Genomic DNA, 130,739 nt, shown 5'->3' with positions numbered 1-130,739 from the left:
TTACAGTGCATGGAGACACAGAGCCCCTTGGTTAAAAAGTTAGCTACCTGCACGCATGATGGGACACCTTAGTGCGGTCTCTGTGCTCCTGAGCACCCACAGCTCCTTTCTGTCCCCAGCAGAAAGGGGCATCCAGCACTCCCAGAAGGAAGGCCACCCCTCGTGAGTTGCAGGTATCTAACTGGAGACTCAAGGTTGGGCTTTAGATCCAAGTTTGAAAGAGGCTCCCTTCAAATTCCCCCCCCAGATATTCCTTCTATGAAATTTATCCCAGTGAAAAAAGGTCATATTTGCAAAAGGGTCCAGTGCTTGCAGAACAAAATCACTGCTTTGGATTTTTATGGGAAATCAAGCATTGGTCAATGTTATATTAAGAGACACTTTGATTCGTATTTAGAGGAATAATGCTAAAATGACAGAATAGCTTTCTTTACAGAATTTTGCCTTTTGAACATTGTATGCAAGTATATTTTAAAAAATACTGCACCTTCTTTCACTTCAGGATTTCCTACAAATCTTTCTCCATGCCCTTTGCTCTAGAGAACACCTCTAATGCCTTGTATTTACTCACAGTTAGCTCTGTTATATTGTCTTGCCATTCTGTGTCCTTCTGGGTGTCTGAATGGAAGCTGTCTATGTACGTCTTGTCTCCTTTAATAGGTAGTGGAGTAAAGACTAAGTCATGAGACTGCATTTAAAGGGATAGTCAGTGATCAGAGTCTCTGTCGGCGATGTCTGTACCACTCTGTCCAAATTCCTGTAGGCTACAAGCTCTATGGAGAGCCAGGCAAAGCAGCATGCCACTGACCAGCAAATCCAAGGCAAGGAACAAAAAGGTACACATGGAGATACAGTCAGCAACTTCCTTGCAAGCCCTGCTTGAGCCTCATGAGACTTGTGACCTGCTGGTACTGAGCAAGGCATCTCTTATCTCTCTTCCCACCCCCCTCCTTATTTTATATGAATTCCATTGATTCCTCTGCCACAAAGGGGAAGAGAAAGGGCTCTGTGTACCAGGCACACAGCTATTTTTTTCCCCCACTTTGAAACCTTATTCAGAAATCCCATGCAATTAAAATGTCTTTATTTGTCATTATTTTTTTAATGCCATCCAAAATAGCAAGATTTTTATTCACTCTTTAGTTTCCAGGGGGAAAGAAATAACAAAGCGGTGCACTTGAAGGAGATCGAATGAGGAAGGGGGTCACTTTGAATGAACCAGAAGCAGAAGAGCTGTGCTTGTGACTGCTTTAAAAGAAGTTGCAGCTGTTCATGGTTTTCTTCATGTGACAGGATCAAATCCTGACCATCATATTCACAGGTTCAGTCTTCGCAATGGCATCTAAGGCAAGTGGAGTTTCAACTTAAAAATATGTGTAAAACTGCAGCTTACTGATCTTCACAGAATTATACGTTATATATACACTTAGTTATTTTACAGCATACATTCCTCTTGCAACTGGGGAGGAATACATGGGGAAAAGGTCATTTCAATCAAGCTATAGTGTTTAGATGCTACTGTTTCATCCTTACAGGGAAGGACCAGTCACACAATTGAATTAGGGCCCAAACGAGAATGAAGCAACGGGCCTCCCTTCATCTGCACTTGTGCTGTTCCTCTTTCTGATGTTTTGAGCAGATGGCAGAACAGACACTGATACTGGGGTCTGGCTCAGGATCCTGGGGTTTACAGAATCACAGAATCATTCAGGTTGGAAAAGACCCTTGGGATCATCGAGTCCAACCATCAGCCCTACTCTACAAAGTTCTCCCCTACACCATATCCCCCAACATCTCATCTAAACGACCCTTAAACACATCCAGGGATGGTGACTCCACCACCTCCCTGGGCAGCCTATTCCACTGTCTGACCACTCCTTCTGTGAAATCTTTTTTCCTTATGTTCAGTCTAAACCTCCCCTGTTTAAAGCCGTTCCCTCTTGTTCTATCGCTAATTACCCGTGAGAAGAGACCAGCACCAACCTCTCTACAATGTCCTTTCAGGTAGTTGTAGAGAGTGATGTGGTCTCACCTTAGACCACATTCCTGCTAGGACAGATGAAGAACAAGAGTTTGGCCAGTCCCAGTCTAGTACAAGAGACAAGATGCAGCTTTTGCCATGGATTTCAATGGCAGTATCCTCATGCTAAAAATTAGGTTTGGACATAAGAGTTTTATTGAATGAGGACCTCTCTGCTGAAGTTATCATTTATAGTGTCAACTGGACTGGAGATGTATTCAGAGGGAATGAAACAGAGGTCACCAAGTGATTTCTCAAAGGTCTTGGAACGCGTTAGATAAATTAACTCTGGTCACTGGTGAGGACTGTACAGCTGTATTTGATGTGATGTTCCCAGAGGCTCCAAACCCAATAAGACATTTCCTCTGTTCCTTACTTGATACTTTCCTGTGGATTTATTAAGATTTGGGAGAAAAATAGGGAACCCCTGAAGGCTTTAGGCATTATTGTCAAAAACTGACATTCAATTCCCACCCAGCAAAAATGGTGCTATTCAGGTTTGGGGTAAGTATTTATGGAATATGTAATTGAAAATTGGACCCAGTATAAATGTGGTGCAGGACAGCAGAGTTTCTGTGAGAAAGGGGAAAAAGAAATGTTCTGGGTCATGTCTCATCACAGAGGGGGCTTAGAAACTGGGGTATTTGTTTCAAAAATTTGTTGTTTGTCTCTGCACCTGATTTAGGAAAGGAAAGCTGAGGAGGAAACTTAGCAGCAAAAACAGTGTTTGCAGACAAGGAGGGAGGAGTTAAGAAAACTAAAAATGAATCATTGCAGTTCAAAGCAGCCATAGGGAATAAGAAGTGTGCTTTAAATATAATGAATATGTCATGGCTTAACCCCAGACGGCAACTAAGCACTACACAGCCGCTTGCTCACTCCCCCCTGGTGGGATGGGAGAGAGAATCGGAGGAGTAAAAGTGAGAAAACTCGTGGGTTGAGATAAAGACCGTTTAACAGGTAAAGCAAAAGCCACATGTGCAAGCAAAGCAAAACAAGGGATTGATTCACCACTTCCCACTGGCAGGCAGGTGTTCAGCCATCTCCAGGAAAGCAGGGCTCCATCACACCTAATGGTGTCTTGGGAAGGCAAAACACCATAATTCCGAATGTCCTCCCTTCCTTATTCCCCAGCTTTATATGGTAAATATGACATCCTATGGTATGGAATATCCCTTTGATCAGTTGGGGTCAGCTGTCCCAGCTGTGTCCCCTCCCAAGCTCTTGTGCATCCCAGCCTACTCGCTGGTGGGGTGGTGTGAGAAGCAGGAAAGGCCTTGATGCTGTGTAAGCACTGCTCAGCAGTAATGAAAACATCTCTATATTGTCAACACTGTTTCCAGCACAAACCAAAAAACATAGACCTATACTAGCTACTATGAAGAAAATTAACTCTATCCTAGCCAAAATCAGCACAGCATAAAAAAGATAATCCATTAGTGAATGACTAGAAAGATAAAATGCACCAGAGCAAGAAAGAAGGAAGAGTTGGTGAAACTAGCTGTGGCTAAAAAACAAATGATAAAATACTGGGAGGAGGGTACGAAAATTTATCGTGATCAATGTCAGACCCGAAATTCTCATGCCCCTTCAGTTTAGCAGCATAAATTTTCTCTTCCCCAAACTGGGATCCAAAGCTGATAGCTGGGTGTCTGGGGAGAAGCTGGTGCTATGTAGGGGTGATTCAGAAAACTGAGCTTGCCAAGTGAGCACAGGGAGCCAGGAGCTGAACTGTCCAAGGGAGGGTAGTTTGAACAGTAACCCCAGGGCTGAAAACCAAATAGGCCAATTACAAAAATTCCAGGTCAGAAAGGGAGGTACCCTGGACCTACAGAAGCATTAGGGTTGGGCTGCTGTGCAGAAAGGGAGTTTCTGGCTCTTTTGTAGAATTTTTTTTAGAGTCTTTAAACTTGTCTGTGTCCTAGTTTAGGCATCGCATCCTTCTTTGGGTCTTAATCTCTCTATGCATCACAAGTTGCTGAGGAAAGTACTGATAAATTTGCTGGCAATGATTTTATTTTTAAGACACTGGAAATGCATTTAAAAAGAAATGCAATTGATTGGTCCCCAATATAACTCTTCAAAGACAGAAAGGGGCAGAGGTAGCATCTGTATTTTGAGAAATGCTTCCTGACATTGAGATAACTTAGACTGCCTGTGAGGGAAGTGAGGAAAGGCACAAACCAAGGACATCTGGAGAAAATACAGCACAGGGGTGTGTGGGTAGGTTGGAGTATGGGGTGCTGTGTCTCTGTGGAGCTCCTCTAGGCATCTACAGAAGCAGTTCTGAAATATTCAGAGGGAGTTCAACCTCTCTGTCCCCTTACTGAGCAGAGAAAAACACCACTCTTTGAGAAGGAAAACAGCAAAGAGCTTCCTGTTGTGTGAGCAAACCACCAAGCAAGGAACAAAACTGCTGGAAAGGGCTGGATAGAAGCGGTAGGTGGTGGTTGCTTTCACCGACGGATTAGATCCTGTCTGCATCTGTGGTGTGCCAGTGCTGTTACTGTATGGGCTCTCGATTTCCTCCTGTGTGACCATCATGGTGGGCAAGGGGACAGACTGCTGAAGCGTCCCCTGCCACTCAGCACTGACAGATGCTATAGTAGTGACTATACAATGTCTGGTGTAGAAAGGAGAGACAGAGGAAAGAGAAATGGTCAGAGACAGCTCTTCTCCAGAACTTAGTGTTCAAGGTCTTCATGGGCCAGATTCTGCTCACAGGTACAGGAGTGTGAATACAAACCATCAACATCAACTTGGGTCCTGGAGCAAATGGGGAGCTGCTGGGGGAGTATGGGCTGGGAGACTCCTCTGGGGACAGGGTGCTCCCTGGTTGTGGAAAACAGACTCAGGATTGAGCTTCCATGGTGGTGGCACTGGAAGGAAGGTGAGGAACTTGTTCAGCCCTGGAAGCAGCTAGAAGTCACAGGATGGACATGAGAAATGAGGTAAAGGCACAGCCTACATGGGCACTATGGGCAGAGAGAGATTTCTTTGGAAACATTTTTTTCCCCCAAAATGTTTCACCTAGGACACTGGAGTTTTCTCTGATTTATTAATCTGTGTTCTACTAAAACTGAGCCCTGGGTTTATGTGGCTGCTGGGAGGAAAGGGAGAGCAGTTCTGCTTTGGGGCTCTGGCCAATTTGGGCTACTGCTGCATAGACTTTACACAGTAATCTGGAGCAGAACTTGGCTGAGGAAAAGGCTGGAAGAGAAAAAGATGAGAGGACCAGGTGAGAAGCAGGTTTTCCTCTTCAGAAACCTCTTGTTTGCTTTCCGGCCTCCAGAAATCTTCTTTTCACTATAGCACAACCCACGTATCAGCAGGATTATTGTACATATACCCCTTCATAAATGAGAAGAGAATTTAGTCTTCTATCTGTGTCTGGTTTTTGTGTGCTTGCTGTCTTTAAGATATATAACCCTGGGGAAATTAAATTGAGTACGAACTAGCTTCCTTCCTGCTTACATCTCTCCTCCAGGAGTGAGCCTGCACTGCAAGATACCAACACATTTGCTCAATCAGGAAGAAGGTTTTGCTGAATTTCAGGATAAGAAAAATTTGCATCATCGTTTCCTACAGAGCTTATTCTGTGGGGAGGTGGTTGGCTGTGGAGCTGTGAAACAGCCAGCTGAGCAAGTTCAAGTGAATTTGCTTACTGCTATCCACATGCCATGGTAAAACCACCCACTGCCTCTGCCTCCCACTGGAGCGTGAAGACAAAATCTGGCTCTTCAAGGGATGACCACTGTAGAGGATCACCTTCAAAGAGAAGTCCAATGAAGTGACTAATTTCTGTGGGGCTTTATTAAAATCAAAACCAGCCAGCTGACCCTGTGATAGTGTTTCAGACTAAACTCCACGTGCTGGCATGGCAGCAAACCTCTCCTCAGGGCATGGCCTTGCTGAGCAGATGACCTCAGTGTCAACGCCTGGCCAGCCAGGACCCAGTGGGGAGGACACACAGTGCAGAGCCCCACAGAGGGTCTTCATTTTGCAAGAGCCCTCAGATGCTGGGTCTGGCAAGGAGCCCCATTGCAACTCTGGGCTTAGAGTATTTTCTTTGCACATGGGTTGAAGCAGGTCCTGGCTCCCATCCCTACATGGTGCAGATGGGGAGTGGAGAACTGGCAGGCGCAGCAGTGAGGACTGCTTCACTCACACCCTCCTGCCCAGCTCCAGGTGGAAAGAAGCACTGTTAGCAGCGATAAGGCTTTTTGACAGCTTTCAGCTGGAGGTAGCCTCCCTGCCCATAGCTGCAGGCTAAGTAGCAGAGGGGCAACAGCACAGACCAAACCGCACAGCACCTTGGCTCTTGGTCCTCTACCACCTCTGTGGTTCTAAATCATGAATATCATGTTTTTTGTGGCTTAATTTTCCTGTTTCACTAATACTTCGAGTGGAATAATGGGTTTTAGAGCATGACACTGAGAACTACTCTTTTGTGCCCTGTGAGATGCTCAAGGGCATGTGGGCACCCTTGCGGATGTAAGGGCTAATGGGCTGGCATTGAAGGACTGTGTGGGACCCCAGCTTGAGGCAGGCTCTGTCATGAGGACTTTTGGGATGAGTCCTGGAATAAATGAGCCTTGAATTGCACCCACATGCATCTTTGGAGACAGGTAGTGGGAACAACCCAAAACTTATCCAGGCAGTAAGTTAACAAGCAGTGTGGGCTATCAGTGCTGGAGTCAATTCCTGTTTCAAGTTACAGGGTAGGTATTTCTAATGTGTTGTGTGATGTCTTCTGCAGTGGGCAGAATGGTGCCTTTCTCTGGTGGAGAGAAAAGCAAACAGGAGATCCTCTTTCACTGAATGAGGTTAACATCATAACACTGATGAAGCAACACATGTTTCCACATGCAGAAGTGTAGGCTGAATGAGACCCCAAATCAGGTCAGTCTTCTAAATGACGTGACCATTCTCATTATATGTTTTTCAATACATAGAATTCAAAAGGGGTGAGAAACCACAAGGACGAGATCGCTTCTTTTTTTTTTAGGTTGATGAAACTTGCTTGAATTTAAGAAAAAAATGGAAGAAAAGCTGATTGAGGAGGGAGTAAAGATTTCGTATACATCCTTATTGTAATCCAAGTTGTTCTCCTATGCATGTCTCACAGAGGAAGATGGCTTAAGAGACTCCAGGAAAAATGATGCATGAGCTCCAAAGAGATAATCTCAGCTGTGTTTATATTTCCTGCAGTATTATATGAAGATCTTAGCAGTAAAGCCTCTTCCCTGTGGACTCTGAACGTATAATAAAAGCTTTCCTCAGTGCACAGCTGACCTGTGGCGGCTGCTGTCACAGATCAGCTACTTTGCTGTCTGCAGTAGCTCAGAGGTGCTGCATCAGCATGTTTAGAGTTGACTTGCTGGTCTGTGAAATGCCACCTCTGCCCCCAGAGGTCACCTTTTTGGTATATGCAGATTTACAATACTTCTGGGAGAGAGTCAATACCTTGTATGGGACCTGGTGGAAATTCATACTCAGACAAGACACGTGAGTGAGCCAAAAGCAGGAGTGGATAGCAGCACTGTGGCAGCACATTTTCCTCCCAGATGACTACATGAACTGACAATTTGAATACTCTTGACAGGGAATATAAAGTATGAAAAAAGCTGGTTTTAATTCAGATACCCCTGAATGCTTATCTAACTGACTATCACAGTCTTCTACAGTGCCAAATAAATGATGCCAAGTAAATGACATTGAAAGAGGTCTTCATATAAGCATATTGCCAACTGCAATTTCTGCTACTGATCTGGCTGAAATGACAGGGAACCAAACAGAAGATGAAAACATGATGTTTATGAAGTTGCATAGCTGACTTCCCATAAGAAGCCTGGTTTTCAGAAAGAGGGATTTGATTGAGTAGGCGAGAGATGTGAGATCAAATGGGAACTTTCAGAGTGAATAATGTGGAAGAATGTTATCTACAGGGCAGTGCTGCATACGCCAGTTCATCACCTGTGGTTTTAGCTCCTCAGTGGCCTGAGTCGACCAGGTGGATCCATGCTGAAAGTCACATTGCCAAACTGGCTTAGTAGAACTTTTATATCCTGCCTGTCACCCCACAGATAGTCTCCCTTCAGCCTGGGGATGAGGTCAGAATACCAACTCGACCCAAGTGAGCAACATTTGAATGACTTCTGGGGCTGCTGGCCCCACACAGCAGACTTATCCCACTGCAGCTTTCCTGTGTGCTTGCCTGTGCTTGCTGCAGTTTCACAGAGAGCTGTTGTCCTATCCTGTCACCCCAGCTTGTGATGTGCCCCTGAACTGGGCAGAGAAGCAAGGTTGTACATATTTGTACATGTTTCTCAGGCAACCATTTTGGTGCATTAAAATTCACCTAAGCTAACCAAACCCTCCTATCTTGTCAGCCCCAATCTTCCTCCCTGGAGGAGTTTCCTCCCTGGCATTCAATGCTTCTTCACCAGAATGCCCCATACATTAGTAGTTGCGGGAAAATTCAGATGTAGTTTACAGATTCAGTCTTAAGCAAATTTCTGTATTTGTGCTATCCCAATGCTGGCGTGGCAGCACTGAAGAGCAGCAGTGCAGGTGGGAGTGCCAGGTCTGGAGGGCCTGATCCAGCTCCCTTGTCAGACTTGCTCCACCAGAGCTCGTGGAAGAACCTTGGTGGGTTTCAGTGGCAGCATCAAGGGGTCCTTGTGCTACCAGCCAGCACTGCGTGGAAGGACGGTCCTGCTCCACCATGACAGGTGGAGGAGAAAGGGTGAGTGCACTGCTCCCTTCTCCCTCTGCTAGCAGGGCTAAACAAAACCTTTATTCTTTAGGAGCTGATCTGCTCTTCCAGCTTACTCCCCACTTCAGGTTATAATCCCTTTTGGTGACATCACAGGTACTGTTGTGGCCACCAAGGTGATGTCACAATGAGAAGCTTATGACTGTAAATGGGGAATAAGTCACAAGAACAGATGACCTCAAAAGGAGCTAATATCCTGTTATTATATAAATGTCCCTAATACTTACAGAAATGTGCCAGTAACAAAAAGTAAGAAAGAAAACAGTCCCAATGATCTATCAGTATATGTGAAGATGTGTGTAAATTTGACATTTTCTCACACACCTGTAGATCCTTTATTAGTCTGTCTTGCCTCTAAAAATCTTTCTACTGTTCTCTCCATTTATATAGCTGCTCAGCTTTTCAAATCAACCTCAGGATCCTTCCTCATTTAAAAATACTATTACATTTAAAATTAAGAGAAAAGCACAGAAGTTCTCCATATTTTGACATGTCCAATAACCACTTACATGCTTAGGGATAGCTAAGCATCTCAACAAAATATAATCTACATTTTAGTGTCAGGAATGCATTAAATAATTTGAATATATAAGAGAAAGGAAATGTGTTTTTTCTGTGAAGCCCCCTGGGTTCCATGGTGACTGCCATAGACTAGGTGTAAATATGAAGCTATCTAATTATTAGCTGTTGTATTTTTATGATAAATAGGAACTAATAAAATGGAAAACTAGGTGCAATTGTATCCCAGAAAAAAGCTTTATTGCAGCTATAAAAATTATACTTTATATTCTGAACTAAGTTCTTAGACATTGGAAATAATGTTCAGAATCCCTAAGGACTTTTTTGTAGATGTCTCCACTGTGCTGCTGATTTATTATTTTACATAGCCAAATATTTGTTAGATTTCCTCCTGGAAATTTTTTAATGCATTTTCTTGCTTTGATAGGATAAGATGCATGTTTAAACACCTCTAGGGGTAAATAATTTCACATCCGCACTTTCAAGCACAAAGTCTGGGTCTTCAGTAGGTTTAACATTATGCAAGTAGACGTTTAAGGTACTTAATACTTTCTAACCTCTAGTGCCCTTTTTACACAGAGACAGGCAGTCAGCAGGGATTAATCTGATCCTAATTAACCACAAACTCTTCTGATATTTGGTCACTGCACAGTAGCGTGCTGCCAGGTACACAGAGGTAAACTGATCTGGATTATCTGCTGGTGCATGTGCTTCGTGGAGGGAGGACTGGTGCTCCATGTTGTGGGTGAGTTACAGGCAGATATGCCTTTAAACACAGAGTGGGGAGACTGCTGTACGGAGCTGAAGTTGTAAGGAAAGGGGAAAGCACTACTGGAAAGCCTCTTCCTAACAGCTTTCTATCGAGGTTACCTTTTTTACAGATAGTATGTGTCAGTGTTGCACTGCAACAGGACAGAAAGTGAAAAGCATGAAAATCAAAGAGAAGAACAGTTTCTTCCTCTTTTTCAGCAGTAAAGGAGCAGGACTTCATGGATACAAGTCCTCTCCCTTTTTCTTTCCTGTCTGATGGAGCCTCGGGAAGGTGTGAGTGAGTGTGTGTGTCTTTAATTGCATGCTGCCCAACGTGGCTCTCATCTTCCCTTACCCAGCAGCTGAGCTCTGCCCTCCTCACATGACACAGAAAGCAGAATGCTGAAGGTCTTCCCCAGTCTCATGGTAGCCCATAAAGCAAGCAACACGCAGCAGAGTGAGCAAGGTGGGTATGAGAAGAGTCGTACGCAGGTGGTGGGGAGAAACGGCTGTGGAGACTTGCACTGCCGTGGCACCGCAGGCAGCAAGAACATCTGGAAGAAGAGGGATGTGTCTGCTCGAGGCACAGAGGAGACTTCTGTGAAGCACAGAGACCACAGCAAAGCTCTCAGGCTGCTGCAATCCAAGTGTCCTGGTGCAACCCAAAAGCCCAAAACAGCCTCCCTGAGACCAGACTCTCCTCTCCCTTCTGATGCAGGATCAATGGTAGCCCACAGTGTCCTGAACCAGGAAGAGCAAACCTTTGCCTTGCTGTCTCCATAGAGGAACTGTGATGTCCAGTATCTCTACCTAGTGGTCTGGGCGATGGGCTCAGCCTGTCCTTGTGACTGTTGTGAGTGACAGCTGAGCAGACCTGAAGGGACAGCCATGCACAGGGACAAAGAATCCTGCTGGAGGAAAATCAAGGTTAGTTTACAGCCATAAGGATAAGAGCAGGGGGAAAGCAGGAGATCCCAAAGTAGATCAATAAATACATTCACAATGGCATTGGGATCCTCTTTCAAGTGGAAATACCCCTCTGATAATTGAAGTTAGTCAAACTCAGGACAGTAGAGAGCATTAAGGGGTTGATTTACAGCAGGGTGGGTGGATTGCACCTCCTGATAGTGTTCAATTTAATGTGGTCCAGCTGATGCGACTGAGAAATGAACCATCACAGTCTTTGTGAGTGTGTTCCCTCCAGTTATACACCATTGTTTTTGGTGTGAATTTTTGTAGAAAACTGCTGACAGTTTTCTACAAAAATTTATGCATTTATAGCAGTTCCTTTTTTCTTTTTTCAGCGAGGCAGCTGCCCTAGCACACATCCTTCACAGGTCTGAGTGGGTCTCTACCAACTCAAACCTTGACCTGGCATTTGTTCCTGAACAAGGACATGCAGCAGCTGTGGCTAGAGTGTCCTTTCTCTTCCGATGGACTATCCGAGAGTACCAGCCTCCTGGAAAGAAGGCTCCTGTTTCTCTCTGATGTTCTTGTGAGAGAGCTACCTGCTAAGAATAAGCCAGGGGCTTTTCTCACTAGGAGGCAAAGCAGATTTCTTTACTCTTCAAGGAAGAGCTCAGGATATCATCTGCCTGATTCCCCTGCCAGCAACTGGCCCTGTGCCACTGGTTTCCCCTCCCCTACGATGGCCACTGGTCATTCCCCAGCCCTCCTCCCTTCCACCCCCATCATAACATGGGGCCCTGAGCAGCTCTCCTGGGCTCTGGTACATGGGTCTTACCCATGGCAGCTGCATTTCTCTCCTCCCAGGTATGAAAGAGCATGCAAGGATAAAGTTGTAATGCAGTGTTAGAGCTGGAGATGATTCATGGATTTCTTTTCCACAGGAACAAGTGGTAATTTGCACTTTCACCCTCCTACCCACTGGTGTCGGGAGATAATGATGCTCAGATCTGCCAAGGCTGGTCTACTACTTGCTAAGGCAACAGAGAAAACTGGGTACATGAGGTGGCAAGAAAAGCTTATTACAGAGCCAAAATAACTCCTACCCAGTGTTAATGCTGGATGTTAGCAGCTCTGGCTTTTGCTTTTCATGACTGGCAGTGGCCAGACCAGCACTTGAATAGAGAGCCAATATGTTAAAATAAATCTTTTTTCAAAAAGGTGGGCCCTGGACAAAACAGAAGCCTGTTGCCCTGCTCCCTTCAGGCTCTTCACAGGCCTTCAGCCCTGTTGGATCGTTGCCTCTGTCATGTTGCCTCATTTGTGATGGTTGCTCAAGACTTCTGCATCATGTCAAGGCAGGCTGATAGGGTCACCCTTATGGCTCAGGGAAACAATTTAATACTGAATTATTTTCTCTATATTGTTGCAGGTGTTCCAACAGATGGAAAAAGGGAGGAAGCAGCAGAACAAAGGTCAGGAGAGAAGAATCTCCCAGAAATGGGAACCTGAAAAGCAACTTGCTGATCCTGAAGTGGCTAACATTAGGCAAACTCACCAAGGAGCTAGGTGGTAGTTCTTCAGATACATGGTGACCAGGGCACCTCCGATTCTGTGAACACAGCATGATCCCCCGCCTGGGGTTTACCTTTGTTCAGACAGCCCCAAACAGGAGAGGCAAAACCCAGCTCAAGCCGTAGAAGTAGGTAAGCAGATACTCTCATGAACAAGTGCTGGTTTTCAGCATGACGTTTGTTTGCTTGCTATGCCCTTTCTTTTTATTCCTCCTTAACTCTGAAGCATCACCCCTGAGCCATAGTGGTTCTTGGAGATCAAGAGAGTAAAAATAATATCCAGAGTAGCAGTGATTTTGGGAAGTTGTCCTCACTCATATCAGTGTGCAGCCTGCTTCATATCCAGCCATGAGCTCTTTTTGATACAGCTAGAGTCTGGCAGGAGAAGAGAGCTTGCCTCCAAGCTGAGCTTTCAGAGCTCAAATGTGGGCTCAGCTCTTACAGAAAATATGCACTGCCTTCTCCTCCTTTAAAGTGAAGTCTGATGGAATATGCATCTAACAAAATAATATTGTTTTGTTTAGGTTTCTGTCTAGTAAGCAACTTTACAGTAGACCTAGGTTTGGTAACACAATGTTACTCTCAATTTTTCTCTGGGGAGACCAAGGCACCATATGGCTGAGGGTCTTGTGTGAAGCCACGTGGAAGACACGTGCCATTAACTACAGGATGGCTGCTGGTGTTTCATCCGGAGTTGTCCTCTGTGCACTTTTGTCTCGAGATGCCTTTCAAGCTGGGACCCTCAGCACTGTTATATTCCCAGCCCCTGAGGTTGTACATTTGAAAATGTAAATGTGGCAAATTTGTGTTCTGGAAGAAGACAGAATTAAACTGTTAAACTATCTTGTTTTATCAGAAATGTTACTAGTAATAGAAAAGAAAAAGTGTTGAAAAGCTAATTGCTCTTTCTGAAGGTCACTTCTTCAAGGACACAATGATGTGCTGATTCTGCTTGAGATGTAGCATAGCACATATGCTCACTACATGGCTGTTGTAATTAAATATAAAACATTTATTTCTCAATGGATTTTTTTTCTCCTTGCTTAATGTGTCTCTCTTGCTGCTTTGTCTCATAACAACTCTATTAATTAAGAAAAAGTGTCAAAGGACCAGCTGATGAATGAATGAATCGTGAAATTAAGAAATTGCTGTTTTTCAATGTTTTCTTTCTTTTAGAGATGGAACAGCTACATCCGTCTGTAAGTGCTCTTGTCAAATATGGGAACATTTAATATTGCAGTTCCTTGGAAAATAAGACTTTTACTTTGGCATTTCTAGAAGAGAAAAAATATTCATAGTTTGTTTAGAGGAAAAAAGAAACAGCTAGCAGTTGTCACAGTGTCAAAATTAATTATTTTGGATTGGTCCATTTGCCTTGATCTTTATGACCCTCAAGAATTCCAAATACTTATCAGTCAATCATTTAAATTCCTCAGCTAAACCCTGTACCTCATTAAATAAAGAAATAAGGAGGGTCTTGATACGCTTTTCTTTAGGCCTGTCATTCTACAGTATGAAAATACAGATCATGGAATCTTAAAGAATTCTCAGGAGTTTCCTTTTTAAATAGCAAAAGACCCTTATGTTCATTACATTCTCATCAGTGACACTTTCTTGCTGGTCCCTCTTCAGATTAACTTGAAGTACCAACTTCAGTGGTGGAAGGAGACCATGGGGCATTAAATTTACTGGTCACTGCGCTAATGTTACCAAGCAACAAAAGACTGTTGGGTGTTGTGATGGCCTAATAAAAGACAAGGGGAAAGAGAGAAAAGGTGTATTTAGAAAACACATATGGAAAAATTTAAGAAACATGTGAACCTTTTTATGTGTGTACTGACTTCTTAAAGACATTGGGAGTCTAATGGGAATAATGCAAAATGGAAAGAGCGACTCAAAATATCAGACTATAGGAGTGTATGTCCCAGATTCTGTGCTTTCTTCATTCTGGGTGCAAAGCAAAACAGCGGTAGGAAATTCTGTAACATGTACCCTGCTGAGATACAAACCACACTGGAGAAAAGCAGAAAACACCTTTGAGCATTATGGGTGAGATGGGAAATGGCTTGAGGGCCATTATTCCCAATTATTCATTATTATATATTCCCCCAGAAACCTTATTACTGGTGCTCTGTGTGGAACAACCTGTCCGTCTCCACCATGTCCCAGCTGCTCTCTCAGTGCTCAGCATGACTCACGTGGTCTCCTCAACACTGAACCTGTGCAATGACAGAACAAGGTTGGGATCCTTCTCACCTCCCTTCAGCTGCTTCCAAGTTAGGTTTCCTGTGATACCTCAGTGATGGAACACCATAGCTGGGCTATGGGGGACACACATGTACATCCCTGGAAACATTCAAGGTCAGGCTGGATAGGGCTCTGAGCAATCTGATCTAGTTGAAGATGTCCCTGCTCATTGCAGGGGGGTTGGACTAGATGACCTTTAAAAGTCCCTTCCAGCCCAAACTATTCTATGGTTCTATGGTCCTCCCCTGTCTGACTTGCTGTGCAGTTGTAAAGCTTGGATCTCCCAGGAGTTCCTCCTTCCCTGTCTCCCACCACCTTCCCTGGGCAGCTGAGGCAAGCTGCTCTGCAGTCCTCCTGCTGAAACTTTCCATTTTGTGTAAGACTAGTGAAGTCTGCAGGGAGGCAGGATGTCTGTTAATGGATGTAGGTGAGAGATGTTGGGCACACAAGCCCTTTTCAGACAGCTGTGGCTGTAGTAATGAACCAACCATGTAAGAAATTTTTAACTGCTTCTTAGAGATCCTGGAGCTGCCATATGAGTGTCTGGTTATACACCACATCTCAGAGGGGCATTTTACTTTCTTTGTGGCTCAGGGAATATCTGTTACTGGTGGAGAAGGAGCAGCCACAGCCATGCAGGTTAAATGCAATTGTCAGTTTGAAGGAGGAAGAAATGATCGTTACTAACTTTCACACACCTTTGCTGAGCTAAACAAACACACATTTTACAGGGCTTCCAAAATCACACAAGTGCTCCCTTGAGAGATCAGCTAGGATCTTTCGGTTGATTCTAAGCTCCCCTATATTGGTCATCTTTGCCTTTCTTCAGGTCAAGACCCCAGTGCTTTGGTGAGCCGCAGTAATGTGCATTACAGTATGCATGGGTAACATAATTTTCCTCTTTCCAAACCACAGTAAATTCACATTCAAAGTTCTGCTGATGGATCAGATCCAATGTCCAAACTATGCCAATAGATGCATTTCATGTACAGCATCCATTTCATTCCATCATACATCTCTATTGATGCATGAAAGCCAGCTTGTGCCCTGATCTGTTTTCTCATGACAGATCATTTCTTCTCTGAGCATTCAACCTACTTCTGTTCCTGCTTCTTTACGATGGCACAGTGGATTTGTTTTCCACTTTCAGTTTTTTACCTTTCATCCACTTTTCCCATTCTTTCATGGTGTGATGAGCATTACAAACCAGTATCTGGACCTGAACTGCTGCAAAAGGGGAAGCCGAAATCAGAGGCAAATCAGAGCCATTTATAAATCAAACCTGAATAGATTTTTGCTGCAGTTTGTGTCTCACAGGATTGTGCACTATGATAACTTGAAGGGGAAAGGCATCAAACACTCAGGGTGTAAAGAGGATCAGAGTGGCACTGAGTCCCCTAGACAGAGTCCAGACTTCTCAAGTTTCTCTCCTCCTGGCAGGTAAGACCTCACACAGAGTGGTGACCCTTGTCCAGACCTGGTGAGTTGCCCCTGCCAATAGCCCCCGTTTCCCCAAGACAGCAGAGCAGCAATTTACTCCTTTCCTGGTGTGTGGGTGACTTCATATCTTGCACCTTCATTTTTCAGGCTCTGTGGCCCATGGAGATGTCCCCACCATGTGCACATATAATGTATATGGAGATGTGCTACACCAAAGTTACAAAATTTGCAAATCTGTTCTCTTGTCCTCCCACTTGCCTCTCAGGGGCAACGTCAGCACCTCCCAAGCTCTGGGATAAGAAGTGATGATGTTCACTCTCTTGGTCAACATCAAGGGAAAAACCTAGCGCTATCACATTAGTTACTGAACTCAGTGGAAACAGACTGATGGTCTTCAGCAGGACATGCTCTCTTGTACCTGTAGTTTTTGCCCTGTGCAAAATCCAGATTGCATGTGGCATTTTTAGTGAAGCTTCCCAGGAAAACAATTATTTTAATGGAATAGTTGTTGCTCAGTCCCTGAGACTGCAGTTCCCTAAAGAGTCTAGTTCTAAGAACCAGCAGTAAGAAATAGGACTGACTGTTATTCCTATCACCTTTGGGAGAATTCTCTTATGTAACTTCAATTTAATTTAATTTAATTTATATACTTTTTTCTATATAGCATTCTTTTCATGTGCCCAGAATCTTAACTCCTGTATCACAGATTGCAGTCCTCTGTCTATATTTCTCATCCATCCAATCTTGTCTTTTTTTTTCATGCCAGTCTTTACATGATTGCATATCATTTTCAGAAGATTTCACACTTCTGAAAGTCCATATGGTTGTCAAATTCTTTTCTGATGCCACTTGTTTATGGCTTCAAAATAATCAACATGGATTCACACATCTTTTTTTTTCTCCCCTCAGTCTCTTTTGTACACAACTCCAATAAGACTAATTCACTTCTCCAAATGATGCTGCCAAACTTAACACATCAGCAGAGAAGGCCTGGGGCAAAAATCTGTTCCATCTTGCTATGCTATTCATTTTGTGTCAGGCTGCAAGCTAGCTGTCACTCAAGAGAGCAACCAGGTTCTCTCTGGACCATCTACCAAAACTTGCAGCATCAGAAAAGGCACGTTCTGGTGACCTGGTATGTCTAACAGAATAGAAGCCTCCACGCACAGAGAAAAGCAGGGTAACCTGCAGCTGCATGCTTGCGGTGTCACTGAATGATGCCCAGTGGTGCTGAAAGCAGAGTTTTGTACACTGCAGCGTGCTAGATATAAGGTACTGAATCCCATTGATTCAATAAGGAGGTGCTAAGGAGAGGAGTGGGCAGAAGGAAAGGAGCCAGGGGCCTGTTCTGCTCCGTTCTGGACACAGACCTGCAGACGCAGCCCTGAACTTGGGTCCTGTGTGAAGAGGGGTCAGAGGGATTGGAACTAGATGATCTTTAAGGTCCTTTCCAACCCAAACTATTCTATGATTCTATGAGACAGGGGAAGAGTCAGGGAACCAGGGCATAGGAAGAGTGGGAGTGCTTCCAGGCTCATGTTGGCCAAGGAAGGGTTAGTGCTGTACTGAGTGTGAATTTTATGGGATTGGGGTTTTGTGAAGGAGAGGGATGAGCTGGCTGGAAAGAGAAAGAAAAGGAAAGGGAAGATTAAGGGAAGGACAGGGAAAAGGAGGGTCTGTGGGGATAGTCAGTATGAATCCAAGGGAACTCATCTGTGAAGGAAGGGCTTGAAACAGCAAACCAGCCTGTCAGCTCAGAGCAAAGGTTGTCCTGGAAACCTGGAAAACACTGTGTGTGCTCGGGCCCTTTTGGCAAACTGACAGCTTCAGCATCCTTAGTTCCCAGGGCTGATGGCTCCCCTCCACCATCGCCATATCTCACTCTGATTCCTTGAAGAGCAGGGTCTTGTGTGGCCCTGCATGTCTGGAGCTGATGCACCGTGAATAGAGACAGGGAGGAAGGTCACTGCTGGATCCTATCTTTTGGCTCTTCTCCTGCCATTTGGCTTGTCCCCACACTCCGCTGGCCTCATTGCCAGCTCTCACCTCTGTCCATCTCCTACCCAGGTGTGTGGCAGCAGCAGCCCTAGCAGTAGCTGTGCCTATTGCTGCCATAGGCAGCCCCGAAATTTCTTTCTTCAAAATTTCTGCAGTCTTTACAAATGTGGCAGGGTGGGAATGAGCATCCTCACACCTCCTGTGGGTAAACCACAGAGCAACCAGCTCTTAAAAGAAACCAAGGCAGCAAAGTGCTTGGAGAGAAACTTAAGGACAGAAACTGCATTTCTGTGGATTTACATGGCACAAGGGAATGCTGGCAACTAGTCAAAATCCATGAGCAGAGTCACTGACTAATTAATTAAAGATTTGCTTTCTTGTGACCCAAAAAACCCCAACACAGAGTAGGAAAAAGTGGGAGTCATAGCCATGTCATGGCAAACCATGTAAAAAACTCACCTGCTCGTAATCACAATCCAGTGAAAAAAAAAATCTGTCCATGCAATAACACAGGTGCACTACAAAAAGATGACTGTTAATTCACTGAAGTAGGAGGAATTATAAAATTGGTATTATGTGTTGCATTCTTAAACTGTATCTGTTCCAGGAGGCCCCGTCACTGAATTCATTACACCTAAGGAGCAGGAGTGCTCTGGTGGCACTGCTAACCTCACAAGAAGCATTGTCTTGGCAGGAGTTAGGTCATACTTAGCAGATTATCTCCGTACCAGGAGGGCTAAAATTTTCATCAAAGTAAACAGTGGAATTTGTGACAGCCAGCCGGCTTACCATGTCGTGCTCAGGGGCTTGTTCGTAGCAGATGCTCAGCTCCATCCTGAGTGCAGTCCTGTGTGGTTGCCTGCAGCTCCGGTGCAGCTAAATGACACGGCAGAGCTGTTTGGGTCATCAAGATGCTGGGTTATTCTGCTCCCCAGCTTTGTGATGGAAGGGAGGTGGGTAAGGCTCAGCGGTGGGCTGGAATCCCAGCTCAGGCACAGATAATGAAATGCAGGGCACAGAGGGCATGAGATCTCGTTGGCGGAGATGGCTGGAGCAAGGCTTGCTTTCTATTGTGCTGTGAAGCGAATGCCACCACCTTCACCCCATGCTCTTTGGGGGCGCTTGCTGCAAAGTGCCTGGCGGACCCTGGGGACGGGGACACGTCTCAAGCCGTGCCAGGCAGCGCTGCGGGGTGCGGAGGGTACGGTGCCAGGGCCTGCAGGGTCCCCCGCTGGTGCTCTGCCGGTGTCACCCTCCTGGGCTGCAAGCTCCTTGCGCTGACACGCGTGTGCATGGAAACCACGAGATGGCACTAGCAACTTTTGCAGGCTGGTGGCTTCCCAGCAAGGTACACAAAAGAAAAAAAAAAAAGCATACTGCATTGCTGTGATCCTGTCACAAAATACAGGTACTCCGCAGTCATGGAGATGTGAAGGAGATAATTCTTTTACTGACGGTCATCTTTGACTAAATCCTTTTCCATTGCCATTTCATTACGTACTAATGGTCAGCAGTTTTCATTTACAGTGGGCAGATTGGATTAATGGCCTCCACCTACCAACCTATTTTGCATTCTATGCCTCATATATTCAGGAGAAAAGTGATTAAAAAGGACAAATGATTATAAAGTGAACCATACTTAATCCAAAAGGTTGAGTCAAAGCAGAGACAGGGTGCGCCTGTTCAGTTTTGAAGCTTTCTGAGACTCCTCATGCCCTTTCTTGTGACCAGATTGAAGCAACACTCTCTATCTGTAAATTGCTAAATAAAAGTAAGCTGATCTCAGCTCCAAGGCCTGCCCAGCACTGTTTGACTCATGTCCACACCCTTCAGAGCTGTCCCATTGGTCACAGGCATACCACAGAGCAATTGGCTTGGCTTCCCTCCCAGACTGCTGTGGGATCCTGACAGCTCTAGGACACAATTATCCCGTTTTGCAGGGGACGTTGTCTGAAATAAAGTGAGGACTGTATTGCAGTCCAGCTGAGAGGTGTTTTTACAGCATGACCCTGAGGGGCTGTGTTTCATGCCTGGTGGGATGCCCAAGGGCATGCAGACACACAGGAGGATGCAAAGTCTGATGGGACTGTGTTGGAGACAGATGGGTCCTGGCTCCATGTAGCCTCTTCCATAGTGGGAACAGTCCTTAGGGTGAAGGGCCTCAAGGAGTGTCTTGGAGAAAGTTGCTTGAGGAGGTTCAAAACATAGTCAACAAGCAAACAAATGATCCAGTGTCTGAACCTTCTCCCTGTCCCTCTTCCATTTGCTATTGTAGACATTTCCCATCACAGGATTTACAAGGACTTGCAAGACTTTCCACATCAAGCAGTTGGATTCCTCCCCCATATGCATATGTGTAGGATGTTTCCTCCCAGTTATCTCACAACCCATTCATTTCTGGGCTCAGGGTGACAGAATCCTTCCCAGGTACTGAAGTAACATTGCCCAGCACTCTTCATTGACTTCTCCTGGAACAGGCAGCGCTCAGTGAAATTATCTGGGTGAAGGCTGCAAATAAACATGACTATTTTCTCATGTAGGGCATGAATTCAGTGCCATTTATTGACATGAACTGCTGTGGAAACTCAAGGAATGAAAAGACATTCAACAGGAAATTTGACAAATTGATGGAGGATAATTCCATTGGTAGCACAATGTAGCAGTTGGTCACACAGTGATCTGAACACATTTTTTGGCTCAAGAAGTCTCGATTCAGTGTAAATTTAGCAATTTACACTATGCTGAATCCTGGAAGCTGGGAAATGATGCCACAGGGAGGATTGCTCTGTACTCAAATGACACTTAGGCTCAGATGAGAGACAATTCGTTATCTGAACAGAAATAATTTTTGAGTTAGTTTGGGGAAGAGTCAACATGGTTTTATAAAGGGAAATCACACCTCATAAATCTATTAGAGGTTTCAGAAGGCATCAACAAATAGGTGTACAGCTAAGAATGGTTTTCCAAAGTCCTTCATCAAAGCCTCTTGAAGAAACCACGCTGTGATGGCTTAAGAGGTAAGGTTATGTGAATAAAGGACTGATTAAGAGGCAGGAAACAGAAGGTAGAAATAAATAGCCAGTTCTGACAGTGGAAGGAGGTTGGCAGTGGAGTCATGCAGGGATTTGTACTCAAGCTTATATTGTTCAGCATGACTTAAACCTGGAAAAAGGGGCACTTCGTGAGATGGGAGTTTGTTGAGGTTATTAAGCACTCAAGATAGTAAAGATGATGGACAACTGGGGAAGTTGCAGAAGAGTCTCACAATACACAGCAAAAGGGCAAATGAAATTCAATGTAGGTAATTCTAAAATTAATTACATTAAAAAATAAATCTAATTTTACATACAGCTCTGAACTGACTTTTACTGCTTGGGAATTGGACCTTGGGGCTATATAAAGATCTATGAAAAGGATAGCTCAGTAGTCAACTGCAATCAAAGCAGCAAGTCACATTACTAGGAAAGGAACAGAGAATAAAGTGGAAAATATCTTCAAGACATTCTGTAAATCCACACTGCGTCTACAGCTCCCAAACTGTGTGTGGTTACAGAACCCCTAGCTCAAAAAGCACATAGCAGAATAGAAAAAAAATACAGAAGGGTAACAAGGATGAACAAAGGCATGGAATGGTTTTCCTGTGAAGACTAACTGACTAGATTAGAACTTCTCAGCTTGAAAGGAGAAAACAGATCAGAGGGATGTTTTACAGAAATCTATAAAACCATTGAGTGGTCTGGAAAGGTGAACAAGAAATGATTATTGACTGTCTCTCCATAGAGCAAACCTAGGGGGTATCAAATGTTAGCAGGTGGCAGGTTTTGGAGACAACCCTTCCTGTACAACATGTAGTAGTTCCACATGTAGCCACAGGATGCTGCAGGTGATAAATGGTCTCAGAAAGAAACTGAACAAATTCAAGAGAGGAAAACCATTTACAAAAGTGCCATCTATGGCACCTCAGACCTTCCTGAGCCACACAATCATTCATATAGCTTTTCCATATGTTCTTATGGAGGCAGCTCAGGTGTCCAAGCTCGGCCACTGCAGTGCTTGCTACCTAGGCATGAAACTGCATGCCTCAAAAAGCTTCTGTACAGAATCACAAGAGCTCATCTCCTTGCTAATACCAGCCACTGAAAACACCAGTATTCTGGTTTTGTCAATAGTTAATGCATCCACGGTTTTACTCTGCTTTCAAAGCCCTTTGTGAGATGGGACTGTCTTCTCAAGACCAGGGTAGTTCCATTCTTCCTGAAAATCACTCCCGAAAGACCTCAGCACTCTCAGGATGTAAAAACAGACGATTAGAGATATAATGGGACAGTTGTGTAACTAGAACTGCCATGGTTAGATACAAGTTCTTTAGGAAAGGATGGCAGATGGTGATGGGGTGTGCTCTGGGCAACTGAGTGGCATGAATGCATGCACATTTGCAAGAAAACAGACAATGAGACAGTCAAGAGCTCACATGTCAGGAGTAGCTAACAAAAGCGATATTGTTGTGGGCATCTCCTACAACTCAATCAAGAAATAGAAAAAGATAAAGCCTTCTTTGAACAACTGGAAACTGGTTCAGAACAGACTAGAGCAGTTCCCATCTTCTCTAACTGGAAAAACCTGTCAACTGCAAAAACCTCCATCTTCAGTCACAAGATCAGTCTGCTGTCAGGCCTCCCAGGTGTCTGTGTCTAGTAACAAAGTTTAGAGGATAAAGGTACCCTAGAGGAGGACCAAGTCAGGGATGCAATAAGATGGACACACACAGGTCCATGGGGCTGGATTAGCTACACCTGACAGTGCTGAAGGAACTCTCCAACGTCATTGTGAGACTGCTTTCTACTGATTTTGAAAGATTGTGGTGATTGGTGAAGTCCCAGATGGCTGGAAGAAAGAAAATCACAGAATCATCTAGGTTGGAAAAGACCTTGAAGATCATCTAGTCCAACCATTAACCTAACACTGACCGTTCTCAACTAGACCCTATCCCTAAGTGCTATGTCTACTCGACTCTTAAACACCTCCAGGGATGGGGACTCCACCACTGCCCTGGGCAGCCCATTCCCATGGGCTAACAACCCATTCTGTAAAGAAATGCTTCCTAATATCCAGTCTAAACCTTCCCTGGTGCAACTTGAGGCCATTCCCTCTTGTCCTTTCACTTGTTACTTGGTTAAAGAGACTCATCCCCAGCTCTCTGCAACCTCCTTTCAGGTAGTTGTAGAGGGCGATGAGGTCTCCCCTCAGCCTCCTCTTCTCCAGACTAAACAACCCCAGTTCTCTCAGCCGCTCCTCGTACGACATGTGCTCCAGACCCTTCACCAGCTTTGTTGCCCTTCTTTGGACACGCTCGAGTAATTCAATGTCCTTGTTGTAGTGAGGGGCCCAAAACTGAACACAGTCATCGAGGTGCGGCCTCACCAGTGCCGAGTACAGGGGCAAGATCCCTTCCCTGTCCCTGCTGGCCACGCTATTTCTGATACAAGCCAGGATGCCATTGGCCTTCTTGGCCACCTGGGCACACTGCTGGCTCATGTTCAGCCGGCTGTCAATCAACACCCCCAGGTCCCTCTCTGACTGGCAGCTCTCCAGCCACTCCTCCCCAAGCCTGTAGCGCTGCTGGGGGTTGTTGTGGCCCAAGTGCAGCACCCGGCATTTGGCCTTATTGAAAATCCTACAGTTGGCCTTAGCCCATCGCTCCAGCCTGTCCAGGTCTCTCTGCAGATCCTCCCTACCCTCGAGCAGATCAACACTCCCACCCAACTTGGTGTCATCTGCAAACTTACTGAGGGTGCACTCGATCCCCTCCTCTAGATCATCAACAAAGATGTTAAACAGGAGTGGCCCCAAAACCGAGCCCTGGGGGACACCACTCATGACTGGCTGCCAACTGGATTTAACTCCATTCACCACAACTCTTTGGGCCCGGCCATCCAGCCAGTTTTTCACCTAGTGAAGAGTGTGCCCATCCAAGTCTCGAGCAGCCAGTTTCGCCAGGAGAATGCTGTGGGAAAAGGTGTCAAAGACCTTACTAAAGTCAAGGTAGACAACATCCACAGCCTTTCCCTCATCCAATAAGCAGGTCACCCTGCTGTAGAAGATCAGTTTTGTCAAGCAGGACCTGCCTTTCATAAACCCATGCTGACTGCGCCTGATCATCTGCTTGTTCTGCATGTGTTGTGTGATGGTACTCAGGATGAGTTGCTCCATCAGCTTCTCGGGCACCGAAGTCAAGCTGACAGGCCTGTAAAATGTCATATTCCACTTCAAGAAGGGCAAAAAGTACAATCTGGGGAACTACAGGCTGAGCAGTCTAATCTCAGGCCCCTGGAAGATTATCAAGAAAGTCTCCTCAAAGCCATTTCCAGGCACAAGATGGACAAGAAGGTGATTTGGAACAGCCAGCATATAGTTACCAACAGTAAATCATGACTGACTAACCTGACCGTCACCTTTGATGAGATGACTTCCTTGGTGGGTGGAGAAAGAACAGCGGATGTCATTTTGATTGACTTCAGCTGGGCTTTCAGCAGTGTTCCCCAGTATCCTTGCAGCCAAATCAAGGAAACATGGACTCTGTGGGTGGACTGCAATGTGGGTGAATAACTGACTGGACTGTCAGGCTTGAAGGGTACTGGACAACAGTTTAAAGTCTAACTGGCAGCCAGCTGCAAGTGGAATTCTTCTGAGGTCAGCACTGGAGCCTGTGTTGTTCAATGCTTTTGTCTGTCTTGCATAAGGGGATTAAATGCACCCCCAGCAAGTTTGTGGGTGACCCCCAACTGGAGCGAGTGACTGATATACTGAAAAGCAGGCCTGCCATTCACAGATACCTTCACTAGCTGGAGGAAGGTGCCAGCGAGAACCTCACAAAGTTCAACAAAGAAAAATGCAAATCCTGCACCTCATGTGGATTAATCTTGTTAATTAGCAGCACAGGTTGGGTACCTACTGCTAAGGAGCAGCTCTGTAAAAAAGGATCTTGGGGTCCCAGTGAAGAGCAAGTTGAACATGAGTAAGCAGTGCATCCTTACAATGATAAGGCCAGCAGCATACTGTGTGGTATAAGCAAGGGAGTTGCCATCAGGTTGATGGAAATAATCCTTCCTGTCTACTCAGCACTCTTCAAACCACATCCAGAGTGCTGTGTACAATTTTGGGCTCTCCAGTGCAAGAGAGATATTGACAAAGTGGAGAGAGTTCAGAGAGGCTGGAGCCATTGAGATGATCAGGGAGTCAGAGTATATGATGTGCAAGGAGAAGTTGTGGGAGTAATAGCAGTCTTCTACCACCTAAAGGGAGATTATAGAGAAGACAGAGCCAGAGTTTCTCAGAGGTACACAGCAAAACAAGAGGGAAAGAACACAAGTCTGAACATGGGAAATTCTGACTGCGGATTAGGAAGTAATTTTTCACCATGACAGTGGTTAAGCACTGGCACAGGTTGCCCACAGACACTGCGAAATTGCCACCTTCGGGTATTTTCAAACCTGACCAGTCAAGATCCTGAACAACCTGATTTAACTTCAAAGCTTTGAGGTTTGAGCAGCTTTGTGCCTGCTTTCACCAGACACTTTGGACTAGACAAACTCCAGAGGCGTCTTCCAACTCCTGATGTTTCTGAGAGTCTGTAACTGCCATATAAATATATATAAAATCCACTTCGCTAAACCATAAAACCATAAAAACTAAACAAAGCCAAACCTACATAGCTTTGCTTATACAATATAATGTTGACATGCAGACACATCCCATGAGGGGAATAAAAAAACATGTAATAGATAGCACCACACACTGATGAAAACAATAGGGAAGCACTATTATGAAGACCAGTGTACATGAAACAAACCAAGATGGGATTTAAGCATGCAGGATTACCAATATGTGTCACAGCTCCTATTTTATCATTCAGCTTTACTGGAGCAAATGATTTACAACACCACAGTGAAAATCAAAAGATCCGGTCTGCAGAGGCAAAGCTGAGTCCAACATAAAAATATTTTTGCTATGTTTATTTTGTAATTATCCCACTGACATGGACTGCCAAGAGTTGGAGAGCTGTGTCACTGCATTTATTTTGAAGCCTAGTTAAAATAGACAGTGCATCTGCAATACTTCATAAATGAACACGCAGAAGGTTAAGCACAACTGACTCTTCATCTCTATTTTATTTCAAAGAAGCAATGCATTTCAGGGGTTGAGAGGGAGAGAAAGTTTAGGGAAAACCTGCAGTTCTCAGAGGACATTGTTCATAATTTAACCAAAACAATATAATACATAAGTAAATGCCATGAAACCTGTGCATATTCAACTCTGAAGAGATTAGTCCCTTCTTAAATAATGGGACGAGAATTAATGAAGCCTACCTTCAGTGAAAGACTCTTCAAAATCTGGCTTGCTTTATTATAGAGAAAAAGTTTTCTGTACACTATCATCTCTGTTTTTCCTGACAGTAGGACACTGAGTTATTCCAAAATTTGGTTATAAGTACCATGAATGTAAACAATTAAAACTTTCATTTCTAGTTAAGTATCAGTAAACAGAACAGAAATACTTGCAGACAGAACCAGCGGAGACAGCATAAATTCAGAGTCCGTGGAAGATCATTTGGCTTTCTTCCCATTAGGATTAACATGGTAAAATCTGGAGCTGAGATGTTTGTGGAGATGCTGGTTAATGCCACACATGAGCTTCATGTTTGACACTTGAGCTATCCTGTGCTTGTCTATAGACTTCCAGTACCAGTGTTTCCTGCTGCATCAGGAGACGACCCCCAGATGTGCTGAACTCCTTCCTGCAGAGGCACACCCTAGGCAGAAAGATATTTCAAAGCCTCCTCTTTGTTAAAAACCACAGTCAGCTTTTGTCAGGAGCTTGGCTGTTGGTGTGATTCCAGGGTAAGACAGACACATCAGCTCAAACCAGTTTTTAATTTCATGTTCAGATCAAATGTTATCTATATTATTAAAATATTGTGAACAGGCTTTTTTTTTTTTCCCCCTGTTCCAAATAACGAATACTAAAATTTTTAACAGATTTGAACCAAATGTATCCTGTTGCTTGTTATATCTGGAAGTGGCTAATGTTGATAAAATGGCTGTCCCATAAATATACAATGCTATTTCATAATTTATTTTTTTACTATCATGAATATGACAGAAAATAATGAATTGTAAGTTTAAACCTGACTGTCCTAGGCATTGCTGCTCATAGGGTGAATTGCAAGCTGATGGATAAAACTGCCGGTCTGACCTCACAGTGTTTTACACATATTTTGACGTGGTACAAACAATAACATAGAGCAACTTTGGATAGAACGGGTCTGCTGTGTTCAGAGGGGGTTTGATCTAGAGGCCACAAAAGTCTGAGGAAAGACTGCGTGGACTCTGAAGGACTATAGAGCAGGTAAACACATGCACACCATGACAAATCCTTCATTTGTCTGGTCCCAGACATTTCTTAAGAGAACAGTTTACCCAAAACTGCAGTAAGCCTAAACAGTTTTGAGGGCAGGAGGAGGCTGATAATCTCCTGTGCTTTTAGATCTTGAATAGATTTTCCTATTTATACATTGCATTTAGCACAAAAGACAAGGTCTATCTCTGGTACGTGCTATGATAGCATCTCACAAAGCGGAGACTTGGACTTCAGCCTGTTGCCTCTTTCCCTTTGTGGAGAAAAATGACAGCAAAAGGAAAACACCTTGAGGAGTAGCATCCTGACTCTTGACTATCCCTCTGGCCTTTTCTGTATTGGGGGTGCAGGTTTAATGGAATTCCCCTTCCTCTCCTGTAAACCTGTACTCAATTTCCCCCAGGCTTTCTTCCAGAATTGTTTGTACAAACTGTGCATTTACTTAAATGGGCCAAGGGAGCTGTTCTACTTTTTGTAACAATTATTTAGAATATGTGTGCACTTTTTGGTTTTGGTTTGATTTTTTTTTTCAAAGCAGCAATTCTTCTGAGTAAAACTACCTGGTAATACAGCAAACATTTGTTTCCACAAATGAGTTTTTATTCCATCCACCACAACGCCATTATGGTAGGTCTTCAGCATCTCTATCTGTATATGGGTTACATACTGCATTATACATACATCTTTTAACATGGTCATTTTCTCACTAGCTAGGCCAGAGCTGCAATCAGTACCGTCTCTCTGCCAAAAATGCAACTTCTCAGAACATGCATGATGAAATCTGTATATACAACTTAAATCCTGGTGAAGGTACTTAGCTGTCATATTAACAGCTTTTTACTTTTTTTTTTTGAATACCGAATGAATTGGAGCAAAACAAATTATCAAGAATGTGTATTTTAAAAACATCACTTGAAAAGCCAGTAAAATTTCACTTGTTCTCCCTTTGGAGAGAGGTATTTGAGAAGAAAGTGTTTTACTTAGAAGTAAGCTTGCACTGGAAATGTGGAGAATAAGTTTTTTTCATTTATTATTTTTAACAGAAAAATACCACCTTAAAAAATAGGGAGCTGCCATATATTTGGGACTAGTGGTGTAGTAATAAATAAAAATGCTGGGTTGTCTTCCTTGTTTTGTATTCCATAACAGTAAGCTCTGCATTGCCTGAGTTAGAAGTAGCAGACGTTGTTTACTTGGGTTACCACTGTCTACACAAGCAGTTCAGACAACAACCCACATGACTCCCTTCCAACTGTAAAGGATGGGCTTTTTGAGAGGATGAGTTGAAAATGTTCTGTAAGGTTTCCCTTTTGGCACTTTCTGCATCCTGGACTGTCAAAGTGAGAGATACAGCAGAGCTTCCTCTTCCCTGGGGAGGGAGTGAAACTTCTCCCTGCCTCAGCAATGTCAACTGTCAGAGGTTAGAAGGAACCATGTATGTCCTCACAGGAAACGTCTTGCCTGACTCAACTGGAGATGTGCTACTGTGACCTGCTGTGCTTAGAGCTGCTTTTGGAACTTGTGAAAGGGAAAGAAGACCCCTTTGTCCTCCTATCTTTCCTGATTTAAGGGAATTTCTCAGGAAAGTTAAAGAAGTTTGGTGTCACAAATTACTCCTCATTTTCTGCCAAAGAAAACTGGATTATTGTTTGTCTCTTCTGGTATTTCCTTCACCACCAGTCCAAGGGTCAGTCATAGAAACCATCCACCTTGCACAGACAAACCTCTGTGCTGATCATCTCCTCCGATACAAAGGTACAGGGCGCAAGCTCAGACTGCTTTACTGTACAGAGTTTGGTGACACCCATCTCTGAGGGATCCAAGTACTTTCTTCAAATATTTAGCATGCTCGGCTGCACCACCTCTCCTCAGCAGAAACCTTCTGCAAGCTCAAGGTGGGCACACTGCTGTCATTCGCAAGCAGAACACATTTGCCCTGGAAGGTGTAAGATAGAGAAACCTCAGATGTAAAATTCTTCTTCGTTAGCTGGTGAAGCTGGGCAAACACTGCCATGACCATCCAGAGAACAAGGAGCTGTTCTCAAGGACTTTTTGGGCTGCTTGGAGACAGATGTTGACATAAATGAGATGGAAGGCCATTCAGAAAGAGAAGGCAGTGAACCATCAACTGACTCAAAGTTATTGCACATGGCTGATACAGGCCTTCCACTGGTGGCCACCTGTTCAGCCTTACTGACAGTTTGTTTCTGTGGGGGAAGAGAGACTTCCAAGTCATTGCAAAATCCATTAAGGGCAGAGTATGCAGAGACCACAGACAGGTCTGAGAAGGACAGCTTCATCCCTGTGTCTACATCAGTCTCCTGAGCACCCTCCAAGTCATCAATGTTAAGCCTGGGGCTGCATCTCCATGTTTTTAATCTGGTTGCAGGTGACCCAGTATTTAAAAACTTAAATGGTTCATTGAAATGAAAAGTCTCTGAGGCGGAGGAGGATTTCACTGTGGGCAAGCAGAACAGAGACTTGCTTCGTTGAAATGACCATGAAATGCTGGAGGCACTGCTGGATCTGCGTGTGAAGTCTCCTCGATCACTGTGTCTCAAGTCCTGCTGGGAGAAACCAAGATAATGACCAAGGCCGTTTGCGTGATGTACCTTGTTTTGACCCATTTCTTTTGGTTGTTCAGGGACAGATCGGTGGCTCTGAGGAAGAAAGTCTGGCAGAGTGGTGAAGTGGGAATCTGTTGGCGCAGATGGATATGGTTGCTTGTTCTGCTTTGCAGACTTCCTACACCAACTGCGTGTTTGCTGCAGCCAGGAGAGGGAGAAAAGAAGATCATATTAATACAGAATTGGCAGTCTTACAACCATAAGTCTCCATTGCTGAGTTGTTACTGCAAATAATTATGAAGCAGACTTCATTCAGTATGCTTGCAGCAAATGTTTCACTTCAATAACAAAGAGAAAGCACCCTGCCAAAATCCTAAATATTTACATAAGAAGCCTTGAAGACAACAAGAATAAATGGTAGAGGAGCCCTGCCTTGTGGGCTGAATTACACTAGCTTGAAATTCTCACTTCCTATTGACTTGTTCAGATTCATTCATATTCTGTCTTCCAACATTACTGCCTTAGCAGACAGCTGAAGAACAAAAATGAAGAAGAAATGGGAAAAGTATGTTACAATCATTATTATTTCTCATTTCTTCCTTACTGTGGTGTAATGTTCTTACTTTTTCCTCTGAAACGTCAAAAAGCCTTTAGCAAGCAACCTCATACTCTGTCATCTCAATAGGAATTTACTACTTCTTTCAACTCTTTCACATTTGCTCTTTCACATCTGGTTAGCTGAGCAGTGTGCTCTAGAGCCCACTTGCTCTATAACTAGCTCCTAATGACTTTAAACACAGCTTTAAACATGTAATTTGCTTGTAGACACCTAGATTGGAGACCTATCCTGATGATTATGATCTGAATTGGCACCTGAATCTCATCCCTAGGGCAGGATTCAGCTGTCTACTTGCCAGATACTTGAGCATTTGCACAGGGATAGCAGCTGTGACAAATGGGGAGCCAATGTCCTCAAGAAGCAGCTGGAGGCCAGGTGGCCTTCCTATGGGATTAGACACTGATGTGTGGGCAACTGAACTGAGGCCCTAGTGTCCAAGCAATCATAAGGTTTTCCATCATCCCACTTGGTAAGGCTTTTACAAGTTGGCATTTTAAAAAGTTTAATTTAAAATCTTCTTACTGGAATTTCTCACATAATACAAAATTCTAGATTTCTGTCACAGAAGGGATGGGAACTAATGGAACAAAGTGCAAGATCATACCCTTGAGAACAAACAGTAGTCTCAGCTATGGGAATTGTCAGCTGGAAACAATAGAAGAGAATGAACCAGGTACCTTGGTCACTATGTGCTCTTAAAGTGACAAGGCTGTGACAAACATGATTCTGGGCAGTCTCAAAGTGAGTTAAAAAAGTATTAATGTGCTGTGGACAACACTGCTAAGGCCTCATCCATAATGCTGCACATGACTCAAATCATGGCTATGTGAAAAAGAAAAAACTCACTGGAAAAGATGTAGCCAAAAGAAAAAAAAAAACAACAAAAAAAAGATGAACTATCCATTAAAAACCCTGAATCACAAACTAATACAAGGTTTCTAATCACACAGAAGTAGAAGAGTCTTCTGAGGCAAGTAATGGATAAAGATGGAGCTTGATCACTTTATCAAAGAGATTATATGACATGACAGAAAGGGATGAGACCTGGCAACCAAGGAGGTCCTTTGAATCCCGTCTCTAAAAGAACTCCATGCATTGCTGCTTCTGATGTCTTGCTAGTGCACACCACATTGTCTTAGTGACCCAGATCTGTCATAACTTTCTTCTGTTTTTTATTGCAGTGATTTTATAGGCAAAAAAGGATTTTCACATCTGCAAAAAATGTTTTGCTCACTCATGATTGCCTATCTAGAGGTGACTTATAGGACAGCCAAACCACGGGCATTCACTTAGGCGTTGTAAATGAATATATATACACCAATGTATCTGTAATGAGGTATGTTAATTCATAACCTATTTCTGTATAATATAATAAGCTGTTTTCCTTAATGCCATAAAGAATTAAATTAGCTAATGGGGAAATTAACCACAGTAGTGTAGCAGTTTCACTAACTGATAAGAAATTGAGTACAAAAGAGTCAAGTAAAATGAGTCAAATTGTCAACAAAACATTAACCAGACATCACTTTAGATCTCTACATGCAACATTATTTTATGTGTGCAATACGTGAATTAATTTGTTTAAAAAATTACTCAACAAGATAAAAGGCTTGTATCCATGAAGAAAATACCAGCTGTTTCGTATCTAAAGACATTTCTGGATAACCCAGCAATAATAAATGACATGTTGAAAGTACACAACCAAATCACTGCCCTCTTTTGATGGGTTTGTCCAAGAAAACTCTCCTCATTATATTTTGTTTGTATTAACCAAAGCTACTATTTTTTTCTGTTCAGCAGCTCTGATATCAGATACACTACATGGACTCCACCATGCTTGGTGAGAATCAACAGAAGCACCTCCAGAACACTTCTCTTACCTCTCAGAGGTTGATTCACCAAGCATGGTGCTTGAGTCCATGAAGTGTATCTGATATCAGGGATTTCAGTGCCTGGGAATGTTCCTGGGCACATTTAATTTATTATATACAGGTAAAGCCTTAAGCATTTTGGGAGTAAAGCACAGACACAAGAGTAGCTGTTTTGAGCTCTCTCTCATATTTACAAACACTCCAGTTTAAATCAGCTTGTATCAATTTTGGATTGTAGATATGCAACACAATGACTACAGGTGCAACCAAATTACCAGCACTCAAAAGGATGCTTACCCGAGACATCATCTGCAAGGGTGTGGAGCAGAGGTCAACACCAGGATAAACGGATGAAGTGAGATGAAACACCCCTGTTAGAAACCCTGGGGGCTCTCATGTAGGAACTTTCTAATCAAAATGCAGATAAAAAGTAGAGACTCAAAGGAAAAGGGGAAATGAACTTCTAAGTGGGAGCACTTGGAAGGGCCAACCTGTCCTGTGCAGCTGAATAGCTTTATGTACCTGACCTAACTGGATCGTGCTTACACTAACAAGAAAAATCTCCTTTAGGTAAGACATTAGTTTTAGAGTTTTGTTATTTTGAATGTTTTTCCTAGCTCTTTTAATGTTCCTGTGGACAAATAAGAGCATTTCATTTTATACAAGGTATTTGCTTTTATTCCTGCTACTGGGTCACAGCTTCTAGTCAAGGCCTGGCAGGAGGCAATGGTGGATCAGCAAGGAGAAGGGGACAAGTACAGCCTGCCCTCAGGATGGCTGCCTGCAGGGCAGGCCAAGAGACATCACTAACACAGTTTATTTCTGAACAGCTCAATCCTTTTTTGTTTAGATGTGTTTTGATTTAGAAGACCTATTTTTCAATGCTGCTCTTCAAGATATGGGCAGAAAGGGGAAATAATAGGGGGAGATTTTTTTAATACTTTCATCTTAAAACAACATAACTGAAGACTTTCCTGACTGTGAGAATACCAGACTGCGCAACTGTACTACAGGCAGAGTGTCAGAAGCTCCATCTCATGAAATAGTAGTGAACAAAGATTACAGGCTAATCCTATATTGCAGAGAACTGGATTATGTGGACTGATTAAGACTTTTCTATATCTATATTCTGTAGCTTGTCAGAGATCACAGAGAGGATTCAATGATTTAGCAAGGATTGAAATTCAGGCAAAACTAGCTTCTAGTCCTGTGCCAAGGCCGTTGACTGTGCTCCCTTGTACCACCCTGGCATGGCATATGGAGAGCTGCATGCAGCCTGTGTGTTTGTGTGATTGCTCCTCTTTGTTTTAACCTTACAGTGCCTGACAGTCCCACAAAGTTCAGACTGGCTTTCCAGGTGTGACTGCTCATGGGAGAAACCATGACAAGCAAGTGGGAGATGCTGATCTTCCACTGCCCTTTGTGCCATGGGATGCTGAAAACACCAAGACCTATTTTTGTACCTTGAGGACAGTGTGATGCACATGCAGCTACTCTTTTTAGCAGAATAGCCTTCTCCTGCCTCCTCAATTCTGCCCTTGGATTTGGAAGCAGTTATATCTGCTTTAGTTTTCTGAATTATTTTCTTTTTTATGTCCTTATCTTCAGCCTTCTCACAGCTTGCTTTCTGCATTGCCTGTTATCCCGCTGCGGCCTGGCAGAGCCCTGCCTGGTACAGCCACGATGCCTGCATCAGGCACAAGTATGGCAGAGATGCTGGAGAGGGGGTCAGACATCTGAGAGGACAAAGACTCGATCCAAACCAACATGTTGATTTTGAGTGAAATTCCAAATACAGGGAGAGAGATTTGTCAGACCTCGCCACACAGATGCACAACAAACCCAGCCATTGACTGAACAGATTAGCTCTCTAACAGAACAGATTTTTTCATCTGGCGCTAATCTGCTGCTCATTTATAATCTCTGCACAAATCTTTGTGAAGCCTGGAGGGATTTAGAGTCTTTGTGTATTATAATGGGCTACAGAAGAATTTCATGACGAATATCCGGGAATGCCATAAACAACTGAGGGTGAACCTCACAGAAATGCACTTTTGACTTCACTTGGGCTGCCTATACCTGACACAAAAAATCCATGAGTGCTCCCGCAGTCTATTTTAAGATATCTGCTTTTTAAGAAAGCAGATAGTGATCTCATTACACATTATCTGTATTAAGCACTGCCAGCAAGGCTCTGCTGAGGTTAGAACCCGACCAAACAGCCAGCATGGCAATGACATCACCACCTTGAGCCCAGATTTTGCCTGCCTTGCTCAACTGGAGTGTGATGGTGTTTGTTTAATTGTATTAAAACCTGTGGGATTGATCCAGGAAAAAAAAAATCCACGCAAGAAAAATTGGCAAAGGTTAGCCCTCCGTATCACCATAATAAGTCTTACTTGAAAGGCAAAATGTATTCAGAAGGGCAGCATACCAAAAGGCAAAACGCACAAATTTGATTTAAAATTGAACTATTTGAAAAGTGGCGTGTACTGTGTTTACAAAACTAGAACAGGTGGGTGCCTTGCAATGCTAAATATATTCACTTTCGAGTTTTTGCTGGGTGTATAGTCAGCAGAGATCTTAACTGCACTGTTGGAAAAGACAGAGAGAAAGTACCTTAGGATGAAGAAAAACAACTAAAAAAATCTCCTATTTGAGTTAGTGACTGATTCGCTGTGTGCCCCCCAAAACCAATCATTAGCACTAAGAAGAACCAAACATCTGTGGCACTAAAAGGAAAGGAGAAATAGAGCAAGATTTTTAAAAACAGGAGGCTAGTATTAGACTTACAGATTAATTGAATCAGCTTAAGGCATCTCCCTTGACTGAATCAATTTTTACTCCAAAAGTCTGTCATTTTCACTAGTTTCAACAGAAACTAAAAGTAATTTTTGTAAAGGTGCTCTGTATACATCCTTGCTTGTCCCTGATGCTTTTCTTGCCTTTCTCTATCTTTGTGTTCAGATCTGCTCTATCTGCACTATTAATTCGAGCAAGCTTGAAGCTCTTTTCTCACCTCCATTTTCCTCCTTGCAAACCAAACTGCTCTCTGCAGAAGTGGCCTCTCTTTGTCTGTTTTTGTCTTCCCTTTTTACCTTTTCTGCTTCATGATTTTTCTCTTTTCTACTTGTACTTAACTGTAGTGACTCAAGACTGTTGTAGTTGGACTGTGCTTTCTTTCCTTTATTTCCCAGAGTTTGTAGTTGGTAACGCTTTGAGTAACAGGGACGAAATGATTTAACTGCATTTAAGACTACAGTGATACATTATATCATCCAGTTTGACCTTGTGTTCATCATTTTACAAATCATTAAGCCATTTCTTTATTGAGCCTGCTGACACTTTAGGCAGACGAGAGCATTTCAGTTTTCAGGAGACTAAATTGCTGTATGCTTCAGGCAGGAGCATAAGATATAGGTGCCACAAAGCCCAAGGCCCCTAAAATGGCAGCAGATTGACTAATGCTCCTAGTCTATACACATTTTATCAAGATTATATGAATGCTGGATGACCATCAAGGCACCCAAACTGGAAACTAAGGGAAGGAGAAGGAACACTGCTTTGTGCTGGAGAGAGGAAATGCAGAACCAGGTCTGGAAGGGTTTGGTGGGTCAGCTGAAGTAAATGCAACTGTGACCACACTGATCTGTGTCCTAAACCTCTCAACAGAATCAGAAGTGGACCCTGAGCCTCCAAGATATGCCTCTCCTTGGTCAAGATAAGCCCAAGCGGCAAACCATCCCTTTTGCTGCAGAGGAGAGTAAAATGTTTCTTTTAGTCTCAGTTAGGGCTGGGAGAGGAAAAGCAAAAGCTTTGTTCTAACCTCAGATCTTGTAATTATTTTGACCTCTGCAGCTCAGTAATACCCACCCTTGCTGCCCATATATCTAAGACAGCGTATTTTCTGCATTGTCCGAGTCCCCTTGTCCCAGCTCCTTGCTTCAGTTACAGCCAGTCTCCAGCACTCTGCAAGAAGGCACTGTCTGCTCCCTAAAACACATTGGGTCAGTTGTGCATCACGGAAACATCTCTCTCCCTGAGTTCTGCGTTCAGCTATCTTGAGTGTGAGGTTTGACTACAACCATAGTTTTCATGCAGATACGTACATGTTTTAAATACGCTGAGGGAAATAAAGGCACTTTTGTTCTCCTCGTGGTCCCAGATAAGAGTTCATGAGTCTCACAGACACCTGTATATAATACACTAAATAAACAAAGAGGTTTTCAGCTATAAGCTTTTGATTCTTTTTGCTGTATAATATAATTGCCGATGTCTGTGTAGGCATGTAACCTTCATGCAAATGCCTAGCACAGAGTGCCTTTATGGTTGCAGCTGGCAGACATCTGCACCCCTAGATTGACTTCTGGCAACTCCAAGGACATATTCAACAGTACCATACTGATCTTGTACATAAATGACTGAAGCTGACCTCATGAAACCATTAGGGGATGACTACTGATTGAACTTAGATCTAGAGTACTCATTTTGTACACCAAGTGATAGCAGAGACCTGAGCTTGCAGGTAGCACAGCAGCAGGTTAATCATTCTTAATGGTTGGGTCCACAAGCTGTCTTTTCTCAGAGCCAAAACTTCAGGTAATAAACTGTGTTTCCTAAATATGATTATATCACTTCTGACCTCAGGATTACAGTTGCCTGGTGTAGGTAAGAAGAACGTTGGCCTATTAACTCAGCAAATCAGCTAAAAAAATCCCTCTAACTAAAAGCTGCGATCAGTTAACATTTGCACTGTTATTTCAAGGATGCTCTATAAAGCAACACTAGGCAGAAAATAGCCACCCCACAAATAATATAGATTCATTAGCACAATAACTGGCATAAAAGTTTACAATGCCAGATCTGACTACCTTGTTTCAGGCAGGATTGGCATAGACTGGTAACAAACCACACATTTCTTGAGATTTTTATTTGCCTTGGCTTTCTGGCAATGTTGCTTGCTTCTTGGTGCTGAAGATGGTGGAAGCGAAGGGATTTCGGCAAGAAATTGGTTATTACAGGGTGAATCAGGTGCCTGAACACAGGTGTTTGGTCCATTCTGGTATCTCTTAGGGTGCCTCCCTGGCATTCCAGAAGGGCGCAGCTCTCCTGTAGGTCCTGAGTCTAATCTGCCAGGACACCTCTTTCTGGGTGACTCAGGTACCCATTGGCAAGTAAAATAGCAGTAGGTCTTATGCTTAAGAGCTGAGTCACTACCTAGGTGAGATATTCATTTGCTGTCGCCCACCTTCCTCCCAAGTACGCCTACATGTCCCCCCTCATGCAGAGTAGCTAGGAAATTCTGCCAAAATGTTATTTTACCTTTACTACCTTATCCAAAGACATTCTCATAATTTAAAGGAGCCATCTTTGCATTTTCTTCTCTCTGCTCACTGTCCCTGCTTCCCAAACATGTGTGGCCAAGCCAGTCCCATCAGTTGTTAACCTTCCTTGTTTCCCATGTTGCACTGCCAGGAGTGCAAGTTCATTAGCACTTCAGCTGTCTCTGCGCAGATTATGCCCAGAAGCAGCCAGGAATTTGGACAAGACCTATAAAACTGGCAGTATATTCAATATACCAATATATGGTATATTCTTAGCTGCATTATTTACATATTCTTCCCACTGCTCTGACAAGAGCTCCCCAGAGCTCCTGCTTCTGGGCACTGGTGAAGCTGTGTGGGTGTCTTTCCACACGATTCAAACATGCTCTTAAGCCTTGCTCCTGCTAAAGCCAGCTGTAGCTTACACTTTGCCTCAGCTGGTATATAGTTGCACCCTTGGAGCTAACTTGCCAATGTGGAAAAGCTACTGTGACAAAACAATTTTGAAGGGCTTCCTTGCAAATGAAGGAATAGTTTCTGTGGTATTAAACAGACATTTTCTCTATTTTCTCCTGCACTGACTTTCTCTAAGCCCCTTGGTAACTGCATTTACAAAATGGGTTAAGAACATGGATCAGTCTGGCTGGCAAGTATCCAAGTCCCTGTAAGCACACCAAGAAAAACACAGAGGTCACATCTTGTTAGTCTAATCATGGAGGTATATTCAAACTTCAAGCATTAAACACTGCCTGTAATTTAACAGGGATGTTAATCTACCATTTTGGGTATAATTAGTAATTTTAATCTGTAAAAAGGTGCAGTATCCACATGAAGCAAATAAAAATATTCCGATGATTACTAAGAAGCAACTCATGTGCAGGCTGAAAAATACTAAGAGGTCATTGTTTGGGTTCATATAAGTGGGAAGAAGTGAAAGTTATTACCAATGCTGTGGCATTGATAACGTTGTTAATAGCAGCACTTGCTGAGACGTCAGAAGGTAGTCCTGTTACATTAAAAGGTAAATACTATAATTGTTCTGAACTCAGAACATGTTAAAGGAATATATGGAGTCCATGGACAACCAAATCCAGTGTTTCCTCCAACCCATGGTCCATCATATAATCCCTTTTCCTTAACCGACCATTCTGTCTTGAATTAGGGTATTAACGTGTTTTCACCTGCTGGGTGGCTGTTATGTAGTTAGCTATCAATATGAACAACTGCCAACTTAAATCTATTTATCGACAGTTTTTTGTTCCTGTGCCAGAAGATTCATTTAGTGCGACAGCTTTTTCCCATTCCTGCCATTTATCTTCTGGTATATTTTCTGAGTGCAGTGAGAGGTCCCTTCAGACTTAATTTGGCTAGGCTCACATGACCCTGCTCTTCCAGTTTCCGTTTGTAAGACAGTCTCTCTATTCCTCTGTAATGGTGAGAGCCTTTCCCTGTACCCGTACCTCTCTGAAGTCACCTTTCTGGAGCCCAGGGCTGGAGACAGGTGAGGCCCGTGGGACCTTGTGCAATGGTACAAGCACTTCCCACACTCCTTAGGGATACTAACTCCGGTACACACCAGAGACCGAACTTTTATTTTCATGGTCGTGTTGCACTGGTGGCTTGTAGTCATCTGAGTACAAACAGGACATTTTCCCTTTGGTCTAGTTATAGAGCTCCACTTCTGATTGTATGGACTTGTTTAAAACCTGTATACCAGGACCTAGTCTTCATGACTTTACGTGAGATCCAAAGTCCCTGTTTTCCCCCCATTTTGCATATATTAAACTTCTTTTTAATTAAATTTAATTAAACCACCCTTGTGATAACTTCCATTTCTGTAACTTCATTCCCATTTATCATTTTGCTCTCCTGTTCAGCATCATCCTCCTCACTGAAAACACAAATGAAAATTAATTGCATTTGGAGGCCATGCTTAGCAGGTTTTTGCTTTTCTCTTTTGATGCATATGGCTAAAATCTTATTCTGATTTTCTTTGCAGGGTTTACCTCAGTCTGCTGTTCAACAAGTCTTATTTTACCTCTGTACTACCTAGCACCCATTATTTTTGAAAATTTGCTGTTTTGAAACATAACGACTTATTTAGAAGCCTTATTGGTTTTTTATTACTCTTCCCTTCAATTGACTTGAAACTAGCACAAGATCTCATACACAGCAGAAACCTCCTGAAAAAGAACAGGGAAAATGGGATGTGAGTCTGGTTGCTGTGTAAAAGGTAAGTGATGGCTCTTGTAAGCTTAAGTTTACAAGTTATCTCAGGCTAACACAGATATGCCTACAGCGCAAGCAGTAACCCTGACAAATTGGTGACTGTCTTGGCCGATGGGCAGAGAAGCCGACCTGCCTCCTGAGCCCTACATGTGTGCTGTTCAGCTCTGGCATGGAGCATCTCTCTGGGCAGCATCTGCAAAGTGGCATCAAAAGGTTTCACCACCACCTGAATGTGACTCACCAGAGAACAGATGCCCCGTGCACCTGGATTTTCAGTTCCCAGGAGCTACAGACCCAGAGGCACTGTGCTGCAGGGGGCTGTACACACCTCTCTGCATGCTGGGAGGTTCGTACAGTGGAAGGATGGCACCCACAATGCCTCTTCCACAGAAACAATGTCGAACAATTTGACAAGCAACATGAATGCAATTCACTCTAAAAAATTACCCCTCTTTGAAATCTGAACAACAGTCTTCTAAAGGTGAGAGTTTGTGCTCCTTGATTCGAATGCTAAGCAGCAATAAATACCTCTGCAGTGCAGGAATGCACATTAACCTGGCTCTGGATTGCCACAGATCCACCCTCTGCAGGGCAGGCAGCTATTAAAAGTTTGCTGCTTGTTATCCCCTTTATCTCTCTCGAATGTGGTGTAGCCAAGCAAAGCATGCTGATATATTGCCCAGATATGGTGCCTACAGATGTCCTAACAAATAAACTGTCTTTCAGGACTTGGTTACGAGCACTTGAGATTAGTACAAAAAGAGAGTTTGTGGGAATGTCTCTCAGGCTGGCTGCTCTTCAGGGTGCAGTTCTTTTCCTTCACCACCTCTCTCCCCATCCTGATAATCACTGTGCAAGAGAGATGCAGTTTGTCACCCTGTGATGCTAGAAAATAATGAGTACCATCAGGAATTCTGCTTGTCTTCCATAAAAATCTCATAACTGAGAGCTATTTTATAAACTCCTGTCAGTTCTGTGCCTAGATTTCTTATAAAACTACACCCATCAGCCATCATTTCTCCACTCGGGCTCATAATTCCTTCTCTCCACATTCTTTTAAACAGCTACCTCATCTCACATCACTCTTTGCATAAACTGAGGTTGACTGATATCTGGATAGTATGATCCACTACTTTCCTGATTACTTAAACACACAGCAAGGGGTTTCAAGTTCTTTCTTTAGTGTTACTGTCCTGGCTCTTTCTCATAGGGTAGAGAAAAAATAAAAGCCTTCTCTTCTGGCTGCCATTGCAGGTTAAGCTTTCCTGCACAAACCCAATAAACATGTTTGTGTTTCCCTGAGTACTGAACTTACCTGCAAAAGGATCCTATTTCCATCATGGTCTTCTGTCTGCCACCTGCCTTCACTGATGGGGCTGCAAGGGTTGGGCAAGAGAGGCACAAGCTTCCCCACATCTTTTACTCTGAATTCCAGCACTGCTGAATCTGTTGGCATTGGCACCTGGCCCTTCGGAAGTTTTTTTAAAGAAAACTGAATGTCTATTTCCATGTTAGAATAGACAGGAAAAACACAAAAGTCTGCTTTTTTCTGACATACTGGTCTTTTCAGTATTAACTCGTACAATTTCAAAATGTCAACAAAGTTTTCACTCCTGCAGTATATAGTGAAGCGGATAATTTCTTTCCCATAGTGCACTGGGCGAATGGCCCACAGAGGAGTCTCTGGAGCCAAAGTGTAAAAGTCCTGGCTGCATGGCATGTAAGGGAGGAACTTCCCATGCACTTGCTCTGTGTGGTGGTAATGCCAAGGTGGCCGCTGAAAGGTTTTGTGGAGCTGCAAGATAGGTTCTTCTCCGTATTCCTCCTGCAGAAACAGAATGATGGCAAGGGCTGGCTGAGAAACACCAGCCTTACCTGGCTTCCTGCGCTTCTTGGGTGCACGTCTTTCTGAGACTCGAAACAGCTGGAGGTCTGGATGGATCCAGGCTAGAAGCTTATCGATGGCTTGCTGAAGAGTCTTGGATTCACCTGGGTCTGTGATAATGTGTACACTAACAAGGAATGGATCTTGTATGCCTTCCAGAGAAAGTTCACCTGAGAGCATAAAAAGAAAAATATCCTTTAAGATTTGTAACCAAGCTGTCAACATTTAGGTGATCCTTAAAGGAGAAACAGTCTACTCAGTCACACTAGGCTTTTTTTTCATCTCTCAGGCTCACCTGCAGTAAACTAAAAATAACGTACAGAGATATAGCTACCAAGAAAATAATCAGAAACAGAGAATTTTCATCAAGTATACCGTAAGCATTATTGTTTCTACTGAGGTAACATCCAAAAGATGTTATCCAATGTGCATTTCTGTGTTAGAAAAGAGCTGCTCCATATAGCTGAGAGGTAGGAAAGACAAAAATACTGACACAGAGTGGGGGTGAAAAGGACACTAATGATGTGCAGAATGATCAGGGTGGACAGTGTTCCTCCCACCATTTTAATTTGTGCCAGTTGGCTTGGGGCATGGAAATCACACCACCGAACTCTACTCTATCACCTTGACATTGGAGTTTTCCACCCAGTTAAGAGTGTTCTGTGTCTTGGAGGCAACTGTTTTAATAAGTAAGGCAAAGTCTGTAGGGAGAGGTGATATCTTTTATTAGACCAACTGATACAGTTGGGAAAAAAACCAGACAGGCCTTCAGGCACACAAGTCCTTCTTCAGGAAAAGATATTACTTGTCCCTACAAATCCTGCACTGTTTATATCTTCAGACGATCAAGACTATAATACTACTGCTTAAAGGCTTTTATAAGGTTAGGGAAGACTGGTAAAAGCAGGAAGCACAAAAATTACACTTACTCAGGGGAAAAAAGAAACCTCTAGTTAGCCACAGGGGCTTGATCTGTTGTTGTCCCTGAAAGCTCTTTGATAGCTCAGAAGCAGAGCAATGGCTGGTTGGAGGGCAGGGGAAAAATTGTCACTTCTGTTCTGCTGGAGCTGCATGCCAATAAAGATGCACGTGAATGGAGATCCAAGACAGTTTAATTAATTATGCAGGTAATCTGGGTATTTTTGCTGAAATGGTTCCCTCTCTGTGGTGTTCTGAAACCACCTCCATGTCTGAGACCCTGAGCCTAGGCACGAAGTCTAAATGTGTGAAGCCTTAGAAAGGCTTCCCAAGCTTTTCAATGAGCAGACCACATTTAATAGGGCGATTGTCTCATGGGCTGTTTTCCCTCCTATTGGCAACCAGTATGAACCTCTTCCTCCTCCCTCCTGGCATCAGAATAACATTCCTGTGATACTTCAGCAACTGCTTTAATGGAAAAGCAGTATTATACGAGTAGTGTATTTTAGTTGTCTTTCAATACAGAATGGCTGCAAGACCCAGAGAAAAGCTAGATGCAACTTCACAGCTTTCCAGAGGTGACCAGTAAACATACCATCAGCTTCAATTCAGAAGCTGCAGAAAGATATGGTATACAGAGCAAATAGCAACCATGCATTTTGCCTAGGGGACATATAGAAAAAGCAAGCAAATAATCAAAAATACAATTACAGGAGAGTTCTCATATCTCTGAAACGGGTGATGTGGAGTGACTTTGTCAGATGGTTAAAGGAAGAAAAATATTAAAGAAAAAAAAAATCTGTGTCAGTATGTGGCAAGAGGCTTTGCTGTAGTAGTCGTTACTAGTAGCTAATTCTTTGAGATATCCCCTGTGGATCACAGTATGGGAAAAAGACAAAGGGGTGTGGGGGCAGGTCCGCTCATGGTCCTTTACACGGGACAGCAGGACAGGAAGGAAAACAAATTGCAGAGGACAGTGATCTAATAAAACCAGAAAGAAAGTAATCACCATAGCTACGCAGTCATTCATTTTCTAAGACTGGAATAGAAGATGTTCAGCTCTTTTCTCCTTCCATTTCCTTTGTTACACAAATGCTATCAAAGCCTGCAACAAGTGACAGGCTTGATATTTATGCATATAAATGACTGCAGCTCTGAAAGAAGCCTGGGCACAACAATGTGAAGCAGAGCCATCGTTCCTGTCGGCTTCTTGCTCTGCATTGAAAAAAAAAAAATCCCTGAGCATGGCTTTTCTGCCCTCCTGTTGCTCAGCATGGTGCATGGACACTGAATGGCTAAAGCATTTTTCAAAAGTGGAGCCTTGTGGGAGCCAGCCCCAGCATTAGTATTCTGCAGCCATCGCTGCCTGTGCCCCTCAGCACCAGATGCTTGCAGAGCCAGCCTCAGAAGACCACCAAAGCACGGCACAAAGCCACTGTTAGGAGCTAGGGTTATACGTACAGCAGAGCAAATCATCTTTTTTTGAGCTAGAAGTAACTATGTTGAAGGGGGAAAGGTGTAACAAATCAGTACAGAAAGAGCTTCAGTATCTGTTTTATGTTAGCAAAGATGCTTTTACTACAACACTTTTACACCTTTCATTATGTGGCTTCTGTGCTTATAGAATGGCAGCCCTTTCTGTTTTGGTAAGAAAAAGAGAAACATAAGAAAAGCAGAAATACGAGGCAAAGAGCTAAGAGAAACTTTCCCTGAACTGACGATAAATTGCAAATAGTTTCTATGTTACTAACAAGTCTTTTTGCTTCAACTGACGGGGGGGGGGGGGGGGTGGGGAGGTGCGGCGGAAACGACACCGTTTCTCATGACACAGTTCAATTTGCCCCCGGCAAATTGTCACAGAAGCAAATGAAAGCTCTGCATATGTATTAGCCTTCCTGTGTTACTAGTTAATCCCACAGAAAATATCAAAATGCTGAGGCATCTATCTGAAAATAAGCTCCACAGTTCTCACAGCTTTACATTTTTTTCTTTCCTATGACAGAAAAGGATTAGTTCTCTCCGAGTTAGTAAAACACTAGTATTGCTAAGAGATAATTATTACCAGGATTGAAAGAGTGTTTTAGAACTCTAAACTTTTTACTCCTCTGTTAGGTGGTATTAACCACCCATGAGAGGTTAAAGCAAACAGTCAGACCAAATGTTGCAGGGCTGTCACACTTGATGTCTTAAAGCTGGGAGCTGAAGGTGGCCTGATATTTTATGACTGAGCTTTGGATGGGTCCTTCTCTACATACTATTTCTATTTTGTTGCTGATGCAGTATTGCTGAGCAGAGAAAAAAGAAAGTCCTGCAAAGCAGAATGGCAGTCTTGCCCTGTGGTTCTTCCTCCCCTTCTTCACTCGCCCAGAAACCAGGATCTTTTAATCAGAAAGACAATCTAACAGAAAGCAGTGGGTGTTATCAAGTCTGTCTGTGCCAGCTGCCTCATTTCGGTATGACTTCACTGAAATTCAAGCTGCCCTTGTCTTGGGGACAGACAGGATAGGTACCTGTCTGTCTAGCCCAGCTGCCTACATCCCCTGCTGAATGCATGGAGAGAGACTGCTGCCTCCGAATAACCTGAGGAGGATGATCTTGCCTTCCTAATTCCTTTCCTCCCTCCTTCCTCTGCAGGGAGCAGTGGTGCCTGCAGATGACAACCCTCTTGGCACCCAGAGCTGCCCAGCCCTAGCCTGGCCAGAGATGCCTTGCGGGATGGCTATGACAACAGTGGCAACCTAGTGACACAAACACCCATGGGTGAAGTGGGAAGCAATGGGTTAAGTGCTCTGCTCCCTTAGGTTGGACGGTGGTGGGGGCAGCCACCACCCCTGAGGGTTGCCATAAAGACTCAGTCTGGTATCTGTTAATATGATCCTTGCTGCAGCCGGCCAGGAAGGCAGGGCTCCTGGCCCAAAGCAGGCACAAGCAGGTATAACTTCAGGTCAGCAACCCTAGCAGCTGGGAAGCAGCTAGGCTCATCTGGAAGTATAGGGAACTGGAGCTACAACTCCTTCTCCCTGGAGTATGTATGCATTTTACATTAAACCACACAAGAAGCAAAATGTCCCTAAAAGAAACGAATGGAGTTTTTTCCCATGCTATCTAAATAACCCTAGGTTAGAGAAGTCTCCCTCTTGCATTTGCTTTTTGGTCCCAGGACTCTTGCACACCTGGCTCCAGCAGAATGGTTACTAGGTTATCTGGCCTGGCAGTCTGGTCCCTCTTTTATGTTGTGAGAGGCCCAGGTTGCATTCTCCCTGGAGCTGCCCTGCACAAAGATCTGTCCTTTCTCAGCGCAGTGCTCCAACCACTTTTTTATTTCAGGAGAAGTCACCACCTTCATCAGTCTTAATGACATCTGATTTTCCAAGCTTCTCCAGTGGACTTGGCTGGAAATCCAGTGACTGCCTAAAACCAGCCCATAGCAGAGCTTAAGGAGATAAGCACCTGTCTCCCTGAAATGTCTCTCCTAACCCTGTGCTGGTGAATGAAGATATGGACCTAAAGACGTCTCAGACTCACCTGGAGATATTTAATGAAGAGTTACCTACAGGGTTAGGCAAAGCTGGTAAGTACGTGAGCAAGGATGGAGTCTACAGCAAAGAGAGATTTTAGGCAGACTGGATCCCAGCCCCAGTTTGTGTATAGGAAAGTTCATTTCAAAACTGGCAGATATTTTCAATTTTGTAGCCACCTACATTTTGAATCTTCTGTTCAGGAAACTCAGAGGAAGTATTCAACCTATAAATACTTGAAACAAATATTTTTTTTTAGCTGATCCACAATATTGCGTTGAGAATCTGAGCACCAAAACACGAGCTTCCATTTTCCCACTGCGGCATGCTGCTTCATGGGAACCAACATCTGAAACTCTCTTACACTGACCATGCAGACTAGATTCCTTTATTACTACATCAGGCAGTAAGATTTCACATTTCATTCTGACCAAATTGCATGATGGACTACAGGAGATGTAAATCAGTCAATGGGAGAGGGTCAGAGTGAATGTGCCAATCTTCTGAACTGCAACTCCCATTGAGCAGTACTTCATTATCAGGAAATAACTGCCATCAGGAAGTAATGAAATAATTCAAAACTGAACATTACAGATCAGCATATTTTGTTCATTGTTAATAAATCAAAATATTTTAACCATGGGAATGTAAAAAAAAAAATAATCACTGTATAAATAATGCCAGAAAAAAAGCACTATAATATTTTCTAATTGAAACTTCCCAGGATTTCTGTTGCACAGAAAATGTCAATATTTCCCTATTTCAATCCTATTCCAAAACACAAAGAAATGTCAAAATGGTAGCACTTCTCACTGAACAGGATCTTCACATTTTATTTGAATCCAAGGCAAGACTGACTGTTTTAGGTGTGTTAATTGAAAGGCTCATGAGCAGACACAAAGACAGAGGCTATTTTCATAAACAAGGAGCATCACTTTATGGGCAGTTGCAACAGAAGCAGTTACTGAACACCTCTGGCAGGAGAACCCACTGTTAGGTCATGCTTTGATGAATTATGCAGCATCAATAATCTTTTGAACAAGCAAGATGTGACAGATTCACCAGCTCCTCCATTCTCTTTCCCTGCTGTTTAATAGCATCTGACAAATGCTGGGCTGCAGGATAATGTGCTTCTCAGCATGCCCTGCTTTGCACACTACCTCAAACTCAGGAAGGATGTTCAGAAGGAATAAGAAAGGGGATATTCTGCACAGCACAGTGACATGAGGAGAAATCTCTTTCACGCTCCCATCAGAGCAGCATTTTCCTGCAGAGCTGCAGCTGAATGCTCTCTAATGGAGATAATGGTGCCAGGATGCTCACTCCTCCACCTGTACTAAGGTAGTATAGACAATGCACGGCAGATCAGCATACTGACAAGCATGGCGAAATGGTCAATCTGCCCCTCCAGATGGGCACATGATATAGACTCTCTGTGCTGTTATCCAGTTGCTGTAGAAACAAACAAACAAACAAAAATATGTATTGAGCAAAAATAAAGCTGGAAAATTAAGCCCGTTATCTGCCTGATGGAGATAAGCTTTCTCTGGTACATTAATATGAACAGTCTTACAAGGTGTCATTGCCCTTAGCGTACAGCATGAAACCAACCCTGAGGGAATGAATCTTATCAAAAAGTGATACTTAGTGCCCGCAGAGGCCCTGCATAATCAAGCAAAGGCAATGGCAGATCTCAACATGTGGTACCTTTGCTGTTAGCTGGTGCAGCAATTGCTGAAACTCCCCACTGTGCTACAGCCCCCACTGAATTCTTACCCCTCTCCCACTAGCTACATTCCCCTGACCTGCCTAAGGATAATGTTTCATGATCAACCTGAGCTGTTGTTGAAAGGGGTCATCTCATTTCATCTCACATTCTTCACCTCTCCATGCACTGCTGCCCACTCCCTGTCATGGTTTAAACCTGGCCGGCAGCCAAACACCACACAGCCACTCACTCACCCTCCCCACCCCAGGGATGTGGGAGAGAATTGGAGGGGTAAAGGTAGGGAGACTCATAGGTTAAGATAAAAATAGTTTAATAATTGAAATAAAATAAAACAATAATAACAATAATAGAAAGTACAAATGGGTAATGCACAATGTAATTTCTCACCATCCACCGACCAATACCCAGCCCAGTCCTGGCTAGTGATCCCAGAGAAGCCAAGATCCTGACACTGCAATCCTGGAAGCGAGAGACCGCCCCCACTTCCCAGCTGACTCTCTTCTATATACTGAGCATGATGTTATATGATACAAAATATTTCATTGACCAGTTTGGATCCAGTGCTCTGGCCATGCTCCCTCCCAGCTTCTTGTGTACCTGCATAATGGCAGGACATGGGAAGCTGGAAAGTCCTTGATTTCTTAGCAACAACTGAAAACATCAGTATATTATCAATATTCTTCTCATATCAAATCCCATAATGAATCCAAACCACAGCACTATTCTAGTTTCTAAGCAGAAAAATTAACTCCATACCAGCTGCAACCAGGAAACTCCCTTATGTTGGCTTGGGTACTTGTGTAGCTACAAATTTTAAGCTGATCATGTAAATGCACCCTGACACTTGACCTCCTGTTTGCAGTCATATGGTCTATGGTGCCAAGATCGCCATCTTGGCTTGCCTTCCAAACCATATAACCCTCATCTTCTTCATAGAAAACACAACCATTGTGGCCCAGAGTCATCCCATGGAAGGTTAGGTACCTGATAGATGTCTCTCTGGAAGGAGGCTGGCTGTCCCGGGATCCTTTTGTGGTCCATGGTGAGAGACAGAATCAAACCTCAGTTAAGGCCCACCACTCTCCACTGTCCATAGGTATAGTGGGAACCAAGGAACTCGACTTCCATCTTGGGCACCTCAGCTATGCAACTAAATTGGAGGGAAAGTTTGTGGGCCTACATGCTTATCCTGAAGATCATTCTTGTCCTAGTATCTTATGTTTCTGTACCATTTTGTCAACAAATAAGATATGTTTTTGTGATGAGTGTTATGGAAGAAATGCTCTTAAACTATGTGAATGTCATGTCTTCCATTACCTCCTTCAAAACTGACTCCTTTAGTCAGGCTGCTGACTGCTTATACCAAGGCAAAGTGTCAGGGACTCCTTAGGTCACAGATAGACTCTCAGTCCCTATTTCCCTCATCTCCTCATTCACAGTACTGCAGCTCTCTCACTTATCCCCTGACTACCTGGCAGACAAGAAGCAGTTCACACTTTGTATAAAGGTATGCGTGTGTTGCCTGTGGGCAGCTGTAGGTTAGGAAGAAAGGTAACTTGAACTCACATTACAGCCTTTTTTCTCCACAGAGACAAAAGTTTGTCCCACTGCCTTTCATCCAGTTCCAATGAAACCTGTGGGAAGTTAGTGTCTCTGAAGAAAGATGGCACAAGTTCACAGCATGTTTCCCTTCAAAAACAGGGTAAAAAGAGAGGGACAGGAGTGTGACATTGTGTTTCTGGCTGTGTAATCCCATGTCCCTGACACTGCAGCCTTCTCCTTGCTCTGTGTGTGTGCTCTACCCAGGCTTTATGGAGCCTGTAGGCATGTCAAAGCAGAGGCTGTGCTTTTGCACACAGCAAAGAAAGACCCCCAACTCTGAGAAGGTGTATGGGATCTTCATGCAGACAAACTGTAGGAACCCACAGTGGGTGCTTTCACTTTTAAAAGCAAGCAAACTGCTTGGCAATTCCTCACAAACACCCCCCAAGATAAGGATTTTTCCGCCAATGCTGTGGTCTTCTCCGTGTGCTCTTTACTCTTGCTGCATGGTGCTCTTGCAACCTGGTGTTCTCCTCCCTCAAAATACGCTGCTAACACCATCTGCTAACATTGTCAACAGCAGTTTTAGAAATAATCAGAATTTCAATTTAAAAAAAAATCCTTATCGTCTACTTATCCTCTGGAGAGCACTCAAGTCTTACTTCAATACTCCTCTTAACCACAGATTTAGGTACTAACTTGCTGAAAAGAAAGAACTGCAAAATGTTGGTGTACTCATACACCTTCAGAGATATTCTCCTGGATGTCAACTGTTGTCATTTCCCCTCTTCCCTCACACACAGTTCACCACAATTTGAGAGCTGTCTTGGTGTCTGAGTCTGCACGTGTGTTCATGCCACAGAACAGATTCACATGATTTGGCATCTTCAAACTGTCTTCACTGTCTTAGCTGTCTTCGCTCAAAAGCCACAGTCTATCTCTATTTGCCCATCTAGGGGCTCAAATGGCTTAATCACACAGAGACTAATTCTCACAGGAGACCCAATACCTATAAGAGAAACAGTAAGGAATTTTTTTTTAATACACCGAAAAGTATTCCTGATCTGTGGAAAACAGCTGGCAATTGTCATTCTGTGTCTTTCAGAAAAACACGAGAAGTACACAGTAATCAGAAACCCTTGAGTGGGGAACTGAAGCACAATGGTGAGCTGCTGCTAGCAGGATTTGTCCCTGTGAGTTTGGTGATGCTACTGGCATGAATGAGCCTGGGCCATGAGGGTAAGACATGGGACCTTATGTAACAGCCTATATTGCTGCTAAATTCGATCCAGTGGAGAAATACAGGGAAAGTGCATTAATTATTAATGCTCAACTATTACATTAATTTGTTTTATTGTTATTTTATATTGTATGTAGAATTAAAAAAAAGTCACCTCACTTTTTAGGGGGAGTAGGGAAGGGAAGAGGGCCTGAAATTGAAACACAGAGAACAGTATTCTAAATGACTGCAGAGTTCCACTCTAGAAGAGTTAAGCTTTGCAAAGATGCGTGTCTCCCAATCATAAAATTCTTCTAAAGACAGATATGGATCGTTGTATTTGGCAAGAACCCAGACACCGATCCTTGGTATTAATATCGGGTTCTGTACAGAGTTGCAATGGGTAGTAATTCAGTAGAACTTCCATCAACAATCACCAGTAAATCAAAAGCTGTACAATGTATGCCAGCATTCCAACAACATACTGTTCAAAGTCTTTTGATTGGAAGCATTGTATTTTCTTAAAATCCAACTCCTATGTAAAGCTGAGATTCTCAAAAATATGGTTTTTATAAAAGGGCAGAACATTGCCTTATAAAACCTCAAGAAACACTGTACACTTGAGCAGCTGACGAAGTTGGTCCAACAATGAGCTCCATACCTCACACAATGTACTCTAGTTAACTGAGAGTGTGATTTTATGACGGGCTTAAGACAATTTAAGGCTTCACTGCTGGCACTCTTCCCCCTACTATTCCCAGCTAAGTGTTTCCAGTGCTTCTCATGTGTCAGGTCTAGATGCAAGTTGAAACAGCTTGCTGAACAGACTGAAAAGAAGCCCTCAGAAAAGGAGTAATCAGGAATGTGCCTTCTGATAACAGAGAACTGCTCTGGCTAAACCCATTAATTTTCAGGCAGACCTCTTCTTTTAATCAGTTTGTGCTTTTGCACAAACCTTCCTGGCATGACAAAGAGGTGGTAGGAAAACCCAGCAAGAGAGAAGGCAGAAGCCACAACAAAGCATCTACACTCAAGACACATCTAAAGAAAATACAGGATCAGACTCTGAGGCATGGTCAAGCATTGCCATGTTTATGTCTCTGTAGACAACAATATTAGCATCACAGCAAAGGAGCCATCTGGACTTGACAGTAGTGGAAAACTATTCTGAATCTCATAATCCTTTCAGCTGACAGCAGCGTGTGGTTCAAAAGACCTACCCCCAACCAGTTGATGGAAAAGGGAAAGCAGTAATAGAAAGCATGGGTTTTTGTCAGTGCTTCATCCTGATTCCATATGGTGGCAGTCAGGAGTCACCTGGTAAACGTTTCATGAACCTTTGAGAAGTTACAGATACAAGATTTTTTCCTAAACTATTAATCAACAAATACGTGGTTCTAACAAAAACGAGGCAGGCAGTGGGCATCTACTGCTCTAGAATGTGGCATGCACCAATAATCAAATGTCCCAGTTCCCCACAGAGTTGCATAAATAAATTTTATTAATTTCTTTTTAAAAGCTCAAATTAAAGAAAATACACCATGATAATGTATTGCAGTCATAAAATTAGGAAACTAACTGTTGGCATTGTCAAAACAGCATGCATTTAGTAGAAACTGCTTTAATAGCTTCAGCTTTCACAAGTGTTTCATCATTTGACTCAGTGAGTCAGATGGCTTTTCCCATTCTACCACAACTAGTTCCTTTGAGTCAGGAGTTGCCATGGGACAGATTTTTTTTTTTTAGCTTCCCTTTTTGGGCTTTAACAATTCAGACAGACTGTCTCAACATTTTCCAGATCATTCTCATCACTGTGCCACCTGAACTTGGAATGCCAAGATTTTTCCTTACAGCCCGTTGTTCAGGGTAAAAGACCCACTAAATGGCTGCCTAGCTCCTTGTGGTTTTCTGGGACAGCAGCAGTAACACTTCCACAGAGGGAAATTCAACCCACATCACCTAATAACCTGATTTAACTTTCTCTGAAATCTTTCCTGTAAATTTTTACTAGAATTGTGTGGCACTCAATAGCTCAGTGTCTATCAAAGACTTCCTATGCTTCTGAATCATTCTTGGTAATGAGAAAGAAGAAATATTTGCTTATGTGGTTTTGGTTATGACTATGTGTGCTTAAAAAGGGCATTAGAAAAACATTCAGATTGTCATTCATACATGAATTATTATTTTTTAATAACTAGCCTAGCTTTTATCTTATGTATCTATATGACAGGAAAAAAACCTGACTGGATGTGATCAGAAAACTATATACAAAACAACAAAAACAGTTTTGATAGCTCTGGTCCAGTAACTGTTTAGGGTACTCTTATGCCCCCTTGACACAGAAATCCCAAGATAGCACTAAGCCAGTAGGAAATAATTTAACTGTGGGACACACCATGGGGTGCATTTTAAATGATCCCGAAGAGTGAAACTCTGATATTAACAAAGAACAGAGATACAAGGGTTACTCCAAGCTAAGTACATTTAAACAGGAACTTCAGTCTTTAGAAGGGGAAGGGCATGTTTGTGGTTAATGCCACACACTTGGCATGCAAAAATCAAATCTAGATTTGATTTCAAACACAGTTACACATTCGTTTGTGCATGTCCTTACACATGACTGGGCCTCATTTATTTTTTATCTTCTCTTTCTGGCCACTGGCCATCTTTATTTATGTCTTTAAGGGCAAGTTTCCTCTCTACTCCTTATGCTTCTAAATAACCACGTGCAGTAAGACCAACCTCAACATGCTATCTCCCTACTAGAACAGCATCCTAACCTCAACTTCTCAAAAGGTAAAAGAGCAAATAACAATGTTAACTCAATATCAACATCTCCAGCACGGTTTCCAGGCAGCGGTGCTCGGCAGCAATGATAACTCTGTGCCGTTCCTGAGATAGGCAAGGGTCCATTTGCAGTTCCTGGAAATCAGGATGCATCATCTGTGGATGCTTGCTTGTGGATGAGACTGGGATGCTGGGGGGGCTGGGAAGGGGGATAGTGCTGTGTGATCAAATACCATTCAAAACAGGAAGAAGTTAAAATAATTATGCAACTGAAAGGGAAAATTAGGCATTGGAGAGCAACAGGGCCTGGTGATGTTGCTCTGGGCTGATGATTCAAACAGAAATACAGGAAATTCTATTTAAACATAAGAAAAAAATTTTTTACTGTGAGGGTGGTCACTCACTGGAAGAGGTTGCCCAGAGAGGCTGTGGGGATATTCAAACCATGATGGGACATTGCTCTGAGCAACCCACTCTCACTGTCCCTGCTTTCATCAGAGGGCTTGGACTAGACAATCTCCAGAGGTGCCTTCCAACCTCAACTTTCTGTGGTTCAGTACTGTACTTTTCTATCCTGTACGCAAGCATTTGCTCCTTCATCACAGTGGAATTTGATGACAAGCAGCTACATAAACATGTTTTGCACAGCCAGAGACTGGTACGTGGCATGTAGCAATGACATTTTCCTTCTTCACACAGCCACAGTGGGAAACAGCATTGCTCTTTACCTCTAGTGGCATAACACATGCCAGACAAGATATGCAGAAGATGCTCACTGCATTTTCCACAGTATCTGACACAGATTTCACTACTATATAAAACACCTAAAATTGTAAAATTGACAGATGCTGCAGGCTAAGAGCTCTACATGATTTGGGTCCAATTTCCTCTTCCATTTTTCCTCATACTTTAATTAGTCTTCCTTTTATAATAACACCTTCTGGAAATGCAGCATGATGCTGGCAGGTCTACTGTAAATTGTTTTTACAATTGTATTTAATACAGCTCATTGCCACCCATTGTAAAAGCATTTCAGTTCTCTATGGAAATAAGAAACAATATACTACAATATTATCTTCGTATTGCAGTAAAAGAATATAATTATATCCTTACACTTATTAAATTACACTGTTTGGAGAAATATACTTAGAAGATACCCAGTCCAGCAGTGCCTGGGTCAGAACCAGTTTGAACTAACCTAACTTAAAGTAGGCAACTATATCATGAAATTTTAGCTTTGTGATAGATTTTTAAAAGCCCAAATCAAACCCAGTCCCCTTCCTGCTCCCGGTTTGTTTTCATCACCTTTAACATTTAAGTGAAGGCAGCCAGATTTTGAAATGATACACAAGTAATGGGAAGCCATTTCTCCATATGCTATTGTTACAAGGCCCATATACATTATGCACCTGCATAATACTATAGATCCTTACGCTCCTGTAGCTGCCGTTATCTCTGCAACCAGAAATGTTACATCTTTTGTTTTTTGTCAAAAGCTCCATTAGTGCCCATTTTGACAGATGCCATCTCTCTGTCTCTGGAGTGTTTGGTAACAAAAATTCTTAAGAATTAGAAATGGGAGAACTTCTGGAGACACTGACTTTGCTCTCCTCCATGAAGGACCTAGTGCTCAGCCTGGATTTGACTCTCTCTTTTATTCAGGGATACATTTTCCTCTTCATGTTTCCTTCCAACAACGCTTACAATCTAATAACTCAAATAGAGGGAAGAGGAAGGTTCTTGTCAGGTAACATCAAGAAGCAGACGCCATGGTGGGGAAAAAAAAAAAAAGGAGAAAAATAGACAAAACACAAAGAGAGAAAGAGCGAGGCAGCATATTGTTACATGCACTCGGTATGGAAGTGGTGTGAAAACTGTCATGTCACTGTGGCTTGGCAAGCTCTGAGCATGGATGGGACACATGGCCTTATGCTGATCCCTCACAACCTACCTGGTGGATTACAATCGGCACCTGAGTAGCTTTTGATGGGTCCTCAGAATGACAGTGCATGCAAATACGTAATTTCTACTTTTAATGAGGCCCTAACCTCACAGCTGGCTTCAAAATAAACACAGTTATTCAAAATGAGCGCAGATAAATGCAGCAAAGAAAGCAATCGCAGCTTCAGAAAAACAAAGGTTTACCTTAAATTCAGGACAGCACTACCTTTTGGGCAACATTTTTTTTCTTATTTGAATATTGCCACTTGACTACATGCCATTAAGTTAACCTAATTGTCTTTAATAAGAATTGCTAAGTGTCTAAAAAAGACTGGGAATAAATCTGAAAGAAAAAGGACATCTATTAGGGTATGTTGTCTTGGACAAACACAAGGTTTCAAGGGGCTTTTCATAAACTGTGCTGTACATAAACCAGTACTGTAGTGCTAGTGATTTCCCATTCCCCATGGCCAGATTCAGCACAAAGAGCAACCACCACTCAGGAAATAAAATCTACTATCCAAAGTGCCATTAGGGCAGCCTATTTCAACACACAGCTGGTGCATGGAGGTAAGATACAGCCTCAGAACCTCACCCTGCCTCTGGAATCAAGAATAAGAAACCTTGGCCTTACGAGCCCTCCATAAAGATTACAAATTTTGCACATGAGGACTCTTGTCACTTGTAGAGAAAACACAGTCTAAAACCAGCCCAGGGAGCTGATGCAGATGACACTGACAAAATATTGACCAAATCCCAAAAAAAGATCTGAATTTATACTAGTGTAGGAACAGAATACCAAACAGAAAAAAATTATTAAAAAGAAACATGCTCAGTAACCTATATATTTGTAAATCTGCTAAAAGAAATTGTCTTGTGCTTAATTTTTAGAACCAGAAAGTGGGTGAAATTTCATGGGCTAGGAAGTATGCACAACATGGAAATAAAATTTTTATATCCCATCTCTCAGATTTACCATGGAAGAATACGAACAACCTAAAAACACCCCAGAAGAACTCAGTCATTTTCCAGCTGCTAAACGAAAGGCAGGGAAGCCAGGGAAGGCGAATTACCAATTTTGCAACTGCAAAGCAGGTGAGTGACAAGCCCTTTACCTCACTGAGAAGCACAACATGAACCACCACATGCTACAGGGTTTTACTATTTGAAATGCTCTAAAATCTGCCACAGACTTGCATCTATGTCCTATGGCATCCCATAGGGCCGGTTTTATGTTTCATTTACCAGCTTAGCTGGAACAGTACAAATGTGTATCCAGGCAGCTCCCTACTGATTGCCTGGCTGAAAAATGTCAGGAGGAAAAAAAAAAAATCATTCACTTCCACAGTTATTTATAAGACAACCTGGTTAAATTGGCTCCAGAGCTGAATAGGTATGGAATATTTCAAATGTTACAAATCACACAAGTCTTGCTTCAAAATGCCCACTTTTGGTTTGAGTTTTTCTGAAGAACCATTATCATAAATGCAAAGATAATGCAGAGGAGGAAATAAGCAGCCTCCATCAAAACTCCCCCTCCCTGGTTAATAATCATCCCTGAAGCACATAGCTCAAAGCAATTTGAAGATAATTAAAATGTTGATGTGCAGAGACTGTTGCTTATTGTGCTGACCAACACTAATTCATTATTTCTTTGTGATTCCAACTGTCTGTACCCATATGCCACCTATGGTCTTTATATTTTGGTATTATGTACTTTGGACTCTTCTGTGTGTGTAAAGTGACTATCACAATTCCCTCTTGTATATGATTAGGGATCCCTAATAGTAATTGAAAACAGTAATGGAAAAGGTAATTGAAAATATGAGCAAAAAGAAGCTTAATACATTTCCTAGATTAATGAAGGGCACACCAATGGGCAAAACATCCTAATAAGGCAAAGCACACATCCTGCTAAAGCAGAAAAAGTGGCTATATACACCAGAATTCAGGAAAAAGAAAGTCAAAATTAATTTAGCACTTCTCTTCCTGAAATCACACTGCTGAACCTTTCAAAGCTGTAATACCTCAGACCCCAGCATCCAGCAGACAGGTTTGCATGGCCTATTTACTCTGCTCAATAAGAAAAGGCAAAGCGGCACACAGTCACCCTGACAACAGCCAGAGCCTGCATGGCAGATAGCTGCTGCATTTTCTTGCAGGAATAAACACACAGCAAACTTTGATACTCTTTCGCAGAGTACTTGCTGTACAAACCCACAAATGTTAGATGAATGCTGCCAGTAAAAAGCATTTTTGTGTTACCCAAAGCCGGGACACAAGGGCAAAGAAGAAAAGAATTGAGATGCTGCATAAGACCCAAAGTCCAACCCACCCACCAGGCAGAGCTTTGAACTGCTGTAGTAGTACATCGCCCACGATAACTGCTGCCATATGCTTCAGGGAAAAAAAGTACTAAAAATAACGCATGTACAGAATGATCCTTCCATTGTCATATAGCAGCCGATGAGATTTTACTTCTGACCCGGGAGGGTCTAGGGTTCCTGTATACTTTTGCATTGGTGCAAAGTCCTGCAGTTTGTTCAGCTGCTGTCATCACAGCCAGTGATACAGGCAGCTGTAGTTAATTCACCTGCTAAATCTTTCTTATGCTTTTCTTGGCATGTCTGTGGAAAACCACTGTAGAGTGGAGTTCATCCAGAAATTTAGAAGATTATTCAATTATTAAACACTGAAACTGGAGCCTCATCAGTACCACCAAATAAGACTCCTGTAAAACCAAATTAGCCTGTAATCCTTCTGGTTTAGATAAACTCCACTTCATTAGAACAGGAGCTTCAGATGAAGCAGCTGTAGGTAATAGAGATTCTTTGTTTTTTAATTTACAACAGCTTACCTTGTATTACGTTAGGGCCTAAGAGCATCATTGATTAGATTGCTTTCTGTACTATGAATGATACCACTTGCTGAATCTCTTCCCCAAAGAAATTAAAATGGCCAAATCACCTTTTTTTTTTCCTAATATCTCATCCCCATTAATCTTTTCTTCAAATGCATTATGCACCCTCTGCCAGCCTCCAACATGAAAGCATTTCTATTTTACTGAAATTCTTTTATGTAGTTGTTTTTGTTACTCTAGCACTGTCTGACCAAACTGACCACACAAACCCCACAAAATGCAAAGTTAAATACTGCTACTTGTGAAGCTGTATCAATGTAATTTTTTCTTGGAAGCAGAAAAGAGAAAGGGGACTCTCCTGTCTCCTGAACTTTTGTGTCTTTGCTAGAATGATAATACCATCTTGTCATGACAAATTACTGGTATTGAAAGACAACTGTAATCCCCACCTATTCTGGACAGCAGTGGCCAGCAAGACACTGAGGTGACTACAGTTAACATGACACACTGTAGCTGCCGCACAACCAAAAATTACTCTTACAAACAGCTTATTTAATAAAAACACTTACAAATGTAATTAGTTACCTTTGTTTGTAAAATGTGCAGCAGTCGTGCAAAGTTGGTAAGGGATCAAAACCAAATTTTTAAATGAGAACTACTTTACTTACACCTTGTCTTTTTAACTTACCTGCCAAATAAGCACTTCTACTAGGCAAATAATTACTAGTCACCACCCAAAAAGTGGAGGAAGCTGGCAGCATATTCCCCAAGTCATCACCCAAAATTGTGAGCTGAGGGGGTGGTGGGGCACACATCTGGTGTAACCAGTCAAATCCAACATGTTTTTACTATCACAGAAAATTTGATTGCCTGAATTTTGCCTCCCAATCATTTCAAAAATTGTCTGACAGGAGAAATCCAGAAATCTATTTAAACAACAGAATTTAGGGAAAGCCACACTAAATTCTCTCTCAGACACACACTCACACTGAACAGATGGAGGAAAGACAGCAAGCTCCCTGCTAGTCACATCAGCTCAGGAGCCAGACATTACGAACACTGTCTGATCCAGCTCTTGTTGAAATCAATAAAAGCCCTCCGCTGAAGACCATGGGAGATGGAAAATAACCCTCTCCACGCTTCAGCCAGAATGTGTGAATGAGAAAAAACTGACAGCTTTCTTCCCCTCTGATTTTCATGGTGCTTAAAGATCCAGATTATAAAACACAGTTTGTCATCTGTGAATTTTTGATCTGCTTGCTTGGCATAAATGAAGCTCACGTCTATGTGTGAATCAGGGAGACAGGCATCACCTTGCACTTTGACAAGAGAGAGATACTGGTAGCTGTGCATGAATAAGCATTATTGCATTTCAAAGTGCTGTGGATACAGTATAACTAAAAATGGTTGGAGTGGGTAGCTAGAGGACTGAAAAAGTGCTCCTTGTTCCTTAAAATTTGCCATTTTGCATTGGTGAAAAAGAAAGAAAAAATAATCCAGACACCAGGATTCATCTTTTATCAGTTGGATAACCTGAAATTCAACTGGCTGCCATAAATATCTAGGAGACTGTGACACTTACTAGAGCATCTATCATCTTTGAAATCAAAGAAATGCTTCACAGAATTTGCTCTCATGTGCTTCGTTGGCATCGGGTTACAATAAGCACTCAATTATTCCTGCATTTCCCAGCTCTAATGACATTCATCACTGCAAACTCATTTGGCTGGAGGACCCAGTTGCACTAGCCACACCATGTCTACAGATTTTGTTCTCATTTTGCCTAGCATTCTTGTGAGCTCCAATATTTATGACTTTACACATCGCTTGTATTTTAGTCATAAACATCCAATCTATAATTTTCTATACTGTTTCTAGACATAGATCCAAGAAGAGAAGGAATGGGGGCTTTACTGTGTCAGAGTGAACTCCATCATAACACTAAGTTGATGTTAATAAATACTAGCAACCAGAAAAAAGAAAATATGAGAATCCATTTCAAAAATATTCTCAGTTATACTCACTGCTGGTTGAGGACATACGGCTGTACTCAGACCTGCAAGACAAAGATTTTAGTTAGACCATATTAAAACTAAAAGTGATAATGAAAAATATACCAAATCTAACTCAAATTGCATATTAAAATAGTTTAATTCCTGTTAACATTTTTGTGCTAAGATAATAACTGGAACAGGTTTTGAACATGGCCTCAGAAAAACTGACATCTTGCATGACTTTTGAAAACACCTATGTAGAGTGAGTAAAGGAACTAGGGTTTTATCTAGGTGCAATTTATGCCACCCAATTTTAGGTGTAAAAATTAAAGCCCAGAAGGCTCTCTAGAAGGAAAAAATAGGCTGCTTCAGACACAGGTTAAGACCAGAAGTCTACTAGATTTTGACTCTGCTCCTCATCTTCCTCACCTTATGCCCTTTGAATGTTGCTTTGCAGATTTTTTTTTCTTAAGAGAATTCTATTCAAATAGCAGAACTTTTATTGTTCTTTGGTCACAACTGGCAGGGAAGACACAAAAAGAGTACCAAAATATAAACATTTAGATGACAAAGTTTTTTGCTTTAGGAAACCCTTGTCCCCTTCGAGACACCTCTCAGTAAAACCATACACCATTGGTTCTACTTCAATGCATACTGGATTACCCGTGAGAAAGTCAGAGCAGTTAAGTATTTTGAACAACAGTGCAATTAATTTTGTAGCTGCATATAACCCCAAACTCCTGAAAACCCCATTCTGGGCTGATTAAAACATGGCCCATTGATGTGCTAAAGATTCAGAAATAGTAAGATAAAACAAATATGCCATCACTGGATATTAGAAAAAAAAAAAATTAATTTCCACTTCTGAGGCCCTACCTATCACTTATGAGTGTTTGGTTTCGGAGTTCACAGTCACACAGCCTCCACTCCCTCACTCCCTGGGTCCCCAAAACAGACCCCACTCACCCAAGCTCTCTGCCACAATGAATGTCTTGCATGTATGCCCTGCAGTGCCCTGAACATAACAGGCCAACTGTTCAGGGAGCCGTAACACAGTTCTTGGATCCAAACCTAAATGCTTATTTTATATAAGTAATTGAAACAAGTCTGCAATATTGCTTTAAATTTAAAAAAAAAAACCAAAAACATGGGAGCCTTGACACAAGATATTTATCTGGAAATGGATACCATCGAAGCATATTCTCAGGGCACCTTCATACTCTAGGCTCTCAGGCATCCAAGGGAGTAAAGGACATCAACCCTACATAACTATAGTGGATGCTTTCAATTTTAATATGGACATATCTCTGCAGAAGAAACAAAGTCATCCCCATATTTCATAGCCCTGTGCTTAGCACTCAGTATTCTGCAGATCAGATGCTAACATTGCTGGTTTAGGTGAGAAAGACCATGAGGAACTACCCTCAACTCTTCTTGCCAATCCTGTTGGATGAGTGAAAGGTGACACAATCTAAATTTTTCACAATACTCATGAAAAAAAATCCACAATACCATCAAGTACCATGAGGATATCACAGATTTTGAAAAAGGTCTGTGCAATGCTGGGGAGAGAGTTGCTGATAGGGCTTGCAGCTGTCTTCCTCTTGCTCTCCTCTACTAAATCCTGCACCCCCAGCCTTTGTCACACACGGCAGAGACCACAGGATTAGGTCATTAGTAGCCCCTCTCAGTTGCCCCATATATACCTGCTACATAGCACGTCCTACATGAATAAAATGTTATCCTTCAGCCAGCCTCCCCCAGACCCTTGTGTAGCTGGGAAAGGCAGAGGCAGTAACGACATAAGCAGAGAAGGAGACCTCCTTCTTCCTGCTGCTGGGCCATGTAAACACCACCGGTTCAGCTCTGGGCAGGGCCTAAGGGGAAGCGATCCCAGGGGCTGGCTAAGAAGTGCTGTGTGGGCCATAAAGCTGCATGGTATTTCTGGTAGCAAGTCATGTTGGTATCATTTGGCACCATGTATATTTGGAAGGGTGTGAAAACTGTGTAACACGGTACTCTTCACAAGCCCAGAGGCAAGCAACATACATCCAGCTGCCTTCAAGCATCCCAAGCAAGGATTCATTTAGTCTGCACTTCTGTTTGAAAACAGCCTGGGGCTGTCCCTCAATGTATCTGTGTTCAGCAGTTGGCAGCTAATTCAATATGAATCTGCACTGCTTGTATTTCAGACAGAAGAGAGAAAACATTTTGCCTTTTGCTTACTGCAAGTAGAAGCATCTTTCTATTACTTCACACTGTTATTTTATTATCCCAAAGTGCTGCAGGCACATTATAGGACATGGAGAATTAATGAGTGCTGAACCGAGGAAATGGCAGTCTACGTACAGGCAGGACATGAAAAATGAGACAGGAGGAAAAATAAAAAGATGGGGAGTGAGAAAGGAGGAGACAACAGTGTGCTTGGAGACTAATTGCACAGACACATTTTAATAGGCTTAGAATTGTATTGGGTTTTTTTTGTAATTCTAATATGGTTCAAGTTAATATTTAATTCATGTTTGTTGCATAACTGACATGCACAGAATTAAAAAAAAAAAGGATAATTAAGCTCAAAGGCTTATGTCAACCTCAGATGCTGAAATGAGGCCTGTACCCTCCCTAAGCTCCCTCTATAGTCAATAAAAAGAGAAGTCTGAAGTGTGTCTCCCTAGCTGTTGTCTAGAGATGAAGCCTACAGAAACCACAATCCTAATGTAGGATGCTCAGCTACATGTCTAAAAGCAAATGGGATGAATATGAGTCTCTCTATATGCTCTCAGGGCTAGCCTGAATCACCTTTTGTCCTCCCTCTGACTCCTTTCTTAGAATTTCTTTGTCTTGAATCTAGTCCTTAAGAACAAAAATAACAGTGTTAGTAAAATCCTTAATATTTTCAAAACATTATCACAAACTATTTAGATTCATGACATGCGCTGGTAAGTGGCTTACAAAGTAATTTTTTTTTCCCTTAAAGTCAGCTATTTAGGATACTAAATTCTGAAGTTCCTGTAAGTCTTTTAAGCTTTTTAGACTAGTATACACAATGAACATTCCCTTTGACAAGATCATGCATTAGAAAAATTAAGCACTGAAATAAACAACTCCTGGGTTATGTAGACTCTCTGGACATGAAGCAACTTTGTTCCTTCCCATTCTTTCCATCACTGTTTTAAACACCTTGACTATCAGCTTCCACCAGTTCCCTTGGAAGAGGATTTTCCCATTAGGATAACTCAAGAGTAAAGCACTCATGGGCTTTAATGGTGACAGACTGGGGCCTTACTGGGCTCAGAGGTTCCAGGCCAATTACATGGTCTTGCAGCAAGCTATTTCCTCTGATAGATACTACATTATAGATAAAAGGAAGGAGACATTCAGGACAGAAACTGAACAAATGGAGGACTGTTCCCTTTATAGGCACATAATGAGGAAAAAAATGATCAAAAAGGGTATTGAAGCAGTGGGAGGTACTGAAAAGGAGGGCTCATCGCTCAGTCAAAAGACACATCAGTCTGAAAAGAATTTGTGCTCAACGGTCAGCCCACCAGCAAAGAGGAGCTGTGAAGATGTCAAGAGACATTAAAATAGGAATGTAGAAACTTGAAATAAATGTTGGACCTTGATTTCCATTAGCACCATTGAAGGATCAGGACTGTGCATTATCACAGTGTAAGACCATCAGGAGCACAAAAGATCCCGAGCAATCAACCCTCTGAGATCAGCATGCACTACTCATTGCTGATTAGTGATACAGAGCCTCAAATACCCCAAAAAGGGAAATAGCCCACTGAATACCAGTAAGCAGCTGCTAGCGCAACTGGCAGTTACTGAGTACAGTGTATAAAAACACTCTAAATCTGTTTCTTTGGGTAAGAAGCACGGCTATGTTACATTTCTGAATTATACAAGGAATGTAGCTACACCAGTGTTGCACTGTGCTTGTGTTACTTTGGCATGCTGATCAGCTGTGGCACAGCATCACATTAACACAGCTACAGCAGTGACATCTATGGCAATAAACAAATATGCTCAAGAGAACTGTCTGGGACCAAGGCCAACTGCCATGAAACAGTCTGCACCTGTACCATTAAAACCTCTTGCCTTCCAAAACAGACTGCCAAGTGGTCTGCTGGGAACAGTCCCTGGGCCACGGTAACGTGGTAGAACAAGTCCCTGGCCCACAGTAAAACACACCCAAGAATCACATGGGAGAGAGCTAGATGGCCCCATCCAAACTGATGCCATCAACCTACTTAAGTATTCAACAATATGGACAACTCTGCCCCAGTGCTCAGGGACATCCCCACATGCTCTTTAATGCACTGGCATGGCTGTAACTAGGGTTTCTGAGCCAGGCAGCATCTTCACAAGGCAGTCTATGGTATAAAACGAACACACATCTCTCAAGTTATTTTAACACAGTAGTACACCATGATATGCCCAAGGTCTCCATTGCCAGGACTAATCCCCCCCACAAACAAAATCGTGGAAAGTTTACTAGCTCGTCTGCTGTCTGCATCCTTTTCTTGCCTAGGACTGATGGAATGGCACCTGCTGGATTCACATTTCCCTTGCCTTCTCTACCCAGAGTTGTTTCAGATTTCACTGTTTCATATTAAGAGCTGTATTTAACAGCTTCTTTGCCTTCCCGCCCCAAGAAAGCGCTCCATGGGCCACATGGAAGGATTTTATAGCAGTGAAAGCACAATGCGTGTGTCAGAAGATTTAGCTTTGTAGCTCTGTCTTGGGTTTCTTCTCACCAAATTCCTGTGGGTCAGATTACAATCTGCTTCACTGGTATCAATTCAATGCAAATCTGTTACCTTCACAGTACTTCTACTTGTGTAATCAAGATGACTGCAGTGGAATAACTCAGAGCCACTTGTCTCAAAACTCCTTGCTCTGGATTTCTAGTAGAGTGATGAAGTCAGATGATGGATTCCCATCCTTCAGCTCTAACTACTACACTCAGGAGCTTATTACTAACAGTAGTGTTTGAGGCCCCACGTGAGACATCATCATCATCTTCATATAAGGATGAAAGGTTGTTTGTAAACTTCCAAAAAGCATCTGATGCGGCAGGACCACGCTGTGCTTTAAGGAGCACATCTTCCTGTGCACCCTGCTCATCACGCATTCACAGAGCACACTCCCCAGAGGGACGCATCAGAACTCAGGTGACATGTACCTACCCATCCAAAGCCAGGGGGCAAGTCACCCTCCCGAGGTCCTGGTGCGCTTAACTAACAACAGAAGAAGCCTAGTTTATACCAAACGTCTAACCTTCACACAGCTACAGTTAGCCGAGGTGAACCTCGTTGCCTGCTGGGATCTAGCCATCACGGGTATCAGCACAGACCTCCTGGCCACCAGAATGTGATTTAAAGTCTGTTTCAACCTCACTTTCAGTGCCTAGCCCCAGTGACACGCACTAGCAGGTCTGCCTGCCCTGAGGTTCAACGAAGCAGCTTCACTCCACCGAGTAAATCTGGTTAGAAATGGTGCCTCAACCCAAATTTGTGACAAATAGCTCAACTTTATATCATCCAACTGTCAAATTAGAGACAAGTTTTCTACCTTGACACATCTGGAATGATGGCTGTATAGGAAGTGAAAGTCTCAGAAAAAAAAAAAAAAAAAGAAACCCCAAGGTAAAAATAGGCCCTAAAATAGCTTTCAGCAGCAGTGATTTGTATTCCTGAGAGTTTATTATAGATGGATGAAATATGTGACAAGAGACTGACATGTCATATTGAAGGACTATCATACAGATGACAAAGTCATAAGTGTTGAATCCCTTTAAGCTAGAAACATGTGTCATGAAAGTAACCTCTCACCCCAATAAACCATTCAACTATTCATTTGATAATTTAAGCAATCCATTCTGACTGAGGACACACATGAATTACAATACTCTTAATACTTTTACCTTTAAGTAGGATACACCCTCTTTTTTATAGGCTGCCTTGTCTCCTATTAACAACTGTATTTTCTGCTTTAGAGTCTCACATATTTTACAAAACTGCAACACATAAGGATTATTTTATCTGCCTAACAGATAAGTTAACAGAGGCTCAAATAATTTGTCATTTCACCAGGATCACACATGCAGCTAGTGAGAGCCACAAGGAAAATCACCAAACAAGTATAGCAGAGTCAAAAACTTAACATAATCTCTGCAAAAGTAACTGAAGGGATAGAACCACAGGAGAAAATGAAAAGGAGGGAACAACCCCCCTGAATAATAACTGTAACCCAACAGTAATGGATTTTGCTAAATATATGTTAAAAATAGCTGCTGCGTGTGAGTGTCCTAAGCTTCAAACGTCTTTTATCTGTTTTGCAATAGATTTCTCTCTATATTGAACTGTTCCTTTGCAGTTGACTGCTACCAAAGAAACAGTGTAATTTTCCTTCTTCCTAAAATTCGTCAAATACTTAGCAATTGTCTACTAATTAATTCAGCTTACATCATCAATATTTAGGTTGCAAGCTTACACAGTAAAAAAACCCCTGTACTTCAATAATATCTCCCCACTTTCTCTGTGGAAAACTTGCAAATTCAAATAATTTAAGTTAAAAGTTATAACTTCTCAAAACTTTAAATGAATTCTAAGTGAGGAAGGAGAAAACTAAGGGTTTAGACAAACTTTGATACTATTAATAAGCCAATGATTAAAGTGTGAACCCTTTAAGACATGGGCTCTTACGGATGTTTAAGGGAACAGTGAAGTTCTGCTGCGAATTATCACATATATTGAAATCTCCATTAACGTCAGCTATCTCACTGAAGTGTTATGCTCAGTTAGGGCATATACGTTTGATAAATAGGAGAGAGCATTCCTATAGATGTAAAGCTTGAACACAGCTAACATGACCAAATAAAAGTTTAGGAATAAAAAATTTAAGACTTTAGGTCCAAGAAACTACTTATTTTCTACATTCACTATGCGTCACTTGGGATATCAGTCCTGAATACAAAGATTCAGCTGACACTTTGCCCTTGACATCAGTGGTAGCAAGAATCTGTCTCATTGCTTCAAAGTTACATGCCTAACAACTTCTAAAATTGTCTTAGTTTGTCATTTTGGGTATTTTAGCCCCCAAAACCTTTGCTCTGCTATTTAATGATAGTGAAATAACAGCATTTGCATGGCTTGTAAAACCAAGAAAATTTGAAAATGAACATATCTACAACTCACTTTAAGTAGCTTAGTATTAATATTTCTAGCTTTTTACGGTTTGTTTTTTCTTTACAATTTATCTACAGTTCTTTAAACACACATATTTCTTCTCCCATTTCTTTCTTCCATTTGTTTTTCCCTCTGTTTGCTTTCTAATCAAAGACCAAAGAAAGACCATTTTCTTTTTCCTAAAATGTCAAGTTTTATAGGACAAATCCACTACTAAAATTATTACCAGATAAAGGTCGCTGTTTCCCATACTTCTGGGCTAAAAGATATCAGTGGCAGATGAAATAAGGTTTTTATACAAAAAAAGCCCCAAAATACATTTCCCAAGAAGATACAATTTGTATGGGCAAAGTCTCTCAGACCAAGGATGGCCAAACTCTTTCAAATCTCATTAATAAACAGCCAGTATAAACTAATTGGATTCTATGTTCTACTCCCTTTATTTAGGTACTTGACAACACCAGCTCAAGACATTCTTACTGGATTCGGGAACTCAAAATACACTATTTTTGTTCGGCAGCTTCTTTGCCAACCCTATTTACCGAGGTAAATGCAGTAAGAGAAACGTATTTTCCAAGAGATTAGGAAAATGAAGGCTTCAAACTGTAACTGACCTTGCCTGTAGCACAGAGTTTTGCTTGCTCTTGTAGCTGGAAGCCGCATCAAAACCTTAAGGAACACACGCCCCATAGAGTGCTTGATGTATTTGATTGGTTAGCTGCTATAAGCAGCTTCAGCAGTACAGGCTCTGTATAAGAGCTCACACATCATTACATATGATCATCAAGATGACAAGGGCTTGCAGCGCCTGGATTTACTACAGTCACTATCCACTATTGTTCCCTGAGTAACAGAAAGGGACCACTTGATGTAAAACTGTTACTGAATTACTCTGACAGTTGTCTCTCCTTATACTTTCAGAGGATGATGGCTGAACTTCAAAATAGTTAATTATTTATTTTTAACATTGAGTAATTGGACAGAAAGGAAAACATCTCAATTTAGCAGTAGCTGTGATGGGACTGAAACAAAGCAAAAAGTAGATCTTCTGGTAAGAGGGAAAAGCAAGTGCTGTGAACAGTTGGTTTGGTGAGAAAACTGAAATATAAACATTGTGAAAGAGACATACGCAACATGTTTATCAGACTAAAATAGATGCTAAACAGAACTAGAAATAATAATTGAAATGCAGAGACCCATTGCTTTTCAAAATAAACTTCAGTGCGAAGCACTGCAGTTATTAATTGCCATATGTCATTGTTTAAATTCTCAGACAGACTCTTCCGCTAACCTACACTTTCCAGTGTCAAGCCTGGGACAGGGATGCTTCATAATATCATCAGCTCTAGCACCTCATCAACACCAGACACAAGCAGATGTCATGATGATCACTGAGGTCTAAAGGCTAATGTCACCAGCTGGGTCAAATCCTTCCAAGTCCTCCTCCCAAGGAAACCCAGGTTTTTCTATTCCAGATAAACACAGTAAATTCAGAGTGACTTGGCCCATCAAGGATTTTTTGAGCTTTGAACCAGCCGTGAATCCACCAGTTATTTTGTTTTCCTTTTACCCACGTTCCCCAAAGATGAACTAAAATCCTGGTGTTTCAATGTCTGGAAAGGAGGCCTGGATTTTTTCCTTTAAGCTCATGTCACATAAAATACTTTAAAACTTTCACTGTTAGGTGTGCCTACAATACAAAGTGATGGAAAAAGTCCTTAACTCTCAGATGACAGAAGAGATAAAAAAATTGCTTTGAATTAATAGCTCGATGTATGAAAAAGATTATCATATTCCATTTCCACCTTTTTTAAAAAAAATGTAATATTGCTACTTCAATTTTGATACCATGCACCTGATACCACTTTGCAAAGAAGAATTAGCTTTACAGTTTTGCAACAGCCAGACTAGAGATCAAAGGAGATACACCAGACAAGGAGCTGGGAGAAAAACAATTGGGAAAGCAAGGAGGAGGAGAATAAAGATCTAGGGAGGAACAGTGTTAAATAGGAGTGGGCAACCTCCTTTTGTCCTTCTGGAGTCAGAGAAGGAGCTAAGGCTCACAGCTGTTCTCAACAAGATGACACAGCAGTAGCATGTAGGATGAGCTGGGGAGCAGTTCCCTCTCCCACAGAGATGGGCTGAGGGTGGGAGCTGAATGGGGGATCCCATGGATCATCCTTGCAGCTCCATGATCTTAGGAGAAGTCATCCAACAAACACAGCGTACCTCTGGCAGTGGGGTCATGAAGTCAGGAAAAAAAGTCATTCTCGTTGACTCTGATATGACACTTATAGGGTGGACAAAGTTCACAGCACTTCACAGTTCAGCGTGATGAGTATCACGACATCAGCAACCCAATTTCAGGGTACCTACAAGTCTAACCTGCTTTTGTGGGTGGCTCTCTGATGGTCCTTCTGAGGAGTCAGCTCTGTCTCCCTGATGTTGTCCGGTCGTCACTGCCACAAGGACAGCACAGGTCGCTGGGCACGCTTCTAGACTATCCTCAACACAGGTTATCCTGGGATACAGGGATGGTGTGGCACCAAGCCCTGACCAGTGTCTACAGCCCACAAAGCTTAGCGCTGGGCCCCTCCGCTGAGGCAGCACAACGTGCTCTGGAGCTTAAACTTAAAGCCCACGGCCACGATCTCTTAGTATCTTCCACCCCGTGTGTAGAAGGAGGATGATGGGGAGTTTTCCCCTACTCAGTTGAAGGAGGAGGGGCGAACTCCCCGGGGCTTTCCAAGCACGGCGATGCCCCGCGGCCGAAGGGCTCCGCGCCTCCCCAGGGGGTCAGGCAGGGCCCCCGCCAGCCCCGGGCTGGGAGGAGGAAAGGGAACACGGCGCCGAGCGGGGCGCTGCCCGGGGTGCCGTCCCGGCAGTCGGAGGGGGGCTCTGCCCAGGACACGAAGCCGCTCCCGCCACCCCAGCCCCAGCCCCGCCGCTGCCGGGACGCGCTCGGCGGCGGCCACCGGCAACAAGTGCAGCCGCCGGCCCGGGAGGGAGCTCCGCCGCCACGGCCCGGCCCGGGCAGGGGGGGAAGGTAAGAGCCCTCCTCCCGTCGCCAGCCACTCACCCGCCCGTCTCGGCTCCCGAGTCCACGCAGTCGTCCTCGCCGCCGGGCTGCTTCTCCATGGCGGCGGCGGCTCCACGCCCGCCCTCCGGCGGGGGAGCGGCGGCTGCCGCGACCTGCCCCTGCCCCTGCTCCTGCTCCTGCCCCTGCTCCTGCTCCTGCTCCTGCCCCTGCCCCTGCCTCTGCCGCCGCTCCGCCGTGTGCGCGAGAAGCAGCAGCAGCGGCTGCCGCCGCCCGGCCCGCCCCGGCCCGCCTGCCCCGGGGGTCGGAGCCGCTCCTCCGGCCCGGCCTCCCCCTCCCCGCCCGTGGCGGGCGCCGGGCCCCCCTTCCCCTCTCCCGCCTGCCGCGGGGGACCCCGCTTGGAGGGGAAGGGGACCGCCTGCCTCGCCCGCTCCCTTCCACACCCCTTCGTCCCGCAGAGAAAACCTTTCATCCGCGCCTGCCGACAGGCCACCGTGCTTAAGGGGCTCGTATTTTAGAAACTACTTCGGCACCTTCATTGTATCACTTTTGTTTTTCCAGTTGGAAGAAGGGCTGAAAGGTGCGGCGCCCCATATCCAGTGAAAGTTAAGAGAGCCTGTTGGATGGACGTCCTTACTAGCCATCTGGTTTTGGAGTATCCGCTGTTAACAGCCTTTTATTTGAAGTCTTTCGCTGTGCTGAGCTTTCTCCACTCCCCCTTAGTGCTGCCTGGCACTTGCTCATTACATTGAATACAATCACTTTGAAATTACACTCAGAATTGGGCAGGGGATGGTTTTTTCCAACCCCGTGAGAATTTCTGTAATGATGACAAAAAAATGATGTGAGGCAAAAGGAGCATTTTGAATGCTGCCTGTGAAGAAATGCTGATGTAGGAAAACCTACCGGTAGCAGGGCAGTCACATTCAATAACGTGAGAGTGCAGGGAAAAGTTGAGCTCCTGTATTCTGTGCATGTCATGCATGCCTGACTGTTTCTCCATCACTTAAAATAAATACAAATATTCACCCATGTAGGTGTAAACCAAGATCTCACTCAGCCGAAAAAAAAAAGCAGTCTTCGCTTAATTCACTTGCCATTCAGACTGTAGCAGATTACAAGAGGAGGGGACAGAGTTGATCTGTTAGCTTGTATCTCCAACTGCAAGACCAGCACTCATAGAATGGTCTGGTCTGGAAGCAACCTTAAAGATCATCTAGTTCCAACCCCCCTGCCATGGGCAGGGACACCTTCCACTAGATCAGGTTGCTCAAAGCCCCGTCCAACCTGGCCATGAACACTGCCAGGGAGGGGGCAGCCACAGCTTCTCTGGGCAACCTGTGCCAGTGTCTCACCACCCTCACAGTAAAGAATTTCTTCCTTATATCTACTCTAAGTCTACCCTCTTTCAGCTTAAAACCATTACCCCTCATCCTATCACTACACTCCCTGATAAAGAGTCCCTCCCCATCTTTCCTGTAGCCCCCTTTAAGTACTGGAAGGCTGCTATAAGGTCTCCCTGGAGCCTTCTCTTCTCCAGGCTGAACAACCCCAACTCTCTCAGCCTCATGTCTCTTCTGAATCAGGTTTAAACACAAAACTGGGAGGTGGTGTTCTGTGTTTCCCGCAGTCCAGATATTGTGGGACAATTAAAAAAAATAAATCTACCCCAGAACTGGGAAACCTCTTCCATTAATGTTTTGTGGAAAATGTCAGCTTTGATGAATTGGAACTTTCTCTTCAAAAATCTGTAACAACTGCCGTATTTCTATCAGTTGCAGGAGATGGCCGCATGCAGAAAGTGATCTTAAATTAAAAAAAAGGGGGTTTTTGTTTAAAAAATTATTTTCTTCTAGCTTTTACTTTTTGTGTCTTACAAGAAAGAAAAAAAATAGTGAAAAATCTCAACATTTGAGAGATAAAATGGACCAGAATATAAAAATAGACTTCACAAGACAATCTTACATTGATATAAGAAGTGCTACACTTGTTTAGTTTGCCACCAGTGGTTTTTTTAGCTATGTGTATATTGCATGGCATTGATGTCCTTCATTTCAAGACACATTCACGCTTGCCAATATCCATCAAGCTGTACATAATAGGACAAATTAATAGTAACATCTAACATTGTTTAACAGGTTCACATTGGTGTCATTTATGCCACTGTTGTCTCTAATAGTGTATGGTCCTGATTCTCTAAAATAATCTGGATGTGGGTAGGACCATTGTGAGATCAAATGAAAGGAGAACACCTTGGGAAGAACTGTCAAGATGTTGTTAGTGGGCACCAAACCCAGAACTGCTTGTTATGAAACCGATGAATTCCCACTGCTCTAGCATGGAGAGACACTGGGCTCATGTACAGTCCTGCAGCCTCTCAGCATCACAGAAGGTCAGGCCACCGTGTGTCTCCAGTGATCTTTAGAAGAAACTTTCAGTCTCTACTATTCATCAAGAATTAGGAAAAAATCATTGTACAGGAAAGTTGGTATCTAATCTGTTTTGAATATTTGGCTATGTTGGCATAAACATTCCCATAAATATAAGGCTTTAGGTATGGAATAATCCCCTTTCATTACAATCCCTCTTCCATCTTTCCCGCAGCAAGTTGCTAAAAGCTAGTTTGGACAAAATGGTATAAAAAGTGCTCATACAGTACAGTGCTGTACAGGTAGCTACATAGTAGTTCAGAACATATGGAAACAAACTCTTCTATCCTTTGTGACTGGTAAACTGCCATCCAAACCAATTTACTCACAAAATTAAATGCATACAATTTCTTTTAGGACTAGGACCAAAATTCTGTGCATGGCTGTGAAAGTAACCATGGCATGAGCTGGTTCTCAGCTTGCTGATATCTGAATCATCATATTCAGGTAAGAGGCATTAACGTGTTTTCAGACAGCGTGTCATTAAGAGATTCGTCCAAGACTAGAGAGAGGCAAAACTGAGACAACTATTCAGTATATCTTGATTCCCAGCTTGGGCCTCTGTTTTGGGTAAATATTTATTCTCCATCAACTGCAATGGTCATGGAGGACCCTGAGCACCCACAAAGGAGGTATCGGTAGTCTGTGTTACTAGGACTGGACATACCTTGCTGTCTCTCTGATTCTTAGTCTACACACGTGCATTTATTTAGTTAGTGCAACTGTGCTTAAAAGCAGGTCACTTCCATTTGCTTTTAAGTGCGATTTCGAAATGAAATAAATTGACTCTAGCCACTGTTGAGTGGATTTAAGATGTAACCAAACCTCCTTAAATATTTAGAAATAGGTTTAGTTAAATTGATACATTTCTATATGTAAAATTTTAGGTGGCCAGCTAATAGATCTTTTCCATCTCTGACTTTTATTATTCTAGTTAGTTATATTTAAACACTGGCATATGAGAGGGACTGGAATAGATTTTATGCTGCATTTAAGATTAATTTATTCCATCTGTCCCAGGGAGGGAAAAAAGAAACATTTGAAGGAAATATATAATTAAGATAGAAAGTAAAGCTACCACAAACTCTAGGCTCTCTTATTTATATATTTGCCTCATTTAACTCTGTTTTGTTCTGTTCTTTCACATAATTATGGTGAAAAGGAGACTCCTCTGCATTAAATTTCAAGCATTTCAGAGATTTTAATGAATGAGGTGTTAAGTCCTGGCCTTTACTTAGATTTTCTGTTATCTGTGCTTCACATTAGCTCCTCTGTAGGGTTCATTGAAAAAAGAAGTTAAGTTTTAATTACTTTCTTATACTATGAGGCTGTGATATTGGTTTAAAAATAAGGATAACAGTGAAAATATTCCTAGGTTAAATTTCCTCCAATTTCAAGCCTTTCATTACATAGCATTTAATAGCAGTGGTCAGAAAAACTCAGACACAAAAGTATCAGGAGACATCGTCAAAGATAAGAAAAGTAAAGCACTCTGTTGTCAAAACCAAACACTGAGGACATGAAATGAATGCTAGTTCTGCAGAAAGTTCTCTTCCTCCTAGTTGCCTAGGGCCAGATCTAAAATAGGACTTAAGGTACTTGAAAGAGGATGTAAAGCAAATTTTTATGACTGTATTCAAATCTGTTAGCATGGTAAGTCCTACATGGTGACTGATTAGGAGATGTCTACTTTCCAAAGGAAACTGTGCCTAGTGCTATATGTCCAGACTGTACAAGATTAACTATTTTAGCTCATATCCAGCTGCTGTAACCTCTGTCCTTGCAGAAGAAAATGCAGGCAGCAGAACCTCCTCCTTATCCCTCACGTAACGGCCTTAGTATCTGAGAACATGGTATGGGTGAGCGATAGCCTCAAGCTGAAGGAGGACAAAGTGGAAAGCTGAAAGATAAACTGCATCAGATCATACATGTGCTAAAACAGAAGAAGAGGCAAAAGCATTGATTTCCCTGATGAATCCACACCTGGATTCAAATTTCAATCTCTTTTCTGCTCCCTGAATTCTGCCTGCTGGGATATCTTTTCTGCACCAGCTGTGAGGATGGAGCATGAGCAGAAGAGTGTGAGTCTGGTTCTCCAGCCCAAAGAGAAGTGAGTGAAAAGAAGTGGCTGTTTTATTCATTGCCCCGTGTGAATTTCCTACTGATTCTGGAATCTCTTACAGGATGTTTCTAGCTTCTCCCCTATATTTCTTTCTATACAGTGGCAGACCTTCACTGCAGAGTAGGAAGAGAGGAGAAAAATATGTCCCTTTTGATGTAACTGAAATTGTGGTGATAAGGGTGCTCTGCTGGGGAAAAAATCACTCAATTCTCTTTTTTTTCATGCAGCATTTTGGATCTCTCCCTTTTTCTGTGCAATTCCAAAAGAAAAGGGGACAGATGCCACTGCAGTTCCTTCTGACATTATGCTATAAATTAGAGAGTCCTCCTAGTTTTGGAGAGACAGACCAAGAACCTAGCTTAGCAGAGGATTCAGTATTGTAGATGAAGAAATTAAAAAGATGTTAAAAGATGGAATTTTCATTCCCAACTAAAACTTTTCAAAATGGACTATAATTGTGCTGTCTCCATCCTATACTACCTGACTCTGGAGACAGAATCTCTCCCCTAATAAGGGGTTCTGGATTCCATTCCTGGCACTTTCCGTCCCGCTCTAGGTGTTGCAGTGATGAACTTCTCGGTTTACAGGGTCTGGCATTTATAGAAAAGGTTTTCTCCTTTAGTGGTCCCAGTGGAAATTAGCACTCTGCAGGTCAAGACTTTGTTAACATTCACTACTGGACTTAAGACATTGGGCTGTGGATTAAAAAAAAATGGAGACAATTGCAGTTTTGGAAGGAGGAGGAGAGTTATGGCTTGGCATGTGGTTCGGTCTTCATGCTAGGTCAGCCCTAAAAGGCTGACTTTCAGACTGGTAAATGTTGCCAAAATATTTGTGGCAGTTTCTCACATAGACTGTTGGGTTGTTGGTTTTTTTTAAGGGTTATGATGAGGTCAGTTTCATTTGTGGTAGGTCTCAAGCCAGACACCTAACCTCCTAAAATGCTACAATTTTGAGGTAAAATACAACTATGCAATAAAAAGCTGTTTCTTCAAAGCACTGAGGCAAGGGTTTTCAGTGGGGTTTAAAGGAGTTTGGTTCCCAGGTCCTGCTCTTTTAAGTTTCATTTGAAAACCGTAGCACGCACACTTCTACCAAAGTTCATGGTACAGTGCAGCAAATATGTATTTTATAAGCAAATTGCTCTTTTTTACTTGACTTCTAGTATATTAAAAATTTTATTGAAAACTTCTAGCACTCAGTAACAACTGCTATAAAAACTTGAGTATTTGGAGTCCCTTTCTGTATCATCCTGAAGCCCAGAACTAAATGGGAGTACAAGGGGGAGTGAAACTGCACCCCATCTCTGTGTAAGCATCTGGTTGAAGGCTTGACTAAACTGGACTATGAAAAGCCCTTTTCAAGTGAAGTAAAGTCGAGGTGACTCTGTATCATGGACTTTAAGGAATTAATCTTGCCCTCACATTGCAAGTGATCCCATTCAGCCAGATCTTTTCAGTGGATGTAATCAGTGGGTTTGCTGCATGTAGGTGCTAGAATCAGCACCCAGGCTTGGACTTTAGTGCAGTGGCTCTGTGCCAAGCAATAACCAATCAGTCCCCAGGGTCTGTGAGTGGACTGATCTGTACTGACATCCTAGATAAAGAATAAGAGGTGAGCCTTTGCTCCAAACCTTGTCTCAGTCCTCACTGGCATGAGGGAACCTAGAAGATCTTAGCACCAGTTTGGACAGCCCTGAATGTGGAAAGCCTGGTTTACAAGGGCTACATGCAACAGTTATGTGAAGGGATGTGGTGGTCATGCAGGTGGATTCCCCTTTTTCTGATCACCAGCTGCTGGTGTTACACTGCACCTCTCCTTTGGTGCCCTGCAAGAGAGAGTGTACCAGCACAATCCAAACAAGGCCATCTGGAACTCCACTGGGACTGGAGAGGTGCTTTCAAGATCTCAATGACTGGATATAGACCTACAAATTTGCACATATTTCCAGGTATTCTTAGCCTGTGTGACCAGAGGCTACTCTGATCTGTGCTGGCTGATGGATGGATAGCCGATGGTCTTCTGTGGATTTGTTGAGTTGGGGAAGCAATGTGTGAGCCGGAGTGTGTGTTAGGTGATGCTCAAATGTTTGCTTGGTTTCTTCCTTGATGGAAGCGTGTATTGTCACAGTGGAAATGTTTCAGTTTTCATGTTTAAAAGAGTGCTAACAAGAAAAGCAGACAACAGACTTGGTATCACTTTTATAATGTCAGTGAGACAGTTCTGGCTTTTGGTGAGTATCCTGAGCCCTTCACATATACTCAGTAAATGATCATCATATTCACAAAAGCACCCCTATGCTGGTAACCATGGCAACTCCTATTAAATGAAGTTTTTCATGAAATAGTGTGCTTTACAAGGCAGAGGAAACACATTTTCAAGGACCAATCCTGTACCCACTGGTATCCAAAGAGGAAGGATTAAACCCCTATGGCAGCAGCAGTAAATATTATAGCAGCTTTTATGTGTAGACTCTTCTGAAGGGGAAAATGGTCTTCAACTTTTTTCCTTTGCAGCTGGTCATGAGAGTAAAACATTTTACTCTGGCAAGCAGTTACATTTAAAACACTGTGGGATCTCCAAGGAAGATTTTATTTCTTAATTGTTCTACCACATTTAAAAAAAAAAAAACAGTTTTGAATTACCTGTGATATAAATTTTTAATCATAAGATTGACAATCAGATGGTCCTATTAGGTTTAAATGTTTTTACTAAAACTCTTCATCCAGTAGTTGTGAGTTTTAGCAACTGGTTTATCAAGCAAACAGCAGGAGTGCCTGTTTCATGCATAATCTAAGCCATAGTAAACATAGTGATCACAAAAATAAACTTTAAATAATTTTTGCTGGAAGATATGTGATTCTGTTTCCACTTCTGAAATCTCTAAACAAGAGTAAATTTAGTGGTATAGAGGGAGAAGTTAAAGTCATATTTGGCTGGCTGGTGAAGGAACTCCTGTGTCCAGTGGCTTTGTACAGCCTTCCTGTCCATTCCGTCATTAGACTGAGGCTATAACTGCTCCTTTTACTGATATGGTGAGAGAAGAAATGTTAAAATATCCCTTCTCTCATGTCAGGAGCAACCTTGTCTATATGATGTCACTACCTGTGCTGAGAATATTAGGAGGCAATGATTGCCAGTGAATTGTGAGTCAAGTATTTTGCTTCAGAGGCATCATCACTGATGATCAGCACGGGGAGAGGCAGGTGTGAGAGAGAAATCGTACTTGATTTAAATGTGCACTTCTATTAAAAACTGGTAAGGAATGAAAGCAGAGACTTATATAGGAACCATAGAAAGAACTTCACTGGAACTTAAAAGGAGAAGAAACAGTCTCTCCCAAAATATGGGTCAGGGAGTTCTTTAATGTCGTCTTACAACAGGCAAATTGCTGAAAAAATGTAAACTATCCCAGTTTTCTGGTTGATCCATTTGTACCAGGGTGGCCTTTTCTGAGAGCTTATGGATCAAATTAAAGGTCTCAACTAAACCTGCAAACCGCATCATCCAATGACCTGCAGAACTAGGGTGTCTCATACTTTTGCTAGCAGCAGAGCTCCTCAGCAGCTAATACTCAGCTAAAGTGACGCTGCAAAGTCTGCCCTTCTCTTCTGTCCCTGACCATGCATGTCCACCTCCTCATCTCCACACTACTTGAAGAATTTGAGGGAGATGATCTGACTGAAAACCAGCCCAGCAAAAGAAAGAAGTGGTTCATCTTCAGCCAAATTAGTTTCCTGGAGAGACTCACCTTCTGGTTGCACAAATGCCAGCAGCAAGACAACAGAGAGGGACAGAACAGCATGGCTGGCATTGCATGGATCCCCCAGGGCAGAGGACAGGACCACAGCAGCTCAAATTCAATTTAACTTCATCTGCTTTTCTCAAACTGCACTGAAAGAGCTGCAGAACTGTAACTGAGCTATATAAAAGTATGAAGGGCAGAAACTTAGCCCAAAAATCCATTAGCCAGAAAAGATTATTAGAAAAAAATTTTGGATGCTATTTCTGTAGTCTGCAAGTTTTAACTGAAAATTACATAACTTCTTTTGACTTGTATAAATCAACTTTAAAAAAATAGCTTTGATGTTTAAGGAGCTCAGACATGTAATAGCTGGCTCTGGAACTTTGCAAGAACTTCATAAAATAGCTTAAGACCATTAGTATTTGTTGTTATAAACTCATTCTGTAGCGTATCTCCAGAGTTTATTGCCACCCATCTACCTTAGCGTTTTCGATGGCTGCCTACCACTGGAGCATGTGTGTGCCTTCCCTTCGAAGGGCAGTGCCTCCTGAAGTCCCTGGCTGCTCTGCAATCTTCTTTTATTAGAGGCTATAAGAATAGTTGTACTAGGTCATCTCGAAGAGCCATCTAGCCCACTGTCTCGTTCAGTAGCCAAAAGCAGATGTTTAAGAAAAGCAGATGTTTAAGAAAAGCATAAGGACAGAACAGACTGCTAATGATACTTCCCTGATTTGTCTCAGGACGCAACTTTGACATTTAAGAAGGCCAGGGATCATGAGTGTATGAAGTGGATCAGAGCATAGGTACGCTTAGCCCACCTCTGGTTGTGACAACAGTTTGACTGTGAGAATACGTGGCTGATTTTGCGAATGCTACGCATTCTAGTAGCATTCTGGTAGCATCACATAGCTAGTGATGGGGAAAAAGTCTTAACGAAACAAGAAAGCTCACTTGGCAACAGTTACACTCTAATTTCATTCCCCCTGGAAAGCTACACTGTGTAGGTGACAGAGCATCTAATGGTTGTTGTCCTCAGTTCTGATATGCCTCAGTCAGAGTTTTGTGATGTAGTAAGAGCTTCTTGGTGAGTCTGCCAAGACTTCCACACTAGTGGCTGGCAGTGCTACTGCCTGGCTGGCCTCTAGTGATTTATAGGTATCATCCTGTACACAGATGGGGGGTTATATCCTCTCTGAGTATGTTGGTTTGATTTGATGGAGGAGAAGAATTGTCTGGAAGAATAAAAGTAACAATATCTATCACCATGGAAGACACATCAAGAGACGATGTCTAACTATCAAAGTTGCTAATTACACCTCTTAGCTTTCTGCTGCGCAAACCAAAGCCCATTTGCCCACAAGTGGAAAGAAACCCAGCTGGATTTAAACATTCTGCCTTTCAGGAAGGAGAAGGTCCTGTTCATGGCAATAAGATTGAAATCTATCTTCTCTCCATCATGCTACAGGATTTGGCCTGGCCCTGCACAGCCCTGCCTAGTCCCACTGGTCCTCTGCCTTGTTTCCCTTGGGCCACAGCTGGAATAACGGTATGTCTGTTTTCTCTGTTACAGCAGAGGGGAGGAGGAGGTCTAAGCTCTCATTTCCCTCCTTCCCTTTAATTGTACTTCTTCCCATAAAATTCTACATGGATGATATGCTGGGTGTACGAGGCTGTGTGACTTGGGGAGAGAGGGGTGCACTGCAGTAGGAAGCCCTGTACCACAGGAGAATGCAGGAACAAGCAAGCTGTTTTCAGACTTTAAAACCCCACCACCTCTCAAAGATGAAAGGAAAAGGCCTAACTGTTATTGTAGCCATTATACTATACTATACTATACTATACTATACTATACTATACTATACTATACTATACTATACTATACCCGTTATTGTACCCACCTACTGTAACAGATCTCTTGGATAAACAGTCACTGCAATAGTATAACAAGTAAAATCTTTGTAGTATGAACCTAGAAATAATTATTCAAATTAAAGCATTTACTCTAGTAGTCGGGATCAGGTTTTGCAATGCAGATGAAATGGAATTGAAAAATTTCTTTCTAAACTTACTCTTTTTCTCTGCTGATTGCTGTATTTTCCCTCAGACTTGGGCTTATGCAGCTCACTGGCAAATAGATCCTTTCAGAGAGCCCAGATGGGCAGTAAAAGGATGACTTGAGAGAAACGTTTCCAAAAGCTATTCTCAAGGCACCTAACATGTAGCAGCTAGAAGAAAGACAGTAACATGTGCAAGACACTCTTAATCCAAATCCCAGTAATGGAGTTACATGATAGGCTGCAGCCTCTGGCCTCTTAATTTATAAAGGATCAAGTGGTATTAGAGCCAGTCATAAAGTGCTCATCACAGCACGTCAGCATGTAAAAAAATGCCACTCCACAGAGAATAGGGAATAAATTCATCATTTCTCCTTTAAGTAGCTGTTCAAGGAAGCTGATCACCATGTTCTTGTCTGTGACTGAGGAATGTTGTTTATGCTCAAAGAAATGGTGTGTGACTTTCATGAAATGGTTTAGATACAGATTCTGGGCAAAATAGAAATGCATGAAACCAATGAAACAGTTATGTTCATTGTCTGGAAATGCACTGTTAATCTTAATGCTAAGACAACACTATTAATTATTTTTGTCTGTTCAGCAGATAGCACTACTATGTAAAAATGCTAAATTTCTTTTTGTATATGCATCCTTTATACCCTTATGTGTATGTGTGCATGTTGGCATTTCTGGGACTACTTACTATGGCCTATTACTGCATAGTATGTTATGGATCTACACAGTCTTTTTTGAATATGCACTATGGACAGTATTCTGTGTTTGCAGGACTGATCTCATAAGTAGTTTCTTTTCAGCTATTTCCCACAATAATGCTATAGATCTAAGGGCCACAAAAACCCTTAAAAAAACTTAAGAGAAAACCAAAAAAAGGTCTAAAAACTTGTAAAAAATTTATTCCAAGGCTGTCAAAGGAAGAAACAAAATACATGATTTTAAGCACTTGCCTTTGTTCAAAGAATGTGAAAAGAAGTTTTACAAGTTACTTCTGCTTGTCCAGAAGTTGCTCCCTTAACTGCTCTCCAGAAGTTCTGTTCATGGACAATGATAAAGATGTCAAGTTTATTCACCTGGGATTTATCAAATAAAATTTCCTCCTACATTTAGACAATCACTTTCAAGCCTATCCATTTAAAGTTAGGTATCTACATCTGTGTTTAGGTTCCCACATAAAACTGACAAGATTTTCAGTGCTTACTGTCCATGGGCAATGCAGATGCTCAGCATTCTTCAAAATCTCTTTTATTGCTCTGAATATGAGCCATTAGTTCAAATGATGGTTGCAGAGGATAAGGAAGCTCTCAAGCATGTAAGAAAGGGATGGAGTGATTAATAGAAAAGCAGAGAACCTTCTTATCCCATCCAAGGTTACACCATCCCTCTATTTTGCTGCCATTTTCATATAAATTGCCATCTTCTGACCTTTCTTTTTGGCTCATGTGCCTAAGGAGATTATGTTTTTGGAAGTATCTTTTTGTTTAACTGGCACAGATTGGCCTTCTATAGCTTATCTTCAGGATCCCTACCCTATTTGTTCATCTTCCTCAAAAATCCATTTTTTTCCTCATGCTCTCAGGGAAACACAGCAAAAATGCCTCTTACTGAGAGTTCCAGCATCTGCCTATTGTCCTCAGACATTCAGCTGAAGTTTGGAGAATATTTAGTATAAGGCAGTGCAGCAGTACAGGAAAATATATACGGCTATAAACAAGGGCTATGTCATCTCTTCCTTCCACTCTCACTCTACACAAGTCTGTGCTGAACATATGAGAGAAACAGATTTTTGCCCAGAGAACTTAGCACTGCTAACTTCTAGGTAAAAAAAAAAAAAAGCCAGAAGCTTTAGTCACCAGCCCAGAGTTCAAGCACAGGATAGAGGAAAAGACTCCACTTGGGAAAGAGTTTAAAGGAAATGATTTGTCTGAAAGAAGATTTGAAAGAGAAGAATGGAGAAATGCATGAGTCTATGCATGAAAGCAGGGAGCAATTCATTGAGTGAAGTCCTGTGTGTAGCTTTGTTTTGTATTACAGGGGAACAGTGACCGTACTAATCAGGTATCAAAAAGAATGAATATTGCTTAATACTGGGCACTGTTCTGAGCACTGTTAGGTGAGGAGCTTAGCTGACCTAATCATCTGCCTTCCTTAGTCGATGGAGAAAGGCAGGCACCCTCAGGATGATCCACATTGCATGGTGTCTCTTCATTGTTAAAGAAGAAGCCTACATATGGTTGGTAGGGAGACTGCCCAGGCTTATGATAGTATTCTCCTATATAGACAGTTGCCTCCAAATTCCTCATTCTTGAAGGAGTTTTATAATACTAACCAATGAACTGCAGTGAATGTAACTGTCTTAGAGTACTGTCTATTTCTGCTAGACAAATATTTCTTGTGGGATAAGATCATTTATCTGGGGTAGAAAAGTTTCTTTTTGTAACTATTATAGTTCCTGTGGTTGCTGTATCGTGAGATCACCCACATGAAGAAAATGTTTATTGGATTGTTTGAGTGATTGCTTCCTTTCTTGCATTTTTGGCAAAGCTTTTGGGCACTGGAAGAAGTAAATGGACCAAAAAAGTCTTATTCACCTCCCCACCCACATTGTCAGCCATGATTATATCAGCCATGATATAATAACACATGTTTAAACATTCTGTAAGTAAGGAAGAATTTTAATGGGTGATAATGGTGGAAGTTTATGGTATAGCTTGTGACTAATTTTGCAATGCCTGTGGAAAGGGTATTAGATGGCTCAGAGAACTGAGTGAGGGCTCTGGATCATTTCAACAGCCAACAAAAAATAGCAGTGGTTTACAGTCCAATAACTATATAGCGATTTATCTGCTGTAGGCTTCCCTTCTAGTGTGAGTGATGGAAGACCACAGCCGTATTCATCCACCTTGTAGGGGATCCAAAAGGCTGGACACATAGGGATGCTAACCTTCCCACAGAGCAGGTGTCTGTTTAAAGCTTGGTCTTGCTGGGGCACTGAAAATATATAGGAGTTTGTTGAGGTATATGGCTAGGTAATGTTTACACAGTGCTGTGAAGATACAAAGTGCTGTAAGAGTGTTGTCTTTGTTGTTTTTCATATGTTAGTAAATCTAAAAGGCTATGAATCCTGCTGTTAATCTGATCTCTTTATTTGCCAAGTGCAAGCTTAACTTTCAACAGCATCCTCAGTAGCAGAATATTTATTTAGTCTGTAACAGAAAGACACTGCTATTTGCTTTTCTCACTATTTGTACAGATCTGGTTATAAGAGGAAACCTTTCTGTGATATTCATCACATTGCTTTTTGATTTAATTTTAGGGCTGCTCCTCAGTTACAACTTGGTTTTTGTTTCTTTTTCCATGTAGTTAAGAAATGTGTGAGGACCAGCCCTCACTCCTCTGCACCTCATGTTAGCAAAAACCCAGAAAGGAAAGGAGCTCCCCTGAATTTGAGTGCCTTGCCTAGGGGACAAGGGATGGCGTATCTCTACAGCTGTTGCAGTAAGGCCCTTGGCCGTGGGCTGCCTGTCTGCTGCTCTGCACAGCACTGGGGACATGGTGCTGGAGGACTGGGGCTGTGCTCCCGGAGGTCTCTCTCGCTCCCACGTAGCAGAGGTTCTTGGAGAAGATTCATGGACAAGCAGTCCAACTGCTGAAGTTTAGACACCCAGGCTGGGAAACTTGTCTCTCTGGACTCCCTTCAAAGTCGGTAAAGAGAAATAGGTCCTCTGAGTCACTTCCAGAGGAATTTGTTCCCTTCCAAGTACTAGACAGCACACTTTTTGCAAGTAGGTGGTATATTAAACACCTAATTTCACTGTTTAGAATTAGTGAAATTGATAGCCTGTGTACATACTTGCAAGGCAGATTTCGTGTCCTGAAGCAGAAAATTAACATAATAAAGATCTAGACAACAATGACCAAACAAGCAGTTTGTTAGGATGCTGAGTTGTGTGTATGCTGTTATTATGTGATCTTTTATTGATCTTCATGCGTCACCGATCGGTTCCAGCTGTCCAGGGCAGATAGAAAACAGCCACAAGGAAGGCAGATGTTGAGTGATGAGGTGCTACTGGTGTTTATCCGAATTCCATTTTACAATAAAATCTCTAGAAGTTCTATGCCTCAGGACTCCTGGAGGCACTCAAGTTACAGTAAAAGTCTCCAACAGCTCAAGAGCTCTTTTGTAAGAATATCTCTCTTTTAATGATGGACTTCTTTTTCCACTGCTTTGAAGTTACACATGGGCAAGAGAAGGAAGGGACTGCTTGTAGAGCATTAGAAATCCACTCTAGCTTTTGTCACTTAAATCCACTTAGACCTGTATATTAAAAAAACTATCAAGCACTTCCTTCCCCACTCTACAATTAAATGTCCTTAATGCAACCTCCACTCCTGTGGTGCTGGCAGAGATCCTTGTGTGACGTCTTCCTGTCCACCTCTGTGGAGGGAAGATGTCAGAAGGGATGTCTGTACCTGGGAATGGAGCACAGTGCTAAGATTCCCCAGCTGGTGGGGACACTCCCAAGCCATGCAGACTTACCAGTTCAAGTCCCAAATCACGTTGACCGAATTCACATAACAGTGCATCTGAAACAAGGGTGGTAAAACTGGGTTGCAGTGCCATGTGAACACAGACTGCTTTGGGACCCAAGCGCTGTCATATCCAGATAACTTCCTTCAACTTCCACAGCACTTCTGGTTCGTATTAAGGGGTTCTCTCTCTGGCTCCTTTGAGGCTCTGATTTAGATTTTGTCATACTTATGAAGCATAGCACATCCTTAACAGACTGGATAAGGTGGCCCTCACGGCCAGGGAGAAAACAGTCTGACCCTGGCATGAGCGGTTGCATGGTAATCATTCATCTCACTAATGAGAATGTTCCACCTAATCAGCTCTGGGTTTTCTAGTGCCTCCTGGTCACCTCCTTTTCCACATTAAATAAGAACAGGATTATGACTGAGGGTAGTAGGTTTTTTTCTGTGGAGAAAAGAAAAAGCTAGAACCAGTCTATAAATAGCTGAAGTCTGACCGCCTTAATGAAAATAAGCTTCATGTCTATATAAACTAGGCTCTTTCTCAGTAATACTTGTAATAATTTCCATATAATCCACAGGCAAGTCCATATGACAGAGGGTATTGTTCAAGGTGGAAATTGCCTGTATCTGCACCTCTGTAGAAGAGAAACAGTTGTGGGAGGAGTGCATAGATGTGACATTAAACTTGGCATCTTTGATCTTGATCACAAACTTGGAGGGTGAGTGAGATAAGCCATTACATAACCAGAACAATGGTCAAGGAGGACAGTATGCTGGTTATTCCAGTATTGGCTTTGTTACAGCTGAATTAGAACACAGCTTGGAAGCAGGCTGATAGAAACTAAGAGAAAGCTTTACAAAAATGGAGGTGAGGAGCAGGAAGAAATCAGGGAGAAAACTTCCATATTTAGGAAGCTGCTGCAAGAAGTTTACCAAGTTAGGGACTTTTCCAGGGGTGTGCAAGTCGTTTGAAATGAGTTTTCACTTTGCAGAGAGACCTCATTCTGATCTCTCCTTATGTTCTCATACTACTGCCTACATAAGGAAAGACTCAGACCTGAGGAGTACAGCAGTTCACATCTTTCATTAGACCAAGTTGTTGGGCTTTTTTTTGTGAAAAGTTCTCTGTCCGTGCCTGGAAAAACCTACTGAAATTTCTAGGAAGTGGGAGTACTTTGTAGGACAGCTGCCTACGGGTGTGAGAATGCAAGGAGAGCCTGACAGTTTTTATTTCTAGAAAGGTCCTTCTAGCCACTGTTGTCACTGCAGTTCTCTTCTTTTTGACAGCAAGGGCAAATATGGTCACGGCTCTGACTCCTGGGCACAGAGCAGTCTGCCTGCATCCCCACACTTCAGTGGCTTCATGCCATTAACCTAATTGTATCAGACAGTACAGCCTTTGACTTACATCTCTGACTAGTAAAACTACATTAAACTTCGTAAAATTGAGCAATCCAAAAAAGTTTTTTGTGGACACCTTTATTAGTAATTAATTAAGGAACAGATTGTGAATCTACTGAATTTGGTGCACATCTAGGCAGCAGTTGGCTTATTAATGGAAGAAAAGATTTAAGCATTTTAGCCCATAAAATGAATGTTCACATGACTGTGTTATAACTATAGATTAAAATAAAACTGAAATCAATTATGAATTCAAATTTTAGTCATCAGACTGGCATTCTCACCTCTTCCCACACAGCAGGGTCCACTGTATGTATGTGCATTTTACACTTGCAAAATCTGAGGCATCTGCAAATCACGGAAAACTGAAAATGATTAGTATAACAAAAAGGTTCTATTTATAGAAGCATACCACATATTTATTATTTACAGTTTTCCATTCAATAAACACAAGCCCTACCACAGAGACAGTGATGAAATACAGGGACATTGTCCTTCATTCCACATTGATGCCATTATCAGTGAGATTTTTGCTTCTTTTCTCCAAATGGCTTTCACAGTAAATGGCACTTCTTAAAGAGACACTGGCAACCTGAAGTGCATGTGGTTTCAGAAATTAATTAAAAGTATTTTCAGATAGCGCAGCCATTCATTCTTCCTGCAGTTGGTGGCTTTGTTTTTTTTTTTTTTACATTCAGCTATAACTTCTTCCCTTCCTTGTTATCATATAAAAGATGTATACAAGTTGAATATTAGTTCAGGCTATCGTCCTGTAATGCTGAAGTTGAGGCAAGCTTAGCCAGAAACTCCAGCTGGTGCAGGACCTAACCAATGTTGTATGCTCCACAAGGAATGAACAGGAATGTGTACATGTGTACAGGAATGTTTGTGTACAACAAAGAAACCATGCCCAAGCCCAAGATTTTCCATCCCTTTCAATTACAATAATCCCCAGTGGTACTTGTGGCTACACCAAACAAACCATTTTCTAGGAAAAGTAATTTTTTTACAGTGTCTTTTTGAAGTTCAGACATACTACATTTAGACTTTAAGTAGTTTGTCCCACTGAGATAACATGTATATGGTGTGGACTAGCTCATGCACATAAGGCATTATCCTTCTTGTACTAAGCCATAGTATTGCTTGTTAAAATGCAATTGCTTCCCAGATATGGTACATCTTCCCCTTCCTGACCCAATCCATGAAAAAGACACCCAATAAAACCAAGCAGGACTATGAAACGGATTGACTCAAATGAACAGAGGGATTAAAGACATGTAGAGTAATGACAGCACAATCCTAACCCCAAGCAGAGCCCAAGGGAAAAGAGCTGCCTGTGAAGCTCATGAGAGGGTTGGTTTTGCTGGCTGTGTTACACACAATTCATTTGCAAATGGCAATGTGAATTCCCAGTTATGTTATGATGAAAACAAATCCATAGAAGTTTTTTTTTCCTAACCTGTACTGATCTGTGCTAGTGTGTACCAAATCCTTGACTAGAGTGAATGTGTGTAAATCCTTTGAATTAGCTTATCTACACCAGCTCAGGGCCTAGATTTTAAGAGCTATGCCTATACTGGCCCATGGCACCATGGACCTGTGATTGTCCACACTGGCTACGTGCTTTTCAGCAGTTTTAGATTGTACCAACTAGAAGCGCAGCTCCATCAAACTGCCCATCACAATTTGGGTGACAACACAATCTTTCCATCTGGAATTAAAGCCAAAGCCAGATATTCTGGGGGAAAAAGAGAATTTATTTAGATAGACGTAATCCATGCTATGTCTGTTGTCCTCAGATCCAGAGGTCTGACCTTTCACTATCTGATGTACTTAGATGTAGCCTCACATGCCACTGGTTGACATGCACACCATCTAATCTAAACTGTTCTTTAGTTTAGTAGCACTACAGAAATAACAGGTGTAGTACTGTATGTGAGGACAATCACAAGGATAAGCAGCAAGATTACATCAGATGTTTGTACTTTTATTAAAAAAAAAAATTGAAGAGCAAGAAACAAGGAACTTCACCCCTTCGCCCCTGGAGCTTTCTATAGGCTTACAAAAGTAAGGACTAACAATGCATGAGCATTGGAAGCTCTTTTCAGAAATAGCCTTTTGAGTTTCTAAGCAAATTTCTATAAACTGTGTTTCCTGTTTATCTAAGTATTGAAATGAATTTGCTGTCTGCTAAAACAGTGGAGTTATCAGCATCTGACTTGGCACTTGGGAACAGAAATATCTCCCATTGATCTCATTGATGTTGGCTAACAGCCAACATGAGTTTTCTTCAAAAGCATTCTGAGTTCATAATTGTGAGTATTCAGCAGTTCATAACCTATTACTGAGAGCTACTCAGTCAGAGAATGATCCCATGAGAGCTGTATGTCCTAAACACCTTGAATTCTGAACATAAAAATTCACATTGAGCTGCTCAGAAATAAGATATTAAAAATATTCATTCATAAGAAGTATTTAACGAGTAATTTCTTATAGTAACAATTGAAAACTCACTCTTCATATGTCCTGGGACCTCAGTACTGTGCTGGGAAGGTCGGTGCTGCTGAAGGGAATAGACTTCAACAGGCTTTGCAACCCCAACTATATATACCACCAGTGACTACCCCCTGTGATGAGACTGGTGGGAAGCAGTGATTCCGTTCTCCTCCCTTTGCTTATAAACAGCTGATCCAATCTAGCTCCATATCATTAGTAAAGATTTACACAGCCGTAGTAATCTCTACAGTTTTATCTGAGAGTGCCACCACACCTGGGAGGTTTATACGGTTTTATACTTTCCATGTATAAATCAGTGAGCTACAGAAATGCCTGAGCCCAGCGAATTGTTACTTAAATATCTGATTTAGTGTAGATAAACAGCTCGCCAAGAAGCTCGGGTGTGCAATTGAATGGTCAGGAATGAAACGTAGTAACTCTAGAGGTCAAGGCTTCCATCTAGTGGTAAAACTAAAAGGTGCAAAAGTAGCAGATCACGGGAATGAGGATGGCTGAGGTCCTTGTGAGCATCCTCCTTCTTGTTCCAAATCGTAGCTGACGAAGACAAAAACAAGAAAATGAAAGGAGAAAAAAAGCCAAGCAACCCACAACATCCCCGAGGTTTGGGACAAGCAGTGTAGTTCAGGCAAGAAGTGAATACAGTTCACTGGGGTGAATGTTTTTTTACTTAAAGCCAGTCAGGACATTCTGCAGATGTATTGGCACTAGTGGGAGGTGCACTGCATGAGCTGTGAGCCCGACCCATGGCCTCAGGCATGGCAGAAAGCAAAGTCTGGTCTCTGCACAGTAATCTATATTTTCTGATTTCATTTTTCAGAAGAAATGTGTCTGTCATGGAGGGTCAGGAGAATGACATTTTCCAGGTTACGTTCATCCTGTCAAGAGCTCTTGATAATCTTTTTTCTCTCATATGGTTTAGAGTTGTAATCTGGCTCATAATCACTTCTGCAAGGATGTGCCAAAGAGATGGAACAAATAGAGCCCAGATTGAAAGGTATAATGACATTATAGGCTCTTCGACAGCAGTGAACTCTGAAAAAAAAAAGAGGTCTGTGACCTTGTGCAGGTTGCTTTTGCAAGATTAGCCTACCTCTTTCCCCCTCTGACCCTTCCCCAACCCTCCCAAAACAACCCCTCCCAGACACTACAGAACAATTCTTGATATCTGCAGTCACACATCCAGACACACTGTGGAGGAATCTAAGTGCATATTTCATAAGCACATCAATAGCCATAACCATATTCACTATGCAAAAAATGAAGAGCAGTGACACTTGAGTGATAAAAGATAGTGTTCTGCATACTGTTGAAGTCAATAAGGGGAACTGAAGTGAATTAAATTGAAATATCAACTCAGTTTCAGCTGCCTCATGTTTTCAGACAATTGGATTTCTCTTTATGGAGGAAGAATTATGGATGATAGATTGCAGTTCATTTCCACTGCAGCAAATTCTTCTGGATGTTCCTGTTGTATCTGCTTAACTCCAGTGTATGTGTTAAAGCTCCTCCATAAAGTCCTTGCTGACTGTGTTTTGACTCAGAAATGCGGTGACCTTTGCTTGCTGCCAGCTCTGGGCATGATTTGATCTGTTATTTTGGCCTGTGAACTTCCGTAACTACCACAGTTTTCTGGAGATGCTTTTTCTTAATAATGGTTTTAGAAAAAACTCACAAGAGGAATGCTGGCTACCTCAATCCTTTCCATTCTCACAGTCCATTTCAGTTTGCATTGATGGTCAGATTACAGACCTGTAAGACTCAGCTGTTTCAGTTCACCAGAGTTCACATAAATATTTCCTTCTGTTTCGGTCAGCCTAGCTTCAGTTCCCTCCTGCCTGATCTGGAGGTCTCAGAAAAAAGCATAACACCTCTGTGTTTTGCCCAACTTGGATCAAAGGCACATATTCTGCCTGATTTCAGGGCACAGACATAAATCTCCACGTTGCTTTGAGCACAGACTAAGTTGACTTGCAAGCTTTGTGAATTCAGTGGGTAGTTTAGCCTAGAAAGTGTCATCTGGCTTTGTAGATTACTGCAAACATTTTGCTAAGCTGTAAACCCAGTTCAACATACGTGTCCACCTGCATGTATGTTCCAGTGTTTTTTCTGACCTGAGTGAAATCTTACCCAGGTACCTTTCCTGAGACCTTTCAGGTTGCTTTAAGAACATGAGTGGATAAAAGTTTAGTTATTTTTGTTTTACTTCCTGTAGTATTATTGGTGAGCCATCTCAAAGTTTCTTAAAACTTGTGGACCCACTGCAAGCAGTGTCTACTCCAGGGACACCTCAAATGTCCACTTTTGCAAGTTGCCAAAGGGCTTCCTGCAGCCTTTTTGAATCCAGATATTCCAGAAGCAGCTGTCCTGTGCCCAATGGTCTGGTGAAGGGTTTCTTTACAACTTCTGTGCAACCAATGCTTTAGAATGGTATTTTTTCCCTCATATTTAGATCTCACGTAGTAGGTCAGCCACTATGGAAGATGACGTTAATTGATTGAAAATTCCTGGGAGGATGTAAATGAACTCTCTTTGTCTCTGCAAATAGCCACAACTTGAAGCTGATTTGACCGTTCACAGTGCGTATAGGGGACATGCTTTTTGAAGTTTAGTTTGAAAGTTGTAGGTGAGGCTGGATAGCCACTTCTTCCTCTCTTTCCCCCTCCCCTGCTTTAAATGTGTCTTACAGGAATACAGACTGGCAGGGTTGCATCACAAGGACAGTGGAAGGGTAAGTGGGAAGTGAGTAGAGGCAGAAGATCAAACGAGCTGAGGAGAAAATATTTATGTTTACCAGCTCTATTTCCTGTTAAAACTGGCAAATTAGCAAGAACAACATGGAATCTGAATTCTCCCACTTCTTACTGACCACTCAGAGAGAGGCAGCAAAAACTGCTCCTTCCAATCCTGGTTAATAATCATCCTGTATATTTTAGTTGCTCCCATTCAGATTGATACTTGTTATCAGTAAAACCTTTTCCATTCCAACGGAGTGATAGCAGCCATTGTCGGAGAAGACAGGTGGTGGTGTGAACCCATAGTAGTGATGGTATTGTAGGACTCAGTCCTTGTAGGGTGTCATTGCAGGCATAGCTGGTATATGCTGAAAGGGTCCTGACTTGCTCCTTGTATTTCTTAGCAGGACCAGAGTTTCTCCAATGGGAAACTGCTTTTGCAGGTGCTGAAGGAGACATATTAGGAGATATGTTCAAGAAATGTATAGGAAAGATAATAATTCCTCTTTATTAATTCTGTCATGACAGCAGGGTCAGGACAGGACCACTGTGTGTGAGACTGTATACAGATATATTTTTCCTCAGCAACATTGTGATCTGAGCAGAAAAATAGTTAATATGTTCAAAAAAACTATTGGGAAGTGCTCAAGATGTATTTTTTCTCTTTCTTTCCATCCTCCCTAGTGCTCATATGATATATCACTTGTACTGACTCTCTCTCAGATATCCCAGCCAAACTTCTCCTTCTTTGCTTCTCCAGTTAAACTAGTCCTTTCCCTGTTTCATTGGGTTAGCGGAGTAGGGAGGAGATAGAAATGGGAAGCAGGGATCTAAGGGTGCTTACAGAAATGTCTGTAGGTATCGTGAGTGGGCCTTGCCTGGAGATGACTGATACGGTCTGGCAACTCTGTGACTTACCAAAAGATCCAGACTGTCCCCTCTCATAAATCCTTCTATGGACTTCCTTTGTGGGAAGGATAAATAGTGCATTAGAATTTAATTGGAATGAGAAACAGGTGATCCAGTTAAAGATCAAGACAGACAGGTCATTTAAGTGTTTGTCTTCTATAAACTAATTTGAAGAACTGCTGCTTACAACATCCATTCCTCATTGAGCTATCATGAAGGAATCTTAGCTATTTATCACATTCTCCTGGCAAAGACTTTATCAATGGGTGATGGATGTGACAGGCAACAAGCTAGACATCACAATAATTCTTCAGCCATCTTTGGAACAAAGGACTCAAGAGGCGAGACAATAACTAATTCAACAAAGACTAACAAAGCTTTGAAAGGTCCTAACAGTGTTTCTACTAAAAGGACATGAATTCTTCCAGTGAAACAAGCAAGGCCAACTGGTTGTCCCTTGACCCTGTGTGACAGAAGACAAGACAAAGTTCCCTTGTCAAGCTTGTCACAGAGATGGAGTTTTTAATGACAGCAGGGTTATTCGAGGAAACAAAGGGAAAGAGGAGGCTGGATACAGCAGGGGATAAGTGTGGTAACCTCTCACCCTCTGAAAATGCTGCCAAGCAACAGCCATAGAGATAGCTCTAAAGCAGTGGCTGTTTCACTAGAGTGCACTTTATTGCTTTGTCACAGGACGCACACAAAACTTTTCCCAACAGTGATGCCAGGATAAGAAACTGGAAAAAAACCAAGCCAAACCAAAACTGATATCTCGTTTGTGTAATAATTTCATAAGCATTTCTCCGTACATGAATGTCATTTCTTTACCTTCTCATGCCTGATAGGAATTCAGTCACTGCTTCAGTTGGTCACAGTCAGTGCTTATGCTGCAATGAAACCTATTCAATGAATGCAAATTTCTCATGTGGTGAAAATTTATGGAGAATATGCAGGGTCTAAGTCAAATGGAAATGCTTAGATTCAAATTTAGATTAGAGGGAAAGATGATGCTCCAGATTTACAAAAAATTCTATTCATTCTCTGACAGGACCCTTGATTTTCTGACTCAGCTGGTTTTGCAGGTCAGTGTTGCCCAGGTGACAGCACGGCTCAAGCATGTACCCTTTGAAAAAAAGATCACCGTTAAATCTGACATGGGCAACACATCTAGATTTCACTGTATTTACATTTAAATCAGCTCGAGCAAAAATCTTTATCTTCATTACTGGGAAACTGATCTCTCCAGTTTCATGCCTTAGAGAAACAGTCATATCTATTTCAAATGCATGGTATCAGAATTTCTCTCCTTTCATACTTTGAGAACTTTCCCGAAGTGGAATAATATCAAGCACTTGCTGATAGCAGTTCTGGGGAGGCAGATCTCCTCCAGACTGTTATCCTCATGGGCTGAAAGAGAAGAAACAACCATTCCTGAGGATTCTTCTTTGCTTGATAACAAGGTCCATTCATCTTCCATCTTCCCCTTTAGACAATGAAAGGTAGGAGACCTGTGGTATTGCACCTCTAATAGTGGATGTTTCTTGCCACTCATCAAAAGGACTGACATTCAGCACCTGGTGTATGATTTGGGAATGCCCCACCATCTAATCTTTTCAACTATATGTGGTCTTTGAAACAGTGCCATGACAGCCACCATATGCAAGTATCAAACCTTGGGATATTATTTTTCTTTAATCTTGAGTTGTGGTCTCAGAATTCCTGCATTTCTTGATTTTCTCTTAAATCTGTAGGGGATTGTGTATTTTTTGTGTGTGCCTTTGCAGAACTTCAAGGGAACATATGAAGTGGTAAATAATAAAGGACTAGGGAACAAACTGTAGATACCTGTTGTGATGAATTGTTTGCTCTGTTCTCCTCTGTTTTGGGCTGTTTCAGTTAACTCCCTCTGAACAAGTTACTCTTTTATGTAGCTATATAAATATAGCAGAGTTCAATAGAGATTGACAACTGCACTTCAGTTTCTGAATTATCTAAATAACACAATGCTCAATAACTTTACTATCCACTCACATAAGTGTGGATTATTTTTTTCTTTAAAAACAAAGTAAGTCTTTTCACTTTAATTTTAAAAATATAATAAAAAAATATTATCCTGAATGAGATAAAACAGTTTGATGCAACTTTATGATAGAGAAAGAATACCTCATCATCTATAGTTTCTCAAGGGTTTTCTTTGATATCAGAGCTTTATTTTGTTTCAAGGATGATTCCTTTGTATCAGTCACTTGGGTGAAATGTAACTATCAAGTAGACAGATTTGTATGCATGATATCATGTTATTCTGGAGATAACAATGCATTCTGACAAATAAGTTAATGTGAAAAACTTAAAAGATGTGTGATTTTCTTTTAATTGTATTTATCTATAAATTTGATTTTATGGGGTTTTGTTCATTTAGTTAAACAGAACACATACATTGGATTTTCTAAGTTGATTTTCCTAGCCAGTCATGATGACTTGGCAATAGCCAGAATGCCAGGGCTAGATAACAAAAGCAGTTTTGGGAGTGATTGGGTGGTGGTCTATGGAACTTAGATCACTCTACTAGCTATGAAGAAAACAGAAACATTGAAAGCAGTAATAGAAAAAAAAGTCACTTAAAAAATATTGAGCAAGTGAAGTCAGATTCAAATAGTCAAATGAACAAACAAGGTATGAGCATTGCCTTGTCAAAGTTAGTAATCTTAGATGACATGAAATATTTAGTGTGGTCTATTTGATTAGTGTGGTCTATTTGATCTGCTTCTCACAAGCTCCTTCTTTGGGAGGTCTTTATCTATGATTTAATAGCTGCCCATGAGTTTGGTACTTTGAATTAACAGACTAAATATTCTTCTTCAACCATATTTGCCATTTGATGACTGTCTTCTTGCAGGAGGAAATCATTCTTGAATAACACCCTGTTTTCTAATTACCAGCTGTCTTAGATAAGAGTAGCATATTCAGTCCCCAGCAGTAACACTAGGGAAGAGACCTGTGATCTGTGGTGGCTGAATTATAATTGCTCTGCTATTTACTTAAATAGGGACAGTTACAGGTACACAGGCACCAGAGTTTGACTATAAATAAATAGAGCACTACTCAACAACTATGTTTCAATGCAAATGCCTTATAGGAAAATATCTTAAAAAGACATAGGGCATTCCTCTTCTCACAAAACACACTAGAGACATTTGTGACCTTTAAATATATCCATTATTTTGTCCTTTAGCTTTCTAAATCCATGGAGCTATTTAAATTACAGTAGATGCTCTGAAGAAAACAAATTAATATTCATTTTTACAATAGGAGAGGAAGATTGTGTATTCCCACTGCCCATAACCAATGCACAGAATAAAATATTAATGTCTGAAATAATTGTAAATGACCCTTTATTACTCCAAATGAAATTCTAGTATATAATGCAGTTACTGTATTGTCTCATGCATATATCAATCCTTCCTTATTCTAACATCGCTGTGAACAATGGGAACCACACATATGTTGGCAGAGAATGAAAACTGGGAATGAAGATGCTTCATATAGAGAACCTTCTTAAGAGACTGAAAGCTAAATTAGTGAGATGTCAGCATATGTTTCAGGTACTTAGTTGAAGCAGGACAGGAAAATCTATGGCCCGTATGAAATGTTTTTCAAATCACAATGTATATCATCAAATTCACTCTTCACTCTTTTCTGTGCTTTCATGAACAGTATCTTAGGGGGTTGGGGTTTTTTTTTTTTGTTTGGGTGGGTTTTTTTGGTGTTTTGTTTTTTTTTTTTTTGCTTTACCCTGTAGCTCTTTTTAAGTCCAGATGAGCTTAGAAATCAATCCACTATTGAAAGTCAGTGTCTGATCCTATAAGCAGCTGCTCAGTGGAGTTCCTGTTGACCTTACTGACTCAATTCTGTCAATAACTGCTTGAGCTTCTACTGATTTTTTTGAATCACAGGTTTTGTGACTATGAGGTAACTCAGAGTGCCTCTCTGAAGCTCACTGATATTGTATCATGTCTATGACCAAAGACCAGTATCCTGTGTAGCAAATCTAAGTAATTTTTAATAGGGTTATTCTGGAACAATCTAATTTTCATAACTTAGTAAACACAGTGTCTAGAATGACTGTGACAGATACTTACCTCACTCACTGAAGACAATAAATTAAAAGTCCCCTTGTAGCCTTTTGCTCTGACAATGAAATCAATCTGTAGATGGAATTATTATTATTATTCTAGGCTAGTATTGATGACCAGAAACTTTCTCCATATCAGACATGTAATTCTGGGGAGACAACTCATCTTCTTACATGGTTCTAATGGTCTGTGCTAACATCAAGTCAACCTAATCTATTACCTAGCTGTGGGATTGAATAGGACTCTGAAGATAATCAATAATGAAATACCTCTATATAAGTACTAGATCTCAAGCAGCTGAATGTGTTTCAGAACAATCTCTAGACTGATCTCATCTGCAGTGGGGTTCATGTCTATACTGGTATTAGAAGGCTAAAAAAGTGGCAAAAAGTTTATTTGCCTCAATTTTCAGTTATAAGGACATTTCAACTTCAGCTATAGGTAAAAGGAACAAAGCATGTTTTAAGATCATTGTGGTATATGTTTAGTATCCAGTAAATCAGAGTTCCTGAGGGAATGGATGCAAGTTTATATTAGAACCTATCTTTCCTGTTGAGAACCTATGTCTCTTAGGATGCTTAAGCCTTCAATTGGCACTTCCAGTGGCACTAGCAGAAATTTGCTCAGTAGAGTCTGCAGGGTGATATCCATTGTCTTTCAGAATCATTATTTTCTCAAGCACTCAATTCTTGAGCAAGATGAACTATGAAAACTCTTTTGAACATGGTAAATCAGGACATTCCCGCTTGCTTTTAAAAAGTTGTTGATTGTCTTAGTCATGAGAACTGACCAAATTGGCTCGCTACTTATCTTTAAAGCATACATCACAATGTCACACAGTCACAAATACTAGCAATGCTTGAATATGCCGATAATAGTCAATGTTCTCTGTAGCTTTCAGCCAAAAACCAGTTATCAAAATGACTCTATTAAATGTTCTTGCATTAATCTAGGAGATTAACTAATGTGGAAAGATACAAATTAATTGGTTTCTGTCTGCAATATTTTGCCAGATGAGTACTTTGGAAGAGTGTTTTATTTTACAGCATCCCTTACACAGGGCATCTTTGTACTGAGTGTAATAGAGCCTGACATCTGAATCCACTTTGTTCCTGGTAGTGCTGTGGTATCAGGTAGCTGTAGCCATCTCCTAGTTACTATCGGGTGAAACCCAGAGCGACTTCTTTCAGCAGCTGAACTCCACCCGACAGAAACTATTCTTCCCCACTCAGACTTTTGTCCCTGTCGAGGCTGATCTCAACAGGCTCTTCCACAAAAGGCATCCCGCAGAGGCCTGCCGGGCTGCCGCCCCGGAGGCGGGTGGGCGCCGGCGGCGGGCGGGAGCGGTTCAGCACCACGGTCAGCGCCCGGCGCCCTCCGGCCGGCGGAGCGGGGCACCGCGAAGCGCGGAGGAAACGTGGATGAAGGAAATTCTGCCACGACGCTGATGTTTTTTACGGGGAGCAGAAGTCAAATGAAAGGTCAAAGCATGATATTTGACCTCCTGTACTGTATTTTAAACGGAGGAAAGGATAAAGCTATTTCACTGACGCAAATGGAATAGAAAACACATTTCTGCGTTACCATCATGCTCTTCACAATGTGTTAGACTGAGAGCAATTTGTGCAGCAATAGGGTTTTTTTCCTCCTCATTACAGTAAGTGGCAAAATTGTCTGTCTGCTGATGGCAAGAGTAACAGCTGCTGATTACCAGATCTAGGGTTAAATTAAGGAGCTGAAAGAGAAAAGGCATAAAGGGAGGAAGTGACACGCTATGTTCAAAAAGATTCATTCTATATTTCACCCCAACTCCCACCGAAGAAATGTGACAGATGACATCCCTTACTGTGATGGCACAGGTTCTGCGGTGAGATTGATCCGCAGCACTTCTATGTACGTCCTTGGAGGTGAGCAGGAAAAAGTTAGTGAACCACTAAAAAAATATAGAAGTACAACCAGCATCGACTCTTGCTTCCAGACAAAAGAGGAAGACAGAGACTGGATGTATTCTAAGACTCAGGACTGCTTGAAGTACTTACAGGATCTGTTAGCCTTGAGGAAAAAATATCTTGACAACATCAGTAAATTGAAATCCATGCATGTGGCTGCAGATTCCCCAATGTCCACAAAATCATCCAAAACTGGAAAGAAGTCATTTTTTCCACTTCCTTCTGAAGAGTCTTCTAAGGTAATTCCTAAGAACTTTTGCCATGTGCTTGGTCATGAGTCATGAATCAATTAGCTATATGACCTATGTTGATTTTCTGTTTTATTGGTCTCAGCCAGTTGTCTTTTTACCGTTACATCTTTTGAAATGCTGCTAAATACCTTAAGATTCTTTCTGAGTAGTGGGAAATTAAGTATGAAAGACTGGTCATGGAAAGAAATGTATATACCTATGTTTGGGTGGTGGGAAAGAAAATAGGAGAAGGAAAGAGGTATGAGAGTATGGGAAGTATCTGAAAAAATATTATGAAAGAGGGACCTGTTCTCTTAATACTCTGACAGGCTACTTAAGTGCCTCAAAGTTCTCCACTATGGTTATTTATAGCTGTTAATCACTGACAAGCACAGTAATCTCTAGGTTTGCTGGCAGTCTTTTTTATTGGCGTAAAATTACCTACACAAAATAATTGTAAATTCATTGAAACAAATAGGATTTTTTCTGACTGGTCAGATAGTTTGTCAGTGCTACATGTAACATCAGTGCAAGCTCTACCAGTATGCTGTAGGGCATGAGGAATTCTTAAGGGTTCCTTTATCTGTTCATTAGTGAGTTGGCAGGTCATTTTGAGACAGTATAATTCTTCACCCTTTACTGTAATGATACCAGAAAAATAAAACATCATTTTTGGTGCAGACTATTTCCATGTATCCTAAAGAGACAAGCATTACAAAGCTTCCTCCTTGTTCCAGTGTATAGAATGTATGTCACTAGATGGTTCACTGGTTAATTTGAGTCCGGACTTGATTCAGTGAGGACAAAGGAAAGGATTGCAGCAGGTGGGGTGAACTGTTTAGGTAACGTGACCACAAACATGACTTTGACAGCAGACTCAGGTTACCCAGTGCAGTCTTCAAACTGGATAATAATGGGGAAGGTGGGAAGAAGGGAGGTATGGCTGACTTACTGGTTAGGCCAGGTAGACTTTACCAATAAGTTATTGCCACATTTAGATGTTCTGTCACAGCAGAATGTCAGAATGGGTGAAGCTGAGCTCTGTTGCAGGCATTGCTTAACCAAAGGACAAAGCTTATGTGTTTAGGACTAAATAGCACATTTTTTTAATTTTATGTTTTGATCTAATGCCCATTCAGTCAGTGAGATTTCTCATTTGGTTTTATTAGGCTTTGTGTCATCTTTTTAATGCTTTGAATGGTGACTCTCAGAAGCTAGGAATAGTAGTGGGAAACAATACTCACCTCAGTGGGCCGGAGAAGATAGATTTTATAAAGACATTACTATTTAGGGCCAGGGAAACATCCAAAGAGAATGACTGAGATATAGGAGAATGACCTAGTCGTGCCAGATGCCAGGAGACAAATCTCAACACTATAGATGCAGTCTTCGAACTGACTTTGTGCACTGTCATACAAAGATTGGCTTGAGGCAGGGGAGATTTACAGCATGCCAGTTCCCTGATGAGCTAAGCAGTGATATAGCAAAGCAGTACCTGACTAACTATCAGCCAGACAGGAAAAAATGAGTGCAAAAGGGTACTAAAACCATGGACCAGGAGGCTGGGAGCTAGATTCTGCACAACTAGACTTCATGCAAGTTTGTGAATTTCTGAGATTTGCCACTGAAAATACCACTTAAGAAAAATGCCAAACTTAACTTGTGTTTGGCAAACAAGTGAATCTTCCACAGGCTGGGGCTGAGTGCTGTCACCTGACTGTGACCAGCTATCTCTTAGGTATGAACAGCCCCAGTACTGGCTGGCATGTTGACTCTGTGAGCTGTCCCCTTAAGAACAAACAGGAACATCAGCAGGATATGTCACCTGTATGAGTCATTCTTGCCAACAAAAATGGCAGGGTCAAAGCTGCACAGCCCTGGCTTTGCAAAATTTAGGGGGAGGTCAAGCCTTCTAGAATAGCCAGAATACTCTGGCTTCCTAACTACAAATTTTATGTTCACAGGTTGCAAGGTTTGTCTTATCACCAGGCTTGAATGGTTTTGTCCCTAACTACCTGTTTGTGTTAAATAACCTGTCAGTGGAAATTCTCTTCTTTCCCCTACATGCTGCATGATTAACGGAAAGGCACTTTGTCCAAACAACCCTGTCCTCATGGGAGGTTTAATCCAAAGATCCCTGGGGCCTGGACTACAGACTGACTGTGGATTCAAAATTTGCCACTTGGATCTAGTGAGAGAAAAAAATAGAGAGGTGGGTCAGATGCTAGAAGTACATAGGCATTTCTTTTAAATGCCTTTTAACCAATAAGCGTTTAGTCATAATAGCAGTCACTATTTTCAGTAGCTGTGTGGTAGCAGCTATCTTTTAGCACTTCTGAGAATGTCAATCAGCCCATAATGTCAGGAGGGGAATAAGCTAGCTCATCTCTCTGCCTCCACAGAACAGGGAACAAGCTGGTCCTTCAGAGATGTGATACAGTATGTAGCCTTTGCTTGCATGTTTGAAACCCAAGGTAGCAATTTTCTGACTTGGTATTGCTGCCTGACAATACACTTAGCTTGGGCTGGCAAGGAAAATATACGACCCTTCATTAGGTCTGGCAGGAAGTATTCATCCCATATGGACCTACAGAATTGCTAACTGAGGCTTTATTACTGCTTCAGCATTTATAGACAGGCATTTGCTTTTTTTATGAAGACAGGCTCCTAATTTTAAACCCCATGGCTTTCCTGTGGGAATTATCACAGTGTTGAATGACTCATATTTTAGCACACATGGTCCTTTTCCATTTCAAAAAGACTTTAGCAATTTAGATTTGGATTCATTTCACCTAACCTAGGCATTTTAATAAGATGCTTAAATTAGTAACCAAGTTACCCCACAATCCCTTTGCTGCTAAGAGAAAGATCTGCCTGCAGAGGGGAATTCAGCCTACCTAAGGCCTGACTCATCTTCTGAAGGTACTGGAGCCCTGCATTAATTACAGAAGGAACCCTGCATGACTACATTTCTAATGTGCGTCTCATTAGGTGCCTACTGCTAGGTAGAATAAATTTGACCACAAAGCCCAGCTGTCACTTAGCCACCTAATTAAATGGCCTGATACAGGGATTCTTGGGGATTTTATAACTCCTGGCTAGCAGTGCCCAAGTGGAAGATGTTTGGTGTTGAGCATGTAACAAGACAGACGTTTGTTACACTCTGTCCCGCTTTCTTTGATGACTACAAACTATGGAGTAGTCTGGACATCTGTCTTTTTCTGACAGCTTAAAGTATGGAATCAAATACAATTTTTGCAGCTTCCTTATACAGTTTGCTCATTAAGAAGTCATTGTGCCCAACCCTTAATTAAATCTTTTTCTCCCTATCTGATCAACAGGCATCCATGGAGAGAAAAGGCCCACAGTCTGGTTCAGATGTAAGAGAAGCAATAGCTTTCTTTGACTCAGTTATTGCAGACCTGGATTCAGAGAGATGGCGGAGAGTTCCTGATGTGGATCTGCCAAACGTGGATGTTGATTTTGATGGTGCAGTATAAACCAGCCAAAATATGATTATTTTTGGTGTGCAGAGTGTAGGGGGAGGAGTAAGACCATGTATGTTTATTTAATGGATACAGTTTTCCTCCAAGTTTTACATCCCAAATCTAGGACAATTACATGCAGTATGTGAAACTACAATAATACATTACTTGTTCCCTGTTGGAATGGTGCAGTTACATGAACAATGTAGCATGTTTATTGCTGGAATAGTGCTTGCCTTCTGCTCAGGGCTGATTCCCAGCCTTACATCTTTACCCCAAGATGTCTTTGGAGGATAGCTATAAAAATTATAAAGATAATTTTTTCTTCATCTGGTTTTCATTTTTCACATCAAGAAATGGCTGGATGTTTTCTCTCCAACCAGCAAAAAAGAAGTAATTTCAAGATTAGGCTAAATAATGGTATGTTTCCATCAGAAAGGATGGGATTGCCCAACTAAATAAAGAAGTGCCCATCTGAGCTCATCATCTATCCTGTATAATCAGTGGAGAGAAACAGACATTTCTCTCCTTTGTCTTAGGCTAAGGTGGATATCTGAACCAGGTCCGATTAGCTGTGCCCTAGAAGTGTGCATAGAGGGACTAGCTCTGACATACGTATTTATACTGCAAACATTGAAATACTAGATAAGATGAATCCCACCCCAAGTGACATCCTGCAGTGAAACCAGGTCCAGGAAGGACCCAAGCAGGCACCCTGTTCTCTCACTGTGCATGTAAAAATATCACTGACAAACTGTTAACACCAGATTATCTTCTGTCTTGCAGTTGCTACCAGCACAAGCGAACACAGTTTACATTCAAACTGGATCCTTCGTGCTCCCCGGAGATACTCACAAGATACTGCCCAAACAGCAAAGGCTGCAAACCAGTCTCAAAGAAACAGCCAGCGGAGAACCACTGGCTCTAGGAAGAGGTTGGAAAGACACCCCATGTACTTGCCCAAAGCTGTGGAAGGCGCATATAGCACTTTAAAATTTAAGCCCAAAACACGTTAGAAATAATATTGAAAGAATATTCCCTCTTCAGCTGAAGATAGAATATATGAAATAGGGCATGTAAGACTTGCTTTTTTTTTTTTTTTTTTTTTTAAAATCTGATCCATCTCTTTTACACTCTAGAAGTGACATGTGCAGGCGCTGAAGGTTCTTGTGTGGGACATATTTTAAGCCATGGCTATTCCAATGTTGGATCCATATGAGGGTTTAACTCATCAAGTTCACTGTGCCTAACAATACTGTTTTGTCATTCAGCTTGGGGGGAACTCCAACTTGACAAGCCTTTTTTCTAGTGCTGTTGTTGAAAGCAATGATTCAGATTGCCTGGTGCAGTAATTTTTCTTCTGACTCCAGCACTGCAAAGCAATTCAAGCAATTCAGAGAATAGGTTGGAGCTTTTGCACCAGTGTTTCCAAATTCAAAGCAGTGAAGCAGAATTTTCTCCTTTTTTTGCATGTGAAAATTTGTATGTGCCATCACTGACTCTGTGATCTGAGAGTATACAGCAACACTGAGGTACAAGCAGGCTGTGGTACAAGCAGAAAAAGCTGCAGTGAAGGAATCGGCGTTAGAAACCTGTGTTTGGAGGAACTGCTCCAGTGTGTTTTGAAAAAATAAGCTATCTTGTACTTTGCTTGCCATTGGGAATGGTTCTGTCCTTAGATACAGCATCAAGGGATTCACTGCATGCAAAAATGTATACAATTTTTTCCATATGGTTACACCACCTGTTAGTTTTCATCTATTTTAACACCCAGTTGCCGAATCTAAACATCCCAGTGTACACTAGAAAAGCTTAATGTCTTGGAGAAGAACACTTTGTGAATAAATTGAAGCAAAGGTTGTTCTCAAGGGCAGAAGACAACTTGCAGACAAATCCACTGCATCAGCTTTAAATTATACCCAATATTTTGAATTCTGCTACTTCATCATTAAAGACTATATATTAGGAAGAATGCAATCTAGAAGTGTTCTTCTTCAGGCTTTTTCATCTTAGAGGTGACATGTCTTCCATGTGATACTTGGAATTGTTAAGACCTGTAGTCTGCCTGTTTTACTCATGTACAGCAATGTAAAAATTCATAGAAATTGACAAGGAGATAACACCCTATGGAAATACTAGCCTATGGCCCTTCGGATAGGGCAATACCATTTGTATCACAGACATCAGTCTGAGCCATGTCCCCCAGCTCATGCTTTGTCTTAAGAAGTTGTTAAGATGTTTGGGATCAAGCCTTTGCTTACTTTGATTTTTTTCATCTGGTGTTCAATTGGTGGTTCACTGTCATGGATGGATCATGGTAGCACTAGTATGACCAGCTGGTGATTCACTGGTGATTCCTTGTTTCCACAGTCAGTAGTTGTTGTGTCCACAGGCTTGGATAAATTTCCTAAGGCCCTGGTTGTCAGTATGATATATCATTTGATATATCATAACCTCCATAAACCTTGTGCCTACCACACAGAACTTTTGGCAGGTGGCAGTTCTTGCTGATTTGGGTTCCTAGTCTTTGGGACTGAGTTATTCAAACAGCATTTCTACCACGAGGTGGAAGTACCTCTCTCAGATCTCGCTGATCTAGGACACTTTCTGTCCTGAGATAGGGGAGTGCCAAAAAAACCTATGTATGTTCCTCCATTCAGAGCTGGCATCTCCTGTTTGATTGAAGCATTTTGTTTCTTTTTCTAGTGGTGTTCATGAAGGGGAGGGAGGAATTGTTTCTGCAGCACTTTAATTCTGGAGTTGCTTTTGCCACTCATTGTCCAGTCTGTATCGTCTTGAAAATGACCAGTTTAATCAGCATCATTGATAAATATTCATGAAGAGTTTAAATTAAGGCCTAGGTTTTGTTTCCCTGCTGTTGGTCCTTCTCAAGATGTCTGTATTCTCTATACAGTGTTGCTGCCTTTGTACCTCCACGGACCTGTCCTGACTGCTCTGAACTGAACGTCATAACTGTCTTAAAACTGTTCTGCCTTTGACATATGATCATTTAAGGCCACTCAGGCAGGTCGGATAGCCAGTGTGCCCCAAACACACCCCTCATTCCTGACATGCCTCAAGGCTGCAGCTCTGTGTGAGTGTGAGAGAAGGGCAACAGTGCTCAAAACTACACATTTTTGGCAGCTGTGTAACCCCTCTCCAAGCAGAATCTCGTGCTGAAGATGCTGAGGAACATTTTTACTGAGTGTGTAGTCACCTTTTTGCTACTAGAACCTGTAACATGGATGGATGCTGACAGAAAACCTCACTGTCTTTTTGAGTTGCTATAACAGAATTAGGCATATGCATAATTAAAATATTAATGAAAGAAGAAGAAAAGGATTCCAATGGAGTTCCGCCCTGGGCTGTGCTTCATGTTCATAGTGCCAAGGTTTATTCATTGGAGTAGCTGATCTTTTTGCTATTGTTTAAGGATGCACTGAGATGTGCGGACCAGGACTGCTTCAGCATGTTTGACCCCTGTGACTTCTTGTGTCCTTGTAAAACAGCCATATCGCTGGTTATCTGGCTGTGACAGAGGGTAAGGGTCCCCCTGCTGTCCAACACACAAACTCCAGTGTGAAATATGTGTGCTGCTATGAATAAGAGACAGAAGGGAAAAATAAGATTTGTAATTTTGATTTGGATTTTGTGGTTTTTGTTTTTTGTTTCTTAATGCTCACTTCAAGCCTGTTATCATCTTAGGAAATTTTAATTAAGCAAGTAAAATAAAGCAAATTTTCTCTGAGAACATTTTCTACCTCCTATCCCATAAATGCAGTCATCTTCCTTCTCCTTCTAGTATAGTAGCCCTCATATGCTCCTCACTGGACACGGACCAGCTCCAACAGAGCTATGGAGAGCGGCTTGAGCATCTTAGGACACTCTCTGGGGAGGTGAGAGCTAAGAGTCCAAGCCCAGAAACTTGATCTTGTGCTACCTGTGCTAGAACAGGACAGTTGAACAGAAAGGGAGCAGGAGAGAGGAAAAAGAAGCATTTCTAGCCCCTGTGTTAGCTGCTTCCTCAGAGCAGGGTTTAGTGTGGGTGGCAGCATTGCCTGGAGACAGAACCATGCCCCTGCTGAACACTAACTCACTTTAGGCAGCTTTCCACGCAGCTTCCATGAGCCATTGGTTGCCCTACAAGGGTGCTCCTCGGCTGCTCTGAATTCTTGCCCCAGGGGCTTTGGAGGCTGATCTCTCTGCACAGACACTAAAGGGACTCTGTCTGCCTTGGGTAGGACCACTGAATGAATGACCTTGCTGCAACATGAAGTTATTTTCAGGCATTGCAAAGCTGAAATTAAGCATCTACTATAGGTGCTCTGACAATGCAAATTGTGCGGAAGAATTATTCATGACCAGCTCTGTATGACCTAGATCCCTTGCAGAGATTATTAGTGAGCTCTTTCAGTCATGCCCCAGGCCCTGATAATGAAGCGCATCAACTAGGCCGCTCTGTGTGAGCATTCCCCACAGCACTGATCCCCAAAAGCTCTTTCCCAGAGTGTATTAGAGTAATAGGCAAGATCTTTAGGAGAACATTCTCTTATTTTGTTGTTTCAAATCCAGGGTATATTTGGGTATTTCAGGTTCCTCTAGATAGTGTCATTGCTGAGCACTAGCTCTGAAGGGGCTCTAGCTCTGAATTTCTGTGATGCCACATCCACAGCTGTCCACGAGAGACTAAAGACACTGAACAAGAATCCAGTAACTGAAGAGAGGTGGAGTCTGGTGAAGAAATCATGTTCTGGGGGATTCAAAATAATTTTGTCCTTTTGTGTCAAGCATCTTGGTGTAATCATGATGCACATAAGTGAGTTGAAATTGTAAGCATCTTTGGGGGAAATGGAAGAATTATAGTCAGCTAATGGAAAGTTGGCAGCTGGACAAGATGCACACTCTGGTTTGAATCTTTTGGTGACATAAAGTTACAATGAAGGCAGAAGGTGTCAGCACTGCATTAAGTAATGCAGGAAGTCCTCCAAGGTAATGCATAGAAAAGATATAGTTATCTGCTGCTCCAGATTGAATGGGGTGTATAAAAAATATTACATTAACACCTAGTGGGTGTCTTCAAAATTTTCACAGCCGTAGTGCCATTTGTAGTTCTGCTTGGGCAAATTCAGGAGAGTGCCTGTTATGTTTTCATGGTGAAGCAAATCCACAGGGAGATGAAAGCAGCACAAAGCTGGCCAGTCACAGCAGGCTGTGTTTAGGAGGCTTTTGCCACCTTTGGGGCTGTAACTCCAAGTTATGCCCATGGTAAAGTGGAATCAAATTGCATCAAGTCAGTGGAATGACTCCTGACTTATCTTGAGTTTAACAGCTAGAAAAACATGTTGTTCCGAAAGAATTCTGGGGGTAAACCAGAACGTATGAGCCCTGCTGATTTCTGACTGGGCTGAGAAGCAGAAGGTAGAGTCTGTTACTTGATTGGCAGTAATTTAGTGCATGGTGAAAAGTTTTCTGTTAACAGGCTTGTCATATTAAAAAATTATCCACCTCTTTTAAGGCAAGACCAGGCATCATCACCTGTCAGAAGATGAGGTGACCTATTAGAGAAAATATGAAAAGATTTAATGGAATTAAAAGTGATGTGTTCCACCCTTTTATTAAAGTGAGACTGGGAAGGGAGCAAGACCTCACCAAGAAGCCTATGGCCACTGTTAGGGAGGCACTGCCGAAGTGAAATGTCTGATCGAGCAGAAAACTTTCACTAGTAAGTGCTGGGGACTGCCACTTTTCTTAGAGCAACAGCTCTTGAAGATTTCTAGAAAGGTAGCTAAAACTGTCCCTTGGCCACACGGTGGCAGTTCATTCCTAGCTATTCTGCAGCCCTCCTATTTCTCTGACCAGCAACAGCACTGAGGATGAAAGGGAAAGAGAAGTGTTTTGTCCTGCTTCATCAACAGACCGTCAGTGTGTGTATCTGTTATTCACTTCTAGGCTCCTTAACTCACCAGAATTTGTTTGGCAGTTTCCAATTAACATTAGTTCTTTAAATTAGTCTATTCTTCCAGGGAGTTGATTTCCTCAGGAAATAAATAACCATGACATCATAGGGGACACTGAGACCTCAGTAAATCATGTCTGAGGTGCTGACCACTTGCCTCTGACTGTGTCTGGAAACAAATGGACAAAGTAATGTCATTGCCAGAAACAATGCACTCTTAGGCACAGAAAATATGAAGATGGATTAAAAATAATAAACAGAGGATTTGAAGATTCAGAAGTTCAATCTTGAGATAGGCCTGAGCTAAGGGTTTCTGACCTGATTCTGAAATTTGTTCCAAGGCCCAGGAGAATCAATATATAAGGCTTCCAGGTTCTTGGGGCCTGTAATGCTGTTATTTCAGAATCTGCTAATCCATCAGTTCAGTTAGTCAAAAGCTAACCTGCTCCTGCATCAGCTGCTGCTATGTCTTCTGGGGGTATGTTTATATTTATTGCATGCATGCTAAACTTCTTGAGCTTTTTTGCTTTGTTTTATGCCAAAATACTCATTTACAGAAAAAAAAGGAATATATCTTTGTACTGGTTATGACTACACATCAGCAACAGGAGCGTTCATTAATTCAGATAGCTCTATGGTCTCAAAGTGTTCAGATTAATGAGGTTTCCTGCATTAATAAGGCCTAGGTATAACATCAGCACTAGGACTGCTCACACACAGTCTGTCAGTCTGGGCTTGCTTGTGGTTTGATGCATGACACTGCGTTCTTTTTAAGTGACAAACACAGTACCGTCGTCTCCAGATAATTGTATGGGGAACAGCAAAGGGAGAAGGGAATTGATCAACAATAAAATATTCTGTGCTGTTCCTAAGTTAGTGCTAGCTTTAGTATCAATTCACTGTAGAGAACTGATTCATCACATTCTTACCCTTCAATAGCTTCACTTTTCAGTTTCCTATATACAGAATTCATTTTGTCCCCCTCACCTCAATGATATAGGTCTTTGCTGTGCCAGGAAAGTGAGCAGTTCAGTGGAAGGACTCCAGTGTGAGCAGAGCTGACCCATAATTACAGCTGAATAAACTGAAGTGAGTATACTCAGGGCCAGATTTGCAGTCACCCTTAGTGGGATTTTCAAAAGGCACGTAACTAGCATCAGTGGGAGTTAAGTGACTCTGACAATTGCACTGGTGCCTGACTGCTTTTGGAAAAGCTGGTCTGGAGCCAAGCTCGAGCGGACACAGCTACACTTCGAGGAATTAAATTAGACTCACAAGAAGTCCAGAATTAGCCCAGTCTGCCTGTCTGTAAGCCCACAAACTTTAAGTCCTTGAGTGGCATAATTCTGAAAGAAAGAGTTGTCAGATTTCTGCGGCCCTTCCTGCTCTCTTCCTGCAGGGCTGTTGGTTGTTATTGAAGTTCCCATGCAACTTGGACCCTAAAGTTTTGCTGACAATGTTCCTGGAAGTGCAATTACTCACAAAACCAGAATTTCTATGAATGCCGTGTGAATATGAGAAATGCTGTTGCTTATATTCATACAAGTACGTTCAAGGCTCTTGGAGAAGTACCCCTCTGCCAGGGGATACTTGCACATGACAACATGGCATTTTCCTCAGATAAGCTGTTATGGCAACATTCCACCACACTTCCCATTCCTTAGGCGAAGATTTCAGACTTGTTCAACCCTGAAGTGAGATATGAAAGATCAGAGTCTGATCTCCATCACTATGGTAGATCTGGAGCTTGTCTGTTCACTTTAGAGGGCTGAAAGGAAACAGAAGATGGGAAGAAATGAAATAACCTAAGAGAGATCTCAGGATGAAGAGATTCAGTGCAAGTATTGCCTTTTTAAACACAGTCTACTTCTCATATGCCATGATTCTTTATGGTGACAAAGATCAGCAGGACTTGCCAGGCACAGTTGGTATGCAACTTGTGGAGAGTACCTGGTCAGCTGAGAGGCTGGGCAGGCAATGGACTGCACTTGGCTGGCTAGACATACCCTGAGACGCATACAGGTGGATGGCATCTGAGCTGGCTTAACAGCAGCACTCAAAGCAGTGAGCAGCCTACTTCCAGAATCTATAGATTTTAAAACTGAAGCTTCTCTATTAGAAATAACACCATCACCACCCACCCCCAACATCTCCTGAGCAACTTCATGTTTTCACCTTGAAACACTCAGTTCAGACTCAGCCCAACAAAAATACTTTTTTTTTTTTTTTTTCCTGTTTTCTCCAGAGCAGTATGCCCTGCTCTCCTGGGAAAGGATATGTAGAAAGACAAATGCTGGGGTTTATATTTCTCTGTGGATCTCTCAGTCTTGTGTGTCATGGGCTCTAGACATTCAAAACTGTTGTACTATAAAAAAATAAATTAAGAAGAAAGAAACTCACAGTTGGTGTGCCAGAACAGCAACAAGCAGGAGCAACTTGGTTGCTGCAAAAAGCTGAGAGTACCTGCCCTGCAGAAGCTGCAAGCAGACAGCCAAATCATGGTAAGCTTCTTTCAGTATCGCTGTTTAAGATGAAAATATGCGGTGAGAGAACACTTTAAAAAATTCAATAGCAAGCTTTGTAAGTCAGATTAAAATGCCAATTACTGTGTGGTTTTCCCAAACAAAACAGTTGTCTTTCACTCCAGTCTGATATGAGATCCATTAATTTCCCCTCTTTATTCTGTCAATAGTTTAGCCATATTGATTCTAAAAAGATTCAAATTACCTAGAGATTATTTTCTTGTAACTGTCTTTAATTACACTCTTGCTTCAAAATTTACTATGTTTTCTTTATGGAAACTTGAATTACTGATGTGAAGAATTTAGGACTGGGGGTCAAAATGAGCAGAGCTATTAAAAAACCAAATGTACACAAAAATGAGGGCATTGTTGTTTTCTTTAGAGGCTTGCCATTACATTTTAACTAGCATTTCAAGAGCTCTGTTCTTCCCGTTTTATTCCATGAGGTATAATATGTTAATGTTTTCCCTCCATTTAGTATGGATTTATCAATTCCTGTCTGAAATCTCTTATTATAGAGAACTTCGGTAAAGAGATCTGGGAAAAAACTCAAGTAAGTATTTTATCGTCCAGAAGAGAAGTACTGGTCCTGGATGGGGACTTTTGTAATGGGGCCAAAGGGGGTTAAAATCTGATTACGTGGTGAGGAGGATTATCAGTAGAATTGGGGCCCCCACAGCTCTGCACTTCACAATTATAATTAATTCTGAGCAGCCTGTGCCAAAATTCAATGCTGAGTCATATCCCCGTAGAAATTGAGAAGCTTGTGCTCAGTGTAAATCAGGAAACAATGCAGAAGAGGTAAAGACATCCCACATTGGTGGTGACAGATGTATTTGTCCATCAGATTAATAATGCCTTTACCTATTGCCAGGTTCACCTTTTCCCTCTGGGATTGCATGTGTTGCGTATCATAAAACAGATTTGTTCATTTGGACAACCTGTGTTAGAAAGTGGCGAATGGCTGACAGAGACCCACTTGGCTCGGTGGTGACCCACCACCTCTCTCTTGGGTGGAGGAAAGTCGTGAGCCATGGTCACACTAAATGCCGACAATCCTTTTGAGGGAGGCGTCCTTAAGTGGAAAGGTTTCCTGAGCCAGGGAAGGGGCCTCTGTGCAAATAACCCTGCACTGTGGTGTGGGCTGGGAAAAACTCCATCAGGGGAAACTCATGCAACTTGCCTCTCTGCGGCCCTGTTTCACTGACAGGAAGGATGATTTCATTAACAGACCGCAGAAAGTACATTTATAGCTCAAAAAACCCTCACAAATTTCACAGCATGTTATTAACCGAGCCCATTACTTTCTGGCCATGCTCTTGTTCAGCAGAAATGTTAAATAACAGGCCCATGGCGATGGACAGCCTAGAAATGCCAGTACTTATGGAAAAATGAATAGTGAGCTTTCTCACTAGTAATTTTTGAAACAACAGTTTCAGCGGCTGTTAGGTGGTTTGCACAGCACACAGCTCTGTTCCTCAGGAAAGAATTTCCATCCCAATCTGTATTACTTGCTTTAATTATTAATATGAAGACTAAACACAGACAGATGGCAAAATAAACTCTGTTAGGTTGGTGTGAATCTGAAGTTCCTTCCACCAACATAACTGGGAGCAGATATTGAGCCAAAACATATAGAAAGCTCTTGATGTGAGTCTGAGATGTCACAGTTTGCACAAAAAAAGATCCGAGAGTCAAGTTCTTGGCCCCTGGGACCCATATATCAAACCAGAGTGGATGGTGACATTTGTAGAGATTTACTGGCTCTCTTCAGCATGCACACACATGCTTAGGTTGGGCCTCACACTCATTTTTGTCTGAATCTGGCAGCTTGTTTTCTATGCTGAGCTGATAGTAGTTTTGTCTTTCAGATGTTTACTTGTGTTGTGCCTGCAAGCTCGCCAGAAACACTCAGGCTGTTCTGCCTGTGCTCAGCCTCTGAAATGGGTTTGTACATAGTGTGTTTTATTCCTTCTTTTTCCCCCACTATAACTGTATTTCTCCAATAGTACCTTATTGAATTAATGTCAGGAGAACAGGAAGAAAAATTTAATGATAGATGTAACCAAAATGCAAGAGGATGCAGAGAAAGAGGACTGACTGATATAAGTCTTTTCTATTAGATATGAAGAAATGTATATGTGTGAACTCTTGTGGACAGGGTACATGGGCTCATATTCAACCTGTATAACTCTAGCTGCGATGACAATTACCAGCTAAAGACTTAAACATCTGCTATAAGCCATGCCTTGACTCCCTGTGCAGTCACTGGAGGCTGACAGCCATTCATGTAGGTTATTCATCTTGGGGGTAGGATGGGTAGGATGAATCACCTTCTGAAAATACCTTTCTCTCACAGTCTATAAAAGGACTTTAGGCAATTAACTCTGACTACATGCATGACTTTTAGCAATCCAAAGGTGGATGAAATGAATTTCAAGCCTTTTCTTTGCAACATGTATGGTATCTTAGAGCAATGTGCCATTCAGCCTGCCTGCTACAAGAGCTGCTCAAATCCAGTGCTCTTGATCGTAAGTGGAAAGGAGTCCTGTACTTAAGCACACTGTGGGTAGCCTGAATATACCTCTGTCCCTTCCTCTGCAGTTTTTATGCTGCTTTGATGATGCTTACAGAGCTATCAGAAAAGGATTACAAATTAGATCAACCTCTGTAGCTGCACTGGGAAGATATTTGAATTTACTGCTGGCTGCTTTATGCCATTAGTATCTCAGACCTAGAAAGCAATCATGACAGGACCCATCTCTATCAGAAGTTCCACTAGGTAGATATGAGTGACATTTAACGTAGAGAAGGTAACTAAGAGATGAGCATTCAATCTTGAACGTTCTCTGTGTAGAGGGAAATATCAATCTTGAATGTTCTCTGTGTAGAGGGAAGTACTGTTTATCATAACACAGTGACTTAGGTCAAGGTTTTCCAAAACTACTAGTGATTTTAGGTATTCAGCTTAAAATACTTGGTGATCTGGTCCTCTGAAGTATTTCAAACCGGGTATCTAAAACCTACTTTTAAAACCTTAGTGTTAACCACTCCTCTAAACTCATGCCATCTTTCTTTCCCTCTCAGCCTTTCCCTTCTCCCACTGGGCCAGAGACTCTTTCTTATGCAGGTTTTTGTTGCACCTGACACACCAGGACCATCTTGTCTGGAACCTCTGGAAGTTGCTCAAGTGCAGATGCAGAGGGACGCAGGCTACACACATGCTCTGAGGAATGGTTGTGGCCTTCTGCCTGGTTTTCTTATCTAGAGCATCTGTAGATCTTCTTGATCAACAAGGGAGGAGAAGAGAGCTCTGCAGAGTTGAAAATGCTTAGGATAAACAAACATAAAGAGATAAGGCTCTCTAAAGAGATAAGGCTAAAAGACTAAATTTTCTTTTCTCACATGGCTTTTGTTTCCACCTTTGTTTCAGTTTGAGGAACCATACCTCCTGAAAAATGTACAGAGGAACCCCTGCATGCTCCCTGTGTTTCCCTCAGCCAACTATTCCAAAGACCTCTTGACAGGGATTGATTCAGTTTCTTTATTGTTCCTTGTAAATAGGTTTTATAAAATCAAGAAGAGAATGATGGGCCCTGCTTTCTGGCTCTCCTGTGTTTAGCCCTATCACTAGCAGGATCATTTTGAGAGGAAACTGAGTTGGATGATTTTCCCTGTATGTTACCTGAAGTCATTATCCTCTGTATTTTTCAGAACCCAGGCAGTAGTCAAAAACACCTTCATGATTTATGCTGTGTATGATGATGTTACTGATTCAAGAAGGCACACTAAGTAAAGACAGTTTGCTGCTTCTCTATGGCTTAGAGAGCACTGACATCTATCCCAGTGACTCCTGGCAGACCTTGCTGTCATATCAATACGTCAGATTTTGACAGATCTGCCTGTAACCTTTCTCTAAGGGCAAGAGGAAATAATTACCCATCCCAGGGTAAGTCCTGTGAGCATTTGTCCTGCAGATGACAGGGTCTTTCACCTGGGTTTGGTGAAAGGACATATAGAAGGCATGTATATATACTCTACTTCTGCTCACCACCTTTGCATTAGACTATGTCCCAGGTCTTTCTCTCTGATGCTCAAGTGACACGTCCAGATGGCTAAATCTAATCAGTGTTCTTACATATAGGTTTCACAGGACATCAGCACGCCTGTGCAAAACTAAGCATTGACATGTAGCCCCCATTCAGATCAGGCACTGTAGACACTTAAGTTCAGATGTCTATATGTCAGTGTCCACACGTAAGATAGATGTTTAAGCACCCTTGAAAGGCAATGGAGATCTAGTCAATGGGCCAAATGGAGTCTGTAGTTATTCAGCTGACCAGATGTATATATCTGTCTCCAGGAGCTGAATAACTCCACAGACTCTGTTCACTCATTCATGAGGAGCTCAGTTCAGGTGCCTTTAAACCTGTCCTAGAGGTTGTCCTTACACAGTGATGGAGAAACAGACGCCACAGCCCAGGATAACAGATCATAGCATCTCTGCATGAAGAGGCAGTTCCTTTTCTCTGAATTCACACTTGCACAAGATCAACAGCCCTCTCTGTGTCTCTCTGTGGACAACCAAAACTCATGAAAGACAAGCAGCATTTCTGTGGAGCTTGCCCCAAACTAGCCTTGATTTTCATTAGTAATATCTCAAAATATAAATGCAAACCTCCACAAAACAAACAAAAGGGGACGCCTCATTCCTGTAGGTTAGTTTATTTTCCTGATATTTGCTCAAGACATATTTTTTAGGTCAAACAGGTAGTATGCTCATTTTACCAGCAGCTGATGTGTCCAAGACATTTTTAGTGTCTGTAGGTCTTTGGAAATGCTATGAAGTTCTGCTCTGAAATGAATGCACCATCTTTTGTGTGGAAAGGAGGACAGACAGAGCAATCTTCTTCACTGGTGTTTTGCTGGGAGCCACCTTTTTCACATCATGTCAGGCAAGACAGAAGTGCTACCCTATGTGTACTGCACCTGGCCAGGCATGTCCTGACAGTCTTACCTCGAGGAAACCTGTGAATAGGGGACACCTTCTGAGGAAGTGTAGTCACAGGCAGGGATCCATAATATAAAATACTTCAGTTTTTCAACTACAGGCCCCTCCTACTCCTCCCTAATTTTTTCTTCTGAAATGGCAGTTTGTTTCTGCATGCCAGGCTTTGGATGAAAAAGATGGGAAGCAGTTACACAAAGAGCACAGCTGGCAGATCTGACCAGCAGGTAGGGTGGTGACACACTTCTTGGTCAGGCTGGGAATGGTATTCCCTTTACCAGGGCAATCAAAGTTAGAAGAGGCTGTATGGACAAAGCCTAAGCTACTTGTGAGCTATATCTGTGTGTATTGAGAAATGCTCTGCGTTGGATCCGACACATGATTTACATTATCTATGCTTAAAAATGCCTGAGATCTGAGATCTTGGTGTTTAAGACCTATCCACTTGCAAAGAGACAGCACTGGTTATGCATTTGAAGATCAGGATTTATTTTCTGTATGTGTGTATGTATTACTGTGAACATCACATTGTTGTGGGCAGTGGGAATCCTAATAGAAATAAATGGTTGCTACTCTTAGTCCTATGGCTTTAACTTGGTCACATTCAAATAGCTGTGGTTATGCAGCTGGTGCCTGTATGCAGTGACAGATACTCTATAAATACCATAGAAAGAAAATAATTGAGATAGGATTTAAAGGGTCGGATGAACATCGTATTTTTGGGTTTATAATTTTTTGTTGGGTGTGGGAGACACAGCTTGCTTTCCCAGATTTTCGTAATATAATTATAAAATTGCCTGGTGTTTCCATTTCAGAAAGACACCAGTTTTCTTGCACTTTCCACCCCCCACCAGCACATGCACACAGAAGCTTCACAGTTTGAACCATTTTTACTCTGGATAAAATTCTGAGCCAGATGTTGTATTCAGTTCTTCTGGTGTAAGTCTGGAATCATTATGCCTTGACTAAAATTCTTCGAGATTTACAAAGTTGCAGGAATATAAATCACTATTAAATCTGGTTATAATTGTCCCTTATATGGCATATTTTATACCCAGTGGTCCTGCTGATGAGCTAGGTAATAGCAAAAATGCAGGTTGAGCCAGAAGGAGAAAAGACATTTTAACAATAAACTTTAAAAAATGGAAGGATTTGATGTAGAATAATTTACTTAAACCATTAGGCCACAATAGGAAGCTATGACTGCTTTTAAATCAGGTAGCCTAGATTCTGTTGTCAGAGTTCTTCAACGGTGAAGTGACAATGGATATTTTTAATCAAGAAGAGAAGTGCAAAGAGGGAGAGAAGTATGTAGTATTCCTTGTGCTGCAGAAGTTTAACAGCCCAAAGAGGAAAACAAGAATGGACACAAATTCAGAAAATGGAGCCTTTCATAAAGATAATGAGGTGCATTCAATGATTTACAGAAATGAGGAAAATTGCTTACAATTTTCTCTGCCAGTTTGGAGGTTTTTTCATCTACCAGAAATATTTTAGCGATAACACACATTACAGCCTTGAAGTTTAAAGAGTAGAATTGTCCTTTATCTTGCCATTCACATGGGGCAATTGTCTGTGAGCTAAATCAAGGCAAGTGACTGTATTTTATACAGGTGTAAATGACTGAAGGATATTTCTCAAGTATGATTCAGCTGTCATTTAAATATCTATTTTCAGATGAGATGAATGGCACTGCAGAAATGCCTGTTTCTTCTTATTGACTACAATGGGAGCCTGGGGTGACCAGCCCAGATAATGGGGAAACATAACAAAATGTGTAAGAGAGTATTTGAGAAAGAGTGTATGAGCATGTAATGAAAGAATGCATCATCACTCTCACAGACTGAAGCAAAATGAATATTGCATGCACCACTGCCATCTCATGTTTAGCAAGTGCTTATCTTTCAGCCTGTGTGTTATCTGAGTGTATCATGTTAAAACAGTCTACCAAGAGGATTCATGTCATACACAGGAATATGGGCACACTCATAGATGTTCTTCTATGCTATTCCCTAGACAGCACAAGATAAAGCTTCTCAGGAGACAAAGAACTGCTCAACATTATTATGAAATTGAGAAAGGAAATCCTACTGGGGTATTGTGCAAAGTGTGTGAAATTAAGGCAAGGTGAGAGAACATCCTCTTTACCTCCTGTGCAAGGATCAGAACGAGCTATGGGTCTCAGCAGTACAAGCACTTTCCCACAAGGGAGACAGCCTGCTGAATATAAATATTGTAGGCAGTGAGTCACCAAAGATGATGTCATTGATTTATGCAAGGATTGCAGAGTTTGGATTTGGTGGGAGAAGTTTTCTTGTCTAAATGCAGCCAGACCATGATATGCAGTGAGTTTATTTTCTTCTGATTGTAGTAGAGCTTTTGCTTAACTTTCATTTGTATGGTGCAATGGGTTATCTGCTCAGGAAAAACACATATTCTGGATCTCCTTTTGTTTCTTTCAATTATTCTGTGTACATTTTGTCCTGAAAGGAGGTTGTTTTTTCAGCAGTTATGTAATTGCTGCAATTGCTTATACAACCAGAGGAGGAGACAAGAATTGTTTTCAGTTAGCTTTCCAGGGAAGTGTCTGAAGTGAAAAAAATGCAACACATCTTTGATAGATGGTGTCAGATGGGACACTGGTGTTCAGAAGGATGATGGAGAGGAAGAAACAGTTCATTCTTTGTCTGAATGATAATGCCTCAGATTTTAGATATGAACTGCTGATGGCTGTCTACTACCACCACTAGTGTTTATACATACGCACAGACATATATATGTACACTGCCTAAAGACAAGATCTCAGTTTTAAGGATCGTGGATCTAGAACATGACAGAATTCATATACAATATGTATTCATATACATTCCCAGATGTGCTACAGTTCAGTGTTTTTTTGGGACTGTCTTTGGCTTCTTTTTGAACTCTTCCACTGGCAATTAGAAAATAACTGCACTTTGGTCAGCCACAGAATTTCAATAGGCTGAGGCAGCCAAGTTACTCTCATCTCTACAAAGCCACATGAACCGCAACTGTTGCTTTTCTGTGTTCATGAGAATTTGTAATGAAGAAAGCATCATCTCACAAGTCACTGAGGTAGCCACCAGTGCTATACAAAGGAGTTTTGTATAGCAATAAAAACCATGTTTGCATTATTATGTACAGGATCTTTTTCTAACTTCATTTTCACAAAACTTGTTTTCTGGACTTACTACAGCCTCCATAAAACCATGTTGTGGGCAGAAATTTGAAATTGGAGAACAGTTTCAACATGATAACTAAGGTTTTCTGATGTTTTGCTTTTATATTTACTTTGAGAAATTAAAATTTATTTGATCATTGCTAGTTTGCACATGACAGTTTTGCATATGCTAGTTTGTACCTGGTTTCAGACAGGCAGAGTTCATCTTCCTTGTGATGCTATGTGGCTTTCCCTTGGTACACCAGTATGAACCTGTTGCTTTTACTTTGGTAAGGTTGCTTTCACCAAGAATAAGACGATGTATGTGCATGTTGTCACAAGAACTGAAAAAAAATCACTTTCAGCCTGCTTCATAGAAATATTTCAAACTACTGCATTAGCTTATGTTTCTTTCCTTACAAGAATAAAATAGCTAGCCACATTTTCAATTAATTCTTTTGATGAAAAGTGTAACAAAAATATTTATTCAGGAAAAAAAAATGAATGTTCACTGAAATAGTTCAGATTTCCTTGAAAATCTGCAAACAAAACTATTTTCTATTTTGCCATAAAAATCACTCCAGGAAAAGTTTGACAAATTTCTACAAATCAGTTTTGTGAAGATAGGTTTTCTGTGGAAAATAAAAATATTTTTTTATTAATTGACTGATGCTTATGGAACAGTTTATTATAGATAAAGATGTTTCTGAATGTACAAAGAGCAGAAAGGCATCCAACACCTTCAGCAAAATTTTTTTGTTTCAGCACCACTTATGCCTCTGAAAATACTCTCCTTGGTCTTAGAGTCTCTATTTTGGCTTCTTATGTTCTTGTACAGACAACTTGTAACTCATTTTTGATCCTGTTTATCCAAAGAAGCTTTGGGCTGAAGACAGAAGATTCTGCTGTGCATTTCCTTCCCACGCTGTGTTTGACAATGCAGTGAGAGAGTATACTTGGGTTGAACATGGAACTAAGCCCTTATTTCAGAGAAATAAGTCTATTGCTGGCTCCTTACTTGACACAAATTGCCCCAGCCTACTGTGAAATTAATGCTAATAGATAGACTGGGTTTTTTTGTTCTTTTTTTTTTTTTTTCCAGACTGTCTTACCTAAAGTTGGAAATCAAGAAACACCACATTGTTGACTTGATGCTTTCATTAATATACCTGGGTAATTAAAACCAGCTTAGACAGCATTCCCAAAATGAGATATACTTCAAGACTGGGAGACTGGAGCTTTGTGATCTTCATCATTAGCGCTTCCCAAGGGAAGGGGCTGAGACTGAAGCAGATGTCTGGCACCTGTGGAGTCACAAATCTGTCAGAAATTGAAGCACAGAAGTTTTAAGTTTGGTCAGCCAAAGACACCTCTAAAGTCAGTGGGGAGAGGGAGATCTCCAAAAGACCCTCTTCAGAAGTCTGGAGTTCAGAGCACACATCAGGCTCTTAGAGTGCCTGTCGTTATCCCTTGACTACAGAGGGAACTTAGAGTGACGATGTCCTTACATTAAGTGTGATGAAGTCCCGACATTAAGTGGCTTAATTTGGCATCAACAGTGCTGATATAAACATTGGCCCTCTGAGATCTTTTCTCAAGATAATAGTAGCAGCCATCCTTCTCCCAAAGTGGGGATGAGTGTGTCTTTTCTTTTCCTCTCTCACCATGATATCAGTCTTTCTTTGTCTTCCCCATCCACACACATCTGCAGAAACACATTGTGGCATTATATTACATTTCCTTTGAAAGAGGGCTTTTTTAAATCTTTATTCATAACTTCCCTTTCTTCCTTCAGCTGTGGATCAAGCAAGCACATATGAATATTCAGAAGTTCACATCAGAAATATGGAACCCAGGGACCTGTTTGGATAAATATGTTGCTACCATCCATCTACCAGCTACCTTCCCCATTTTCAGCAGGAGGAAATGTATCATTAACTTTTATTTTCAAAGCAAAAGGAGAAAATTCTTCTAAATCAAGGAGAAACCAGTCCATGCCGAAGCTCAGAAGTATCTTTTTGCTTCTCTCTTTATGGAATGAAATCGAAGAGAAGAGAAGATAAAAGAAACCCCAAACCAACAAAAAACCCAAAATAACAAAAAAACCCCTAAATCAAACAAACCCAAACTAACAAACAAAAAATTGAGCAACTTAAGATTTTGAGAATATATGTTTTATAGAAAAAGAAATGTGGTACAGAATATCATTTCTTCTGGGGATTCTTTTCGTGTTAGTGCCATCCATTCCCAGACACCCAAGATCCTAAATGTCATTTCTGATATGATCAGATTCTCTTTTCGTTGTCATAGCTGCTCCCAGTGAGAGTTTTAGCGCTAACTTCAGTGGGAACGAAGATGGGTTGCCAATGAATGCATTCAAAAATCTCTTAATTAATGCATAATTACAATGATTTTACCTCTGTCCTTGTTCCTAACATTTTCTTTTGAAACACCTTGTCTGTCTCTTGATGAAGATGACAGTTGTTTGTTAAAATGTCTGGAAAACCTTCCAAGTGTCTTTGATTCTGCTCCATGAAACAAATCCTACATTTGTCGTGTCATAGAACATAGGCTGGAGATTACAGGTTGCAGCAAGGGCTGGATGTTTTCTATCAAGACTTTTGGGTGTACAGAGCTCTTCCTAGATGGTTAGTTATGGTCTTGTCCTATTCCGTGGCCAGAGGTAACAGCCAAATTCACAGGGGAGCTGATTGTCTACATCTAGGGCATGGAAACAAGAAGAGAGAATAGTGTTGCAAATGAATGAGGAATAGCTGTCTCTGTGGGGGAGTGTGATGAGAAGAAGACACATTGTACCTCAGCTTGTGCAGGAGGCTTTACTCAGTTGTTTATACTAGCCTGTTATTGCAGCTTTCCTTCCCAAGTGTCTCAGAATGTTGGGACAAGTACTACTAGATGTGTCTAAAAAATATTAAGTGTTGCTAGATTGTGTTGTTTCTATCACAGACTAATCCATGGTTGGGAAGGTGTAAAAGAAAAAAATGTGTGCGTTGGTAGTGTCATTGGCCCATGCTTTTTTTTAAAGGATGTATGATCTGGATGGAGTCCATGCAATGCATGATGTGCTTGTGCTCCCCTGAGGTCTGCAGTTTGACATAACTAGAGGAGCTGAAGATGCAACTCCCTGATATTGCATCTCATGATGTGACAAGGAACCTTATCCTGACGAACCAGCAGCACCTGGCAGAGACACAGCTTTCAAACCATCTGGAGAGGGAAAAGGAAGACCTCAGGATCTTTTCCAAGAATTTGGAGGCAAAAAAGACAGAGAACTTGCTGTATGCTGTACTACCAAAACATATCACCTTAAAGAAGTTTAAGGAATTGGCTTAAAGGAAGGGGAAAAGGTGGATGCAGGTGCTTCAGGTTCCTCTGTTTTCCTTTGCTTATGCTTCTCCTAGTATGTCTGGTGTTAAACTTTGCAGCTCCCTTTGAAACAGTGTATTTACCAGAGCAGTCCCAAGGTATTCTTTTTCGCTATGTGTTGAATTACAACACCCAGAGCATACAAGCATCATGAGGGACCCTTACAACAATGATGATGGGGAACAGATGGCTGCACACGAAGAACAGGCCTTGCCTGGGAACTCCAGCTATGAGAGTTGCATCGTAAATTAATGCCTGAGTACCACTGATACGAAGCTTTTTAAAAGAGAACCCTGTTATGAAGAAGTAGAAGTAGTTCACAGCAGGAAAGGAGGGCATTTATGTCATGTGTATTGCTTGGTCTTCTTCTGGAATGTACTAACTCAGCAAAGACCCATCCAAAACTTGCTAAGCAAGCGCTTTTTAGCCACTCCATCCAGAGGTGTCTGACTGCTCCTCACTTAGTGCACATAATTTGCTGCCCACTTTACATGTGTTTATTTGAATTAAAATTCTGAGCTTCGAAGTGTGGCTGCACAAAATGGTGACCATGAATTTGCAGTTACTTCTGCAAATTTACACCTTCAATTCTTCACTGAAAATAGGAGCTCAGAGAGATTCTCTGATTACAGCTAAACTGGGAGGCACAAGAGTGCTCCTAAATTCCTGGGTGCAGATCTATATCTTGACGCGTCCAACTTCACAATGCACCATCTCCCTTGTCTTCCCACCCCAGACCACTGCTTTCCATAGGCAGGAAAAATCACTGAGTGGGAAGGGAGCTGAGCTATCTTGTTAGCAGGACCCCAGCTTGTCAGTCCATGACTCCACAGCACACCTCCACAACACAGCATGTAAGTTTTCTTTGGTCCCATCCTGCTGTTTAGCATGAGGTCTGCTTTGTGGCTCTGGACACTTCTTCAGAAAAATCCTGTCTGTAAACAGATGCAAAATAGAAATGATTCAAATTCTGTCCAACATGGCTGAGGATATTAGAATACTTAGACTGGTATGTCAAAAGAAAATTTGAAGTGAGGTGTCCACACCACAAGTCGGTGTAACTTAGTTATCAAACAGGGAAAGATGGGAATCCTTCCTATGCTTACAGGGAGCTTTTCTTCAGCTATTAAATGAATTAATAGAATTTTTGCAAGCTACAGAAATCTGTTGTTAAAATCTATTAGTGACTTAGTCAAATAAGAATAGAAGCCTTTATGAAGAAATGTACACCTAAGAGCTGACTTCTGCCTCAGGAGAATTTGATTCCTGCACTGTACTCTTCAGTGATGTGACATTCATAAATATCTGCTCTGCCTGAGCCCATCCAAAATAGTGAACATTCTAAATTCAGTGTATTCCAAGTTTGTTTGATTAGGCAATGTCCATAGAGTTTATAAAGTAACTGTTTCTATTACTGTTTTCTTTGTTGTTGGGGTTTGTTTTTTTGGTGGTTTTTGTTTGCTTGTTTGTTTGTTTTGTTTTTATGATGAGCTTTCTTCTGTCGAACCAAACAGAACGTGTGGTGATAATAGGAAGTGAAACTGGTTGAAAATTTGGGGTGGACAGAGGTCCTTCAGAACTTCAAACATCAGTTCTTGTAAAGTCTCACTCCTTCTCTCTTTTCAATGCTTTGGATAAGAATTTAGAGATCTTTTCAATTTACCTTTCACTCATCCATGTAAAAACACCCAAACAAAAAAATTGTCACTGGGAAATCTTTGAAGTTATATAAAAAAAATTGTTTATCCATGATAAGTGTCACTATTTAGACTTTCAGTGGTTGAACATCCATGCCTTCGATGGAAATAGAAGTATTTAGCACTTCATAAGACTGGGCCATTGTCTGAGTCCATCTTGCATCTATGGGAGTTTTTCCATTTACTTCAGTGAGTCACAGGGATTGGGCATTTTATGACTGTAGAATTCCCTGCTGTCAAGATGAAACAAAAGGAGACAAATACCTGGTGGTTGGAGGCATCACAGTCCCCATCACTAGCCATGCACAGAGAGTAGCCAATCTTGCATTTGGTATGGGAGTTGCCTCCCAAGAGATCATGAACCCCATGGTTGAGGAGCCTTTTCAGGTAGGGATGACTGAATACTTGCTTTGAAATAGATGTTATATATCGGCAGATATTTAAGCAAGACTTCAAGTCCCAGTGAAGGTCAACATACTGGCACTTCAGGTTAATATTCATGTCAAATGTTATGCTGAATTCAGGCCATGGGGCTTTAATTTTGCACCAGGAAGAACTTTGCAGTCCAGAATCCAGTAATGCACTAAAACATGCGTTTAACAGTAGCCAAGTAGTCAGTTCACTGACAATTTAGAGAAACAAGTACTCAGAAACTAACGCTATCTTTACTGGTATGTGTGTTTAGGGATAACTAGAAAGCCATTTAGTAACGTGCACAGACACAAAATAATTGACATAATGATTGATTTTGCTCTTGCTCCTTGCTTGTAAGAGCTACTTCTTGCCCTTTCTGGCCACAAGGGCATGTTAAATTGTTCATTGAAATAAGGAATTTTACAACTCTTAATTGGCGAGCTACAAAAGCATAATATTAATTGTATATACACAGAAGACTGACTTTAGAGTGCTGGGTAATGAGGAGAAGAGAACAGTCCAGCAGAGAGGTGTCCAAAGTGATGTTTGCCATGGGTACAATGGGGTTGTAATCCCTTCGTCTCTTCTGCCAATTACTGTCACCAGTGTAACTGTCACAAGATAGAAAAGTAGCCAAACTGCTACTTTCACCAAATACTACATCACCATCCTCTTCTCCATACAAACAATGTACTCCCTGTCATCAGCCCAAGGCTATATCCTTGTTTCTGCAAGCAACTGCATGGGTTCCTGCAGAGGAGTAAATTGTCACTTATTCCCTAGAATGGGATGTAGGGAATAGCCTGTTCAAGGTTGTGCATGGCATGGTTGTTCAAGAAGGACAGCTAAATATTCTAGGTAGTGACAATGAGAAGCTGATAAGATGTATCATATATCCTTTTTGATTCCTACCAACTGATCAGAGTTGAGATCCACTCTGGACCAATGCTGGCTGGGGCTGTTGATGAGAAAATGCCAAAGTACCACTTGTTTGGAGACACTGTCAACACAGCTTCATGGATGGAGAGTCACAGTCTTCCCAGGACCATCCACCACAGCTCAGCAGCTCTTAGGCAGGGAAAAAGAAGTGCCAAATGGAACAAACCAACCCAAGTGTTTTCTTCCCCTTCACTTCTGGCTAGAGCAGTCATACAACAAGGGACGTTTTGGTATTATCTACAACATCTAGAGAGGCTATTTTGGAGATTTCATTTGGGGGGTATCCCTAGGATCAGTCAGTTCAACGTGAGTCAGTGGAGAAAGGTAGGTGCTTCAGGGGACAGTCTAGCATGTCTAAGAGAGACATGAATGGAAGCTGTAAGTGAGGTGTGAACAGTGCCACCCACAGACACACATGATGTGAACAGAATTATTTTCACATTACTTAATATTTCCATCCACCACCTAAAATCCAGGTGCTTAAATGGAGGAGCAAGATTCTCCTAACCCTCACCTTGTAAAAATCCTAGCAAATTCTTTACTCACACAAGAGTCAATTGTTGGCAGACAGATCCAGACCTCTCAGCAGTAGTGTGCTTCCCTGCCTGGACAGGTTTCCATGGGCTCAAGGCCTCTCAGAGCAACAGGGTGTACTGAGTGAAGTAATAACTTGGAAAGGGTATAATATCCACTGCCTTCTCTGTTTGGACTTTTTTTGCTGGCAACATCTCCTTCTCTTTCTATTCAGGCTTTTACCTGGAGAAAGTTGAGCTGCAGAGGATCTAGAGAGTCCTTGAGTATCTCAGTCTTATCCTCTTTAGTGCTTCTTGGAAGGAGCTGTGCAAGATCTGTGAATTACAGCAGTGTTAAATGTGGGACAAATAAGCTGGAACCAGGCTTTCTGTGGACATGCAATAAAGTAAGAGCACAGAATAGAGGGAGAAGAAAGCAAAATATATAGAGGTTGCAGAGAAGTTGCTTGGGCACATAAACATGGGTTTTTTGCAGGTACCTATAGATATTGCGGAATAATTGAGGCAACCCCTTTGAAAACTTGGTCTTAGGATTTACACTTACCCCTATCTGCAGAACAAAAAGGAACCCATTTCCTAGTAGTCCTGATTCTGGTTTCCTATTTTATACTCAGGTTCTCCAGCAGGGATGTGTTGGCTCTGATTTATGGCTCACACATTTTTATTGGTCATGGTTTTTCAGAATAATTCACAGCTAAAGCAATTTTTGGGGCATCCAAAAGAGCAATGCTTAAAAATAAAATTTCCATGACCTGCAGTGATTTAGTACTTGGCACAAATCCTAACCAACCCCAAACTCCGCAATAAATAACTTACAAGAACAGCTTTCTTACTGTGGCATTACTTCCTCCCTTAGTGAACAAATAAAGACTCTGCAGTCCATACTCAGGCAAAATTTCTGTTGATGTTAGTGGGACTTTTGCCTCAGTAGTCTAAAATCTGCTCTGCAGTTGTCATAGTAGTGACACAGTGGATTGAAGCTGGTCTTTTCTACTCCCTGTGTAAAAGCGAGGTTCTCAGCTGGCTATCCTACCTCCTAGTCACTTTGGGCATCACTTCATATCATGCAACCTAGAAAGATTCTGGTTTTATATGCAGGAAAAACAATGCCCAGTTTGTGAGATCAAGTCATTTATGTGTTGTAATATAAGGCAGGAAAAATGCTCTTGTAATGCACTTTAAGAGTTGAGCACCATAGAGTCTTTTTGACTTGCTTGTGCATTACTGACACATGCTCCCGCGAGAACAGACAGAAATACTCATTAAATATAGTCACGAAATGCCATTTGCTGTGCTGTACGTGTAACACCTCCACATATTTCACACCGTCAATAACTACTGTAAAGTGCAATAACAAACAGCAAAATAAGTGTGCAAATGAAGTCTTAAATGCCTAGAGCTTTCTGAGAAGTCTTGCGAAACTCTTTTCTGCTCAAAAAAAATGCTAACAACAAATAATTTTTATTAGCACTGCAGAGCTAATGGAGCTGTAGGAGAGAACTCTAGATTCCTTTCTGATTCATGCCTCACAGTGGAATTATTAAGTTCCAGTTGCAGGATTTTTTATTTCTGGTGATGATGCATGAGCCAGAAAAGAGCAGAGGCCGACTGGTTGCAGAGCTGGCATTCATGAAGATTTCCTGGTAAAAACTGAGCAAATCAGACCAGAATCCACAAATATGGACCCTCACACTCTTTTTTTTACAGGCTCGTTTTTCCTGTTTTCTTGTTTTGTTTTCCTTTATGTGTGAAATTTGGATACTTAAATGAAATACGCCATTACAGAAGGCTTTGATGAGCCCCAATCCTGCAACATGACATGCCTGGGCAGAGTGCTACCCCGTGTATAGGGAAGGAGGCAGGAGAGCTCCACATAGTTTAGCTGTCTACCCATGTGCTGTACATTACGAACTAGTTTTCTCAGAGTTTTTCAGTTTGAATTAATTTGTACAGTTATTTAATAACTAGAGAATCCATTCTCCATCCAGCTTTTTGGTCTCCTTTCTGAAAGTAAGTAAGTGATCTTTTGATATCTCTTCTAGTCCTGGTAGATCCTTATCAGAACTAGTAATCTCTGGTATATTGACTGCTTGGAGAATTGGGGCTGACACTATTGGGTGTTTTTATGCCATGCTATATAAAAGGACATAGTATGCAGGGAGCTGTTTACACCCAGAACCAATTACAGCACAAATCCACCTAGAACAATAAGCTATTGCCTTGGCTACCATTGTTCTAGCCATCAAAATGTACCCAGCACTAATGATGTTGCACTGTCATTTCAGTTTGTAATTCCCTTTTGATAATTTTTTGTCCCCAGTTGCTGTAGGCTTCCTTGTCCTAACTTCCACATTTTCTCTTGTGCAGACCTCTGTCAAATCAAAACTTCAAAACAGATGAAAGAAGAGACACTGAAGAGGAAGTGAAAGGGAAAAGGGCCACCCACTTTTTGAGGAAGAATCCCCATGCAACTGAGGATGAAATCAAAGCCTCGCTGCAGCCAGGCTGAGCAGAAAGGCACATACGGGGAACCTGCTGGCCCAATATAAAGCAGATAAAACCATATTGTTCTGAAATATGGGAAAAAGTGGCAAGCTCGATTTATTTTGAAGTGTCAAGTAATTCAGCCATTCTTCATTTAAAGCCCAAAGAAAAGTCTTCAAGAAATTCAATTTATATCACAGTGCCCAGTTATGCCCTCTTTTCCTCTTCCTTGTTGGCTGTCAGTGAGCACACTGGATGATATGAAAATGAGATAGCAGGATGTCTTTTGAAAGTAGATGGAGAGGAAAATTTAAGCAGTAGACACAGAATTAGATCTATGCCTCCCCATGCTTGGGAAACCATACATGTAAAACAGGGAAATGCTGTCCTGGTCCAAACCAGATAGCGACCAAGCACTTGGAACTGGAGGACACAACACAAAACCTACATGAATATGATATCAACTGATATAAAAGCTAAAGTTTTCTTTGTCTCAGTTACTTAAATATTTTTGGAGAGTGTCAGTGAAAATGGGAGAGGAGAACCAACAAGCACCCAGAGGCAGAAATAGGGGAACATGTCTTGAAACAGTCTGAGCAGACCAGAAGACAGACACACAGAAGGACAAGGGAAGAGCTGAAGCACATTGCAATGGGTCAGAAGCAAAAATAGAATCTCTCTGGGGAGTAGGAGAGGGAAGTTTGAGGGATCATTTAGGTTTAGAAACATGACCTGAACGGCTATCTTTGAGCCCCGTTTCCAAACAAAATTTTCCCAGGGCATGGAATATGGGCTGCCTGCCTCCTCTACATGCGGCAGCCTATGCTTGCACAGAAAGGTGTCTCCTTGGGCCATGTACCACCCTACCTTCTGCCAGCAGGAGCCAGACAAAATCTGTGACTAACTCACCTCTGCCTCTGAGAAAAGGGGATTTCACTGCAACATGTGCTTAGCTACTTGTCTTTGAAATTCCCATGGATGAGGTGTTTGCTCCTACCCTGCAGTAAACAAAGAAAACAAATGTCAGCAAAGTACCATGAAGTGGCCCATGAGCCTCAGTCCAGATGCAAACACTTTGTCTGTTGGCTCATATATCACTCACGCAGGGATGAAACCTCACCACAGAGAAAGAATGAAATACTGACAGAGCAGGAGCATCCATGGCAGAAAATGAGTCAGCAGTATTCCACTTCCCATCTAGCATGATGAAAAGGCTATTGTTTCTGGCAAAGACAATGTTTTGAACCTCAGGAGTGTGAAAACAGTAACAGATTTAATAATTCCTCCTTGATGCACGTGGTCACCAGCCTTTAACTAGCACGTGTGAGGAGTGCAGATCCTACATGCACTGGGCATACTGGGGATGATGCTCAGACTGAGGAAGACAGCTAAGCTCATTTCTCACTTTTGTGCCCAAATTACATAGGGGACTAACAACATGAAGGCAGAGGAACATGGTCAGATCAAAGGTTTGTCTAT

General features: G+C 41.9%; 2 protein-coding genes across 2 annotated transcripts; one reads left to right on the top strand and one right to left on the bottom strand.

The window, feature by feature from the left end:
* Positions 1–26,373: 26,373 nt before the first annotated feature.
* Positions 26,374–71,038, bottom strand: FAM124A (family with sequence similarity 124 member A). The gene is made up of 4 exons (XM_074815760.1): positions 70,925–71,038; positions 60,680–60,711; positions 41,572–42,311; positions 26,374–30,411 (listed from the first exon to the last, which is right to left on the bottom strand). The coding sequence occupies exons 1-4, from the start codon at positions 70,981–70,983 to the stop codon at positions 29,608–29,610; spliced, it is 1,635 nt and encodes a 544-aa protein (XP_074671861.1). The 5' UTR covers positions 70,984–71,038; the 3' UTR covers positions 26,374–29,607.
* A 28,211-nt stretch (positions 71,039–99,249) lies between these two features.
* On the top strand, positions 99,250–104,220 carry C2H13orf42 (chromosome 2 C13orf42 homolog). Its single transcript, XM_074815768.1, has 3 exons — positions 99,250–99,663; positions 102,996–103,143; positions 103,926–104,220. Exons 1-3 carry the CDS (start codon positions 99,250–99,252, stop codon positions 104,153–104,155), a joined length of 792 nt encoding a protein of 263 aa, XP_074671869.1. The 3' UTR covers positions 104,156–104,220.
* Positions 104,221–130,739: the final 26,519 nt, after the last annotated feature.

Source organism: Strix aluco, chromosome 2 (assembly GCF_031877795.1).
Source record: "Strix aluco isolate bStrAlu1 chromosome 2, bStrAlu1.hap1, whole genome shotgun sequence".
NCBI lineage: Eukaryota > Metazoa > Chordata > Aves > Strigiformes > Strigidae > Strix > Strix aluco.
This window is presented reverse-complemented; position numbering and strand designations above follow the sequence as displayed.

What these genes read in the sequence shown, in the direction of transcription:
- FAM124A (XM_074815760.1), bottom strand. Translation starts at nt 70,983, where the DNA reads ATGGAGAAGCAGCCCGGCGGCGAGGACGACTGCGTGGACTCGGGAGCC. An exon ending in TCGGGAGCCGAGACGGGCGG is followed by an intron (nt 60,712 to 70,924) that starts GTGAGTGGCTGG and finishes TTTGTCTTGCAG; the next exon opens with GTCTGAGTACAGCCGTATGT. An exon ending in GAAATAGGATCCTTTTGCAG is followed by an intron (nt 30,412 to 41,571) that starts GTAAGTTCAGTA and finishes TCCTGGCTGCAG; the next exon opens with CAAACACGCAGTTGGTGTAG.
- C2H13orf42 (XM_074815768.1), top strand. Translation starts at nt 99,250, where the DNA reads ATGTTCAAAAAGATTCATTCTATATTTCACCCCAACTCCCACCGAAGA. An exon ending in CTTCTGAAGAGTCTTCTAAG is followed by an intron (nt 99,664 to 102,995) that starts GTAATTCCTAAG and finishes TCTGATCAACAG; the next exon opens with GCATCCATGGAGAGAAAAGG. An exon ending in CGTGGATGTTGATTTTGATG is followed by an intron (nt 103,144 to 103,925) that starts GTGCAGTATAAA and finishes TCTGTCTTGCAG; the next exon opens with TTGCTACCAGCACAAGCGAA.